This window comes from Impatiens glandulifera, chromosome 3, assembly GCF_907164915.1.
Source record: "Impatiens glandulifera chromosome 3, dImpGla2.1, whole genome shotgun sequence".
NCBI lineage: Eukaryota > Viridiplantae > Streptophyta > Magnoliopsida > Ericales > Balsaminaceae > Impatiens > Impatiens glandulifera.
In genome coordinates, this window is record NC_061864.1 from 16723422 (window position 1) to 16859789 (window position 136368).

At 32.5% G+C, this 136368-nt stretch overlaps 16 protein-coding genes and 2 non-coding genes across 21 annotated transcripts in view; 5 read left to right on the forward strand and 13 right to left on the reverse strand.

Annotated features, from left to right (window-relative positions):
- Nucleotides 1–806, reverse strand: part of LOC124930728 — an 807-nt gene extending 1 nt beyond the window's left edge. Inside the window, exon 1 of the mRNA XM_047471074.1 lies at nt 1–806. This exon is cut by the window's left edge and continues 1 nt beyond it. Coding sequence (XP_047327030.1) covers nt 319–744 — 426 coding nt within the window. The 5' untranslated portion in view covers nt 745–806 and the 3' untranslated portion in view covers nt 1–318.
- Nucleotides 807–7342: 6536 nt separating this feature from the next.
- Nucleotides 7343–9759, forward strand: LOC124932183 (calmodulin-binding protein 60 F-like). Its single transcript, XM_047472798.1, has 6 exons — nt 7343–7776; nt 7849–7924; nt 8000–8561; nt 8638–8798; nt 8868–9071; nt 9171–9759. Exons 1-6 carry the CDS (start codon nt 7649–7651, stop codon nt 9648–9650), a joined length of 1611 nt encoding a protein of 536 aa, XP_047328754.1. The 5' UTR covers nt 7343–7648; the 3' UTR covers nt 9651–9759.
- LOC124932184 (alpha/beta hydrolase domain-containing protein 17B-like) lies at nt 9759–11182 on the reverse strand. Its single transcript, XM_047472799.1, has 5 exons — nt 10759–11182; nt 10638–10674; nt 10268–10510; nt 10139–10186; nt 9759–10071 (listed from the first exon to the last, which is right to left on the reverse strand). Exons 1-5 carry the CDS (start codon nt 11055–11057, stop codon nt 9802–9804), a joined length of 897 nt encoding a protein of 298 aa, XP_047328755.1. The 5' UTR covers nt 11058–11182; the 3' UTR covers nt 9759–9801.
- A 513-nt stretch (nt 11183–11695) lies between these two features.
- LOC124930978 (dicer-like protein 4) lies at nt 11696–21000 on the reverse strand. 2 transcript variants are annotated; one of them, XM_047471352.1, is made up of 25 exons: nt 20734–21000; nt 20277–20454; nt 20068–20178; nt 19768–19908; nt 19616–19688; nt 19386–19426; nt 19088–19231; nt 18882–19010; nt 18508–18646; nt 18170–18266; nt 17779–17971; nt 17498–17658; nt 17197–17403; nt 16851–17110; nt 16351–16625; nt 15838–16268; nt 15618–15712; nt 14464–14669; nt 14129–14338; nt 13361–13819; nt 13015–13284; nt 12593–12910; nt 12316–12514; nt 12121–12235; nt 11696–12024 (listed from the first exon to the last, which is right to left on the reverse strand). In XM_047471352.1, the coding sequence occupies exons 1-25, from the start codon at nt 20886–20888 to the stop codon at nt 11883–11885; spliced, it is 4749 nt and encodes a 1582-aa protein (XP_047327308.1). In that variant the 5' UTR covers nt 20889–21000; the 3' UTR covers nt 11696–11882. The 2 variants fall into 2 exon arrangements, with proteins under 2 accessions (XP_047327308.1, XP_047327310.1); XM_047471354.1 differs by lacking the exons at nt 19386–19426; nt 19768–19908; nt 20068–20178; nt 20277–20454; nt 20734–21000 and having other exon boundaries at nt 19616–19670.
- Nucleotides 21001–31443: 10443 nt separating this feature from the next.
- On the reverse strand, nt 31444–34035 carry LOC124931762 (lysosomal Pro-X carboxypeptidase). 2 transcript variants are annotated; one of them, XM_047472314.1, is made up of 10 exons: nt 33606–34035; nt 33293–33473; nt 33015–33148; nt 32825–32937; nt 32611–32734; nt 32389–32544; nt 32168–32320; nt 31982–32061; nt 31832–31881; nt 31444–31748 (listed from the first exon to the last, which is right to left on the reverse strand). In XM_047472314.1, the coding sequence occupies exons 1-10, from the start codon at nt 33993–33995 to the stop codon at nt 31624–31626; spliced, it is 1506 nt and encodes a 501-aa protein (XP_047328270.1). In that variant the 5' UTR covers nt 33996–34035; the 3' UTR covers nt 31444–31623. The 2 variants fall into 2 exon arrangements, 1 of the variants encoding a protein (XP_047328270.1); XR_007098711.1 differs by lacking the exon at nt 31444–31748 and having other exon boundaries at nt 31826–31881; nt 32158–32320.
- A 22026-nt stretch (nt 34036–56061) lies between these two features.
- LOC124929859 (glycerophosphodiester phosphodiesterase GDPDL7-like) lies at nt 56062–57595 on the forward strand. Its single transcript, XM_047470245.1, has 4 exons — nt 56062–56152; nt 56231–56527; nt 56895–57016; nt 57089–57595. Exons 1-4 carry the CDS (start codon nt 56062–56064, stop codon nt 57593–57595), a joined length of 1017 nt encoding a protein of 338 aa, XP_047326201.1.
- A 90-nt stretch (nt 57596–57685) lies between these two features.
- LOC124929860 (glycerophosphodiester phosphodiesterase GDPDL7-like) lies at nt 57686–59116 on the forward strand. The gene is made up of 4 exons (XM_047470246.1): nt 57686–57983; nt 58068–58207; nt 58279–58753; nt 58839–59116. The coding sequence occupies exons 1-4, from the start codon at nt 57686–57688 to the stop codon at nt 59114–59116; spliced, it is 1191 nt and encodes a 396-aa protein (XP_047326202.1).
- A 3446-nt stretch (nt 59117–62562) lies between these two features.
- Nucleotides 62563–62636, reverse strand: TRNAK-UUU. Its single transcript has one exon. It is a non-coding gene; the product is annotated as a tRNA-Lys (tRNA).
- Nucleotides 62637–63491: 855 nt separating this feature from the next.
- LOC124931479 (ABC transporter I family member 1) lies at nt 63492–65088 on the reverse strand. Of its 2 annotated transcripts, XM_047471953.1 has the most exons (3): nt 64848–65088; nt 64620–64696; nt 63492–64389 (listed from the first exon to the last, which is right to left on the reverse strand). In XM_047471953.1, the coding sequence occupies exon 3, from the start codon at nt 64374–64376 to the stop codon at nt 63687–63689; it is 690 nt and encodes a 229-aa protein (XP_047327909.1). In that variant the 5' UTR covers nt 64377–64389; nt 64620–64696; nt 64848–65088; the 3' UTR covers nt 63492–63686. The 2 variants fall into 2 exon arrangements, with proteins under 2 accessions (XP_047327909.1, XP_047327908.1); XM_047471952.1 differs by lacking the exon at nt 64620–64696.
- Nucleotides 65089–65939: 851 nt separating this feature from the next.
- Nucleotides 65940–74376, reverse strand: LOC124928627 (FIP1[V]-like protein). The gene is made up of 9 exons (XM_047468862.1): nt 73349–74376; nt 73018–73265; nt 72044–72170; nt 71899–71967; nt 71460–71591; nt 71029–71130; nt 70386–70729; nt 68639–69983; nt 65940–66759 (listed from the first exon to the last, which is right to left on the reverse strand). Exons 1-9 carry the CDS (start codon nt 74285–74287, stop codon nt 66304–66306), a joined length of 3762 nt encoding a protein of 1253 aa, XP_047324818.1. The 5' UTR covers nt 74288–74376; the 3' UTR covers nt 65940–66303.
- A 3641-nt stretch (nt 74377–78017) lies between these two features.
- Nucleotides 78018–78824, reverse strand: LOC124929862 (probable CCR4-associated factor 1 homolog 2). Its single transcript, XM_047470247.1, has one exon. The coding sequence runs from the start codon at nt 78822–78824 to the stop codon at nt 78018–78020; it is 807 nt and encodes a 268-aa protein (XP_047326203.1).
- A 7125-nt stretch (nt 78825–85949) lies between these two features.
- Nucleotides 85950–88110, forward strand: LOC124931127 (NADP-dependent glyceraldehyde-3-phosphate dehydrogenase). Its single transcript, XM_047471521.1, has 6 exons — nt 85950–86163; nt 86255–86448; nt 86531–86659; nt 86731–87522; nt 87602–87718; nt 87804–88110. Exons 1-6 carry the CDS (start codon nt 86019–86021, stop codon nt 87915–87917), a joined length of 1491 nt encoding a protein of 496 aa, XP_047327477.1. The 5' UTR covers nt 85950–86018; the 3' UTR covers nt 87918–88110.
- Nucleotides 88111–93941: 5831 nt separating this feature from the next.
- Nucleotides 93942–96623, forward strand: LOC124931923 (bHLH transcription factor RHL1). The gene is made up of 8 exons (XM_047472506.1): nt 93942–94089; nt 94196–94730; nt 94806–94898; nt 94967–95128; nt 95206–95271; nt 95361–95426; nt 95503–95577; nt 96012–96623. The coding sequence occupies exons 2-8, from the start codon at nt 94200–94202 to the stop codon at nt 96342–96344; spliced, it is 1326 nt and encodes a 441-aa protein (XP_047328462.1). The 5' UTR covers nt 93942–94089; nt 94196–94199; the 3' UTR covers nt 96345–96623.
- A 2093-nt stretch (nt 96624–98716) lies between these two features.
- Nucleotides 98717–101326, reverse strand: LOC124931388 (reticulon-like protein B21). Its single transcript, XM_047471838.1, has 7 exons — nt 100138–101326; nt 99944–100046; nt 99599–99857; nt 99436–99505; nt 99284–99349; nt 99057–99179; nt 98717–98963 (listed from the first exon to the last, which is right to left on the reverse strand). Exons 1-7 carry the CDS (start codon nt 101144–101146, stop codon nt 98758–98760), a joined length of 1836 nt encoding a protein of 611 aa, XP_047327794.1. The 5' UTR covers nt 101147–101326; the 3' UTR covers nt 98717–98757.
- Nucleotides 101327–104260: 2934 nt separating this feature from the next.
- On the reverse strand, nt 104261–111493 carry LOC124930932 (formin-like protein 18). The gene is made up of 16 exons (XM_047471308.1): nt 110996–111493; nt 110188–110888; nt 108266–109899; nt 108044–108170; nt 107801–107872; nt 107305–107403; nt 106991–107032; nt 106794–106874; nt 106658–106708; nt 106486–106567; nt 105890–105984; nt 105419–105490; nt 105214–105330; nt 104804–104872; nt 104635–104701; nt 104261–104552 (listed from the first exon to the last, which is right to left on the reverse strand). The coding sequence occupies exons 1-16, from the start codon at nt 111066–111068 to the stop codon at nt 104338–104340; spliced, it is 3597 nt and encodes a 1198-aa protein (XP_047327264.1). The 5' UTR covers nt 111069–111493; the 3' UTR covers nt 104261–104337.
- Nucleotides 111494–112396: 903 nt separating this feature from the next.
- LOC124930934 (BTB/POZ domain-containing protein At2g24240) lies at nt 112397–114587 on the reverse strand. The gene is made up of 2 exons (XM_047471310.1): nt 113845–114587; nt 112397–113113 (listed from the first exon to the last, which is right to left on the reverse strand). Exons 1-2 carry the CDS (start codon nt 114475–114477, stop codon nt 112415–112417), a joined length of 1332 nt encoding a protein of 443 aa, XP_047327266.1. The 5' UTR covers nt 114478–114587; the 3' UTR covers nt 112397–112414.
- A 948-nt stretch (nt 114588–115535) lies between these two features.
- On the reverse strand, nt 115536–115609 carry TRNAT-AGU. Its single transcript has one exon. It is a non-coding gene; the product is annotated as a tRNA-Thr (tRNA).
- Nucleotides 115610–117856: 2247 nt separating this feature from the next.
- LOC124930933 (cytochrome P450 CYP72A219-like) lies at nt 117857–119797 on the reverse strand. The gene is made up of 5 exons (XM_047471309.1): nt 119511–119797; nt 119223–119443; nt 118906–119150; nt 118483–118840; nt 117857–118410 (listed from the first exon to the last, which is right to left on the reverse strand). Exons 1-5 carry the CDS (start codon nt 119788–119790, stop codon nt 117979–117981), a joined length of 1536 nt encoding a protein of 511 aa, XP_047327265.1. The 5' UTR covers nt 119791–119797; the 3' UTR covers nt 117857–117978.
- Nucleotides 119798–136368: the final 16571 nt, after the last annotated feature.

The window sequence follows — 136368 nt, forward strand, 5'->3', positions numbered from 1 at the left end:
AAAGAACATAATCATAATTTATTATATAAAGTTCAAAAAGTTATCAAAACATCACTATTAATATGCTCACATTCAAGCAAATTTCAAAAACTAGTACCTATCAATTCTATCATCTTTACTCAGATCACCATTAGCAAAATAACCCTGCAGTTCACCTTGCAATAGAGTAAAATGTCGATTAGTACTTCGTTTCCAAGGGTTCATGTGCTTCAACTCCGACTTCCACTTGAAGAGAAAAGCAAGGACGTCCTCCAACAAGGAACTCATCTCAATTCAATCCAAATAATCGATTTCCATGAACAACTGAGTGATCAAAAATCACAGAAGACCGAGGCGACTGGACTTCTTCGACAAGAACGTGGGTAATGGAAGAGAACTCGGCGGGGGAGAGGATAGAATCCCAATAGATCCTGCGTAAATCATATCCGATTCGAAGACCTTAATCTGATTCTGTGTTGTCTCTGTTTCAGGATCCAAACACGATACAAATTCTTCCTCCCCTGATTCCAATTTCTCCCCACGCTTCAGAATCTTCACCTGACCCATGACGAGATCTTTAGATGGGAGCTTGACGACCATCGTCCCACCATGGAGCCATGAACGATCGAGAGACTCGGCGGGGCTCCTCTTCTGATAGCGTGATTGATAGGAGTTAGGGTTAGGGTTCCGGCAGGGTCTTATGGGAGAAGATTGACGGAGTTCAGCGCGTAAGCGATTAGGGCGGAGAAACGCTGTCCTGGCCATAACGCGACGTGAAGAATGAGAGCTCAGGGGAGGGAGGGAGGGAGGAGGTTATTATTATAAAAGATGAGAAAACCGCCATAGAAGGAGATATTGCTACGAACAAACCGCCAAAGTAGGATAATTTATACTTTCTTTATTTGAAAATACTTATTCGAATTTGAATCCGAATATAACGGGAAATTTAATGAAATAACCCTCCTAAGAGGGTTATTACATATATAGCATGTCTTTACTAATTTTTTCATTTTTAATCTTTTACCAAGGTAAAATGTCATTTTTGTCCTTTATTTAAAAAAAATATATTAATTTCCTTTTTCTTTTCCCTTTCCTTCTCCTTTCCATTCCTTTCTCTTTTCAACTTCCCCTACCCCCGAAGACCGATGACGACGAAGCTGAAGGAACCAACGCCACCATCTTCTTCTTCTTCTTCTCCTCTCCCCCGACAACGAAGCCGAAAGAACCAACGAAGCAACTCAGAACGAAGTCACCATCATCATCTTCTTCTTCTTCTCCTCTCCCCCGACGACTATCCGGCCTCCGACGACGGAAAAAAGCAGAACGAACGAAGGTTGAGGTTGTAAGTGAGTTTTCTCCGAAACAACGAACGAACGAAGGTTGAAAATGCATATGTTGAAAGCTGTTGCAGGCTGTCGCAGACGAATGCGCATCTGTCGCAGACAAATGCGCATCTGTCGCAGATGAATGCGCATCTGTCGTCTGCGACAGATGCGAATTCGCCTTCGACAACCTGCAACAGCCTTCGACAGATGCATTTTAAACCCAAAACGATTCAGTCAACCAATAAACCTAAACATAAACCTAAACCCAAACACTAAACACTAAAACCCTAAACCATTCTTCCATTTCAACCTTCGTTGCCTCGGAGAAAACTCACCCTCAACCTCAATAATAACTTTAAACAAGATTATTGTGTTTTTACTGTTGCTTCGTTCGTTCGTTGCTTAGTTGGTTCCTTCGGCTTCGTCGGAGGAGGAGAGGAGAAGAAGAAGATGATGATGGTCGTTTGTTGCTTCCTGTTTCGAAAATATGAAAAGAGGAGAGGGGACTCTGGGAGAGAAAACGGAAGGGGAAGGAAAGAGGAAAGAGAAAAGAGAAAATGTTATTTTTTTAATTTAGGGGCAAAATGGTCTTTTCTCATTGACAAAAGGTTAAATTTAAAAAAATTATCTAGCCTATGCTAAATTTGGAAATAACCCTTTTATGAGGGTTATTTCGTCAAATTTCCCGAATATAACTCTTATGAATTTCTCAATCAATTTTAATATTTTTTAGGCAAACAATTAGGAAATTTATTTTCTTACAAAATAAAAGGGAATAATTTTTTCATGTTTATCTTAAACCAGGTTATCACCCAAAAGAATAATAATAATAATGTAAGAGCATCAGCAGCGCACAAGCCCTCTGCCCTCTGATTTTGTGAAATCAATATTCCACATCAGCAGAAAGCGGGCACACATTGTACTTGGCCAAAACACTTCAATGCTTCCGCCCGCCCTCTTATCTAAATAATAAATTTTATTTATACTATTTTAAATAAATAACTAATTTATAATATAGGAATATTATAACTAATATTCCTATATTATAGGAAAATTTGAGATCGTGTTAATATAATTAATAAAAAATATATTAATTTATTTAAAATATATATTTATTAATTAAATATATAAATAATATTCCTGTATTATATATATTATAAAATTCTCCCTTAAAACATATTAATATAATTAATAGAAAATATTTTATAACGGATATAATTTATAACGATATAAAACATGTTAATATAATTAATAGAAAAATATATTAATTTACAATTACAAGAATAAATTTGAGAATATATAACATATATTCCTATATTATAGGAAAATTTGAGAATATATAATTAATATTTCTATATTATAATAAAATATAAAATATTTTTATAATTTAAAATATATTATAATATTTTTATAATTAAATATATAATTAATATTATTATAATTTAATATATAATTAATATTCCTATTTTATAGTAAAACTTTAGAATATATATTTATTTAACGTTATTATAATAATGTTACTTAAAAATAAAAATAGTAGGAAAAAATATTATAATTAAATATATAACTAATATTCCTATATTATATAATATATTATATTATATAATTATGAAAAAGTCAGAAGAGGGCATGACCGGCATAGAGGGCACTGCCCTCTTTTTGCTTTTATCTCCAATGCAAAAAATGAAAAAACCAATGACCTGCCCTTTTCCACGCTGTCCGATGCGGGCACAGATCATGCGCTGGAGATGCTCTAAGATGTTAGCCATGAATCATCTAAAACTTAAGACTAGCTATCCTACTAAGTTTATTTTTTTCAAACTAATTTTAAAATAATTAATTAAATTAAATAAAGTTAAATAAGTATCAATGTAATAATAATTTCAAACAAAATTCTTATTAAACAAAATATTAAGAATTTGGTATATTTATAAAATTTGTTAGTTAATTTTTATTTTTATTTTTAAATGATACATTTAATAAAAATTCGTTTAAACACAACCATAAAAATATGAAAGTTATGAAACAATTTATTACATTATAATAATTAATTGACTCGAATATCTTCAAGAAAGGCAATAAGATCTCAACACGAATTCACAGATTTTACGGATTTAATCTCTGACATCGTCATGATAATAACATTGTGAATAATCTTAACGGCCTACTTTCGTTGTTACAAATTCTCCGATTTCTTTCCAACCAAATAATTCACCAGAAAGTTATAGAGATAGAGATAGAGACCCATCTTCTAAGTCTCGTATTTTTAGTCGCTCCAATTCATGTCTCTCAATAGCCACTAACAGTTTCCGGCATAACTCATTGTATTCCAGTCAAATTCCACAAAAGACTCTATATACTTACAACAACGTGACAATGTAAAAGTAGATGAGAAACTGTCTCAACTTTTTTTATAACACATACGACTCACAATAATCATGCATTTTTTCATACATCTATCGTCAGTAAGAATTCCGCCGTGAATAACACTCCAACCAAAAAAAGAAATATTAGTAGGAATCTTAGACTCCCATATATTTTCCCAACAAAGATCAATCGAGCTAACCTTATTGAACAAAGTGTAACAATGTCCCACATGAAAATTATTCAGATCACGTCACCGCATAGAATCTTAAGAAGACGGGTTTAACCCCTTATTTCTAACCATTAACAAAAGTTTATCAATGGACAATGTTTTCCTCACTAGACCGAATGTCAAACATATCTTTGACCGATGAATCTCTACAAATAGAGATAGAAGCAAATCCGAGGAAAACCTTCGTCAAACATATATCACCACACCAAAAGTCATACCAAAAACTAATCAAACTTCCATCACCCACAATAAAAATCGAATGTTCCTGATAAACCTTCCACATGGCATAAATACCACCAAAATGTTGCAACCCACGGGTTTATAAGAATTTTTGGTGAACCAACCAGACTTATCCTGACCATATTTACATTTAATCAGAGACGAATGCACCTTAGGGCTGAGGTGGCTTAAGCCAACCCAGCTCATCCTATTTTTATATATATATATATATATATATATATTTATTTATTACTTAAACAATTCATTACCTGATTTCCAGTATCTGGTTCTTCATTTTTTCTTGCTTTTTTTTGCTCTAAGGACCTTCATAACCCCTGTTATGATTGAAGAAATATTTGTAAGAAAAGGTGTAAGCTACAAATCTTGAACCATTTAGAGAGTAGTATTAGTATCTACCTTGAGAGGTGATTAGGCGATAGGCATGGCCAAGAATAAGGGTGTCACATGGTCGGAGAAGCTTGACTCTGGTGAACTTGACAATTGTGTTCTGTTCTTGATCTGTGTTTTGTTCATCTGAAAGTGGCAAAGGGATGATAAGAGAGACATGATGACCTGGGTTCATCTTCATGACCTCACTGGCTGTAATAGGCCAGTACATCCTCTCTATCTTCCCACTTGGAGCTCAGTAATGATCAATAAGTATGCATTAATCCATACAGTTAAAGATAGAAACTCACATCCTATAATTTATAAATTCTTTTTTACTTTTGTTATTTTTTATTCATTTTCTCTTTTCTTTAAATATATATATATCAATTTATTAAATTAAATATTTATATTTAAATTCTTAACTGAATTAAAGTTGAGATTTTGAAGGTTTATTGGAAGAAAATATATAAGTTATTATTTAAAATATTTTTTATTATATTAAGATGAAATTTAAACTAAATTGTATAAACAAATTATTTTTTTAAATAAATGATGTTTTAGGTGGTCATACAAATTTTTATTTTTATAAAATCTATGTATATTTGAGACAAATAAAATTACTCTTATCTTATAATTTCTATTGTTATTAGTTATAAATACATAACCTACTTATTTATAAATTTAAAAGTGTTACAAGTTTTTGTTTTTATTTTTATCTTTTATATTTTATTTTTATTTTAATACATGAGTGTCCTTTACAATTTTTCATGTAAGGTATATCTTTAAGTATGATAAGGGTGTAAGTTTTATTTTACAAAATTTTAAGGAAGATTATATTAGTAAATTACCTACTCGTATGTGACACTTTTAAATTTATAATTATCTTAAATTACATTTTTTTTCTTCCATTTTTTAAAGTTAATTTCAAAAATTTTCTTCATTTTATTTTTCAAGCCTACCCTAAATATAATTTCTAAACTCGTCCCTACATTTAATCAATTTAGCTCAAATACTATCTTGCTCAGTTGCAAATCTATTACACAATTTGGATAATAAAGTTTTATTAAATGAAACAAGATCGCGGATTCCCAACCCCCTGCTCTTTTATTAATTTAACTTTATCATAACTCACTAAATGAGAAAATGATGAATCAGACGAACCCCATAAGAATTTATACATAATTTTCTCCATCTTCACTACCACAGACTTAGGGATGACAAATAAAGACATTATATAAGTTGACATTGAAGAAAGAGCGTTCTTGATAAGAACTAATCGACCTCTCTTAGAAATCATCTTATTTTTCCATATGGAAAGCTTCCTCTCCATCTTACTTATTTGTTAGTTAATCCTAACATCAATTAATCTATTTTTGAATGCAATGAAATTAATTTAGTTATTTGAATAGAGTAATAGACCATATTTATATTTTTGTTTTAAAATGGTCCATTTATATTAAAAATTATAAAAATCGTTTAATCACACAACGAAAAAAGCATGACATTACAAAAATGTTACTCAATAGATTATCGAGCTCGTAAGTTCTCGAGAAAACGATTAACTCTCCGACCGACTCTACCAGAACGAATCTCAAAAAACGTCGTAATAATAACATTATAAATGATATGCATCAGACGACTACGATCATCGAATGTTTGATGATTTTTTTCCAACCAAATAATCCATCAAATAATAATTTGAATGATAATTTAAATATGTAGGACTGTTATATTAACCGTATCAATCCAAAATTTTCAGCAAATACTTAAAGGCTCAGATATCACTCAATGAATCATAGTAATTAGTAATACTTCACAAAGGACTACATATACTAGTCATCTTTCGATAATGTAAAAGTAAGTGAATTTTCGATTGAATATGCACATGACACATACGACAAAATAGTCAAAATAGTAAGCAAACACATTTTTTAAAAAAAGTCAAAATAAACATGTCGGCATCTCGACGCTTTATCACTTCTGCACCTCTTGATAACCACTTCAACCTCTTTCTTCGAAAAATGAGTCTCTAACATATCTTTTTGCGTTGTACTAATTGAATTAAAAATAATATCATTCAATTTAAGTTTGACCTTAAATGACTCCTCAAACAAACCCTTATAAAATTTGACAATACTCGCATAAATTTCTTGTTCACTATCATGAACTTTTCCTCGGTCGAGATCAAACTAATCACATTATTTCTTCTTTGCGTGTTAGAGATCTTATTGAAAAATTTGGTGTTTCTATCCTTAACTCTTAACCATGTAGTTTACTTCGCTAGTGTGCCATAATTTCTTCCTCCTTACGCATATCAAGCAACTTAATAACAATGTAAATTCGAGAATTAATCTATTCACGGAGAATTCACAAATCTCCTTAGTCTTTTTAATGACATTATTTTTTTAAATAAAACATTATTTTAGCACAAAATATATAAATTAACTATTGAGAAGCTAAATTTAATCTTTTATTAATATTATATTATAATATATTTTAACAAGTACAACTATCTTTCATACATTTGCCAATAAATTGTGATCTTCTCCAAATACATCATTTTCAGTTAATAAAGTATATATAGTAATATTGCATTAGAAATGAAAGGGGTAAGATTTGTATATAGGACTATATGAAATTATTTCTCAACTGTCTAGAGAGAGGAAAGGCCATAAATAAAAATTAAAAAAAAAGGGGAAAGATGGAGGCTTCCGCGAATCAAGATCTGATCAACAGAAAAAATTAGATTTGTTTGAATTAAAGTATATCGAATTGATGGGTATTCAGTGAATCAAAGCTGGCTGGATTCCATATTAACTAATTAATTAAAAGCAACAACAGACACCCATGTGATCTCATGAAATGCATAATCAGAGATGATGAAAAATGTTTACAGCTTAGAGATTCCCTTTCACCTGCACAAATATGGCAACAAACAAACAGCATCCTAACCGATCCATGCGGCTGTCGACTGCTTCTTTTAACCCATGATAACGAATTTGACTTTCTTTCATCCCTCCCTGTTCTAAAAACGCGGGTTTTAGCTCTGCTAACTGTTGTATATGACCAGCTTCCTTTCTTATAATTCTTGAGATCTGAGGAAGTGGGTTTTGTTTGTTTGTTTGTTTCAACCAAGGATATGGAAGAAGATGGTTCTAGTTGCAGGAAGAAGAGGAAGGACTATGAGGATGAAGAAGAAGAAGAGAATCAAAGTTATGGAATGTCTCAGATTTTGATGAAGAAACCCAAATTGCCTGGTTTAGCAAGGTTTCTTTCTTCTTCCACATCAAGAATTCACCTTTTTGATTCTTTATTGATAATAGTTTTTGGTGGTTGCAGTGTGATAATTGAAGCAATGAAGTTAGATAGTTTACAGAGACTTACATCATTATTGGAGCCTCTTCTTCGCAGAATCGTGAGTTTTCAATTATATATAACTTCATTCATTCATTTGTAAGTTTAAATGAATCATATAAACATTAAATCACAGGTAAGTGAAGAAGTAGATCGTGCTTTAACAAAGCAACTTGAACAACACAAACAACTAATCATCTCCAACAGCAACAACAACAAAAACAGATCAGGAGAAGAATCAAAAACTTTACAGCTTCAGTTTAAGACAAAGATGCCACCTCATCTATTCACAGGTGGTAAGGTGGAAGGAGAACAAGGATCATCCATCCATGTTATCCTCATAGATCCGTTAACAGGTAGTATTGTACGAACTGGGCCGGAATCATGTGCCAAACTTAGTATTGTTGTTCTTGGTGGGGATTTTAATGAAGAATCGGATGAGAGCTGGACTAAACAAGTGTTTGAGAGCTATGAGGTTAAAGAACGTGAAGGAAAAGGGCCACTTCTTAGTGGTGAATTGATGGTTAATTTGAAAGAGGGTATTGGAACTGTTGGAGATTTGAGTTTTACTGATAACTCAAGCTGGGTTAAGAGTAGAAAGTTTAGACTTGGTGTCAAAACATGTTATTTTGAAGAGGGTTTTCGGATTCTCGAAGGTAAAACCGACCCTTTTGCTGTCAAAGATCATCGAGGCGAACGTGAGTTTTCTTCGTGCCAAAAACAAACAAAAGATTCAATATATGTTTCTTTCTGATTTTCTCTTTTTTCTTGTAGTGTACAAGAAACACTATCCACCAGCTTTGAATGATGAAGTATGGAGACTTGATAGAATAGCAAAAGATGGAGCACTTCATAAGAAGTTAATCAAATCCCAAATCATAACAGTTGAAGATTTCCTTCGAGTGCTCGTTAGAGATGGGCAGAAACTGAGAACCGTGAGCAATTTCTTTTTGCTAATAACGATTTTCAATTCATTATCTTAATTTTTGTTTGGGATAAGACAGATTCTCGGTAGTGGGATGTCGAATAGAATGTGGGAGAACACGGTTGAACATGCGAAGACATGTGTACTAGGTAACAAACTCTATGTTTACTATGCGGATGGAGCACGAGGAATTGGTGTTGCTTTCAACGATGTTTATGAGCTTACAGGCCTTATTGCCGAAGAACAATTCTTCCAACTGGATTCACTTACATTTGATCAAAAGGTATGTTGTCTATCTGTGTTTGAATCTGAATCTAGATGATAAAACATCAGAATTTGTTCAAATCCAGTTTACAAATGATCTAATATTTCTTATTTACAGATTTTGGTAGATTCCCTGGTGAAAAAGGCTTATGAAAATTGGAATCGGGTGGTTGAATACGACAACAAAATATTGAATTCCTTGGCTATTGGCGGTAACTACCATCAAAAGTATCAGCAACAGAATGAATTATCAGATTCAGGATCTGCTTCGAATGTTGATTATGCATCAACGGGATTTGAAGATTTTGCATCAGAGGAGGAGATTCGGATCAGAAGTTTGGAGATGTTGGAGAGGGATGATATGCAGATAATGTTGAAGACACTTAACACAAACGTATATGATCAAACATTTTACTCTTACAGTAACAATGAGAAGGAAGAACTCAAAATCGATGGTTATGGTGATAAGGAGCGAGGTCATGGGGGTAAAAAGGCAGTTGTAAGTTGGGTGAAACTGAAAGCTGCTCTGAGATGGGGAATTTTCGTTCGAAAAAAGGCTGCCGAAAGGAGAGCTCAACTTGTTGAACTAGACTCGTAATTTCAAATAATTGCTAACCTAGTTGGATCAAATAGTTACACATGCTGCTGTTCCATTATAAGTTATTCTGGATTTTCATCATCAATCATAAATCAACACAACATACAATTTAACAACAACTACACACTAAACTGAGTTTAACACAATTAGACTATTCTTTGTATTTTTTACCAAATTTCAAGCATCTGTAGTGTTTGAATTCAGGCATGCTAGGAGCAGAGGTAAGCTTCGGTTTGCTTTCTTTAATAAACGAAAGTTTCTCCATTTCGTTTACAAATGTTCGAAGATGCTTAATAAATTCCGGGTAAGTTTCAAGATTGCAATGTCCTCCTCCCTTAACCCATAAAGGATCATACTTCTCCTTGGACAATTCCCATAGTCTTTTCCCATGCGACCAATCCACGATCTCATCGCTCGTTCCCTACATCAAGAAACACTTAGGATCCAATATATCCAAATGGGGTACAAGTACAACATATAATACTCACATGTATAACTAAGATTGGGCATCTGACATTTCTAATTTTGTCTATATTCTGCAAACAAACATAAGAATTCAGAATGATTTGGAAATAGGAAAGTAATCCTTTTCTGATCCAGCAATTGAAATGACTTACTTTGAAGATATCAAACCAGAGAGTGATTCTAACATTGGAAATAACTCGAATACCAGAAAGGATTGCGCTATGAAGAACAACTCCTCTTAAATTCTCCAAACCCATCCGAGATGCTAAGTGTAAAGTAGGACCACTCCCAACAGATTGTCCATACAAAATCACATCTTCATGCTTACTACCATATTCATTTCTCAAGCAATTATAAACAGCTTCAATGTCAAAATAAGTGTTGATCTCAGATGGCTTCATTCAAAAAAACATAAACAATAGAGATATCATCATCATCAATCATCAGTGAACAATCAGAGCATATATTGAAATCGATTGTTATGTGTTATGTTATGTAACATGTCTGTTTGTTTGTTTCTACCTTACCCGTGGAGGCTCCATAACCGGAATAATCATAACTGTATCAAAATTAAGGTAACAAAATTTAACCAGAAATATATATGATTGATTAATGTAATGAATAAAGGAGGGAGGAGAGATGCCTCATGATGTTGACACGAAGGTGAGCTCTGAGCTCGATGAAAAGCTCTTGCATTTGCCCTAAATCGGCAGCGTTTCCATGAGAGTACAAAATTGTAAATCTAGCAAAAGGGTGTTTCCAGAATGTGGCGGCAACTTTATTACCAACTTTAGTTTCGATCAAATGGACGACGGCGTTCTTGTCGGCGGATAGACCTGTGAAGATAAGTTTCCCGTCGTTGTCTGGGTAAATATCGTAAGTTGGTGGGTCTGGCGGGAAGAAGGCGAATTTCGCCGCTACGTTAGATGTCATATTTCCCATTTATTAATCGAACCCACCGGAGAAGAAATGAAACAGGCCGGCGAGATTTATTAAGATTTTTTTCAAAGAAATGTATGAATCTGATTTCTTCCTTTTGATGATGATTTGAGAATATGAGAAAGAGAAGAAATTTACAGAGATTTTGAAATGGGAAGGAAGAAGATCCGATCATATATATATATATAACTCTTTTTCTCTCTCTCTCTCTCCGGCTGGTCGTCGCCGGTGGACCGGTGGTCTACTGGTTGTACAACATTTTCAAAAAATACTATTTTATTCTTAACATGCATATTAACCGTCTTGTTCGGTTTTGATTATTTAAACAATTTATAAATGGGACAAGGCTTAATTATTATTTTATTTCTATAACGTAATATTTGGGTTAAGAAAAATGGAAACCGGTAAAACACCCAAAAACAATTTATGATGGACGGCTAGGATGTGGTCAAAGGTTGCAGCCAGGATCTTTCATTTTTCCTATGTTCAGTCAGTCAACAACTAAACAAATGTTTTGACCCATTATTATAAAGACGACAAAATATATATATATATATATATATATATATATATATATATATATGGAAACAAAAACAAATAATGGAAACAATATAATCAAAAAATTACTTTTTTTTTCCAGCCATTTTTATAGATTGGTTGCAGCGTTACAAGATGGAGATCACATCAAGAATACATGTTAAAGGATAAATTAATAAACATTAAAAGCTAAGAGACAATGAATTGTTCATATCTATATATTTGGGATCTTTCTTTCTTATAACTAAGTAAGAATTATCTCTATATTTAAAAATAAAATAAAAACTCGTGCTAGTATCCTAAGTTTCTCAAGCACCAAACCGCCCCTTCGGCCGCATGCTCTGCTGCATCTTTCTTTCTCGATCGAGGTTCTCCGAACGCTACAACTAGTTGTGACATTTCTTCAATATCAACAATCACCTTGAAAATAAATCTGCATGATTTTGCATGTGCATTATGAAAGAGACATTTTTTTTTATTCAGTTCAATTCAGATGAGATCACATTTCAACAAATAAGTACAAACTTACTCTTTCAAATGGCATGCTCCCGACTCACTAATGCATTCAAAATAAGGGGGTTTCCAACAGTTAGCTCCACACATAATGTACAAAACTGACTTTGATGATAGATCAACCGATAGACCTGGAAAATGTCAGTTATTAGATATAAGTAACCACGAATCCTGTCATAACTTGAACTTATGCAATTTTGAAATAACATACCTTTTGACTTGGTAGTTTCTTTCATGTCAAGATGACTAGGGGGAGGACTTTCCTCTATTTTCAAGTTATTTATTGGAATAGCACCTGAATCAGTGACATCTATAGCAGCTTCATCATACCCGATTAACTTCGCTTCCATTTTACTCGCAGAATTCAAGATTTCCTCCAATGATCTCGACTTGCATCTATAACCTTTAGCCTGCAAATGCAATAATCTTGATTATTCAAAATCCCATCATCTTTTACTAGAACTAAAAAGAAATGAGCAAGCTTCCACCTTAAGTTTGAGAAATAGCTGTTCAGAAACCGCTCTTTGGCCTGCTTTTTTGTTGAGATTGATAGAATAAGCAGTTTCCAAAACACCAGTTCCTTCGACTTTACCTTCAATTACAAATCTTCCGTCTTTTTCCACAGCAGGTAATTGCAGATCCCAGTGATAGAACTGACAAAGTTCTACAAGTTCTCTCAAAGGATTAATTTGCAGCTTTGTAAAGGGGTCCATAAAAGAGATAACTATATCCCACACGCGGTTCAAGTCAAAGCCAGTATCGAGAAGGATTGCACCTATGAAGGATTCCACTATGTCTCCTAAAATCTGAAAAATACAAATTAATAAGAAAAATATATTCATTTCTATACAGATATACTTCTAACCTCATGCAAAGCAATGGACTGAAGGGATATATATTAGTATATTACCTTTGGGCAATTTGGACCTTCTGTAAATTCCTCCATGGAAGATGTCCTAATAAAGTCGACATATTTGTCCATTGATGAAGAGAGATGCATACAGTCGTAGAGAACAAATTGTTGAAATGATTTATTTACAGCGACGCGAGCAAATGTGACATTGTTTACGTAGGAAGACCTCAGGTCTGTCAATTGACCAGGCTTCAGTTTTGGATATACTGAATATAAATAGGATGTGATTAAATAATCCAAAACAGCATCTCCAAGGAACTCCAATCTCTGTAAATATGAATGACAATTTAAAAAGAAAAAAATGGAAAAAAAAAGGTGGCTGTTGTAAGAAATAGACGCAGACCTGATAGCAGCCTCCCAATGGGTTGTTATACGAAGGATGAATGAAAGCTTGTACAAGGAGACCTTGATAAAGAAAGTGATAACCAATGGAACTCTCTAGAGATGCAATATTTTTTAGAGCAGAAAGGGGAGTAAATACTTTGCTTGCTCTGCAGATTTTACTAACTTGAGAGTGATCGAAATCAAGTTGAATGCCAAGCCATTTAAGAAATGCAGTTGCTGCCTTGAAGCCACTGTCAACTATAAATGCTCCTATAAGTGCCTCAACAACATCGGCAATTGTTTTCTTATACAACCAATGGTGACCTTTACTGCATCTGATTTCAGCATTTACATCGTGTTCCATACCGGGTTTAGGAGAATGTATTGTATGTTCTTTATCTTTGTCACATTTAACTGAGCAAGGACGGCCTAGGGCGAAAAATTGGCAGGGCTCAAATGGCTGGTCACGTATGTAGACCTAATAAATAAATGGACATAAATTAGTGTGATCTAATAAATACTAGGCATTTGCAGATAGGACTATTTCGTGTTCATAAATCTTTTTAATATTCTGTAAATGATTTTTAAGGGATAATTATTAAATGTAACTTCATAAACAAACAGTATTGATTGTGCAATAGATAAATCCTGCTTTCATTTATTTAAACATTAAAGGAAACCCCAGTAGCCTATGGGCTGCTAGGGTGTGGAATGATAACTTTTGTTGCCCAAATTCAAACTGGAAAGTCAAAAGCACGAGGACAAGAACCAGATTTGCATCAGTTACCTGTAATTTCTTCATTGTGGCTAGCTTGAGTAGATTTGAATTTTTGACAATGTTTGAACGTTTTTTTGTTAACTTTCCTTCGTCCAGGGAATCATGACAAAGAAAAAGGTACCTCCCAACTGCAAATTTGAGGAAAGCATCACCAAGAACTTCAAGCCTCTCAAGGGAGAAGTGCTCACAACATTTCTCAGTCGTAAGAGCTTCAAGAACCTGTGTTGATATAACAGTGAACTCAGATAAGACTCATTTATGTAGAGTGAATGATGCAGATTTTTTAGCATTGAAAAAAATAACCATTCTAATAAATAGTACTACAAGCATCAGAGGTACCATACACGGGCAGCAGTGACCTCAGCACCCTCAGAGAATGAAGAAGTTAATCTCTGCTTCAACTCGATTGCCACAAGAAAGTTCTCAAGGCGATGCATAATTGATGGTAACAAATACATGGAGCTTCCAATATCTTTAGAGAGACCAATGATCTTCAATTGACAAATCTCAGGAGGTAATTCAATAAAGTGTTCTTCTTTTTTGCGTGATACTGCGAGGATAATTCAAAAGAACTTAGATAGGACAACCATGAGCCATAAGTATGTGAATTTCCCTTTTCAAAAATGGAAAATGATAGTGCAAATTCAAAATATAGTTCTATAAATGTCAGAACTATTAAAATTTATTAGTTCTTATAATTATTTTTTATTGACTTACAAATAATCTATTGTAATCTTATGGTTAAGTTTTATTGTATTGAAGTTTCTAATCATGTCATTTAACATAAACAATTTATACAGGATAAAGGAAAACTAAGTTTTTATCAGAAACGCCCTGCTTCTATCTGACTTTTTTCAAAATTGATTCTGCTTATATCTCTGACTTAAGTCTTAACTACTGGATGTTTGATTCACCAAAACTTCAGTTTAGTGAATGAGGGAGACTGATAAAGAGCGTTTTTATGGACAACCTCTTTTATATATTGAAAAATAAATAACTAATAAATGATCATCCTAGCAGCCAACAATCTAACTTCTATTACAAATAAAATTAAAAAAGAATGTATTTGGTCTTGAATAAAAATATTATGATATCTCTATCATCTAATATTTTGAGCCAAAGGAAAGGAAATGTCTCAACTCCCAAAGAAACATGTGCTTATCCCTTTCCATCAAACTATATGCTTATCTGAAAGAAACAACATTTATAGAAGAGATGAGCTAGTCAGCTAAACAACCCTTATATATCCTTCTAAATAGCTCGATCAAGTAAGCATATAAAGTATTGAAGAAATAACAGTTAACTGAATATTAACTGGCACTTCTTAAAATAACAGCTTATATTTTTTTAATACAATGTTGAGACTTTTTTTGGAAAAAATATAGTTAGATCCAAAGTAATAAAATCAATATAATAAGCATTCCTTCTAGTTGTTCAATGTAATAAATCAAAATGTCTCATACTCTATTAATAACATAGAAAAAAAGGCCTCAAGTACCTGAGTAACCCCCTTTCCGCAGTAAATTGTCCACGGCAAAGACCCTTTTTGCTTTCAAAAGAGGTTGATCGGGATAGAAAAATTCAATTTTAAACCTGATTAATGCAATTTGGACTTTGAGGTTAATATAGCATCAAGTCAGCAGCTTAACAAACAAACATTAATACATCTAAGCAAAAGATTACAAGTCATGTGTGAAAACATTATTAAGGTTACTTACTTTTTCATATAATGTTGGATATGAGTTGATGTTTCTTTGTACAAGCTATAAGCATTCTTGTCCGTGACAACATCAGCAATGAAGAAAAATGCTTTCTTGCACGGAACATATATCAAACTATTTACAACATCATCTGTACTATGGGAACCATTGGCAAGTTGTAGGTGATTGTTGTTCAAAGAAATCACTTTATTTCTAGATTCAACCAGTGTCCTGAACATTGGTGAGGACAATGATCGTCTCATAAGACACCAGTCAACAGTCATGGTGTTCTCGTACTCGGTTATAATTACTGGTAGTAGCAGATAGAAAGTTGACGTCTCTGGATTACTAAGTTCATCTTTGTCCAAGGTAAAAAAATCAGCAATCAACTCAGATCGGTCATGGATGGCCTTCAATAGTATTTTCTGGAACCATTGTGCCTGTAACATCTGCAGGAATATTTAGTATTATATAGGAAGAAATTATAAACACATAGATCTGCATTAACATATTTCTCAAAAGAGGTTTTACCTCGTCCTGGTCAAATTTTGTAAGTCCGAAAGGGAGAAGTTCCGAAGTAACAGTTCTGCCATGAGACAAACAGAGATCTAACTTCATTTTCTCAGCCTCTTCTGGGAGGGGAGCTTTCAGGAAGAGACCAAAGTTTCTGTACACCCTATCAGGTGGAGTTGGAGATAACTTCATATAATAAGAATTCAGAGAGATCGAGTTCTCAGAGAAATCCCATGGTTCCTTCAATATAGCAGGAACAAGCATCTCATGTAGCTCTCGTCGAGAAATTGGATCTGCAACAAGGAAAAGCTATACACTCCAGTGACTGTTGTTTTTAGAGAAAACCCCTTTAGAGCAATTTTATTAACGAAGGATAAATTTTTTATCCAAACATATATAAAAAAAAAAACTCGCAAGAACAGAAAAAAAGGACAGTGAAATGATTTAAACTAAGTATTTGTGATTGGAATAACAAATAAAGCAGACGAGATTAAATCATCTTATCGGTTCTGTCTCACCGTTGGAGTCTTCTGAATTGCAAAGGTCAAAACATTCATCATTTTCATCTTCCTGCTCTGGTAAGAGGTAGTCTGTCAAAGCTCCTAATTCATGCAATTCTTTACATGCTTTCAAGCAGGCATCTTTCTTAGCTTCTTCTCTATTAATTTGTGGTGACCCAATAATCTTGTGAATTGGTGCATTGGAAGGGAGAATTATAGTACATACAATCATCTTAGTTTCATTGAAGTAGAGCAGCTCCGGTTTGGGGGTGAAATATCTGAGGAATGACATCAACCACCTCAATGACTTTCGGAACCAAGCCAAAAAATGGTTGTCAAATGAAGAAATAGAATAAGAACATACTCATCTCGAGGAAGCTTAGCGCAGTAGTGATAAAGTAATGAGACGCTTAATGCACGGCTCACAGTGGCACCACTGGAAGCAACTGTGTATGATTTTTCATCAAAATCAACAAAAGTTGAACTTGATGTTCTGCGGGCAATCTCTTTGTTCATTTCATCTTCTTCTTTCATGAAATTCTCTAATAAATTCATCTCATTCATACTAGTTCTGAATTATATGTCAAAAAGAAAATTAATTTGGTCCAAGAGCAGAAACATAAGAAACATATCTAACAGGGTAAAATTATGGAAGTTTTCCGAACCTGTCCACCAGCAATGCATATTCCGATTGTGGCATTCGTGCACGACCTCTAGACTGTATAAAACTAGACACAGTTTCTGGAAGATCAAACCGCACAACAAGGCAGCATGTTTGGATGTCAAGACCCTCCTCACCCACTTTCGTTGCAACTAATAAATTTAGCTGTGTTTTATAAAAGAAATATAAAATCATACAAAAAAAGCAGAAAAAAAGATGGCAAACCTATTGAGGAGTTAAAAGATTAGGCGCTCAAAATAATTAGTGCTGTAATCCAAAATATACCTTGCCTGAACGGAACTTTTCAAGAATGGAGTATATGTTTTTTCGGGACTTATTCCCCTTTCCAGAATGGGCTCCTATAAGGAAGTCACACCTCCAAAATGATAGAATTGAAAGGCTCCTTAAGATGCATGTCAAAGATTTTGCAATCACGATTCTTTTTACAAATATAATACAGTTCATATTTTGTTGCACCCTGCAAAAAAAAGAAAGTATTTGATATGTCCAATGATGGTCTACATCATTATCTTAGCGACTCAAAAAATAAAAGGAACCATTCTCATGATGAATAAAAATCCAAGCACTTTCACAAAACTCAACTACACAAATTATGGATAATGACACCGAATTATAAGCATTTGGGTTAGAAATATCCTAACAGTCAATCACCAACCTAAACTCAGAAAGAATTTCCACAAGTCTTAAAAGCTTCCTCGAGAAAAATGGTTCCTCTAAAACATCCACAATGGATGAAGTAACTGCATTTGGACCTGCAAGAATGAAGAAACAAACTATGAACCATCACACAACTTCTAGGAAAATTTATATTCTTACTTCATATTACCCATGTTTTTCAACTATTAAGTGAACCTAGAAAGAAGAATGTGGCCCTACTCACTACAAAACACATAAGTCCATCTAAGATCTACTTGCAATAAGCAATCACTAACCATTTTGGAAAATGATTAGGATTGATAGGCATCAACATGTATACTTATTTTATACATTTACCTTCCGCATTATCCATCCCAAGCATATCTGCAGACTGATTAAGATACTTGTTGCATACAGAGTAGTTGCTATCATTTTCTTTTGCCTCTATCCATTTACTTCTCACTGAGTGGTCACCTTCCATAAGCATGCTACAAGCCTTCAAGAGTAAAAGAAAAAATTGTTTATGAAAAAGGATTTTTATTAGGATTATTTGGGTAAAATGACCAAAATATCATTAGTATTAATATTTTAAAATGTTATAATGAATATAGTAAGGGTAATTTTGTATTTAAGTTGATGATTTGAAGTGATGGTTGATGGAATGGTGGTTTATTTGGAAATAATTCAAAATAATCCACATCAAACAAGCTCTTATTCATGTGATGGCTTACTTGATATGCTCCACGAACGCCAAGAGTTTCTAGACAAAATAAAAGATTGTTCTGCAGCCTTAGGAGCATCTTCTTCGTGTTCTTCACAGTAATATTGTCAGCCTTCTCATTCAAGCAGCTTGACACACACTGTCCAAAGTAACAAATGTAAGTCCATCTCAATTGGCAAAGATAAGAATTAGTATATAACATGTCAACATCATCACCTCGCATTTGATTTCACCAAGTTTTCGGCGGTAGAACATGTAAGGAGAAGATAAGTGGTTTGCAGAACCATCATAATAGTATATATTCAGTTTAGGTGTAACCACAAACTCATTCAGCTCTTCTCTGTTATCGACTGAGATCACCTACGATGAGTGACAAAACCATAAGTCTAGATCAAGAATCAGAGCAAGGAGGCCAATATTTACAACATCCAACTTTACTCAATTATCTTAATATATGTTTTCTCAGAAATAGATTCCAGGGACTGGAATTCCTCAAGGGAGCTCCAAAAACTACCTTAGAGTGAAGCAAAGTCTCAAGGGTATTGATGGAAGTGCCTGAAAGGGCAATACCATCATTAATATATTAAAGCAATGTATTAACTACAATAGCATCACCCACAGCCTCAAAATGGTCTTTCAGAATAACAAGCTTGTATACCTTATAGAGTTAATTTATTGATCCATTTGAAATTTGCAGAAGCTCATTGTAAAACGAAATAATTGAAGGGGAAAACAATAAGTTACCTTTCCCTAGTTTCGGAGATGCAGTCATGCCAAAAACACGAGGCAGCTTTACAGCATCACTTCTATAGAATACCTATATCACATCCCAATAATATGCATATGTCATATACATCTAATGAACCAAAATACATATAATAAGGCAAGTTTTTTACTTTCATGATTTCTGCATAGGGATGATTACTCTCAAGTTGTGCGTAATGACATTCGTCAAAAATGAGAAGAGCAATGAGTTCAATCTTAATGAAGCGGTGGGATAAGTTATGCAGCAATATTTGAGGGGTCATAACAAGAACCTGTAAATAAATGTAAGAGAAAGCATAAGTAACCTCAGTGTTATTGTGGACCAGCTGAAAAAAAAGTGCCCATGTTTTTCATCCTTAATTCACATCAAACCGGAAACAAACTTCATCCTATGTAATGTGAAATTTGATTGAGTAGAATTAATGACTAACCTCGTACTTTTCCATCTCTTTCTCCCAAACTTGATGCTTTTTAAAATGCTTGTTTTTTCCGCAGTGCAACCCAACTTTAAAATCCGTAGATTCTTGTATGACTTTGGATTGCTGCAAAATTGACAAGAAGAGTTCATCAGTATTTTGTTAATAACAGAAATTTAGATCCAATCATAGCTAATTCCCCCCAAAGAAAAACCAGGACTTACCTGCTCGACAAGAGCCACAGTAGGCGCAAGGAAGACACAAATGTCCTTTTTAGGTTTTCTTATCAAAGAACCCATCTCATGCATAAGCAACACTGCAATGTGAGTCTTTCCACAGCCAGTTTCTAAATACACGATTATGTTTTCCTTCACAGCTTTGTCACAAATATCCAACTGATACCTGCATTTGATATAAACCTAGTTACAGCTAGCTAGCTAGACGAATTAGATAATCATTAACACCTTAGAGAATTCAATGAGAAAATATTGAATTCTTGATGATTTCTTCACAAACTAAACGGAGGATAGTTCAGGGGGGAAACAATACAATAGAGCAAAAGGAACTGCGTCATTCTCAATTCTTGTGTATATCAAAACATATATATAACATAAAGAAATCACAACTCAAAATAAACACGATATGAAGACTAAAGAAGAAATGCAAGAATGTAACCCTCACTTTCTCGCGATTTTCCTCGGGTCCACCTTCTTCCGATCTCCTTCTTCCAGTTTCCCGCCGCCGCCGTCGTCCAGCGAGAGCGATGAAAAGTGCTCTAGAACCAGCCCAGTCTCAGTTATAGACTGGTAGGTCGTGTCAGCGTATTCTTCGTCCATATCGGAAATCAGAGATTCAAAGCGGACAGACGATGACGATGAAGATGATCGAAGATTAAGTAGAGCTTGACTTCATATGACTATAAGTAAAGAGAAATGGTGAAGTAAAGAACAAGGAAGGAATGCCGTATCTGATTCGTTGGATTTAAAAGCAAAATAAAAGCACTGTCCGAATATTATGTGCATACTTGGCATGCGTCCCTTTTCCACGTAAATGGTGGTTTTCTTTTGTTGACCAAATAAATAACCTAGGGAGAATATCATATTTAATACTCAATCTAATTTAATTGGGAAATTTGATAAGATGACGCTACTAATAGCCTTAATTTCAAAAAAGGTCTTGTAAAATGGGTTTTTTTGCCCTGCGAAAAGTCTATAATACCCCTCGAGCGCCTAGTTTATCGTTCAATTACGAGAAATGTTATTCACGCATTTTCATCTAAAATGCGTTAATACGCATTTTAGATGAAAATGCGTGAATGACATTTCTCGTAATTAGTCTATTTCTCACATTTGGTCTATTTATCGCATTTGGTCTATTTATCGCATTTTGTTTATTTCTCGCATTTGGTCTATTTCTCGCATATTATCTATTTTTCGCATATTGTCTATCTATCGCATATAGTCTAATTCAATAATTTCTTTATAGGATGGGCTAGTGAAGGATAAGAAGGTGCAGAAAAACTCAAAAACAAGACTCAAAGCAAGACCTACTATACTTTTTTTTTTTTTGAGAACGCTGGGTTCCGCTACTCCTATGGAGTGCGACTATTCCCCGCGAGTTAAGTACATAGCCCGCAAACATACTTAACCAATTAACCAGGCGCAGAACAACTTGCCGCCTGACGGGCTCGAACCCAGGACCTTATGGAGGCCTGGGGGATATCCACCTCTTGTTGCCACTAGGCTAGAAGAAGGGATGACCTACTATACTTAAAGAACTCATCAATTAATTATTATAAACAACAACGATATTTTTTGGTGGTTCAAAAATTTTGTCAAACACCTGGTGTGTAAGAGGACATACCCATATAAAAACACCACTAGCCCATATAAAAACAAAGATACAGTCCCTGCTCACTTTTTACTGAAATTCACGTTCGTAATCCTTAAAATGATGATTCATCATTACCTTATGCCTCACATGTCTCTCTCTATTTTACTTTTATTTAATGGTACTTTGTTATTTCAAATATTACTGAAACATGGTGATTACTTCAAATAAAATTGAACTACTGTAATTATGATTTAATAAAAATGTTCACACTTTCAATTTGGAATATCCAACTTCTAGTTGTTACCCACAATAAACAAAGAGTTTCAATTCAACCAATTCATCTAATTAAATTTTGTTAATAAGTCTTTAACAATATCTATCCAACAGATAACAGAAAGAAGAAAGAACACTAAACAAATATCAAACTATACAAAAGTATTACTTAGGATGAATGAAATAAAAAAAGAAACATATTGTGTTTTATCTAGTTACTAATTGTCAAATTGTCCATCCGAGTTGAATTGCCCTAACTTTCCACATTTTGGTAATCTTAAGTTCTTTCACGAGCTCTGCTTGTGCTGTCTCTCACCCCCCCTTCACAAGTCTCCATTCCCAAGCTAAACAGTAGACAAAAATGAGCAAAATAACACCGAAGTCAAAACCCTTCTTTCTCGAAGATGGTCTGTTTTGGCTTTGTGGTTTTAGTTGTCAACCACCTCAATTAGGGTAGTTTCATAGTCACTAGGTGCCTCAAATCCATGGAGATTGATCACTGTGGCAGCCACATTTGCAAGTCCTCCAGTTGGAACGTCTTTCCTGTACCTCACACCAGCCGCCAAACCTGGCCCTCCAATTGCAATAGGCACCTGTACAAATGCAACCAAACCTACAAATTATTTCTCGGTTTTTCACCTCGATATAGTAATAATAATAATGCATATTTGTTCTTACGAGTTTAAGAGTGTGAGAGGTCAAAATTTGAACATTTCCATTTTTATCAAGATCTGGCTCTCCCTTCTTGTTCCTCTTCACCATGTCTTTTGCGTTTCCATGATCAGCAGTAATCACATATATTCCTCCCACTTGCTCAATTGCATCAAGTATAATCTGTCAACATCCAAATACACAAAAACTGAATTCAATCAACAACAACAGCTGAATTCAAAAGTATCTGAATCTATATATCCCAGAAATGATTGGTGGATTCCTAAGCATTGCTTGATCTGGTTTATTTAAGAATAATTTCAAACAACTCATTACTAATCTTGTCGTTTAAATCATCATTAGCCAAAATACTCTCTAAAGGAAATTTAGTAATAGAATCCAGATACAAAATTATTTGTCAATAAAGCATATATGATCAAAATTCAAGAATAGAAGTTAGACCTTGACAACTTCATCAGCAGCTTTGCAAGCAACAACGGTGGCATCAATATCACCAGTGTGTCCCACCATGTCACCATTAGGAAGGTTGATACGAACCTAGAATAAAAAAGAAGGCCAGATATTAAACCACATTTGTCAAAAACAAAAGTTTAACTTCTGCTTCCATAGATCAATGAAGTACAAACCCATGTGTTGTTGATTGTCATCATCTTTACATAGATAAACTGGTAAGATTTCCTTAAAACTCTAGATCCTGTATCCAACATAATATCACTTGGATAATATTCAAAACCCTAGAATACATAAGAATGCATTGAGACGAGAATGTCTTACATTAGCGATCGGAGGGATAGGAGATAGGGTTTGAGAGAGAGTCGGAACCCTAAAAATTGGAGATTTAAAATGAGGGTCAAGATTAGGCGCTTTATATAGTATGAAAGACGCATATTACATAATGTGCGTATATGTAATATGCGTATTTCAATGTACGCATATTACATATTACGCATAAGTGTAATTCGAGTAAGTGCAGTCACAGGGACAAGACAGACATTTCGCAGGACGAAAATGCCCATTTTGCAAACATTATCAGGCTCGGGCCTTTTTTGGAATTAAGGCTATTAGTAGGGTCATTTCTCATTTAATGAAGGGTTAGAAAAAAATGTAACAAAAGAAGGTCACAAATTCGACGAGGTCTGTCACGTGTTTAGAAAAAGAAAAAGAAAATGTATAAATTCAATTCCCACTCATTGTCGCAAATCTTTTCACTCAACTCTCTTCGACAAAAATCGTCTTCAAACTCAAAACTCTAAACTTATTCATTCCGTGAACTCAAAAAATACAAAAAAAAAAAAAATCATCAAAATTGTAGATTTTTCCACTTTAGTTACACAAAATATTTATTTTTATTTTGTATAGATAACAAACTTCTTCGAGTTTAATTGTACCGTTTTTATTACCTATGTAGTTTAGTTGATTGATTCAATTGCTATCAACCAAACTACTGAAGTAATAAAAACGGTACATTTTTTGTTCAACGGACGATTTGTTCATACTTCATCTTCTGAGACGTTGTCTTTCTTATATTTCTGAACATTAAACCTAAAAAAGTTTGTAATCTATACAAAATAAAAATAAATATTTTGTGTAACTAAAGCTGCAAAACCTACCATTTCGACGAAAAAAATTAATGTTTTTGAGTTCACGCAATGAATAAATTTAGAGTTTTGGGTTTTGAGACGATTTTTTCTGAAGGGAGTTAAAAATATATATGATTTGTGACAATGAGCGGAAATTGAATTTAGACATTTTTTTTCTCTCATGCACATGACAGACCACGTTAAATTCGTGACATTTCTTTCGTTTTGTTGTCTTGTCAGAACTCTTATTGAAAATATTTTTGTTAATGCTTATAAATAATAATAAAATATAGATTTAATGTTAACTCAAATATCAAATATATAATGTTTCATTCTTACTTAAAAAATACTTTAATTTAAAATATTGTGCTTCAAAATTAATCCAGATTAATCCAATACACATAACAATTATTATCTGTGTTTTTTTATCATTTAATTTAATATTAAAAAACTAAAATATCTAATTTTAAAAGAAAAAAATAAGTTAAATACATTACTCTACACAAATTACTAAATATCAAATTATCATTCTAAATTTAATAAATTACTTTTATATATAAAGTATTATTAAGTTTTCTATTTTTTTTTCATTTACAAATACAATAAATCTCAAGTTTTCTCTTTGATAGTAATTAATGAGATTTTCAATATTACTAGACTAATTAGGAAGATCCCGTGCGATAAAATATATTATTACAACGTCCGGCGTTCATAAAATTTGGTATTGAATTTAAAATATAAAATGTTATTAGCTTAATTGATTAAAGAGTTATACTTGTTTTTGTTAGGTTGCGAGTTCGAAACATATCTATCCCGGCAATCCGGAGTTCCGAACACTTTCAAAATTAAGCATCAAATTTGGTGTTGAATTTAAAGTATGATTTGTTACTAGCATAGTTGGTTTAAGAGTAGTATTTGTTTTGTTAGGTTGCGAGTTCGAAACATACCTATATCTCGTTTTAAGTTTATGGGCGGGTCAATCCAGAATCCGACCCAAATATTAATTTACTCTCACATATATATCCAAATTAACCACAACCAAATTAACCACAACTTTCGACCCGACAATCCGGACACTTTCAAAATTAAGCATCATTATATATATAAATAGTTAGTTAAAAATGTCTCGCGTTCATCAAATTTGGTGTTAAACTTAAAATATAAAGTGTTATTAGCCTAGTTGGTTAAAGAGTTATACTTATTTTGTTAGGTTGCGAGTTTGAAACATATCTATAGCATTTTTAATTTTATTTTTAACCGTTTTAAGTTTATGGACGGGTCAACCCAGAATCCGACTCAAATATCAATTTACTCTCACATATATATCCAAATTAATCACAGCTTTCGACCCGACAATCCGAACATTTTCAAAATTAAGCATCATTATATATATATATATATATATATAGTCTTTCTTATATTATATTACTAGTTAATAAATTATAAATTAATAATTTCATATTGAAATTAAAAAAGTATAGTATTTATTTTTAATATTTAATATATTAAGTTGATATTTTTTCATATATTATATATTAGTTTTAGATATTATCAAATTAATTTAAATATTGAGTATTTAAAGTTTAGATTTTATTTTTTTTGAAAAACGGTTAGAACCATTTCATTAAAATCTCAAAAATGGGAGGGTCAAAAATCAAAACTAGACAAACTCTAACTATATGAATAAAAATGACAATCAAAAGACCCTAAAAAAAATTGATTAGTAACATTCACACATTCTAAAAAACAGATATTACCAACAGAAAAAATACGTTCAAATTTAACCATCTTAGTCTGGCATTTTCGCATGCCATCTGTTTTCATTGAGAGATCTTCTTCCCCTTCCTCTTCCTCTCCCACTTCCTTTTACGATGAAAGGAAATTGTATTGAAAATGATGATGAGTATTGTTGTTTCTCATTTTGAATTCTCTCTTTGTACGAGCTCGTTCTAATTTGATAGAAATAATTATTTCTGAGAATTTCAGGGCTTTTACCGTTGTTATCTTCAACTTGAATTTATGTGTTATTGTCTTTCTTATCTTCGGCTTCAGCTTCAAACTCTACATTGGTTTTGGAATCTTCTTTATCGACTTTAGAATTCTCTGTTTCAGTTTTGAAATTCTGGGTATCTTCCTCTTGAGTTTCCTCAACAACTTGAGGTTCATCTTCCATTTCTATCATGATCCTTCGCATTATAAAAAATTTTATTTTCCTCTTCACGTAATTCCCTTTATTTTCTTTCTTACACTACTTTATTTTTTCTCATAATCCTTCATACTTTTTTTTACAACTGTTTGATCTTTGAGTTTAGCATCCTCTATTTTCTTATTTTTCTTTTCTATTTCTTGGCTTTTTTGGTTTTATGTATTTCTTCTTTAGCTTTATCACATTTATTGTGCAGGAAAGTGTTACAAAAAGCACACCTCTTTGGTTTCCATTCATAAGAGATCTTCATAACATTGTGTTTTCATTTCCTATCAACAACTGTTATTTTTATTGACAGAACACTCATAAGATGCACTTCAATGTTAACTAGCAAAGGATAAGTGCTCTCATCCTTTAGTTATTTGGTCCATATATAATAGTTTCCAAATTGTACCTGCAAAATGACTAATTGATTCATCATTGTACATGTGGGCAGGAATATTCCAGAGCTTGAAACAAATCTAGGTTGTTTCCTTTGGTTTACTTTGTAGATTCATCTCTTCTGACCACTTTTCTAGCTTAATGCAATTTGATCTTATGTAAGTATGTTCTTTCTCTAGAATTTCTTTCAGATTTGGGCCCTTTTTGAGCTGCAGGAAGTAGATGTCATTTATGTTTGTAGAAACTTTTTCAAGCTCTTTTTTTCCCCACTATTTAATTAAAGCCTCTTTGGTAGTTGAGAATGATACTCTATTTTTCCTAATGAAGTTTTCAACTACCATAAACTATCACAATACATTTTTCATCTACTTTAGAAGGCATATTGAATTCAAAATGAGAGTTGAGTATCTCTACCTTTGTTTGGATATCCCCCAAGTAGACTTTTCCTTTGTAGGCATGGTCTTCAAATTTCTTTTATGTTTTATTCTTCCATACCTCGTTGACTTTTCATGTTGAATTACTCCTGATAGTGTAGGTCTTGGATTTGGGAGCCTTCATCAACTCATTTATTGCATCAATTGACCATTTAACTATCTCCTCATATTCTGCTTTCTTTAGTAAATTTTAGTTCTAGAGATAATGAATATTGAGTTGGACTATTATTTGTTGAGTTTTATCTTTATTGATTTTGATTCTCCATTCTTAGCATGCATAAGGAGTTTGGTAATTTGGTTTTTAAGACTAAACATGTTGGCTCTTTTTCTATAACTAACCTTCCAAATTCCTTCTTTCTTCTCCTGTTTTTCTGCTGCATTTTCTTCAAAAATTTTATCAATAATTGGTTCATTACTTTTGTTGCATTCATGTTTTTCCTGAATAATTTCTTTAGGAATCCTATCAATTTTCTTTTCAATTGTCTTCATTAAACTTTGCATCACAAATTCTTTGACTTCCTTATACTTATTGCTTTTCTTTCCTCCCATTTTAATGAAAAACAGAACATAGCAAAAAAAAAAAAGTAATTACAGAATAGGATACACCAAAAACCCTAGTTATTACAGAACAGGGTAAAACATAAACCCTAACATTCAACCAAGCTTTGTAGATGAATAATTGACCTAGCTAATTAGAGTTGATATCGTGCTGATTGTGTCGATCGTGCGCACGTTTGACAAGCGACATTGAGCGACTAATAACAGTGACCACAATAAACGAACTGCGACCTTGATACCATGCAAATCGTAACAATCATTCCGTTTGTGTCAATCGTATCGTTCGTGTCGATCGTATTTTCGTAATGAGATAATTTGCTATCGAAAAATAATATATAAGGATATTTAGTTATAATTGTGAAATTTATATGTATAAATTAGTGACTTAGTTTAAATTATTTTGACCGTCATCTTTATATATTATCTAATATTTAAACAATATTCTTATTGTCAAATTGTGTAATTTAATTTTAAGAATAAATTATTGTTTGTAAAGTGCTGCAAAATTTATGAACTGATTTAAAAAAAACAAATAAAAGTACATGTTTAATATTGCTGACTTGAGAATTTTGATATAGTTGTTAATAAAATTTCGTTTGATAAAAAAAATTTTGAAATTTACTGAGTTAGTTATTATAATATTTTTTAACCCAAGATAATTCAAGTTATTAGAATAGTTCGAATAATTGATGTAAAACTATTTGATTGAGTTCTTGAGAGAATAATTGAAATATTATTATTGATAAATGAGTAATATTTATAATAGCTTATCTATTTATAATAGAAATACTATTATTGATAAATGAGTAATATTTATAATAGCTTATTTATTTATAATAATAATAATAAAAAATAATTAATATGAAAAAACTTAAGAATTAGTTAATCTATAGCTTAATTAAATAATTAATAGGAGATAAATCAATAATTTTTTTATTTTTTAATATTTTATTAGAAGCCTTAAGTTAAGTTAAAAGAGAGGTGATTAGAGTAATGTTAAATTCTAATATTAAAAAAATATAATATATTATATATTATAATTTAATTTATAAAATTAAGTTAATAATATTTTGATAAATAAATTAAGTGATTTAATAATTCTAAATATATATTAAATAATGACTAGAGGGCATTGAGAACATATGCAGCACATGACATGTATCCGTATCGGACAGCGTATAAAAAGGTCGGTTATTACTTTTGTTAATTATCTATGTTGTGTGTAAAAGCAAAAGGAGGACAACGTTCTCTATGCCGGAGATACCAACTCTGACTTTATAATTATTATATAATATAATATACAGGTCCTCTATTTTTTCCTATTTTTAATTATTATATAATATAATAACATTTTAATTATTTAGATAAAAGAGCGAAAACAGTTGTTTGTCCAAATATAACATATGCCTGCAGCTAAAGTGGAAGAATGATTTGATAAAATAAATAGACTATATGTGTCTTGACATGCTCTAATCCACCTGACAAAAATAAGTGAGGTGGAAAAAATTAAAACTTAATGGAAAAAATGAGAGAGATAAAAGGTGTAAATGTAAGAAGATAGAATGAGAAAGTTATAAAAAAAAAAAAAAAACATGATTAATATTTTTTTTACCTTATTTATTGTTAAACTTCTTAAACTACCTGGTTTGTTAATTATTTAGTTAGTTTATTATTTAAATTCATTTTTTTAAAATTAATTTATTTATTTACATTTAAATTTATTATTATATATATTTAAATTATTATATTTATAAATGTGATATATTTAAATTATTATTTTTATAAATTAAATTATTTATATTTTGATATATATTTTAAATTATTATTTTTATAAATTAAATTATTTATATTTTAATATATATATATCAATTAATAATTTATATAACTTTTTAATAAGAAAATCAATAAATTCACCGAGCACTTTCATCAATTTTTCAAAAAATATATTTTTTATTGTCATAATTATCTCGTTTGGGGCGGTTTTTCTTCGAAACCGAACGGAAATGGGACGGAATGATATTTTTGTCCCTCGCCCCGCCCCGATCTCACATCGATTCTACCCCGAACACTCTAAACACAATTAAATATAAAATCACTATTATATTTATTTATTCATTATATTTTATAAGAGTGGTAAATTTATTTCTTTATAATATTATAAAATTTTAATATATTATAATATATATTATATTTAAAAAATCCGTTTTATATAATTTTATTGTATATTTTTTTTAAATATTTTTTAAACAGTTCTCCGCGGAGATTTCCAGAAACCAAACGGGTGGGGATGGTATTAAAAAAATTCTCAAAATAAAAACGGGGGGTTAGGATGGTAAATGCATTCCCCGCTCTGAACCGCCTCATTGTCATTCATATCCATAACAATCTATTTAAATTATTATTTTTCATAAATATTTACTGAATACATTTTTTTATTATGAACAATTTAATTTAACTTTTTCATTTTGTTATTTATTTACAACAAATTTAGTACGAGTATTCTAGTTAATTTTTTATTGTATTGTTTCTTCCCAACAAATTTTTATTAGTATTTAGTCTAACTTTTTTATAAAATAATAATTTAAAATATATATCTAAATATAAATAATTAAATTTATAAAATAATAAATTAAAATATATATCAAAATATAAATAATTTAATTTATATAAATAATAATTTAAATATATCAAATTTATAAAAATAATAATTTAAATATATATATTCAATAATGAGTTTAAATATAAATTAATTAATTAAAAAAAAACTGGGTTTAAATAATAAATTATGTTAGTTTGAAAATGAATAACAAAATAAGTTAGTTTGGAGAGTTGAACGAGAAACAATGTCATATTGGGAATTTCCTCCATGTTTGAAGAGCATTTTGTCCATGTTCCGAGAGTATTCCGTCCCGAATATGATTTTTTCTCTCTAACTTTTTACGAGATTTTTTTCACCGTAGCTTAATTTATTCGTGTGACTGTACGCTGGAAGTTCGCCGTGGAGTATACAGCCCTGCTTTCTCAGGCTCATATCTGTTGTTGAATATTTGGTGCTCCACCCTACACCACCTTCACAAAAAATGGTTATTTTATAAAATAAGTCAAAATTAATGAAGAGAGAATAAAAAGTCAACATATATTATGAAGGTGGTGTAGGATGGAGTACCAAATCTGCAACAAGATATTTGGAGTGCTGCTTTCTCTATCATTACTCATTGAATTTTGATTGAACAAACACATCAAACAAGCCCCAATATAAATAAATTGGTTTTATAATGGATCATTGATTATAATGATTGAAATAAGATATGATTTTATTGGTCTGTCTTGACTGTCTTGACTGTCTTGACTACGTACAAGTAATAACTTATACACTTTCATTATAAAGTATTGCTTCTATAGTAAACAGTCTTTTTTATTATTATTATTATATATCAAATTTTTTCATTGGGAATCTTACAAACATCATTAATTATGATTATTATATATCAAAGTTTGATCATTTAACTTAACAGAATCAACAATGTCCATAACAGATACAAATGCATGCTAGCATGTTGATTTATCTCAATTCTTATCTTATAATTTTTATTTAACCAGATTCTCAGGCCAACTTTCCGATAACTTCCACTATTTACGCATAATCTCGATAATATTCGTCCAACCATTTCTGAATGATGTCTACTTCTTGCCTCCTCTGATCAATGAGCCACTTCGGATCATCTTTATCCGCACCACGAAAATCAGCATGGTGTGCCCCTGTCACGAATCATGATTGAGGAAATTTCTCGGGCAACATGAAACATGGAAGCTTTCAAAAGGCGTCAATAAAATAAACTCACCTTTCTTAGTCACAAGCGCTATGATTGTATCCGATATGTTTTTAAGAACACTAATAAGAAGAAGAAGAAGAAGAAGAAGAAAAGAAAAATCAAGACCGCTTAAGTTAAATATGACAATATTGTTAGTTAATAATCCATGCATATACTAACCTGCCTCGACTCCAAGGGTCTTGCAGACCATTAGAGAATATGATGTTACTTCCATATCTCTTCAGAACTTGTTCAATATTCTATACAATAAACATTTTAATACTTGAAATTAAGTTACAAATGATGAATACTTCAATTATTTCAAATAAACACTTAAAAGACTATTTTACTCTTACAGTGACTCACATTGCCACCAAACTCGGTTGTTATCCAGTGGGGACGAGGCCTAACACCGTAAAAGCTCTTGCAATGATCTGAAAACTCGTCGTAACTGAAAGAATATTGAGGAAACATGCTCTGGCTAGAACTCGTCATAGGCATGACCATTTCTGAACAAGCCTGAAACAAAAGAAAAAATTGAAGGCATTTTGAAAATGCTGTGAAATGTCTTTATTTAGAACTTATACCTGCCATTCCCAACCATTGAGGCCATGTTCATCGCTGCCGTGTTCTAGGTCAAAACATTTATGCGTGTTTGAATAATTGTAATACAAACTTGCAGCAGCGAAAGCCCGGTTAAGTTTGCTAGTTCCTGGTGGGAATGTATCTATTATCTTGCACATCTGCAATATACACATACAAGGTATTAATATTATGTTTTTTTTCAAAAAAATATTGCGAGATTTTACCTCTTCTACAGGGTAGGCTGGTAATGGCTTCATGAAATTGGCCTTGGTTGGATAATTTACCATGGCTGTGTATATAAAAGCTTCAGACAACCAATTTGCAGCTGAATCTATGTATTGAAGTTTCCTGAAAAAATTGAAACAAATATTTTCAAATAATCCTACATCAAACAAACATTGGGTTGGAGTTATAATGATCACAAATGGAATTACTCACTCGCAGGTTCTGAAAATTCTGCTGACTTCAGCTAACCCTTCTTTTTTAGAAGATAGGATATCAAGCTCTTGCCAAGTGCCCTTAATCACTTCATAACAATTCAAACTTGCATCCTTTTCATTATAATTTGATAGTTAAAACTAAAATAGCAAAAAGAAAAGAGTCTTTTAATTAACTATTTTTATTAAACCTTGAAATCATCTGTAATAGCATCATTGAAGCTAGTCCATGGAGTTATATTATCAAATTGCAAGATTGGAGCTGAAGATGCTAATGCACCAATTGCTACATGTGGGTATTTTAACCTAAACCAGTAAGCCAACACTGAAAGAAAAAGACAGAAGTTACAGTTCATTAATGGCTGCTGTTACTCCACAAATGTGAAAGATTCCCGTAATAAATGTAAATTCAACTTTCCAAAAGTGACATTGCCAGAGATAATTAGATAGATAGATCTTTAAAACTTACTTCCTCCATATGAGCCACCAAAAACGACAACAGGGGACGAATCAGAAGAGAGATTCTTCTTCAAACTTCTAATCAAAACTGCATAATCAGCCAATGCTTGCTGAGAATTTAAATATCCCAAAGTATTCGCAGATTTGTATGAATCCTTCCCAAATGGCAATGAATCCCCATAAAACCTATGCTGCAATAATCCCAACAACCCATTTCCAGAAACTTATCAAGAACACAAAACAAGTTAACCCTAATCACACTTAAGCAACAACAACAACAAAAGAAACAGTTTTTGAAGGTGGGTTTGAACTTTGAAACATACTTCGATGAAGACTAAGAGAGCTTTGAATTTTGGAGCAATGTCAAGCAAGAAGCCAGTGTTTTCAGCAAACCATTCGATGTTTCCTTCGTTTCCAGTATAGACAAAGATTGGAGCTCCTCTGTGCCAATGGGTATCGTTAATGAGATACTTTTGATAGAAAATCTTGTAGCTTTGTGGTTGAAAAGTGAAATGGTCTAGCTCTTGAGGAAAATATCTGGTTTTGTAGGGTAGTATTGGTTTTGGCTTTGAAGGGCTTCTGCTGGATTCTTTCTTCAATGAAGAATGGTAAATTGCACTTGGAAAGAATGGTTGTTTCGATTGCACAACTGCTGCGGTCAAAAGGGAAAAGAGAAAGAAGATGAATGGAATGAAAGGAGATGATGGTATCATCGTTTCTCTTTCGCTCAAGAATTATGAAGAAGAAGAAAGATACTCAGTTTCATATCTATACTGGTTTTTGTAGAGCAAAATTTTAGCCATTTGGGATTACGACAGGAATTAAGGAATCTGAAATATGTAATTATTTACACAAATATATACTTTTTAATTTTATAATAATGAACCAATTACAAACATGCAAATGTATGTTGCCTTTGGTTTTCTAAATAAGTGGATTATTTAAAAACTAAATAAGGGGATTATTTAAAAAATAAGGATAATTTTGAGTAGGTAAAAATATTTTTGATAAAAAAAAAATAGGATTTTAGAATGTATAATGAATTTAATAAATTATTTAATTAGTCACTAATCATGATTAGACAACTAACCATTGTGGGTTAGACTAAATATAATTTGGATATAATTTGTGTGTCCAAATTTATAAAAGGATAAATATTGTTGAGTCCAACTGTCATGACAATAATAATATCTCAATAATGTGTGTTCTTTTGTTTCTATATGATTTTGTAGATGGTGATTGATTAGTTGACTGAGTTGACTCCATCTTTTATTTTTTAAACTTTTCTTTATCTCACCCACCACTAAGTTTTGTTTGTTTATTTTGGGTTGTTAATGAATATTTTAGAAAAAATTATGTTTCGATAAAAAAAAAATTATAGTATTTTTGTTTTTTTATAAATTTAATTATTATAATATTTTTTATATTTAAAATAAATATTTTGGTTAATAAATTGAATGATTAAATAATTGAAAATTAATGTTAGGTAATTATATATATATATATAATAACAAAAATCAATATAAATTAACTTTAGAAGTTCATATGACATTATTTTATTATTTTTTAATTATTAATAAAAAAATTATTTACCATGACATTATCATTTTAATCATAAAATCATTCCTTCAACAAAGTTCCTCATATATATATATATATATATATATATATATATATATATATATATATATATATATATATATATATATATATATATATATAATGATGCTTAATTTTTAAAATGTTCGAATCCCGAGTCGAGATCTATAATTAATTTGAATATATATATGTGAGAGTAAATGAATATTTGAGTCGGATTATGGGTTAACCCGCTCATAAACTTAAAATGGTTAAAAATAAAATTAAAAATGATATAAGTATGGTTCGAACTTACAACCTAACAAAATAAATACAACATTTTAACTAACTAGGCTAATAACGTTTTACATTTTAAATTCAACACCAAATTTGATGAACACGGTGGTTCATCAATAGTTTTTAATCAATCATAATTCTTTTTTTACTTTGCGCTATAGATTTCACTATTATTAGTGAGCAATAATAGAATTCCTTCATATTTATAGAGATAGGAGACATAATTCATATGGATATAGTAAGTCTCGCCTGAGCTACTTTAATGGTAGTCTTTACATTTTCCCTTTCACTCGTAGTATGAGGAAAAAATGGACTCTAGAGGTCAAACTAATTGAGTTGAGGAATCAAACTGTATCAATTGTTTTAGAGATCGTTCTGCAATGTGAGAGTAAATGGATACTTGAGTCGGATTGTGGGTTGACCCGTCCATAAACTTAAAACGGTTAAAAATAAAATTAAAAATGCTATTACATTTTTACCGTAATATTTTTTTCACGATTTTTTATATTATTACTCGTGCAAATGCACATAATACATGCTAGTTATAATAAATAATTGAATTGCTTAATTTATTAATACTAAAATAAACAATTTATTTTTATTAAATTCAAATTTAAAATATAAATATATACTTATAATTAATCCCACAAAAGTCCAAAACAATGTACTTATTTATCTAATAAGATTTTTTTTAATCCTAAAAAATTCAATATTAAATGAACAAACTTTTAGCTGGTTTGATATAGGATTTTGATATATATATATATATATATATATATATATATATATATATATATATATATATATATATATATATATATATATATATATTTATTTTATCCATTCTTTTTATAAATTATCTCACTATTACATATTATTATCATTTTAATCGATCAAATAAATTATTTCATCAACTAAAATATTTTTATTTTATTTTTATAAAAATTAATTTTAAATATTAATATTATAGTAATTTAATAAATTAAAAATCCAAATAACTACTTTAAATTTATTTTTATTTTTTACAAAACTTCAAATAGCCAATAGAGAACAAGTCTTAAGAGCTTCTTTGATGTGAATTTTGTTTGTTTTTTAGATTTTTACCAAATATTTTTTTATAAATTCTTTTTTTATCATATCACTATCCTTCTTAGACAGACCAATTATAGGGTCGCTTCAAAAATTTTTTAGAAAATATAATATAATTCTAATAATCAAATTGTTTGTTTCATCATCTAAAATACCCATAGTTTTATTTTTATTAAATTTAAATATAAATAAAAAAGATATTTTAGTAAATAAAGTTACATCAATTTTTGAATAACCTACTTTTTATTATTATTATTAAACAAAGTGTTTTGAAAGATTCCAAAAATAAAGATCAGACAAGCTCTTAACTAATCTTAGAATTCCTCCCTCAATTATTTTATGGCTGTCAGCAGTTCAGATCTTCTGCTACCGATTGCCGTGTTCCCCTGTGGCGGACCAATCAGATTGCAGCATTATTATTTTAATAATAAATCAATCTTGGCAGGAGACGGAGGGAGGGAGAATCCGGAATCCGGGTTTAGGCCCGGGTTCACACCAGACGCTGTTAACGGAAGCGCCTGTTATTAACCAGGAAATAATATAATATTCAGATGATAAACAGATAAGATATCTTCGCTCAGGGCACCGTGTCAGAGGGGAGGGTGAGATGCGATGGGAGCGAAGATCTACACGCCCGTTGCCATGACCCTCATGTAAACCCCCCATACCCACCCATGAGAAGACCGTCTGTCGTTCATGAAAATACACTTACACATCCATGTAAAGACCGAATTGACAGGGATTTTATATTTACGTTTATTAAATATTATTTTAATTTATTAAAAAACACATGCAGCGATATAATATTCGCTTCAAGTAATTCAATCTTTTATTTTCTAGGAATTTATATTTAATTTTTTTATTTAATTTTTTTTGCCTCGAGACTCTCTGTAGCGAAGATACATTTGCTTCAATTAATTTTAATTAAAACCTCATGTAAAACCCCCATACCCACCCATGAGAAGACCGCTTGCCTACCATGTAAAGACACTTACCCGTCTATGTGAAGACCCAAATGACATGGATTTTATATTTCCGTTTATTAAATATTAATTCAATTAATTGAAGATGATATGACATGCAGCAACCGAACAATTCTTCGCCTCAATTACTTTGCTATTTTTAATTTTTTTTTTTATTTAATTTTTTTTGCCTCGAGACTCTCTGGAGCGAAGATATATTTGCTTCAATTAATTTGAATAAAAACCTCATGTAAAACCCCCCTACCCACCCATGTAAAGACCGCTTGCCTACCATGTAAAGACACTCACCCGTTTATGTAAAGACCAAAATGACATGGATTTTATATTTTCGTTTATTAAATATTAATTCAATTAATTGAAGATGACATGACATGCAGCAACCGAACAAATCTTCGCCTCAATTCCCGGCTAGATTTTTTTTCCTATTTTTATTTTTTTTCCGTTTATTAATAAATGTTAATTTGATTAATTTAAAATGACAATCAGTAAACGACCAAATATTCGCTTTAATTTTGTTTTTCGAGTAGACGATTGAAAGCGAAGATTTCTTCTTTTCAAATATTTTTAGCCTGACGTTCATGTAAAACCACCACACCTCCCATGAGAAGCCCACTGTCCTGTCATGTAAATTCACTTACCCGTGCATTTACATTCATCGAATAAATCTTCGCTTCTATGAATAGTTTTTATTCTCCATTTATTTTTATTTTTTTTTTAAATTTACCATATCGAACGAATATTTATTCGCTTCCTTGACTAGTTGATATAATTTCAATTTCCCGCTACAAGCCGACTCTCCCTCAATCTCATTTTCATAAGCAACTGTTCATATTCTTCTCTCTCTATCTCCCGGCGATAATCCAAAGACTGAACGTCGAAACCCTAGATATTTCGTTTATACTACAAGGATTTCGTCTGAACATGTCGGGTAACCAAGGCAACAACATGGAAGTGGATCATCCCATCGACTCCCGAGAGGTCGTCTTGCAAGTTTGTAGGAGCATAAACGAAAACGAAACTGCACCCACTCCGGCATCCAACGTCAATCCCAGCAATAAACCAGAGAGGTATGTTAATCTTATTGTGTTTATACTAATTTTACACATGTTTATTCAATTTATTTCGTATAATACTGATTTATGCTATCCCACCAAAATTAATGACTTCGAGGACATATGAAAGGAAGAGGAAGAGAAATCCGAAGACGAATACTAAGTCGTCATCGACTGCTGAATCAGTTTCCACAGTTGCTGTCGAAGCTACTGATGTTGCTGCAGGTACTGATGAGATTTTACCACCACCTTTTCCCCGTAAAAAAAAACCAAATGTTATTCCTACCTCCACTCCAACAGTCGATGAAGAGTTACCAGAACCACCCCCAGAAACCACTAATATTTCTCCGTCTACTACCCCATTCGATGAAGAGTTTCCCCCATCTCCCCAAAAAACCAAAACCATCAAGAAACGTAAACTTACATTTCTAACCAGATCATCACCTCATGGCCTCGCTCAACTCATTCCTAAATTGAGCGTAGAACAGAGGGAAGCCGTGAAGGAAATCGGGTTTGGTTCTCTTCTTACAATGGGCGTCTCCAAGTGCCTGGCTCATTTTTCCAGACACGTAGTCCAATGTTTTGACCCGGATAAGAGTTCTCTGGTATTGTCCAACGGTGATGAGATCCGTGTCGATGAAGATCTCGTACAGCTCGTGATGAACCTCCCTAGAGGGGCAATGAACGTAGTCGAGTCCGTTGGGTTGGACAAGACTAAGGACCCTGATTATTTTAATTTCTTGAGGGATTGGAAGACCAGATGGACCGGGGATGACTCAAAACCTCCCGAAACACTTTCTATGATCCCCAAGATGTTAAGTAACACAAGTGCAGACAACGATTTCAAAATCGACTTTGTTGTCTTTGTTGTCTCAAGTTTTTTATGTCCAGTTCAAAATTCACGAGCAAGGTAAACATGTATTCAAACCTATTATATATGTAATTGTATTTGTGAATACTAACACATGTATTTTTTTCATTTCAGGTTCAAAATTCTCAAATCCTTAATGAATGTTGATAACATAAAGGAACTGAACTGGTGCCACTTCACACTACAACGATTGCTTGACAGTGTAAGAAGTTGGAAAGAAAAAGCAAGTAAAGATAAAAATCCATATTTCGATGGACCTATAACCCTTTTATCGGTAAGTATTGTTGCCTCTCTTATATATGATTTTTAGATATGTAATATTTTCTAACATGTTTCCCACTCCTTTACTCCAGATTTGCTACCTAGATGGTGTTTTTGTGGAAAGTGAACGTATCCCCTACGAAAGAAAATTTCCAATTATCTCCTGTTGGGATGACGTAACCGTTTTAGAGTTCACCAACTTAGAAGTTCGTGCCGGTGGTTTTGGGCTGGGCAGGGCAAGGGCGCGCCTAGAAGTTAAACAACCCGAGAATCCAGTTGACTCGGTTGAAGTAAAAGAAGACGATGATGAGGTATGTGGAAACAATAAATTGACTCCCATTGTTCTTTATTATCCTGTTTTCAAGATTAATGAACTCTGTTTTTCATACTGTACAGATGTTGACATCCCAAATCCTGCAAACTTTTAAAGATACAGCCCAACAGCTGAATTACCTATCAGGGGAGTTGGAGAAACGCAACATCGATCCGAAGCCCTTTTTTGAGGCCGGTTTCCTGAACCTCAGAGAGTCTGAAGGGTTCATGAAACACTTGAAGGTGGTGATCGATGGTCCGGTGCATGTAGGTGTGGAAGATCCTACAAGGGATGCACTTGGGGACACTTTACAGTGTGCGGGCTTGAAAGTCAATAGTCCCCGGGTTGATTACAAATGTCAGACTGCAGTGGAGGACCATGCAGAGAATCCACCAGCAGGGGCTGAACTGAATGATTTTGAGGATGCAGTGATGTCAAATCAAGAAAATCCATCAGATCACGTTGAACAAAATGATCTCGATGTTGCCGTTCTGCCCAATGAAGCTCTGTCACCCCCTGTTCAACCGAAATCTGTTGAGGATGTAGGTGAGGACATTGAAGATGAATCACTCCCTGTTGAACAGGAAGATGTAGAGGCTGTATTTCAGCACAGTCAAGCCCAGTCACCCCCTCCTCAGCAGGACGAACATGAGGATTCATTTCTGCCCAACAAAGATGACTCACCCAGTGTTGAACCAACTGATCATGAGGGTGAATGGAAGGAACCGGATGGGGCACACAAAGTGCAGACAACCACTGTTGAAGACGATGATCTGGTTGTAGTGGAGGAACAGGTTGATGAACCAAAATCTCCGCATGAAAATCCAAATGATCAGGGGGCAGGGAAGGAAAATGTTGAGGAACCCCAAGCTCAGTCTGTTGCACCAAGTGATCAGGGTGAAGGCAAGCAACAGGTTGAGGAACCCAAATCTCAGCATTTTGAACCAAATGATCATGGTGCAGGGAAGGAAAATGTTGAGGAACCCCAAGCTCAGTCTGTTGCACCAACTGATCAGGGTGAAGGCAAGCAACAGGGTGAGGCTTCTAAGGCCGTTGAATCTTCTGAAGATGAAGATGAAGGTGATGGGGGGGACGCATCAACATTAAAGAATATCCTAAGAGGAAGATCTCAAAAATTCCTGTGCACCTTCGATCCCCTTACATGCAACAGGTTGCGGATATGTTGGACCACAAAATAACCAACAAGGAACAGAGATTAGCCGATTTTGTGTTTGATGAAGACCTGCCTCCATTGTAAGTTAGTTCGCATTGTTTTAGAAATTTGAAAAATGAAATTAGTTAGTTATGGTCTTCTAAATGAATGTATTTTGCAGTGACGTTCTGTACGAAGGTGCACCTGGTAATATGACCCGTGAATTACTTCGTTCAATGAAAATGGGTCGCGAAATTTCTAGCGAAGTGATTGACGCTTGGTCCATAATTGTGCACTCCAAATGCCGTAGGTTGCCAAGGCATGAACCAAGAATAATTTGTTTCTCATCATGTTCACATGTAAGTGCATCTCTTTTTTTTTGCTATGTATCCTTCAATGTTCATCACTTTGATGCTCTGCCCTTATTTTGCAGGTTAATATGCAGCATGATGCCACCTTATTTTCCCAATCCATTGAAGAAGACATGAGAAACTACCAAGTCACAAAAGAAGACCTCATCTTCGCTGACGTGGTCTGTACATATCCCTCAATTCCAAGTAAAGAATATGCAATAAAGTAATAAATGTTTGTGTTCTTTTTGCAGATATTCCTACCTGTTGTCTATTCCCGACATTTCTTCCTTGTTTGTGTGAATATTAAGGACTCCAAAATCGTTGTACTAGACAACTCCGGCCGTCCTCATGGAATGAAAATTATGGACAAGTATGTCACTTTGAGTAAACAACTCGATTGTTTTGTGAAATTCTTGATAAGTCAAGGCATGGAAAGAATGACTGCCAAGGTTAAAAAATACCGGATAACGGCCCCGAAGCTGGACTGGCAAGACAAAACAAACAAGACAGACTGTGGTGTATACTTAATGAGACATATGGAAACATATAGAGGAACGGCGAAGAATTGGTCTATTGACATCAACGAAAATAATGTAAGTGTTATACCATATTTTAGTAGATGACATTGAACCATTTTAGATGTTCTTATACTTTCTCTTGTTCTTTTGAAGGCCGCAGAAACTTTGAGTACGTTGAGGATAAAATATTTATACAGAATTCTTATGTCTGAGCACAATGTGAATAGGTTCAAGTTAAAGACTGCAATTAGATTAAGATATTAGGTATTCGTATGTCTTATACGGAATTATACTTGTACAGTAATTCTAATGTTTACACAGGTCAATTCACATTTTTTTAATGTATGGATGTTTGATAGTGAATTATAAATTATAATGCAATTCAGATTTTAATGTATGGACTGCAATTCAGATGTTAATGTATGGAGTTATAATGTATTGATGTTTGATGTGTCTTCTTGTACCGATTTTTTTAAAATCATAAACGAGGATATTTTCTTAACTGTGTGTTTTAATATTCTTAAACGAAGATATATTGTCAACATCATGAAACTGAAAAACTTGCAACCGTAATATCTTCTTAACTGAAAATTTTGAAATTCACAAACGAAGATATCTTCTTATGTTCATTTTTGGTGAAATCCATATTTTGGAAATCCGAGACGAAGATATCTTCTTCACTATATGTTTTTAAATTCATAAACGAAGATATCCTCGCAACTATACATTTTCAAAATCCCAAACGAAGATATCTTATTATGTTATTTTTTGGTGCAATCCATATTTTTAATATCAGAGACGAAGATATCTTCTTCACTATATGTTTGCCAATTCATAAACGAAGATATCCTCGCAACTATACATTTTCAAAATCCTAAACGAAGATATCTTCTTATGTTAATTTTTGGTGCAATCCATATTTTTAATATCCGAGACGAAGATATCTTCTTCACTATATGTTTGCCAATTCATAAACGAAGATATCCTCGCAACATGTAATGCCCCTACCTGTGGTATGTATTGATGTCAATTCAAGAATGAAAACTCATTTATTACTTCAACTACTGCTGTATCAAGATCATCACTCTCATACCCTCACTCTCACTCTCACTCTCACATTACACTCTCACTCCTTCCCGAATCTCTATCTCCCGTTGTCTTTCCTTCAGTCATTTAGCGTAGAACTCATAAGATGGATGTAGAGATGGACCCAGACATGCTGGTTTTATCGCAGCAACAATTGGAGCGATACTTAAGTCTGATCAACGATGACCCTGTCCCTTTTAGTGTCTATCATGTAGATGAGATTCTTCCTCTATTACGAATAAACGTTAACGACGGACTGATGGCCCACATGCAAAGCCGATGGAATACGGACTCTCGTTCTTTTGTTATTGGGGAAATGCACATATGCCCGACGCTAGAGGACTTTGCTTCAATCCTTAGGTGTGGTACAAATGCACTCATGATCTTGCCTGTCCATCAAGATCCTCATATGGCCGTCCACATTTGCGACAGCTTCTATGGATGTACAATGTTTGATGCTCTCTTGTTTACCCTCCAACATGGATTTCTGAATATGACAAACATAGACGAGTACATTTGGCGTGTCCAGGGAGCTGAGAGGACCATCAACCACACACAAAGCAAACTGATCATGCTTGTGATTCTGGCTCATTTTTTTTTATGTCCGGCTGCAGGACGCCGGCCTTCGGAAAGGATCCTGCGGGTAGTTCCTGCACTGATGGGAAACGCCCCAAACCTGGCTAGCCTGGTACTTGCTGAGACATTACTTGGTCTTAACGAATTTATTCCCGAGGAAAACAACTATTCTCGCCGTGGATCACCTTTGGTTCTATACCTCTGGTTGTTAGACAAGTTGCATTGGTTGCCCCGTCCTTCAATTCCCTACACTTCCTTTGCCAATCTACAAGTGCAAATGGTCAATGGACTCGTGCCTCCGAATTTTATTTCGGATATTCACCCAATTAGGTTCATTGTTCCGTGGTATCTGTTTACTGAAATGATGTACGAGATGAGGGGTTCTCCATTCATCATTTTGTTGGGCCTTCAGGGAACTACCTCCTACTGCACAAGTGTCATATACAGACAATTTGGCCTACGGAATCCCCTACCTTCAAATGGACACAATCCTCCGGAGGACTTCATGTTTACTCCTCAACATCTTTACTTAGAGTACGCATCAATAATTGAAAATTCTTTGACGGTTTTCATCCCCAACCGATGGATCAATGCTGTGAACGAAGCCATTCAGCTATACATTCCACCCGTCATCGAACATGAGGTCGTGTCGCTGACAGGACCGATAGACGAGTCATCCTCTCATGAATCAGACTAGAGCTTCATTTGTGTTGTTGAACAGCTATATTTTTGGTTAATCTGTGCAGTACTTATGTAAACGGATTATGGAATGGTTTTGTGTATTCAACAATATTATGAAGTTATGTTTGATTATAGTCTGAAGTTATATTTTGCATTATGTAGTTAGTTTATTCTGGAGTGATATAAATCGACTCATTGTCGTTATGTTTGATTCTTTGATTGCAATTTGGATGTCATGATCAATTCAAAGTATAATGTAAAACAACTGATCTGTTCATGTAAACCCCTTAGATTGATCCATCGATTGGTTGTTCGCTTCCTTACACAATATCTAATCAGTAAATCGAACGTGCATTTCTTCGCCTATAAAACCCTTGAAAACGAAGATGATGTCGCATCCAATCTTTGAAGTTACATATTATTATTGACACTTTCATGTCATACTCTAATGAATTTGAAAACGAAGAATTATTCGCCTGTAAGTTTCTATATTAAACACAACATTGTTACGAAACGAAATACTATTCGCTTGATCTTCATATTTGAGGTCGACCACATTGAACGGAAATGTATTGAAAATATATTTCATCATTTAAAAAAGAAGTGTGTTTTCGTATGAAACCCTATAAAGAAATCATTTCATATCTATGGATTACTGTATGTAGCCTGTAATGACATATCAAATCGGAACAGTGTGCAGTATTGTTGTCACATCACAAAAATTAATAAATATTATATTTTAATAAAGTTGCAAATTATGTTTTTTTTTTCAATTTTTAAACACACGAATTCATCTAATTATATATGAAAAGAAGCGAAAATATATTCGTGTTTATTGAAAATTGCAAATTATGAGGAACTCATTTGAAGCGAATAAATCTTCGCTTGAATGAATTCTAAGTTGACGTACATGTGAAACACACAACCCTTACATGAGAAGACCCTTTACACCTGATGTAAGTACACCAACGCTTGTATGTGAAGACCAAAATGATGAATGAATGTGGGAGGAAAATACACGCCGCGAATAAATCTTCGCTACAAACCATTTTTCAATTTCTATCCGTTAATCACATTTCATTTTTATTTATTATCATTACACATCGAATCGGACCAAAACTTACATTTCAAATCATGGCAATGATATGACTTATGGGCAACGTATACTTAGCCAGAAGAGTAGATATGATAATACTTTATTATTTCTAACAAATTCGTTATTTTATTAATGTTTAATGACATGTGCATGAAAATATAAATAACAAATAATTATTATAATTCGACGTACAAATTTTCATTACAAGTTTCATAAACATTTCCCCGTTTCATAAACATTTGTACATTTTAGCAATATTCATCTTCATCTCCAGCTTCAAGGCATCTCCATTGAAGCAACCACAGCGGATCTCTCACGCATAACTGGGGTCATACACCTGTTGAGTTATCTCTTGAGATGTTTTCCATCCCAGGGAATCTCCCAAAACTGGCTCTTCCCACCAGCAGTGTACACGAATGATCTTCATTTGATCGGTAGTTTCTACTTGAGTTACCAAGTATTCGTGTACACTGAAGATGTTTTCCACCAGTTGATCTTCATTGTACAAGTTTTCCATCACAGAGAATCTCCCAAATGATACATCCCAACAAACTATATGAAAAAAACACACACTCTCAACAACAACGCTCAATAGATATTTCATGCTGCCGACGAAGATTGTTCATGTAATCCCTACATTTATAGCAAACAGAAAATCTGTTTTCTTCATAAATTATTGAGATCTATTGATTCAGAAAAAGTAAATTTCCCGTGATAAAATATCAAATCGGAACAGTGTGTAGTCACTTTGTCACATCATTAAAAAGTAATTTCATTCACGAAAAAGTAATAACACTTAATAATATTAAATAAAAGAAATAATTCAATTTTGTCATTCACATTATATTAGATAATAAATTATTTCAACATTAATAAAAATATTTTCATGAATAATTATAAAATTATCTTCGATATAATACTATAATAGTATTGCTATATGAACAGGGAAGAGATCTGAGCTAAACTAACTCCATAAACGAAGAAATCTTCGCCACAATTGTTTTCGACCTGTCCCCCGTGTACCCCCCCATACACAACAATGAGAAGCCCGCTTGTCTGTCATGGAAAGACACTATAACGTGTATGTGTAGACCAAAATTAAATGTATTTAAAATTTCCCTTTATTTCATATTATATGAAATTATTATAGATGACTTGGCGGATCAGTAGGCAGTCCTTTGTTTTGTCACATCATGCAGAAATTATATGTCATCATTGAAAAAGAATTGTGTTTTTGTATAAAACCCTATAAAGAAATCATTTCATATCTATGGATTCAGTAAAAGTATTAAGCCTGTCATGACATGTCAAATCGGAACAGTGTGGATTATTTTTGTCACATCACAAAAAGTAAAAAATAGTATATTTTAATAAAGTTGCAAATTATTATTTTTTCAATTTTTACACACATGAATTCATCTAATTATAGATGAAAAGAAGCGAACATATATCCGTGTTCAGTGAAAATTGCAAATTACGAGGAACACATTCAAGCGAATAAATCTTCGTTTGAATGAATTATAATTTGACGTACATGTGAAACACACAACCCTTACATGAGAAGACCCTGTACCCCTGATGTAAGTACACCAACGCTTGTATGTGAAGACCAAAATTATCAATGAATGTGGGTGGAAAATACACGCCGCGAATAAATCTTCGCTACAAACCATTTTTCAATTTCTATCCGTTAATCACATTTCATTTTTATTTATAATTCATTACCGACATATTTTTGTACGGTACATCATATCTTAAAGTAATCATTACACATCGGAAGGGACCAGTCTTCATTATTTTAGATAGGAAACATCATTCATAATTTATATATTGTTAATTAAAAAGTTTAGGTGATGTTTGATCTTATCTTGTTCCACTATCGAAACCAAATATTTATATTATTAAATGCTGAATACTACGGTCATAAATTAAAAAATTTCATTTACTATAATTAACCTTATATGAAATATTAAATTATTCATACATAACAAACATTATATTTATTACATCAGTGTCAAAGTAAAATTTATATATTGTCATTTATATTTGCAAACAAAATTAAGTAAATTTAATTCACAGCTCAATTAAAAATGAAATTAATACAATGAAGCGCCAAAAAATTGATAAACCTGTCAAGTCAACTGTCACAAAGTCTCAAGCTTCATGATGACGGCCAGTCAATCGCTACCAGCGAATCAAATGTCATTCGTTTAGATTGGATACGATCTGTGAGATTGACAGAGCGAAGATTTGTTCGCTTATTCAGCATTGAGAAGCAAATAGTTGTTCATTTTGTGTGAATTTGTTTTCAAATAATGTGAAACAAGAAAGACATGTAGGAGCAGTACCTTTTCAACATACTGTTCATACTCTCACTTCTCTGTGTTGTCGTCATATCAGCACAAAACATTTGTCGTCCATAGACTAATGCCCACTTTCGCCTGATGCTAAACATGCGTTTCAACCAATCGTTGTTTTCAAGCCCGTAGTTTGTCAACATTTGATTCCAAGCTTCAACAAACTCTATCTCTTCTTCAAAATCATATATACACGAAGAAAAATCCTTAGAAAAATCTCTGAAATTATGGAACACCGAGCTAAGATGTATGGCTGCATTTTGAAATATGTGCCAAATACAGAGACGATGATTTGTTTCGGGCCATGTAGACGCCAAGGCCTTAGCCATGGCCGCGTCTTGATCTGTAAGAATGGTTTTTGGTTTTTTCCCATGCATAGCTTTGGTGAAAGTCTCAAACAACCAATCAAAAGTCATCGCAGTTTCATCGTATAATAGAGCTGCTCCAAAAATAATTGATTGTTTGTGATGATTGACACCTACAAAAAGCGCAACTGGACGACCTTCGTTATTCTTCTTGTATGTGGTGTCAAAACTGACCACGTCTCCGAAGTATGAATAATCCGACCGCATGTTGGAATCACACCAAAAAATATTCGTTATCAAATCGTCCGCATCAAGTTGAAAAGCATTATAAAAACCAGGATCATTGGATTGTTTTTTCTGCAAATACTCTAATACACCCCCTGTTTCCCCAAAATTACACTCTCTGGTTCTTTTCGTGCGCAGGTAATTTTTGTAATCCTCAGGAAGAAAACCTAGATTCTCCCTTCCACCGATTTGTTTAGACATTAGAGCATGTGATGACTTAGGAGGAATTCCCACGTTAGTGGCCATCTCGATATGTAAGCCTGCAACTGCAGAAATATTCCTATGGCATCTATACAGGTGAGTTTTCTTTGGACTTGCAAGAGGATGACTATGATCACTAATAAAATTTACCACTTGGAACTTTCCATTGTCTGCCCTCTTTATCCTCAATTTCGCTTCACAACAGAACCGAGTCACAGAACGTCTACGTTTCACATAGACATCACGTTTGTCCTTTCCCCGTTCACCCTGTGCACTACAACAAAAAACTCTATCCAGTATTTTACCCTCCTTGTCTACATGTTTTGAACTGCGCCTTATACCAAATCCTATTAGTTTAGCGTATGCTAAGTAGAATACGTAGCCTTGTTCTTCACTCTCAAATTCTCTACCTAAAAGTGGAATTAAGTTGGCTTCGATATCCTCCAAAGGTTGGCCGTTTCCATCGAAATTCAACTGACGACGACAAGTAGCAGATTCGCTGTTCAGTTTGAACACGTGGAAAATAAAGGTTCAACTAACCAGAACTTGTAGATTATTGGAAAATGAAAACAATATAAGCGAAGAAAGCTTCACTTCAAGATTATGAAGATTGTAATATTAGGCGAATATAGTTTCGCTTTATAAGATATTATCTAGGAATATATTAGTGAAGAGATCTTCGCTTACATGTGCACTAAAAATATTGGAGAAGTTAAACAATGTTACCTTAAATCATTAATATCATTCTCGTCCATATTATTCTCGTCCATATCATTCTCGCTGATATGTGTTCCTTCCTGATAATCAAACAGAACAGAACATTTAATGTCGAGTATTCAAAAAACATAGAAAAGGTTGGGACGAAAAGTAAAGAAGGTATAGATGACATTCAAAAACATACCATTTTAGAATTTAGGAAGATGGATTGATATTATAATGAAGTCTCCGGCGAAGGAGAGGTCGATGGTAGACAATGTAGTATAACTCCGGCGAAGAAATGGTCGTACAGGTGAGAGAGAGAATAGTACAAACTTTGTCTAGCAGCATGGCTTGCTGCATGCAGCATTTAATGAAAAGGTGGCAGGTGTTAGGTGGCGGTGAGGTGACTTATTAAAAAAATTATTTCATTTTAATAATTAAATGACAAAAATTATTATGAAATAAAATTAATAAATCAATCAATCAATCAGTAAGCGAAGATTTCTTCACATTATTATTTTGACAATTGTTTTAGAAATTTTATGTTGACAGTAGTTTTAAAAAATATTAATTATTTATCAAATTTATACTTCAAGTTATACATTATTTCTTAATGTTTCAAGATTTAGTTAAATATAAGGCAGATGTTTTAAAAAAAACAATTCGAAGAACAAAAAACATAAATCTGAAATCAAATATGACATTGAATTTTCAAGAATGCAAAATATTCAAATATTAAGTAACAAATTAAACCAACACATGTCTATTACAAAAACAAAGGCTGCAAATCACAAGCAGCAATGGATTCTAGCAAGCTTGTGTGAGGAACACCAAACACATCCAAATATGTCTTCAGAGGATTCTCTGCCTCAAATACCCAAACAAGTTCATTAACATCGTGCCGAGACTTGTCGTATACAACTATAGTTTTGTCGTCCTCGGGCTCGACAAATGGATTCTCCATTTCTTTAGTTGTACCTCCTCCAGCAATTACAAACCCCATAAGATCCAGTTTGTAAGCCGGGATGAATTCCCCTGCAAATATGAAGGTGTAACTGTCGAAGAGTTTCGGCAGCTGAAAGAAAATACAATACATTATTAGTAATGATGGACAATTGAGTATCATATGGACGAGTAGGAATAAGACAAAACTTACATTGTTCAAATACCGCATTCTGCCAGCTCTTGGACCGCCCACAGTCCCATGATTATCTCGCTGCACCTCGTATGGTTCCTCGTCCACGTAACAGTTAAATCTGATTAATGATTTTATCCCTGTATAAAAGCAATAGGTGTTTTTAGTTTCATATATGTGAAAATGAATATTGAGTTAACAATAAAGGGTTAAGAATAACAGAGTCTCACAATCCATGGTAAGGACCCAACTCCCGTTCAATATGCCCTTCAATACTTTGATAGTGCGACCGCATCCACCATTAGAATCGGTGGATGCTATGACGTGGGTGACATCGTCTCGCCACCTCATTGTCACCGTGGCACCACATGTGTTAGCATATTGTTGCATCAAGTGCTGTTTAAGAACAATCATACATATTTCAGTTAAACAGGATGAAAACTTAAATAATATGGAACAAAAAGGGATAAATGTCACGAAGAGTACTATCTCTTCACTTGTTAATTGATTTGGGCATAAAATCCAGTCTTTGCCAAAGTTTTGGACGGATGCTGAGGCGGTTGCCTGCACGTGCATGAAAAAAAAAACGGTCTTTGTTAGTATGTACTAGGGTTTCAGGGAAATAATATCCCAAAACCCAACACTAGGTAAGTTTTCCTAAATAACATTGATTTACAGTCAAGGTGACATTTTGAGAGTAGGGTTTCCTAAAGATTAAAGAGACAACAACATCACATAACAGAATCTAGTGTAGTACTTCCATAATCCTAAATATTAAAAGTTACTATTCAGGAATACGTACCATTGTGGAGTCGTGAAGATGTGGAATCAGGTTCGGTCGACGGGGAGCCGGTTACGAATCGCCGTGAAAAGGAGGCAGGAAGAGAGGGAGATGAATCGGGCGGAAATGATTATAAAATAATCATATTAGGGGGTATATATATTCATGTAAACGGGGCGAACATGTCTTCTTTCGAAAAGCGACTATTCATTCCATGTAACATGACATAGGGACCAGGGGCGAATAAGTGTTCTCTCGAGAAGCGACTATTCAATCCATTTTACATGGAACATGGTCTAGGCGAACAAATATTCTCTTCCAGCAAAAAAATTTAAATAAAAAAAAATATTAATGAATTAATTGAAGCGAATATTATATCGCTGCATGTCATTTTAAATTAATTGAATTAACATTTATTAATAAACGGAAATAACAAAAACAAGAAAAAAACTTGCTGCGTTTCATTGAGGCGAAGATTTGTTCGGTTGCTGCGTGTCATCTTCAATTAATTGAATTAATATTTAATAAACGGAAATATAAAATCCATGTCAGTTTGGTCTTTACATAGGCGGGTCTCTGTCTTTACATGGTAGGCAAGCGGTCTTCTCATGGGAGGGTATGGGGGTTTTACATGAGGTATTTATTAGAATTATTTCAAGCAAATATATCTTCGCTCATGAGGGTCTCAAGCCAAAAAAAATGAAAAAAAAAAAAAAAAAAAAAATTGGACAAGGAATTGAGGCGAAGATTTGTTCGGTTGCTGCATGTCATGTCATCTTCAATTAATTGAATTAATATTTAATAAACGAAAATATAAAATCCATGTCATTTTGGTCTTTACATAAACGGGTGAGTGTCTTTACATGGTACGCAAGCGGTCTTTACATGGGTGGGTAGGGGGGTTTTACATGAGGTTTTTATTCAAATTAATTGAAGCAAATATATCTTCGCTCCAGAGAGTCTCGAGGCAAAAAAAATTAAATAAAAAAAAAAATTAAAAATAGCAAAGTAATTGAGGCGAAGAATTGTTCGGTTGCTGCATGTCATGTCATCTTCAATTAATTGAATTAATATTTAATAAACGGAAATATAAAATCCATGTCATTTGGGTCTTCACATAGACGGGTAAGTGTCTTTACATGGTAGGCAAGCGGTCTTCTCATGGGTGGGTATGGGGGTTTTACATGAGGTTTTAATTAAAATTAATTGAAGCAAATGTATCTTCGCTACAGAGAGTCTCGAGGCAAAAAAAATTAAATAAAAAAATTAAATATAAATTCCTAGAAAATAAAAGATTGAATTACTTGAAGCGAATATTATATCGCTGCATGTGTTTTTTAATAAATTAAAATAATATTTAATAAACGTAAATATAAAATCCCTGTCAATTCGGTCTTTACATGGATGTGTAAGTGTATTTTCATGAACGGCAGACGGTCTTCTAATGGGTGGGTATGGGGGGTTTACATGAGGGTCATGGCAACGGCCGTGTAGATCTTCGCTCCCATCGCATCTCACCATCCCCTCTGACACGGTGCCCTGAGCGAAGATATCTTATATGTTTATCATCTGAATATTATATTATTTCCTGGTTAATAACAGGCGCTTCCGTTAACGGCGTCTGGTGTGAACCCGGGCCTAAACCCGGATTCCGGATTCTCCCTCCCTCCGTCTCCTGCCAAGATTGATTTATTATTAAAATAATAATGCTGCAATCTGATTGGTCCGCCACAGGGGAACACGACAATCGGTAGCAGAAGATCTGAACTGGGCTGTCAGTGGGGGAGTTTATTTATTTTCATTTATTTTATTTTTTAGCCCTCCTTTAATTTCAATGTGATTCTTCATATTTCCTTCAATGAAGATATTTATCTCGAGTAAGAACTTGTCTCTTCAAATTTTTTTTAAATGATTCATTAAAATTAAATAAAAGTTGTTTAGTTGTCCAAAAAAAGAAAAAATAAATAGATATTTGTAAAAAATAAATAAAAATTTAATTTAAAATTAAAAATATATATTAATATTTTAATATAAAAAAAATGATTTTTGCTGCAAGATTTTCCCTTAAGTTTTACTATGTCATTATTTTATTCAGTAAACATTATTTATTTATTTTGTAAAAATGTTTTTTAATATAAATTATACACTAATATATTTTTATTTAAATAACTCAATTCTCAATAATCATTAAATAAGGTTAATATAATCAAATAAGTCAAGATTGAATAGAACCTTGGTTCGGTCTCATTTGGTTTTATTTTCTAGGGTTTGATTTGATGGCTTACTCTTCTTTCCTTATATTTATGGCTAAAAATACCATTATTTTATTTTTTATTACCAAATTATTCAGAATTTAAAATTTGTAAATGTTATACAAAGTAAATGACACTAGTTTTTTTTTATATATATATTTTAATCAATGATTTTAATTATTTGATAAAAAAAAATATGAAAACGACAATGATTTATTTGAAAAAATCCAAATAAACTACATGAAGCAACCTAGGTTGATTTTTTTTTTTTTGTCTCTTAGTTTGTTTCACCAACGTTGTGTCTGGTCACTTTTTTTTCCAGGTATTTTGAGAAATTGAACCTTGTTTCAGATAAAATATCCGTCAGATTTTAAATTAATTATTTCTCTAAAAAAAATGGTTAGTATTTTTGTCGTTAAATAACAAAAAAAAAAAACATGTTACAAATAAATCAATAAAATGTATGAAGAACAAAATCAACGAATAAGAAGTTGATCCGAGACATGTGTCAGCCTTTAAAACAGTTTCATCGTCTCCTATTATGTTGGAGTTTGTCGTAAAATGATTGTCTCCCATGGTACAACGAATTTATTAATGATTTATCAGTGTAATCACTACGCAACGAACATGATAAAGTACTTGAATCGATCATCGGGTTTCAACAGAAATATTCGAGACAACAACTTAAAAAACATTCACTTGAGTGAAAAACTCGAATAACACTAAAAAAAATACTTCTCGAATTCTAAAATATTTCAGTAGGAGGGGATATATATAGTTAGAAATTAAACTATCACAATAAATTTAATCTTATCTATTAACATTTGATCTTTATATATTAACACAAGAAATTTAAATTTAAATTTGATATGAATTTATATTTATTTGGATTCAATTCTATTTAATTTAAAATTTCATCAAAAATAAATTTAAAAAATAACATGGTTTTTGAAATTTTGTGGAAAAAATGTAATATTTTAATTTATCATATAAATTATACTTTAATTTTATCTTTCGAATAAAGAAAAATATTTATTACGGAGAGTTCAATTCTAATACAATATTTCGTTACAAGTTAAGGGATGTTATCGTACACTTTTTAATAAGAGGACATATTTGAATATCTCACGCAACTTATGAGGCATATTTTGCATTCATCACTATTTAAACCAATTGAAATTGTCTCTAAATATTAAAACAAACGGCTAAAATAGTATAACCGTCGTTAGATTCTTAAACTAGTTGACAAACCGTCGTTATATAACTTTAGCGGCGCTTATCGTAGTTAAATATACGCCGGTAGTAATATAATTTGCCGAAGCGACGGCATATTTTTGGCGGCGTTTGTATACGACGATACTTAAATGTATTTGTTTGTGCCGACATAGCCGCATAAGTGCATTTTGTTGAGTAATATCTCCTGAGGTACATGGGGCGTTGTTTTGAGATTGCATCTTTTAGGTCCTCATTTGGGCCGAATAACGGTACGAACACTAAGGCAAATTACACAGACCTGATTCGATGGCAAGACAGGGCATATCGAAGGAATTGCTTATAAGACTGATCCCATCAACGAGGAGGCCGTTTAAACTCAATCAACATGTCCTCATTGGCCATCCCACCAGCAAGTCCATTTTTTTTTCTCATAAGTAAAAGTTGTGAAATTTATCAACCTCACAATACTCCAAGGTTTAAAAGCTATTTGTATCTAAAAGTTTGCTTATACTTGGTTTAATAGCAGTTGATTTCATATTGATAGGTTAGTTCTAACTTGTTGCTATATAAATCATATTAGATTGTAGTCATTTCAGCTAATTCAATAATTAATACTTTTATAGTTCCAAAAACTCTTACAATTCCCATAGATGTATAGATATTGAGCAGGGAAAATAATATGGACAGATGAGATGCACGAGAAGCTTGCTCAGAAGGATTTGGAAGAATGCTCAGAAGGATTTGGAAGAAGGTTACGATGTAAGCAAACTTCAGAAGACGCCTCACACAAATCCAACGCCTGATGGAGAAGAGACGCCAAAGGACACCAAAGAAGAGATATTCGTCTCCAATTTCAAGGAAATAAAGAGAGATAGGGAGAGAACCACCTTCATGCTGAACAGATTGACGTTGGCCATGCGGCGTCCGTTTGGCGACGTTGTAGCGGCGAATACTACAAAACCCCCTTGAGGCTCGGTCTTTGGAACCCAAATTGGCTTACATCAATGGTCTAAAGAAGACACAAAAATGAAGTGGGTGGAGAATAGGGTCATGCTATTTCCTACCTATAAAAAAACAATAAAACAAAACAAATTAGTGTTAGATTGTGTGCTTAAGTACTTTCTCTAAGAATTAGTGTTAAGTATTGTCCCTATTTTATAATTATCTTTTGTGGGTTTTAATAAATGGTGATTTGAAATGATTTTGAGACCAAAATATTCTAAAAATATATATTGGCAAGTATAGACCATCTATTAATGTGAGAAAATTGTTGTTAAGAAATGCTAAAGAACCGCTTGCCCTTTGTTTCTCTCCCATCATCTCCACATCATTTTTTCCCAAACCTTCTCCACCTTCATTCCATGAATGAACTAGTTAATTTCTCTCTCTCTTTTCCTCTCCTTCTTGCCACATTCCAATCGAATTTCCACTCCTTTTGTCATTCTTTTCCCTTGGGAAAACTTGACCAAAGGAGTGTTCTTTTTTTATTATCTCTTCTCATTTTCAACAACAACAAAAGGTAGCTTACCTTTGCAATTTTGGTTTCATCGAAGAATGCTTGATTTTGATTCTGTCTGTCTGTCTGAAACAGGGGTAGAACTGGAAGAAAATGATGAGACGTCGACATCTCTTCTCCTTATGCATGATATTATCATTCATTCGTTCTACTCTGGCACAAGCACAACCTCATCATCCTCTAGCTGCCCCAGCAAAGAAATGGCGAACTCTAACTGGTATTAGACAAGACAAAGACAAAGACAAAAACAAGAACAAATACAATTAATTCTTACTAATCTCGTTATTCTATGCAGGCGGGCAGCCGAGCATTATAGCCAGAGGAGGGTATTCTGGGCTTTTCCCAGACTCAAGTAGCAGTGCATTTCAATTTGCTACAAGCACAAGCCTACCCAGTGTGATTCTACTATGTGATCTCCAGTTTACAAAAGATGCACAAGGCATTTGCCTTTCAAGCTTGCAACTTGACAATGCAACCACTATTCAAGACGCCTACCCAAATTCTAGAAAGACCTATAATGTCAATGGACAACAAACCACTGGATGGTTTGCATTGGACTTCACATTTGATCAGCTTTACAAGGATGCTCCATGTATGTATAATGAACAACCTATGCCAACTGACTAAGTTGACTCAATGCCAAGAATCTGGCATTGACCTGTTCTTTTGAATTCAAGATTTCAATTTGATTCCTATATTCTAGATATGCCCAGTATTTTGAATGAAATGATTACATAGTTTCTATTTGTAAATAAAAAAGAAACTGGGAAAACAAATAGCGAGAATCTATGAATCAAATTTAAATCTGGAATTCAAAAGATCAGGTCAATGCCGGAGTCTCAGCATTATGTTATTCATGAGTCAACTCAGTCAGTTGGCGAGTTTTTCTTTTAACAGAATTGAATCATAACTATCATCTTTTGCTCTAACCAACAACAGTTAATGTTCTTTTATCACAGTGACACAGAATATTTTCTCTAGACCAAATGCTTTTGATGCAATGGAGCCAATCACAGCCTTAGAAGATGTGGCAAGCGATGTGGCAAGCGCTAAGAATCCTCGAATCTGGCTCAATGTTCAGGTATGCAAGAAAGAAATTCTAAAGTGAAACTCAATTACGCAAGTTCTTAAAAATGATGTTTTAATTTTGCAGTTCCACTCATTCTACGTTCAACAAAGAATCAATCCACTGATGTACCTGGACAAGGTGTTGAGAATTTTGCCAATAAACTTCATTTCATCTCCTGAAATCGGTTTCCTGAGAGCAGTTAAACCAAAAGTAATGATTGGGAAGACAAAGCTCATATTTAGATTCGAGAGCAAAGATTCTCTTGAACCTACGACGAAACAGACGTACGGGTCGCTTGTAAACAAACTATTGACCGTAAAGGGATTTGCATCGGGTATTCTGGTCCCAAAGGATTATATATGGCCAGTTGGAAATGACATGTACCTGCAGCCTGCAACCACACTTGTAGCTGATGCACATAAGCTAGGCCTAGAAATATATGCTTATAATTTTGCAAATGATTATCCCACAAGCTACAATTACAGCTTTGATCCAACGAATGAATACTTGCAATTCATCGATAACAATCAATTTTGTATTGACGGAATGTTCACAGATTTCCCTTCCACTGCATCCGAAGCCATTGGTTAGAATTTTCTTCTTGTCATTATGAAAACTTTCAAAATAAAATAAAATTTGAAGACCTTTCTTCTTCTCGCAGCATGCTTGGCTGGGAACAAGATGACACCTAGAGTTCCAGGGCCTTTGATCATATCCCACAATGGAGCCAGTGGTGTATATGCTCCTTGCACAGATCTTGCTTATCAACAAGCCATAACCGATGGGGCCGACATCATAGATTGCTCTGTCCAACTGTCGAAAGATGGAGTGGCATTCTGCTTGGATTCGGCTGATCTCACTGGACAAACGACAGCCCTAGCTACTTTTATGCAACGCTCAACTACGATTCCTGAAATCCAGAAGGCAAATGGAATCTTCACGTTCGATCTCACATGGAGCGAGATTCAAACACTAAAACGTAATATAAAAACAACGAAATGAATATAGATCATATCAGATTGTTGTAGCTCCTGATGAAAGTCTATTTTGAATTCTATTTCAGCTCAATTAACAAGTCCTTACGCAGAAAGTCAATTGTCAAGGAACCCTGCAGAGAAGAACAAGGGAAGCTTCATGACATTATCTGCATTCTTAGACATTGCTAAAACGAAGGCAGTTAAAGGAGTTTTGATCAAAATACTAGTAAGTCAATATATAAACCCTAATTTTCATATTCAGTAACAAACAACTAAAAACTCTTCTTCTGAAAACAGAATGCTGCTTTTCTAGTTTCAAAAAGGACTCTCAGCATAACAGATGCAGTCAGTGCCGCCTTGAACAATGTTACTTTCGACAAACAAAGAGTTTTGATCCAATCCGACGACAGTCAAGTTCTAGCGAAATATAAGAGTAATACCAATTACGAGAAGGTATTGTTAATAATGGACATGATTAGCTCTGCACCGAAAGCAACAGTGGATGAGATTAAGAAATACGCAAACGCAGTCACCGTCTACAGAACATCGATTGTGAAGATGACGGATTCCTTCGCTGCTTCTATCACCAGCGTGGTGGATGATTTGCACGCTGCAAACATCACCGTGTACGCGTGTTTGTTCAAGAATGAATACGTAGCGATTGCTTTCGATTACTTCTCTGATCCAATGGTGGAGCTCGCCACTTACATTGTAGGCGTAGGCGTTGACGGAATCTTCACTGATTTTCCTGCAACTGCGAACGCATTCCTCAGTAAGTAGTGAATCGAATCGAATGAAGTTACGAATCAATCAAATAAGGTAATTATAACGAAAACTTATATCTATCTACATTGCAGGAAGTCCATGCGCTAATCCAGATAATGAACCGTATTCTATATTACCTGCACAACCTGGTTCGCTTCTTCAATTGACACAGCCAGGGATACTGCCGCCTTCTGAAGCTCCGGCTCCGCCTCTCACGGTGGCTGATATTGTCGATCCGCCACTAGCCGCTCTGCCAGCAACTGGTGCTGGTTCTGGATCACATTCATCAAGTGGTCATAGAAAATTGATTTCTTCATTGTTATCAATAGCTGCATTTATTTGCCTATTCTCACTCAGAGTTCTTGAGTAGTAGGTTCAGTAGTTCTATTTTTTTTATGAACCCAAAATGTTAGTTTTAGGTCGGTTATAGAGTAACGGTTTTTATAAGGATAAGTTAGTCGGTTAAATAGAATCGGGTTTTTGTTATTAGATAGTTTTTATTTTATCTGAAATTGATAAAACTGTAAAATGTATTTTTTTTTATTTAGAAATTTATATATTTTGAAAGTAACTGTCTTTTAATAGAACCTTGTCAATTAAATTTTCTTTTTCTTTGTTGTGGACAAAACACAAACCGTTTGAATTTAATTTTTATTTTTCTTGTTACCCACTTTAACATTATATTTGATGTTTAAAAAATGGAAGAAAATATTGAATGATATTTTGTAATCTTCACGAATCACAACACAAAATTTTCACTTTATAGAAAATTCAGTTTTATAATTTTATAAAAAAAAAAAAATCAGCTCTCATACACAAATAAATACATTTTGTAATAATCTTTAGACATAATAATAATAGAGCAATAAGAAAATTTTTTTTTAAAAATTCACCTTTTCTGAATCAAACATTATTCTACTCTCTCTTTATTTATCAATTCAGTCCATTCATTAATTATTAAAATATTATTTATTTAAAATTATAATTTTTTATTTATATGTATCTTATCAGATATCTTCATATATTAAAAAAATAGTTAAAATTAAATTAAAATAAAGAAGGTTCATATTAAAAAAAATAGTTAAAATTAAATTAAAATAAAGAAGGCTAATTGGGACCATGAAATAACCTATCGGCCTAAAAATAAAATATTCATCTATATTTTTTTAAATTATAAACCATTTTAAAATATTAAATAATAAAAAAAATATATATTTTTTACAAAATTACGAACAAAACAATCTTACACCAACATTTCTTTTATAAAAGAATAAAAAAATCATGAATTTTAGTATGATTAATTTTGCTCTCTAAATTATATAAGAAAAAAGTAATTAATTAGAATCGAAATTTGTAAGTTGCTTAACCAAAGGAAACCCTAAACCATAGATATTGGGGAAGAAGACATTCTTAACAATGAAAGGAACTTCCTCACAGGAAGGCCTTCTCTATCGCAGAGACTTAATAGTCTATCTATGTTTTGTATTGAAAACGACAATGACAGCAAGAAATAGTGAAAAAAGAAAATGAGGCTCAGATCTGTTTTGGGTCAATCAGTCAGACAGCAGAGAAAGTGTTTCTACCATGGCTGCAAGATCGGTAGAAGATAGATACCAACATCCGAGTTGCCTCGCCAAGGATCAGATCACAAACTCAGTGTCAACTGACTGGAACACTCAAGAGAGAGAGAGAGAGAGAGAATCGTCATTGCCTCTTCTTTAACACGTTACCAACTAAAGGCCTTGTTTGATATTTAGGGTCATTTCATCAAATAATCGGTTACTTCATACAAAGCAACTAGTATAAGAAGAGGAAGAAGAAGAAGAAGAATCAGTAGCGAAGCAGATTCTGCAACTGCAAATAATAAAAAGAAAGGAAAAGAAAGAAAGAAAGAGATATAACAGATCGGTATTGGAATCGGAATCCCAAAACCTACCTGCTCTCGTACACACACGCACACAAACAGTAAGGATTGTTTATTTTCAAGAGAAATCATAGGCAGCAATGGAAGATCCATTCATCCAAAGACCACGATCTGATTTCTGATTTCAGATCTGAAGGGAGGAGGAGGAGGAGGGGGGCAACAAACCCTTACAAATTCCCAAACCCTCTCCACAGCCTCATTCAATATTTCTCTCTCTTGAGATTCCAATGAATTTCTAACTCCCTTCTTTCTCTTTATATAATCATTTTTATTTACTATTTTGCCCCTTCCTTGCATTTTTATTTACTATTTGAGTTTTAATATGATCAATTAAATTTAAATTTTATAAAAATAAAATTATTTAAATAAATCAACATGTTAATTAAAAACAAACAAACATACATCTATAGTTCTGGGGAATTTGACGAAATGACCTTAAAGACTGAGTTATTTGACCTGGTGGTAATTTGATAATTTAATTGCACTCGTGGTTCTATATTTTTTTTTATACGATTTTGCCATTGTCGCGAAACGCTAAGTGACTTAGCGTTTCGCGAAGTGAATTAGGGTTAGTATAAATACTCAAATATTTTCATTTTCTTAGTTTTCTTTCTCTCTCTTCTCCCGTTCTCTCCTTCACGGCGGCCAGCGGCGGCGACGGACGGCGGCGGTTATCTATACAGATCTATACAGATTTACAAGATCTTCTAACATAATCCATTTATGTTTTTATCTATACAGATTTACAAGATTTATAACCCTAAATCTATTTTGCATGCAGGTTTCCGATTCTAGGGTTTAGGGTATGCAAATCTCCGATTCTAAGGATTTGAAGGTCGTCGAGGTAGATGTTCATTTCAGATCTGATAAACAGTTATGTTCATGTTTACATTTTCTTCATTTCAAAACCTGTTCATATTTCGTTCATATTTGGTTCATATTTGGTTCATAGTTGTTCATATTTGTGGGTTCATATTTGTTATTTGGTTCATATTTGACCATTTCGTTAAGTGTGGTTCATTAATGGGTTTTGCATATAATCTTGGATCATATGAGTTCCGTTTCAGGGAAGATTCGCTAAGGACTTACCGTTTCGCTAAGTGCTTAGCGTTTCGCTAAGTAAGTGCTTAGCGTTTCGCTAAGTGCTTAGCGTTTCGCTAAGTGCTAAGCACTTAGCGAAACGGATCTTGTCTGTCGTCATCACCGGTGAGACTGAGCTCAGGATTCCTAAAGGCTCCAGTTAGAGCCATGAATCCCAGTTAGAGCCATGAATTCTTTGATGGTTGCAAAAGCCTTAGGTGGAAAGCTTACATGGTATGTATCATGTATGTATGTATGTATGTAATGTAAGAAAATAAGAGTATAATTGAAATTTGTTTGTTTGATTGATTGTAGTTTCGAGAGGGATTGGCTACGGAAAGATCTGAACGTGATTGGGTTTGGGTTGATCGGATGGTTAGCACCTTCCAGTATTCCGGCGATCAACGGACTTTTTCCAGCATTGGGACTGAGCAATTAAAATATATTTCTGTTTCTTTCTAATATTAATATTAAGATTACTTCAGTAAATAAATAAATTAATTCTAATTAAGAAAATAATAATATGTAAAAAGTGAACTACTTTCTTTGGTATCTGTTAATGAATGTTTAAGCTGCTTTTGGTATTTGTTAATGAATGTTTAAGCTGATTTTGTTTCATTTCTTTCTATACCATTTCATTTATGCATCAAACTAAAACATAACCATTTCTCTACAAATGAACATTTGATTTATGCAAAAGTAAAAAAAACAAACAAACATTTTCTATACCATTTCATTTATGCATCAAATTAAAACATAACCATAACAAACATTTTCTATACCATTTCATTTATGTATCAAATTAAAAATAATCATTTCTGTGGGAATTGAACCCACAACCACATGGTTAAAAGCCACGCACTCTACCAGCTGAGCTAAGACAACTCATGTTAAAATATTTAGCGAAACGATAAGTCTTTAGCGAAACGGGAAGTCCTTAGCGAAACGGGAAGTAAACCCTAAACAACAGTGATTCGAATATGCATAAACCAAACATCAATAAACTTGAAATATCATAAGATAAACGTACCAAGTGGAACAATGCTCGTGCTCGTCGTGAAACTCATTGTCGTTTCGCCGCCGTCGCCGCCGATCGCCGCCGCCCAGTTTAGAGAGAAGGAGGAGAAGAACGGGAAGAGAGAGAAGGAGAAGAAAAGAAATGAAAAAAAATGAGGGAAGTTATATTAAATAGTAAGGGTAATTTGGACATTTTCACTTCGCGAAACGCTATGTGACTTAGCGTTTCGCGACAAGGGCAAAATCGTCCAAAAAAAATAAAATCACCACGAGCGCAATTAAATTATCAAATTACCACCAGGTCAAATAACCCAGTCTTTAAGGTCATTTCGTCAAATTTCCCATAGTTCTAGACTAGTTAACTCAATGTGTTGTGTTATGATATTGTTTATTTTTAAAGAGAAAAGAATATAAATATATTAACTAAATAATTCAATTATATTTACAATAATATATATTTTTAATTTTTTCATGTAGTTGTATTTTCTTTTAAATATAAGATTAATCATTTTAAAAATTAAATTAAATTAATAACTATCTATTTTATTTAAATTATATTTTTAATATATAAAGAAAAAATAGCTATTTCTTGATCAAATAAAGAGAATTATTTAGAAAAATAAATAAAATATTCTTAATATTCAATAGTTTGAAAAATTAAATAAATATATTCCGTATTCAAACATCTTTTATCTGAATCCGAATTTATATGAGAAATCCAAAATAAAGTTGTGATTTTGAATGTCATATATCAAGAATGAGAGATGTCTAACATAAACAAATGTTTCAAATGGGCAATGAGCCATAAAACAATATAACCTTTTATTACAAAACCCTAATACTTTCAATTTCACTTGATGAAACTAGGATTCATCTGATCTGTTTGTATCCTAAACAATTCTTAAACAAAACAAACAAATCAAAACTCACCAGCCCGATCGAGCATATCGATCATGGTCATCCGTCTAGGAAACCTCGCAGGCAAATTCAAGATCACAGCATCTTCCATTTGAATAGGAAGATGCGTCGCAACAATTACAATTCCTCCCTTCTTCCTATGCTCACTTATAATACATTCCAGCAATCTCACCCCTTCAACATCCAAAGCAACAGAAGGCTCATCCAACAACCAAATTGGTCGATCCATTGCCACCAGCCTAGCAAGCTGAACCCTCTTCTTCTGACCAGCAGACAACATTCTTGCTTTATCATTCACAAGTCTGCCAAGTCCCATAAACTCCAAAGCAGGCAAAGCCCTGCCTTGCTTACCCTCGAGAACTTCAAACCATTGAATGTTGTCAAGTAATGTAAACCTGTCTTTTAATGCGTGTTTTAGCGAAACCCAATTCAGTTGAAGCTTGTACTGATGAAAGACACCTGATTTAGTTATGTCGTGACCATTCCAAAGGACTACACCTGCGGATGGTCTGTTGAAACCAGCCAGCATTCGTAGGAATGTACTTTTGCCAGAGCCATTTGTACCTGATAGGACGAGTGCACTACCGTCGTGAAGGGAAACATTCACGTTTCTTAGGATCTGTTGGGCATTTCTCATGCAAGAGACGTTGCTAAGAACTAAGCGAGGGACAGGTGCCCTTCTTAAGGACATTGTTTATATATATCTGTCATGAAAGTTGATAAAAGATGATCACTACAGAGCAAATTTAAAATGAAAACAACCGCAAAGAAGATCAAGACAAATTCGTAAGAGCTGAGATCATGTTGATCCTAGCCCTCTGAATGATGAAATCATGGGCAGATATATAAAGTAAGCAATCACAATAATCATGAATGATGATTGAAGATGCAAGAGAATTGAAGTATTGTATTGCTGAAAATATAGTGTAAAAACCTATCTGTTCTCTCTTATGATGAATCAATTCAATCTTATTCTTCCTCTATTTCTTTCATATCTTCTCCAATAATCCCCTGTTGTTCATAAGATTTTCTACAGGTTGAGCGTTCGAATAAGAGCTATTTTCGATTCAGTACCGAAAGAATCGAATAGTATCATCAATCTATCCATGTCTAGTTATTCAAATGCAGAAAGAAAAAGAAGAAAAAAAAAGGTTGAACGTACTCTGTTTGTTGCGGAAGATGATTGACCGGAGCCAAATCAAGTCCAATTACAACGGGGATCTAGGTTGGACTTGTCCGATTCATACGAATCTATCGTCGTTGCTTAAACGCTACTGCGACCTAGCTTTCCTCCTTCACGAGATCGAGCTTCGTCTATCTATCGAGATTCATATAGATAGATCAGAAAACGGCCGGCGTTGAGAAATTGACGGCTTGAATGTAATTCATTTTGTACCATCTCTACTTCAGAATAGGGTTTTTGCTTAGTTTTCTTTTCTTAATTAATTTACTAAAATTCTAAAATCGCAATAACTCTTTCTTTCTTTTTCTTTTTTTTTTTCATTAAAATCATATTCTACAATTTTAGAGAAATTTGATAAGAAAACCCTAAAAATGGGTTAAATGCGCTAGTAACCACACATAAATTAAATTCGTTAGTGACCACTTAATAATTTTTGACAAAAATATCTCCTTACACGAAGGGGAATCGTCACACGAAGGAAAATTGTGAAAAGTTCAAAATGATTTTGCCCTTCGCGTGACGATCCTGCCTTTCGCGTGAGACAGGATATTTTCGTCAAAAAAAAATTCAAGTGATAATCAGCGCAATTTAGTTTATGCCCAGGTCACAGCACATTTAAGGCGATTTTTAGGGTCATTTCGTCAAATTTCCCCAATTTTAAACTAGTATATTTTTCGAAAAATAATAAATTTAAAATAAAAATACAATAAAATTGATAGACCGTACACAAAATTATATCGTTAGAATTTTTTTTTAAAATAAACACAAAAATTCTCTATTTAAACAATAGTTTAGTCACTCAAACTAACTTCGAACAATTAAAATACATAAATCTTAAAAACAATACTCAATTTTAAAAAGATACATTATTTTAAAAATAATATGTATATTATTTTATTTACAAACGTATAAAAAAAACACGAGAATAATAGGTTAGAATAAGAACATTACATTGTCTCAATTAACCATTGGGCCATTATAGATTATTTAGAATCATAAATCAACCAAATAAATTACATTAGGGTTAGTATAATTGAAGAGCATGGAGAATTTGTTAAAGAAATAATCTTCTATTACATTAGATTAAACTTTGAGTATTTCATCATATCATACAACAAATGGGGAAAGGGAGAGGATTCATACAAATAAAAAGCTTAACTGTCAATACAAATTATTTAATAATACAGGCAAGTGGTATAGTAAGAACAGAGAATCAAGTGTAAATGTCTGTCTGTCTGGCTGTCTTCTTCTTCATCTTCTGGTTCTGTCTTCTTCTAATGAATGTAAGTGTCCCCTCTTTCTTAAAACCACAATCAGTATACATACTCATATGAATCATCAATCAATGTTCTTCAAAAAACCCAAAATTCAGAAAGAAAAAAAAAACATTCTGTGTTACAGTCTCAAGTGGGATAACTTCATTATGATTAGTAGTTTATTTACCAGTCCAACTTCTCTTCCTAGTTGGTCGCTCCGGTTTCACCTCCAATTCTGTTTTACTAATAATATTATCGCCACCTCCGGTTGAATTCAACGGTTCAGATTCAATCTTCTTAACCACAGCAATCACATCCTTCTCACTCGGCATTGGAAGCTTAAACCGTTCGCTCCTTTTCTTCAACTTTGCCACTGTGTCCAAATGTTTGTCATCTAAAGGCGGCTTTGTTTCAGAGTTCTTGCCATCCATTTCTCCATGAAGGGTAGATTCCTCTTTTATTCCTCCGTCTGTTTTATACTTATCGCTTGTCCAACGTTCCATTTTCGACCTCCCTCTCCTTGAATCTCGCTGCTGATGCTCGTCTCCTGAAGATACCTCTTCTTTCTGTTTTCTTGGTGACTGATGCTGAAGAAGATGATGACGACTTCCATTTCTTCCACCTTCGCTTGAAACCTGAGCAAACGCAAAGACAAAAAAGACCATAAAAAGCTAAATTCTTTGAAGAAGTTTCCATCCGTAGCCATAGTAATCGATCTGTCACTTCTGCAGAACGATTTCGATCGCTCAGTTTTACAACTAACCTCTGCACCAAACAAACAGTAGCCAAATTCAAGCATCTGTAATAAGAATATCTTTACCAGTCTGTCTGGTTCCCATTTCTACATAAAGTTACTAAATTGAAGAAGGGACTTGGCTTCAGAAAAATATTAAATTTGCTCAATAAGTTGAAGAAAATAAACTAAAAGTAGTGAATAGCCAAGAACATCATAGAGGAAACAAGAGTTCCATTTTTAATCTTTCAAGAAGGCGAAATTGGTTATATTTGAAGCTTAATAGGTAAATGAAGCAAAATCAATTACTACTACTTCCCTTGGAAACATAGTGATTTCCTGCGAATTTATTATAATAACAGTAACCTAGATTTCAAGTGCGAAAATTCATTGTTATAACATAAATTGAACAATAGAATGAGAACGAATACAAGATAATAGTTCTTAGTAAGCTAACAGCATTCAAAATTAATGGAACCCTGATAGGGAGAATACAATGGTAACTAATTCATTTCTTAACCTCAACATAACAACGACTAATCTATTTATACTATTATTATTTGTAACCATTATTTCAACCCCAAGGCATTAGCCCTAACTCTTTCTCCCTAGTAACACATGATAACCAGCAGAATAAGGCGATTTTTTAATTCTGTCATGGTACAATAATCATGCATAACTACCATCTAAAAAGGAAAAGCATCCACTATGTTAATACAAGTTCCATTATTGAACCAAACTGCAGCAAATCTTGTATATTCACTAAGCATGCATAAACATATCAAGAATCAATTAAGAACAAGTACCACATACTTGAAAGAATGAATATTACAGCATAGTGAAAATTAAGGCCTTATTTGATGCGTGTTATTTGAGAGTAAATTCAAATAACTCAATATTTATCAACAATCTACTCATGAATCACATCATTCAAATGTTCAACCTGAATACACTTAAACAAATATTTAGTCATTATATATTTATACTCTTAATGTCTTTTTACCCAAATAACTTGATTTTCAATAACCTGCGTTAAACAGGGCTATTTGAAAATAACCACTTGGTTATTCAAATAACCCTTGATCAAACAAGGCCTAATTTCAGAACGTATTAAATCGTTCAATAGAGGAAAATTGGTACACAAATCTACAAATAATATAGATTGTGGATTTCAATTGAATAACGATTTTTTCAGCAATTATGATCTATATCAAAAACTAGAAAGCATGATCAATAATGTGAAGTACAACATTTGATTTCCTTTACCAACTAAAGCCTATTTTGGAAAGCTAATGAGAAGAGAATGTCTTTCTATGTAATGTAGATTGTGGACTTCGATTGAATAACAATTTCTTCAGACTTTATGATCAATATATCAAAAACTAGAAAAGCATGATCAATATTGTGAAGTACAACATTTTATTTCCTTTACCAACTAAAGCTAATGAACATCGGTTAATGTCCATATCAGAAATAGAGAGTTAAATAGTTGAAACACATGTGAGATGAGAAATTTAGAATCATGAACTGCAATCTGGTATAAAAGAAATTTTAAGACCAAAAAAGGTAATGCAATAATACACAATGGAATTATCTCTTAAAAGATTTATATTCAGTAGGAACCATTATACTGCATGGTTTACATTAGGTAGTGCTCAACAAGCCAACTAAAAAAAGGCTTGTTGTGGCAAAAATGGCCATCAATTTATTGAAGCAAGTTTTTATAATCAATAGCTTCTTCCTCATAGTGGCATGCTACTCTATCAAGGGTTTGAACGTACCAGCTCATTCTTAATGATACTCTGTTCTTGGCTTGTAATGGAAGAGTGCAAGGTCCTCTGATCGCCACTTTTATATTCTCTCCTCTTCTTTGTTGGCGGTTCTTTAAGTTTCTTATCGTTAGTATCGTTGCGAGTATTTGCAGATTCCTGTCTTGATCTTCTATCGTCATTCATAAGTTGGTTTACACGTGGATATAAAACATCTTCATGTCCTCTATTATGTAGGGAAGGACCCAAATCATCCATATGGTCCCTTCTCTTGAATCCATATGATGCTTTGTCCTCTCCTATTCGACTACTCCTCAATCCTCGTCCATCCTCATTTATTTGTTTGATCTTGTGCCACTCTTCTCGTTCTTTTTGCTTCTCAACTCTCTCTCTCGAGATCCAGATTTCTTCTTTGTTTCTCATATCTCCCCTATCTCGTTTTCTATGCAGGATTTCTTCTTTCTCAACGTCTTTTCTTAGATGCTCTTCTTTTCTTCTTTTTCCTCGGAGTTCATCCATAGTCTCGTATCGTCCTTTTTGTCGAGATGCCACTTCTCTCTCACGATGAATTCTTGAAGTACCATTTTCTAGCTGCTTTCTTGACTGTAGATATTCGTCTTTTTCCAATCTCTCATTATCTCTCCCTCGTTTCCTTGTTTCCTCAGCTCTAGCCCTTACATGCAAATCTTCAACCCTATGTTTCCAAGTTCCATCTGAACTCTCCTTGTCTTTTCGCCTAACCAAACTGCTCTCAGCCTTCAAATTTGAGCGATGAGCGTATTCGAGTTCCCAATCTCTACGAGAATGTGTGCCTTCTTCCACATTGATCTTCTTTCCTATTTCACGTCCTTTTCTTCTTGCAATTTGCTCTTCTTCATTAGTGGGCCTCTTCATATCTCGAGCTCGTACCAAATTTCGACGTTGGACAACTTCCTCATCCATACCATCATTCAACTTCTGAACATCGCGACTACTACCCGATCTCGCCTTGCTGTTTTCGCTACTTCGTGCAGCCTTTAAATCCTCGAGATCGTCAGCTTCTTGTAATGGAGATTGTTGGATATGAGAACTTACTTTTTGCCTCTTCAGAGATTGATAATTTTTTTCATCTATAGGGATGATATTAGCAGAAGCAGTTGTTTTCAAGGCCGATGTTTCTTTACTGTTCCTTCTAAGGCCACTACGAGCTCCCACCAGCTCATCATGTCCTACAGAGAGTTGCTCGCCACTCGCGAAACTAGCAGGTGATGACAACTGAGGGCTATGTTTTACATCAATGTTTTCAGTTGATTCTTCTTTCTTACTATCACTAGGGATCACACTTGGAGATCTTTCATCTGCTCTTTCTTTTGCGCGTCTACATTTAAAATAAATAAATAAATAAATGAGATGTTCGCATTCTTTGTTTGCTTCAGATGACAAAATGTTAAGTAAGAGACCCTAAAATAAACATGACCCTTGTTTGATGTAGGGTTATTAGGAACAAAACTTGTTTGATGTAAAAAGTGGGTTATTTGGATAAAATGACCAAAGTGTATAAAAAGAGTAAAGGAATGATGATGGAATAAAGAGTTATTTGGATTAACCTTTCATCAAACAAGGCCTGAAAGAATATTGAAGTTGTAAAACAGTTATTTTTCTTAAATAACCTAACGAAAATTCTAAAAGGAAATCAAAATAAGAATCCATTAAATATAGTGCATGGAATCACGTCATCATCCATCGTTTACAATAATAAAAGCTAGCAAAAAGATTATACCCGTCTTCAAGAAGATTGTCAGTATCTTCATCAGAATAAGGAGATCTACTGCCTTTGGGTTGGGGAGAATAATGAAGAGGTTCTTCAGGGTGGAAAGTTCTCTTTACTTTACCAAGAAGATTGGGTGCAGAATTTGTTGATGACCCACTTCGATCATCCGGAACAGAGTTAGAACAAGATCCACTTCTTGCCGTTAACTCCCTCTTCTTTGCATCTTCTTCTACGATATCTCGTTCAGATTCATGGCTTCCACTCAGATCCTCTCTTAAATTATCATTTTCTGGCAATTCTGCAGCATCGTTTGCGGGTAATGGATCGTTATTTGCAAAATCCTGCAAGACAATCTGACCCCAAAACAAAATAATAAGCTGCTAATATATGATCCAAATGTAAATATAGGGGAAAATAAAATTATAGCCTATGGATTTCCTTTTTTAAGACTCTTCTTTTTATTTTACTTGAAATTCAGAAATCCTTCTACAATCTTCCCTGAAAGCTAAAAAATGTATGAATCAACCTGTCTGGAATCTTTACATAAATTTAAAATTATTTATAAGAGCGTACAATTATAGATTATGTACAATATTATACATTAAGAGGATAACATTGAACCAACAATGATTAGACCAGAAGTAAAATGCACCTCAATAACTGCATCAGAATCACGAAATCGTGTTGCTCGAGTATCAATAGAAGGGAGACGCTCTCCGTTACCTGTTTCCACCTGTATAGGTCTTCCCATTGGCTGACATGACATGGATTAAACGATTAGCTCGGGCAAGTTAAAAAACTACAAACCCACCACTAATTTTATTCTTGAATAGTCACTAAAGCTAGGGTTTTTTTAGACCAGGTATTTTTTCCTGGGAGGAGGGGATAGCACACCATCCTACCGCAACAACCTCCCACTTCAATCGCTTTCAGTGGGAATCGGACCTTGAGACCTGAGCCTCTTAATTCAAAGACTTTTACCACTTTAGCTAGTAGGGTAGGTCGCTAAAGGTAAGTTTAAGATAAAAGAAAACAAACTGTTACAATTATGTGTAATGCAACAAAATCTTGATTACTACATACTAATGGTGGTCGCACACGAACAGAACCATTGACAAGGCCACCATCTACCTTCCCTACATTTGCAGGTTCAGAGGACGCAAGATGCATACCAGCTGCTGCAGCCAATTCTGGTGGAAGATCAGGATCATACACCTGAAAATGAAATCAAAATAAATAAATTTCTACTTAGCTTCACACAAACTCAGACCAAGAAATCTCATTACGAAGTATGGAAAGAAATCTACTCAAATGTGTTGATTCAGAGTAGAATGTGGAAACAGAGTCTAAACAATCTCACATGGAAGTTGTGCAGAGAATGGGGTTTTGATCCCAAGCAGATGTTATCTACGACCCATGTTTATTAGCATTATTAATACAAGGTTTTTTGAAATTCTATAAATTATTTTCATTATTAATAGAAGGTCTTTTTCCTTTTCGCGAAAAAAAAAATTCTCATTACATTTTCTGCTCTTCCACTTTCATGTACACTGATTTTGCTCTGCATGGTTGCCTCCATGCGATGATGTTCCTGCAAACCAGAAAACGAGAACTCATGAAGTTCCACCAATGTTTGTAAGAAAACATAAAAACGATCCGAGTATTACCAGCTGTTTGCAATAGCTTTTCCAGCTTTCCTCATTCAAACCAAAGTTAAAATAATCTGAAATATCAATTCCAGGTTGTTTCCAAGGTTTTTCCTCAAAACTATCGATATCAACATCAAAGATAGGCCTGAAAATAACAAAGCAAAATATCAAATCACTTTCAGTTGTGACTAGCCAAAAAGATGAATAATTGTCATATATAAAGTTTCGAAAAAGTGTATCATTTCCAATAATAGTGAGCCTAATGTCCAAAGGGATGATTGACAGGGGTTTTGATTGGTTGTGGCAATCATTGTATGGATCTTAGGTTTAAATCTTGTGGGATATGGCGAAGATGTGCTTATATGGAAGGACATCAATCCTTCTTCGTTTTTTTTGTTGTTGGTCTTTTTACTATGAGTCGCAATTTTGCAATGCGTACATTTAATTTCAATCATTTTCAAATAAAAATATATATGTTTCACAAGGTTCAGCAAAGAACTATCGTGCAAGAGTAAGCAAACACAATATCATTCCAAATCCAGAAACACTATTATGAAACGTGACATTTGGAAACACTTTATGGATCTAAATACTGAAATTTGCCAATAAATTCAGACTCACATTACTTTGTTTTCAAACATGATCTCATCACGATCCACATCCATTATAAGATAGCTGACATGTTTCCGTAGAAATTTATTGACGGTTTCTTATTAAGATCACGATTCAGATCCATATCAAAAAAGAGTCTCCAAATGGATCCTAAATATAACATAGCAAAAATAATAATGGAACAGAACCACCTTGACTCAAGCTCTATGTTCAGCTATGGTATATATAAGAACATTATGATAGGATTTTTCACAGATGAACTCCTAGACAATAGGACTAGATCAAACTGATAACGGCTCGAAACAGGTAGTGTAACTTGAAATGCAGATATCTGAAAGAGAAATGAGAGGCAAAATGTAAGTGTAAATTTGAAGGTTTACTTATGCGATGGAAGTGTAAATTCAAGTCCACCACCAAGTCCACCACCACGACCAGCTGATGAATAAAGAGGTGTCCCAAAACCAGCACTAAAACCTTTCTGCACAAAAGGAACATTATTCTTCATTCCAGTTGGCATTCCAGACGGCATTCCAGATGGCCGCCAATCACTACTACCTCTACCAGCTGGAGGACGAACTTGACCTGGAACTCCAACAGAAGCCACTACAGCCGCACCAGGTCTAACATACTTTTGAAGTTTGAAACAAAACAAGAAAAATGATGTTCAGTTTACACTTTGAAGTGTCTTTAAAAGGAAAAATTGTGACTGACCTTAAACTGGGAATGAAATGGATGATATCCATGGCTGCTATATCCAATTTTTGGTGCGGACGCAATTCCATCTGCTTTATCAGCATCCCCAAGTTCCTTCTTATCACCATCAGCTATCTGAACTCCATCTTCACCCCACTCCACTTCTTCCATGGGAAGATGGCCTTGATCAGTATCACCAAGTATAACTAAAGGCTCACCATCTTCATCCTCATCGTCACTTCCCATAACACCAGATTTGTCCATCAAAACATTGCCATGATTGTTATCATTCAACACGATTTGTAAATCATCATCACTATCACTCTCCCAGTCATCACCTTCTCCACCAGGTCCATGAATGTTTTCTATATGGAGTCCTGGTATTACAGGCTCAGCATCTTCTATATCAAATTTTTCATAGGTTTCTCTACTATCGATTAAATTCTCTTGATTTCCTGTCAAGATGATATTTTTATCGTCTCTTCCATCAAGGGTAATGTTCAATATAGATTCATCAATGAGATTCAGATCCTTAATGGGGCTTCTCTCCAATTTCATTTCCCCATCACCATCCAAAACCCTAGTAATAGCTGGCCCGTTAATATCAAACTCCAGATGATTATCAACATCGTTTTCCCTCACTTTCTGATCCACCGTTTTACCACATAAATTAAAGTTCAGATTAGAAAGCAATCCCCCGGTAAGAGGAAGCTTGGTGGTGGAGTTCACCAAGCTAGAGACCTGGTCATGTTCATGTTGAGAATCCTCCAATTTGATCGTATGATTTGAGTTGGGAACTCCGAACAAGATCTCTTCGTCGTCGCTATCGAGATTGGTATCGATCGGTTGCTTTGGAGAGGGTTCATCAACCTGCTCCTGTTGGTGAGGAATAGGAGGAGGCTGGAGAGGAAGAAGGACATCAGAGTAGAGATCTCCGAACTCGTCATCTTCTTCCATGGGTGAATCAAGGGAGTGTAAATGAAGAAATGGGCTCGTTAGAGAGAAGGAGGGGCGCTCAAATAGAAAGGGTTTTGATGTTTTTGTCTAGTTATTATTGAAACCGATAAAGAACCAAACTTGTATACTTGACTTGACCCTTATAAATTTTCTTTCTTCGTCATCAACCCTAATGTAAAATGTTTTATTTGAAAACTTAAACACCAAATATCACAGGTCGATTTTCATTGAAAAATCGTAAATGGGTTAAACTAGTTTTCTATATTTAAAACAATTTTGAATGATATTTAAATAAAACAAATATTTTAATAAGTTTATAAAAAAATGTTCAAACTTAGATCCAAATTTGAATATAGGTGTTTTCAAATAAAACTAATTCATGCAATTTTCTTGTAAAAATCTCAAATCAATTCATTGTTTACTAGTTTATGTGAGTAATTGTAATACTAAACTTGATTAATTTTAATCAAATACATTTCTACCCTATTTAATCTAAATTTGAAATCCATACAAACAATTTTAGAATCCCTTCCATTCTCAGTTTTATATCATAATATGTTATCACATTATAAAATAAATTGAATTACCTCGTATTTGAATTGATTATGCAATTTTTTAATGCACTGAAATAATATTCTTAAATTAGTCTATTATTAAATTACTTCAAATTTTCAAGTAGTTAGACAAAGATTGATGTTTTACTATAAAATCAAGTAAAGTCATTTTTTGGAATTGTTAGAGTAAAAAATGAGAATATTTTGTTTTTTTTTATATGAAAGATGAGATTGAATTTGATTAAAAAAAATAGAAAAAATAAAAAAAAAAATATATTTTTAAGAGAAATAATAATAAATAAAAATAATATAATAAAAAAATTCACAGGAATAATTTCTTTAATGTATTAAAAATCTATTATTTAATGAGGGGAATTGAAATTGGAATTGAAACTAGAATTCTAATTCCAATTTCATGAAAATTGGCATTAAATTACAATTTAATTCCTATGTTTGGAAACATTATAGAATTGTAATTCAATTTCAATTCCTATGTTTGGGAAAATGATAGAATTGTAATTCAATTCTAATTTATATATTTGTAAAATAAAATATCGGTTCAAAATGTTAACTTCTTAAATATGTTTTCACGTTTTTGGCACGTTTAATACGTTTTTGACATGTTTAACACATTTAACACGTTTTTGACATGTTTAACACGTTTAACACGTTTTTGACACATTTAAACACGTTTTTGACATATTTAACACGTTTCACACTTAAAACACATTTTCACATGTTTAACATGTTTTTCATGTTTTTAGTATGTTTAACACATTTTTGACATTTTTAATACGTCTAACATGTTTTTCACACGTTTTGACAAGTTTAACACGTTTTGGCACGTTTTTGACATGTTTAACACGTTTTTCACACGTTTTTGGCATGTTTAACACGTTTTACTCATTTTTGACACGTTTAACACATTTTTCACGTTTTGGCACGTTTAACACATTTTTACATTTTTTGCACATTCAAGACATTTTTGATATTTTTAATACGTTTAACATGTTTTCATATGTTTTGATAAGATTAACACGTTTTTGGCACGTTTAACATATTTTTCACACGTTTAACACGTTTTGGGCACGTTTTACACATTTTTGGCACGTTATACACATTTTTGGCATGTTTAATACTTTTTAACATGTTTAACACGTTTTTTGTACATTCCACACATTTTTGGCACGTTTAACACATTTTTCACGTTTTTGGCATGTTTAACACATTTTAAACATGGCACAAGTGTGTTAAACGAGCCAAAATGTATTAAACATGTCAAAATGTGGTAAATGTGCCAAAATTTATCAAACATGTTAAACGTACCAAAAATGTGTTAAACATACCAAAACGGGTTAAACGTGCCAAAAATGTGAAAACGTGTCAAAAACGTAAAAATGTGTTAAACGTATCAAAAATGTGTTAAACATGTCAAATAAGTGAAAAACTTGTTAAACATGCCAAAACGTGAAAAACGTGTTAAACATGTCAAAAACGTGTTAAATGTGTTAAAAATGTGTCAAACGTGTCAAAAACGTAAAAAAATATGTGAAACGTGTCAACAACGTATTAAACGTGTTTAATGTGTTAATAACGTTTTAAATGTGTTAAAAACATGAAAATGTGTCAAAAACGTGTTAAACGAGCCAAATATGTAAAAAAACTTGTTAAACGTGTTAAAAATGTGGTAAACGTGTCAAAACATGATAAACGTGTTTAATATGTTAAAAATGTATTAAATGTGTAAAAAACGTGTCAAAAACGTGTTAAACGTGCTAAATATATGAAAAACGTGTTAAACGTGTCAAAACGTGCAAAATGTGTCAAAATGTGAAAAGCGTGTTAAATGTGTCAAAAATGTGTTAAACGTGTTAAAATGTGAAAATCGTGTTAAACGTGTCAAAAATGTGTTAAACGTGTCAAGGACGTGAAAAACGTGTTAAATGTGTCAAAACGTGTTAAACGTGCCAAAAACGCGTTAAACGTGCCAAAAACGTGTTAAACGTACCGAAAACATGAAAACGTGTGAAAAACGTATTAAACGTGTTAAAAATGTGTTAAACGTGTTTAATATATGAAAAATGTGTTAAACATGTGAAAAACGTGAAAAATGTGTTAATTTGGAATTACAATTTTGACGTAAAAAGATTAGAATTGAGAACTCTTAAATTACACTATATTAAATTTCATTAGAATTCTAATTTCAATTCCAATTCCTAATATTAAATATAATAATTGGAATGAACTCTCCAATTTCAATTTCAATTTCAATTTCAATTTCAATTTCAATTTCAATTTCAATTTCAATTTCAATTTCAATTTCAATTTCAATTTCAATTTCAATTTCAATTTCAATTTCAATTTCAATTTCAATTTCAATTTCAATTTCAATGTGAATTCTAAGATTGTGAAAATCACACCATAATATTAAATTTTTAATCCATTAAAAACCATAACATATCATTTTTCTTTTATCACATCTCTTTATTTTTAATAACTTTTTAGTTCAAAATGCTAAATAAAATTTTATTTCACTTTATATAATAATATTTTTTAAACCTTAATTTCTTACAATTAGTGGAAGACACCATTTTTTATCATCATAAGTTTGTTTTCCTACCCATGAAGAAGGCGTGATAAACTTGGTATATAATACACCAATACTTTTGTATTGCTAATATTTTTATTTATTTTTTATTATATTATATTTTATTTTTTAAATTAATACAACACTAAAATATAACCCAACTTTTTGTATTGCTCATAATATATAGTTGCTTCAAATATTCCACTTTTATTTTTATTTTGATAAAAGTTGAACTAATATATAAATGCTAAAAAAATATTAATTTTCTTATAACAATCTAATTATTACTATAATCTCTTTTTTCTTGTTACTTGAAATGTATAGTATAAACCCTAAAATGATAAAACTCCAACAATTATCTCTCTATTTTATAAAGTCTTAGCATTCATTTTTATCATACACCATTACACATCAATTAAACTATTCATAGTTTTCATAGCTTATTGTATTTTGTTAACCTTATATATTCCACTAAACTAATAACCAATTATTTCAGAATTATGAATTTGAAACTTGTATCATCATCTATCCAATCAAAAAAGGAACAAAAATATGTACAAAATCAATCTATACCAACTTCAACTAGCCACTAATTATCTAAAGATTCTAAACCATATATGACATTTAAAGAACTTAGAAAAACATCATTTGAGCAATAGGATTCCTTTAATCTCATGCAAACTCGATAAGTAAGTAAACTATCCGATCCAGCCTGATGAGCAGGTCCGACTCTCTTCAACCCAATAAGACTCGCCAAAGTTTCCAATCCACCATAAACAGGGCACTTTGTCGCCAAATGACTGACATCAATAAAATCAGGGAAAAACACCTTAACAAGTTCCATAAAAACATCATATTTTTCGGGAAGATCTTCCCACCTTAAACATTTAATCAAATACCCAAAATCACTAGACCCATGAAAGTTTATCAATCGGACAAACACATTCGAGAACACGCCCGACATCATTATCGTTTCTGCAAACACCTTCAATGGAACCCCTTCTTTTCTAAACCTTTCGAAATCTATGCCACTATTGCGAAGAAGCTCGATGGAGGCGGGCACGAATCTGTCGGTGTTGATGTCGAAATCTTGGAAATTGAATTGCCAAATGCAGCTTTTCTTGCTTCCTTCGACTTTTGGGAGGTTTCCTTTATCATCTCCGATTGTGATTCCTAGTTGAATTAACTTGGTTAAGTTGATATTGGTCATTAAAGAAGAATATGTGGTGCTGTGATATCGTCGGGGCACCGGTCCTGGTTCGACGGTGCCGGGAAATTCGGTGTCTATTGCTATGTATGGATAATTCTTTAGACCTTGAGAGATTAAATCGACTTCGGATTCAAGATTGTGTGCCCAGACGTCGCGAATTTCAATTTCGTCTGAACAATTCGCCATTTGGGTTTCAAGATTTCGATTTTCTCAAATCAAGATTCCGATTCCGATCAGTAACAATAAATTAATTGAAATTTTAAGCGAGAGAGATAGAAAAATAAGTAGAAAAAATCAAGTCTTTGAGAAAGAATAAGAATACATGCATATATAGAGATTGAAACTGGCGGGAAAGAAAATGCACGATTTTAACGTCTATGGCTCATTAAATTTAAGGGTCTGTTTGGATTGGTTTTATTTTTTCTAACTTTAATATCAGCTAAAATAAAAATAAGTTATTAAAAGAATTTGTTAGACACTAGCTTGTTTGATTTGGAGATTTTAATTTTGTTATTTTTAATATTACTGTTTATTAAAAAAAAAATTATTTGAATTTTAGTTGATTGAATAACTATAGAGTATAGACTCGTCACAGAAAAAAAATTAAAATTTATTTAATATTAATTTAAATGAATTAATATTATGAAATATATTTTAATTATGTATATATATATATTAACAAATTAATAATATTTGTCTATTGAAACTTAGTTACACTCTAATTCTAATGTTTTTACAACATGCTAATATTTTTTTATTTAAAATTAAAATATATATATATATATATATATATTTTGATAGTTTAATTAATGAATTTAATAATTAAATTGATGAAAAAATTAAGACATGATTGAAAGTTTTTTTTATCAAAATTCAAAAAAATCCTATCACATAATTAAATATGTTTAATTACCATCACAATTAGTTTTATAAAAACTGAAAATAAAACATTTAACGTGATTTTATTTATATTTGATATGAAAATATGATTAAATTAGACAAATAAAATTAAATAAAGAAATTTATGAAAATTACTTTTTTGATAAATTTTTAGATCAAATTATATATATATATATATATATATATATATATATATATATATATATATATATATATATATATATATATATATATATATATATATATATATAATAACCTTTTTTCCCAAACATGTTTATATTTTTATTTTGATAAATTAAAAATAAAAAAGTTTCAAATAACCTCCCATTAAATGAAAAATTAGGTAAAGAAATTGCCAAAATGTTTGTCACTTGTTTTTCCTTGTTTTCAAAATGTGTTTAAGTTCATTTTCTTTTTTACATTTCCCCACCCAACCCAAACCTTTAATAACTCCTCCATATATAATAATTTTGTGAACTTTTGAATTTTTGTTAAAATATTTTCATATTGACATCTTCACTCTTTTTAGTCCTTTTAGTCACAGCTAGGTCTGTCATAAACAACAACATTTAATCACGTGTGCCGAAACCAAAAGCCTACATAGATAACTAAGTTCGAACTAAATTTGTAGGTTGGATTTGGATGGAGTCGTTAATACGTACGTTTAAGATTCAATTTTGAGATATTGATAAAATAACTTTTCTAGTTCATTATTACCGCGTGTGCATGAAAATGCATATGGGTAGGATAAAAGATTTTAAAGGTGGTCACTTTAATAATGTGAAAAAGAATGAAAATACACAAAGCATAGGAAAAGTTGGGGCTCTTTAATCCATGTTTGAATGGGTTGTAGGTAGACTGGTAGAGAATGAATGGTCATGAGTAATTAGTTGGCAGTGAAATGAGACCACAAATTGAAAAAGGTGTAATGGGTAGAAGGAAACTGAAGGTGGGTTAGTTGGGTACATATGATGAGCCAGTCTAGCTATTGGTCAATTGGATGTGGTCCATGCATACATTTATAAGTGGACTGGATTTTACCATTAAAAATCAAAGTTTTGGCTACACTTTCTTGCAATTAGAACTACAAAATGATAAGAAAACTAAGAAAAAAAAAAAGTGTGAACACACACCCTTAACCAGGACAGAATTTGCCGCATGACGGACTCGAAATCAGGATCTCTCAAGAAAGCTGAAGATATTCGGTTTTGTTGTCGTTAGACTAAAAAATGGGATAATAAACAATCTTAAACACTCATACTATTTGATTTTTGTGTGGATGGTGCATATTTTTGTTCGCGATTGTTGATTGATTATATATTGTGTTTAAGATTGATTGAATCTATTTGCAATGTTGTATTCGTATGACTTTATAATAATGTTTGATTTTATTTTTTTTTAAGACTTTATAAGTGAAAATTGAACTCGAGACTATTAGTAGTTAATAATTAATATAAGTGTTTTTTTTTTTTGGAAAAACAGCTTAGTGCCATTTCATTAAAAAACTCAAAAGAGTGAAAAAAAATACAAAAGTTTAAGATCAGATCTAGATAATTTCTAGATTTGACAATGAAACGATAATTGAATTACAGACAATAATCAATTAGCGCCTACAACGTTTTTACTTTTATTCTACTTGTGACTTGCTCAAACGAAATATCCCATATTTGGCAGAGCTTTCTATTCTCTTCATTCCTTTCGATTCCTCTTCAGGATTGAATGAGTGCATTTCCATCTGAAGTTATATCTCTCCAAATATCTTCAGCGGTTCTACTTAGGGATGGCAATGGGTACCCGTATACCCGATACCCGTGGGTACCCGATGATCGGGTTCGGGTATTTTAAATCGGGGTCGGGGTCGGGGTCGGGGATGGGGAGTAAAAAATGGTACCCGATCGGGTTCGGGGTCGGGGATGGGGAGTGTTAGAAACCCAAACCCGATACCCGATACCCGAATATATTAATATTAATATATATATATTAATAAAATTTAAGTGACTTATCAAATTCCATGTCATAACTTGTAACTACTAACCATCATTAAATAAATATATTATCATTACTAACATCACGCTTAACATCATTTCCTAGATCCACGTTTAACAAGTTAACATCATTTCATTCATTTGTAAATTGTAATAAGTGTTTCTCTCTCATAGTATGTTCGTTGTTCATTCTTGATTTAACCTTTCTTCAAGTCTTCAACTTCTATCTTCTTCCATCTTCTTCTAGTTTTTGTTCAGAATCTTCAATAACTATGCAAGTAAGTAATATTTTTATTTAATAAAGTTATGTTTGTTCTTTAACTTTTACAATCTTATATTTATTTATTTATTAACTTAATCTTCAATCTTTATTTTGTAGCTTCTTCTTCCGTTTTAACAGCAACAAAGTTGATTTTTTCTATAAGTTCTACACGACTACAACACATAGTAGGTAAGTAATACTTCTATTATTTATAGATTTTTTTGTTTAATATGTGGATTTATAGATTTTTTTTGTTTAATATGTAAAATCTCTTGATTAATAGATATTTTCAGATTATATATATATATATATATATATATATATATATATATATATATATATATATATATATATATATATATATATATATATATGTTTAATACGTGGAATAACTGATATATATGCGAGAATAGATTTAGACATACTTTCATTGTTTCATTATATATGTAATATGCCTATAAGTTATTTGACTCAGATTAAATAAACCACATCAAACATTATAAAAATTTATCCAAATCATGTAATGTAGATGGATTTTCACAACTCACAAACTAGGGTTTCACAAACTAGGGTGGTAAATTATAATAGAATATTAATATTATTAAATATTTTTTATGAAATAATATATAGTTTAAAATTATTTTTTATAAAGGCAAAAATAAAGGGTCAAAGAGTTTTTTTTAAGGAATATTAAAAGTTCCTTATATTTAGTTCAATATATTAGTTAAAAAATAAAAGAGTTTTTTAAATATTATGTTTAACTATATTTAGGAAATAATAGTTCAATATATTAATATTTATTATTTGTATAAATATTTTTGGAAAAAATATTAATATATAAGACCAAGTTTAAGAATCATATTAATCCTTTTTTTTATTTGATTTTTTTTTAGCTTTTACAAAAAAAATGAGTTTAACTGCACCAAACATGGAAACTACTCAAATTTCAACTAAAATTTCAACTGATAGTATTACTGTTCAAGTATCTCCAGCCAATGAAAATGTTCCATCAAATTCAATTCCTACAAGTGTAATTACAACAAATGTTAATGATACCATGGGAAGAAAAGAAAGTTATTTTCAAATGTTTGGAATGATTTTCAAAAAGAAAATATAAATGGAAAAGTTAAAGCAATATGCAACCATTGTAAGAAGCAACTAGGAGGTGATTCAAAAAATGGCACAAAACATTTGTGGGCTCATCTTCGGACTTGTCCAAAATTGAAGATGAAAGATATCAATCAGATCCACTCTTGTTACTAATGTATGTATTTTTTTATATTTAATTCTTAGCTACATCTTCATTTGATGATTGCACATCTACTATATGTGATCCTGACGAAGAATTTACTTTCTAAGTAATTAATTGTTTGTCAAAGATTAGAGGTATGTTATTAGTTAAATACTTTAATCTTAATTCTATTTTTTGTATATGTTAATGTTGATTGTTTTTTCTTTTGATTTTGTAGGTTGTAATTTACATGTGTTGAAGAAATGTATTCAAGAAGGATGTTTTTTGTGAGAATTTTAATTTGATGATTTTTGAAGTTTTTGTGTTTAATTAAGAATTATGTTCTATCACTTTTAAGTTTTTTTTCTGTATTTTTGTAGTATGGATGAATTTATATTATGTGTGGATGATTTTCTTGTCTATTGTTTAAGGATATAATATTTATTAATAGTTTTAGGTTAATTATGTTTTGTAGTAACATATTATATTTAATTTATATAATTTTAGTTAATTAAATATAATTTTTTAATATTTCATATCGGGTAATGGGGTACCCGTCGGGGATCGGGTACCCGATGAATCGGGGATGGGGATATAAATAGAGATACCCGTCGGGTTCGGGGTCGGGGTCGGGTAGTAATTTGAAATTCGGGTTCGGGGATGGGTACTTCATTACCCGGCGGGTAGGGTACCCGTTGCCATCCCTAGTTCTACTTCTTCCACTATGAGTTCTTGAATTTCTTTTTTCCAGATATTGTAAATTACTGCTCCAAAGTAGCATTTCAACATACTTATATAGAAAGATCTTCCTTTTGCTTTATTCTTCATCCACTCTTGGATTTCTTCCCATATTCTTGGAAAGTTGATGATGTTCATGTTTGCAGCATACATCCTCCAGATTTGTATTACAAAAGAGCATTCCCCAAATAAATGGTTTATGTTTTCCTCAACTCCCGAACATAGGACACAGTTGATATCAGAAATGTTTATATATTTTTGAATTATGTCTTTTGTTGTCAACCTCTCCTTGTATACCAGCTAGAAAATAAATTGGTGACGATGAATAATCTTTGGAGATCATATCACATTATATCAATCTACCTCTTGTCCTCTTGTTCTAACAATTTCCCATGTCTTTCCTGTAATAAACTTCTCATTGCTTTCTGTTTTCCAGCTTATTTCATCATTATTTTCATTGAGTTGCTTCTGTCTCATTAGGTTTAGGATTCTATCACTTTCTGAAATACGCCTAAAAAATGAATCACATCTACTTTCATAAACGTCTCTAAATGAGTACTTGATGTATTCTCTTCTAACTCTGTTTCCTTACATTTCTTTTTTAAATATAATGAGAATATAATCCAGCCAAGGATCATGCCAGAATAGTACCCCTCTTCCATTTCCAATTGTGGTTTTCACCATTTAAAAAGCATCTTTTCTTGTTTTTAGGTTTTTCTTCAATGACCCTGTCATTCTTTCGTTGATGCTTAGTGTCCAGATAATCTAAGTGGTTATTGAATTAGGAGAGACCATAAGATAAGGAAGTCTTCTTCCTAACAATATGGAAAAGTTGTTATTAGTTGGCTGCAATGATGATTCAATTTCAATCATGGCCCATCCTTCTTTCCTAGAAAAATGAGAAACTATTTGGATGAGGTTTAGGATAAGCCTTGGTTGGGTCTTGGTTGTTTCCAATTCTCCTTTCATAGAAACTTATTTCACTCAATTTTGATATTTACTGAAAATAAAACCAGACATAATTTCAATATTCAATAAGGATTCTTATGATGTCTTTGTATTCCCTTTTCTTTTCTTTTTTGGTCAAATACTTTGCCTTTGAAATGTATTTTGGAGATTTAAGTCCTCTAATACAATCTAGATTGACGAAATGTATGCGCATTATTCAATAGAAATTCTTAAACGAAAAATATTATTAAAAAATAATATATATTTTGGAATATTATCTCATTTATATTAATATTCAAATGAGATAAGTAATATTTTAAAATTTTTTATAAAATAAACAAATTCAAAGATACACAATACTTTTGCATTTGATGTAATTTGGAAAATGAAGTCCTCTAGAAATGGAATTTGGATGAAAAGATTGACCAAACTAATGAATAGTGAACAATTATGGGATTTTTAATGGTTTTAATAAAAAAAAGAAAATTATTTAAATTTTTAATTGATTAATTATAATTTTGTATTTAAATAAATTTATAAAAATAAAGTAAATGTACTTGCCATTTTGAAGGATGAAGTGATCATACAAATTAAAAAAATATATATATATGATACATTATTTTTTTATTAAAAAAATGAGAGCTCAGCTCATTTAATAAATTTTTGTTTTTTTAATTATGAGTGTTCTCTTTGGGTTTTTTAAAAAACCCACACCAAATCAATTTTCTAATCAATCACTTCTCAACAATCACATCACTCATTTCATTAACCAAAATACTAAAATACCCTCTATTTTAAATTATTATTTTTTATTTTATTCATATATATTAATACCCTTTAAGTCTTTTTTATCAAAAATAATCATCACCTCCTCAAAATCATCATTAATCATTACCTTTTTCCCTCTCTAAGTTTTTTCAAAAAACTCAATCCGAACAAGGCCATGATATGCCTTGTTAATAACGATATTTAATTTTTGTGTTTTTATTTTTTTTAAAAGGAGAAAAATTAACGGTAAATAAAGAGTGTAGTAGGCATCTGTAAATAAAAGACGAAAGGAAGAAGATGAGTTGGCAAGCTCTGAGCCATACCAGGCAATGGAGCTTCCGATCATGGTTGTGGCTCACCTTCATCCGTCATCATCAATCATCATCTCTCTCTCACACAGTCACACACACACACACAACTTCATAACACGCTATATCTATCCTTCTTCTTCTTCTTCATCTACTTCCTACCAAATCCCCTCCTTCTTCTTAATTACCCATACACACAACACTCTCTCTACACTAGACAAAACAGGGGATCGAGACGCCATGGCCGGCACCGGAGTTTTTACAGACATCATCGACGGAGATATCTACAAGTACTATGCTGATGGAGAATGGAAGAAATCATCCTCTGGAAAATCCGTCTCCATTGTCAATCCAACCACAAGAAAAACCCACTACAGAGTTCAAGGTCTCATCTTCATTTTCATTCATCATTTTTCTCCACTGCATGTCCTCCCCCCAAACCATTCATTCATTTAATCACATCTTCTTCTTATTAGCTTGTACTCAAGAAGAAGTGAACAAGGTTATGGAATCAGCAAAAATTGCTCAAAAATCATGGGCCAAGACTCCACTATGGAAAAGAGCAGAGCTTCTTCACAAAGCAGCTGCTATTCTCAAGGAACACAAAACTCCCATTGCTGAATGCTTGGTCAAGGAGATCGCCAAACCTGCAAAAGATGCAGTAACTGAGGTACTATACAATACATGCATAACATTATCTTTGTACTGATTTTGTGAAAATCTTGTAAATAACGTCAGTCTGGTTGGTTTAGGTTGTGAGATCTGGAGATCTTATTTCTTACACTGCTGAAGAAGGTGTTCGTATTTTAGGAGAAGGGAAGTTCTTAGTTTCTGATAGTTTTCCTGGAAATGAAAGAACCAAGTATTGTCTTACTTCTAAGGTACCTTCAATCTTAATTTCTATGGCCAAAACCATGATTCTGTTTGATTGTGTTTATGGGTTTTCCCACAGATTCCTCTTGGTGTGATCTTAGCCATTCCTCCATTCAACTACCCAGTCAATCTAGCAGTTTCCAAAATCGGGCCAGCCTTAATCGCAGGAAATTCTCTGGTTCTAAAACCTCCAACCCAAGGTGCAGTAGCAGCTCTCCATATGGTCCATTGCTTTCACTTAGCAGGATTTCCAAAAGGTCTAATCAGTTGCATAACCGGAAGAGGTTCAGAAATCGGGGATTTCCTAACAATGCATCCCTTAGTTAACTGCATAAGCTTCACAGGAGGCGATACAGGTGTAGCAATATCAAAGAAAGCCGGTATGATTCCATTGCAAATGGAACTTGGTGGAAAAGATGCATGTATCATACTTGAAGATGCTGATATTGATTTGGCTGCTTCAAACATAGTGAAAGGTGGGTTTTCTTACAGCGGTCAAAGATGTACTGCTGTTAAAGTTGTTCTTGTTATGGAATCAGTGGCTGATGAACTTGTTGAGAAGGTAAAGAGTAAGGTTGGAAAGTTAACAGTTGGGTCGCCGGAGGAAGACTGTGATATAACTCCGGTTGTGACTGAATCCTCGGCTAATTACATTGAAGGATTGGTTTTAGATGCCAAGGAAAAAGGAGCAACATTCTGTCATGAGTATAAAAGAGATGGGAATTTAATATGGCCATTGCTTTTGGATAATGTTAAACCTGATATGAGAATTGCTTGGGAAGAACCGTTTGGTCCTGTTGTTCCTGTTATCAGAATCAAATCTGTTGAAGAAGGTATCCACCATTGTAATGCCAGCAATTTTGGGCTGCAGGTAATTCAATTCAACTCAATTCAATCAATATGATCAAAACCCTTGAAGAGAAACTGATAAATTTGAAATTTTGTTGCAGGGTTGTGTATTTACCAAGGATATAAACAAGGCGATTCTGATCAGTGATGCTATGGAGACTGGAACTGTTCAGATCAATTCGGCTCCTGCTCGTGGGCCTGATCATTTCCCATTCCAGGTTGATTGATTGATGATGATGAACATTGATGAATTTCAGATAGATTTTTGAGACTGAATTATTGTATGTATGTGGTTTGAAACAGGGTTTGAAGGATAGTGGGATTGGATCGCAGGGAATCACAAACAGTATTAATATGATGATCAAGGTGAAGAGCATCGTCATCAACTTGCCGTCTCCTTCATATACCATGGGTTAGTTAAGTTAATTATGAACATGTCCGCCATTAATAAAAGCTTTAGTTCATGATTTTAACTATTTTATCTTGGATGTTTGATCATGACTAAGAGAATTAATAATTTACTTATTTATGCAAGAACATTTTATTGGCCATGTAATCCTTTATTCGAGATTTCTCATTTAGAGTTGTTTGATCTATGTTTTTTTTTCATATGATTTTTATTTATTTATTTATTAAAAAAAACATGTTTTAAAAAAAAATATTTGAGATTTTTGTAGTATTATTATTTTTTTTAAATTTTAAGAAATTAACTAGACTCTCCCTATAGTCACAGCCAATGTTTAGAAGATTACCGAAGCCAAATTTTTTATTTTACTAATTATATCTTATTATTAATAAATATAAAAGTTTAACACATTAAACTAGTTCAAGTGTAAGAGTTAATAGATCAAATATAACGGGACATAGATCCGCCATGGGTGCTCATGGGTGCTTTGGTGGGAAACTAACCCAACACTTTACGGGTAATACTTTCAGATGAAATCGAACTCAAACTCAGGACTTTTTGATTTATTAAATCTAGTTTAGTTGGTTAATGACTTTCAGTCTTACTTGAAGAGTGGTCCCTAAACTTAATCTTATTATAATAAAAAAGTAAATTCTTAATTAAAATATTTGGTTAATTGAGATCTCATTGCAATTGAGATAATAGGCTAGTTTCTTCAAAAATAAGAACATCAAAGTCTTAAAAAAAATGAACATTCTTGGTTGAAAACAATGTGCAAGATCAAAAGGGTCTTATTATGTGTAACAGGGGATTGCAAATCAAAACTCTGAATAACCTATTGGTGAAAGTGACATAAGGTGCAATGGAGTTCTTGAAGCTAAAGTTTGGAGAATATGATAGGAATGAGTTTGGGGGTTATTTTAAGAATATTCGATATAATCTTTTGAGTATCTTATTCTTTAAGTTATATAATATTGTTACTCTTTTATTTATTGTTGAATTGAAGGGGAATAATTAGTTTTTTTTTTAGTATAATAATATTAATCCAACAAACACGGATGCACTTAGTCACGTTATGATTGGATAATCATCATCTAGCTAGTTAATGATATAACCCTAAATAGTAAAAAAATCAATATTACTATTAGAGCTACTTTCATATAATTGAGTTATTTATAAAAAAAGTATAAAACTCTTTTTATCTTATCATTAATATACTAAAATATATTTATTAAATTTTAAACATAAAAGAACATTTTAATAATTCAACTAAAAATATCCCAAATAATTTACTAATTTTTTTTTATCAAACAAGATATTTTCAAAAATATCATAAAAAAAAAAACAACATCAAACAATTTATAATTATTCTCACTTTCCCTAAAGTTCATAAGAATGTCCAAGTTTAGTTTTAAAATATATTAATTATGCTGAAAATTATTATCTCATTAAGTTTAGTATTATCTGAATAAAATGCTAAAAAAAATTTGTTTACAGGTGTTATATAGATTAAACTTAGACTATGAGCTAAATGCAGATTAATAAAGTGTTTTTAAATAGTCTTATATATTTAAATTTTAAAATAATCTTGTATTTAAATGGTATGCAATTTTATTTTATGTAACGTGTTTAGTTATATGTTTAAATAAGTTAATATTGACTAGTAGAACATATGAACCTATTTTGAATTCATTAGTTAGTTTAAATGATAATAATATACAGGGTCAAATGTTATATGTTATTATTCAATTTTCACCTAAAATGTTTTAAATATGAAGTAGTTGAAGTCATAATCGCGGAGAAATTAGATAACTTTCTACCTTTCTAAAAATAAATAATCCCATATTTTTGTAAAATTTAAAATATTATTATTTTAAATAATTATTTAATGATTAAAATAATTAAAGTGTGAAGAATTTTGTATAATTAATTTAAAATTTTTCATATTTAATTTGTATTTTTATTCTAGTTTTTATTGTAGAGAAATAATTTGGGTAGGAAATTTGGGAGAAAGAATTACGTAGCGTGGCGCAATCTAATTTATTGAAAAATTAACAAATTTTCTCTCTATTCAATTATTCCTTTTTCGGTTAGATAGATGCTACCAGTACAAGTAGTGCATTTATCCATTAAGAAAACGCTACATTTATAAAGAGAATAAAATTAATAAATAAAGGCGGTGATATTTCACTTTTGTGTATAAGTGTCACTTCATGAGTGAGATACAAGTAGTACTAGTAGTGGTAACATCGAATTATCCTATTTTTTTTATGATATGATGACATGTCATTAACTCTCACAAATTCTCTCCTCTTATTACTCCTCTTTAGTCTAATATCATTAGAAAAAAAAACTCATTATTTTTTTTTTTTTTTTTGTCTTATGCACTCAATTTTTGTAACTTGAATTAATAGTGTTATTTATATTCATTTTTTATTAAATGAAAATAAGTGACAGGGTGGTTTTAACTTAAAAATAAAAAATAATATTATTATTAGATATGTTTTAACATTTCATTGTATAATCTACTGACTACAAAATGTCTAAATTAATTTTGCACATCTTTTCCCCATTTTATTATTATTTAAAAAAGAGGAGTGATAGAGTAAGGGAATTTAGTGAGGGAATTTGGTGAGGGAATGACGTGGCATCACCTTCATTGGTTGGAAAATGTAAAAGTGGGAGAAAAGAGAGAAAAGAGAGAAATTATTTAATTTTTTCAGCGAATAAGATTATGCCATGTCATTCCCTCACCTAATCATTTCTCTTTAAAAAATTGCAAGAGATAAGCGATTCATCTTACCATTATGCAGACTCTCGTCAGTCAGGACCCACCCATCTCTTCTTCCCGGGAAAGCCATGTCTTTCCGGAGCTGGAGCAATTGCGAAAGCGGATGAATTAAGATCCGCGGAAAACAATAGGACCCGAGCCTCTAGTCACGAGTCTCGAGGGGACCACAAAACAAATGATTGGACAGGCGCGTCCTATGCAATATGGCATACTGCCAGACAATCCGAAAGGCAACAGAAAATAAGTCTATGGCAATTAGCTGTTTATTTACTGTTGATATGTACTTAAGGAATATCCTATTTTAAGTATTAGCATTTCGGATTAATTTAGTTATGGGTTGACAAATTATATAAAATAATTTAGCATAATTAATTAGTTTTAAAATTAGAATATGCCCTTTCTTTTTTAAAATATATGCCTTTTCTTTATTGTCTTTACTTATTATATATATTCATTTTTTAAGAATCAATAAGGGGATAAATATGAAGAAAAAATCCAACTATTTTTTTTTATTAAGAATGAAACTATATAAATAATTTTTACATTTCAACTATCCTAATTAATTATATTATATTATATATTATATATATATATATATATTCAATTTTAATGTGTTATGTTGGTCAGATTCAAATTTTTAGTTAGATAACCCTAACAACTTAATTTAAAGTCAAAACTAGACAAACATTAAAAATAAAATTGATGTGTTTATATTAACTTGGGGATGTGATATCAACCACACAATTAATTATATTTTTATACCAAATAAAATTGACTATCTTTTTTGAAGATATAAAACACACGGTTACAAATTAATTTAATATAAGTTTTGTTTTCAAATTAGTTCGATTATGATAGTGCAATGGATTTGACCATACTATGAGATTAATAATGAAATAAATGTCTAGGATGAATTCATATGCATGGTATGCTAGGATTGATTAATATTGTTATTATTATCTTTATGGATCAAAATCGAAATGAGTAATTAATGTTGATGTTATTATTATTAAATTTGTACTTGTGTGGTATGGTTTTTGACAAGTAGAGACAGAGAAAGAGAAAATTATGCTAGTACAATTTATAACAATTAATAATTGGACATATTAATATATAGAATGTGTGTGTCACTAGACATTTATATTCTTGAAATCATTTCATTGTCTGATGATACATGCATTGAGACATGGGATTGATTTATTTTAATTAGTTATTCTAGAAAATCCTTAAAATATCTTTCATTTTCTTCATTTTGGAACTTTATTTTATTTTGAGTTGTCTTATAAAACTTATAAATATCTTTGATTTTCTCTCTTAGTCTATTTTTTTAAGTTTTTCTTCTAGTTTATGCTTTTATTAGATTTTTTTTATTTAATAAACCATAATATATTCTCTAAAGAAAAGTTAATAATATTCTCGTAGCCATGACCCGTCACTTTAAATTAGAGTGCTTTTAATCGAAATTCGAAGGTTACTATATATATAATTATTGTCTATTCATTAGATTATTGATCTAATTTATCTCAATTTTTCTCTTATATATAATTTACACTTTTGGAGGGTTAGTTACTTCTTATTTGCAAGTCAATAATTTAACGAGGTAAAACTACTTAAAGATACTCAAATCAAATAGTTATGCTTAGAAATTAAAAATTACTAATTCAATTCTCAATAAAAAAAAATGTTTTAATTTAGAGGGAAAAGTGAAATGTAGTGATGCTTTCTTTTTTAAAAGTTAAAAATAATTGAATAAGGTGAGATTGAAATTTTTTTAAAATCGAAGTTCAAAGTTGACGTTCTTTTTCAACAATAGCGTGATCTATTTTCTTTCATTATCCCATACTTTACTAACTATGAGAATGACATTTTCTTATATTCTATTATGCAATTCAATAAATTAACTTATCGACATCTAACATCTAATACATTATTATCAACTTAAAATGATTAAAACATATAGATAATGATTTTTTTTCCTTATGATTGAACATAAATTCATTAGAGTCTTAATATAAATCAATAATCACTTAATCCACTCTCATTCAAAATGCTTTATATGAGAATTAACTCATTAATATTTTAATTTAAATCGATTTTTTCCACTCCGCCACTGTAATGGGATATTATTGTCTCTAAGTCCTACCAAACTCATGGAAATTATTCAATGGAAACCAATTTTTATTTAATGTTTTCTTACAATTTTAGGAGATGCATGTATATCATATAATAAAAAATACACAAAAGTTAGTTCAATGTGTTTGAAAAAATGATGGAACTTGCTCATATCAAGGAGAATGTCAAAATTGTGAAATGATTCATATGAAGTGTCATTCTTCCATAATTATTTATATTCACATCTCAATTCCCAACTTCATGGCCACGATCTTTTGTTTTTCTTTATTAAATTTAGCCTCATTGCTCCTATTTAACAAAAGAAACAAATTTTAAACAGTATGGTGACAAAATTATTAAATTAATTAAATATATACATAGTTGTCACATCACACGTGCCACTCTCAATTCTTTTTAAAACTAACTCAATTTATTGTATTTTTTATAATATAAATAACTATATTAATAATTTATTTTTTTTGTTCTAATTTTTTTTAAACTCCAACAGAATACATACAACTAATTTCGAGTTAAGCAAATAGCCCATAAATAAATTTAACTAATTAATCAAACGAGCAGAACTTTACGCTTGACTAACTCGAAACCATGACATGTGATATGCCCCTCATTAAATAACTAAATTCATAATTTGTTTTCTGTTTGTAATAATTTTTTTAGAACAATGAGCTCCAATCCTCTAATTGAATGCGATTAATCCCGCAGGTTAATTAAATAGCACACAAACAACTTTAACCAATTAAACAGGCGGTAAAACACCGGAGATCGATGTACAAAAAAGGTCACGACTGAAGTAGCTTTATAGTTCATTGAGCTAGAAAAGTGAAAACTCTCACGACAGAAGTAGCTTTATAGTTAATTGAGATAGAAAAGTGAAAACTCTCCGACATTTTACTGAGTGTTCCTTATTTTTTTACGAGTTCAAATTCAGGACCTCAAGTAAGTTCTCCGTGTATGTAATTATTATTTTTGATTTCTCCTATCTAAACCCTAAAAAATATTAAGGTGATTAATTAATATTAGATAGAATATTAATTGATTTAATAAAAGAGAAATAGATTTAACTTATCTGAGGAGAGAGAATAACGTGGTTGGCGAGATAGAATCATTGGGTTTTGTGAGAGTATTAATGGAGTTGATGAGCTCTCTTCCAAAAGGAGAACTCTCTCTTTCTATCTCCTTAACTACAGAAGAGAGAGAGAGAGAGAAAGCATAATCAAACGGACGACGGAAGGAAAGAAACAGAGCAAGCCGAAATCCAGGTATTCGCCATTTCCTTTTCATCTTTCTAAAACTTCATGATGATAAATGGAGTGAATCAAGTAGGTAATGACGTGATTTGTATCTGAAACTGAAATTATGAAACAGTGAAATGCAGCCTCGAAGCAGAGAGATGCAGGCGATGAGTTCGTTCTTAAATCAACAATCGCAGCAGATGTCTATGCAAGACCAGCAAAATACTGGAAACAGTCTAATGAACTCTCAGTTCGATCCTTCTTCGTCTAACGACGATTTCCTAGAGCAAATGTTTTCTTCAATTGGCTCTTCTTCCTGTTCGTGGCCAGATGTTATGGGAACTGCAAACCCTAAGTTACCGCCGTGGGACTTGTCGTCTCCTTCAATCGACTCTCAGAAATCACGAGACCTAGCGGTTGACGAGTTGAATCAGGAGAATGTTCAGCAGTTGCAATTCGATGATCAGTCGGTTATGCTCTCATCGAAATTCCGCCAGCATCAAATCAGCGGCGGTTCTGCCAAGGCATTGCTTCTTAGGCAGCAGTTATCATCGATGCAATCGAGATGTGTTGGCGGAAATGGTTCAATAGCTGATGAAACTGGACTGATTCACTTGCCTCTTAGTTTGGGAGGCGGAAACGACGTCCTCTCTGCTCATAATAATCCTGTAAGCTTAATTAATTTAGGTATGATAATCGGAGATAGATTGTTTGATTTTGATTAAGCATAACAAATATTGCAGAGTGGAAATGTTTCAGTTCAAAATCTGTATAATGGATACGCCGGATCTCTTCTCGGTTCAGGTCAAACATCAAATCAGTTTCATCAACCTCAGGTTAGTTGTTCATCTCAACAGAGAAATTACTAGTCATTCCGTTTGTTCTCATCGATCGGTTGGTGCAGGATTTTGGAGCAGCCGCGGCGGCTGCTGCTGCTGTGATGAACTCGTCAGCAGCAGCTCCTTCAATTAGCTCTGCCGGAGGAGGAGGAAACCCTGGACAACCTAGACAGAGAGTTAGGGCTAGAAGAGGCCAAGCAACAGATCCTCACAGCATAGCTGAAAGAGTATATCTCTATAACCTACCTTTCTTGAGCTTCCATTCCATTCCATTGTCTTCTCATTTAGTCTTTATTTGTGTCAGTTACGTAGAGAAAGGATTGCAGAGAGGATGAAGGCCTTGCAAGAACTTGTTCCAAATGGCAATAAGGTAATCTTCTCCTCCTCAATTCCATCAATCCATTAACAAACTCTGAAGGAGATTGATTCTTAATATGAAATTCTTTGGATTCATGACAGTCTGATAAGGCATCAATGCTAGATGAGATCATCGATTATGTGAAATTCCTCCAGCTCCAAGTCAAAGTATACTCCTTTCTCTTTCTTTTTCTCAATGAGATTATTTATTATTATTCTGATCGGAATCTGAACTTCCGGCCAGGTCCTTAGCATGAGCCGACTTGGTGGTGCTACGGGGGCGGTGGTTGCGCCCATTGTCGCCGATAACTCATCAGAGGTTAGTATACTCAGATTATTCATTTTGAATTTCATTGAAATCATCATGTTAGATTAGGATTAGTAAGAAGTTGGATCATAAAAAAATGGAATCCTCCATAAACTCTGTCTGCCCTTCAAGCCTGCAAACTTGACAGAGCAATATGCATACAGTGAGAGTACACATAAAAGTTATCAAAATACTCTAAACCTGGTTTTATCCCAATAACCAAATATCAAACAAACCCTAAATTGAAGAAGAAGCACTAAACGATAAAAACTGAAAAAGCCAGCAGCAGCAGAAGAAGCAGAGCAGGCGTGCTCTTTCTTTTCCAGATTCCTTTCCCTTTCACTTCTTTCTTCTTCTGATGATCTTCTTTCTCTTTCCCGTCAGTTAGTCAGTCAGTTAGTTTTAGGGTTAGCTTTAATATATAATTTATTATTAATATTGTGTAGGCAGCAGCAAGGGGTGGTGGTACTAGTAGTATTAATGGTGGGCCGTCGTCGTCAACTAACGACAGTGTGACGGTAACGGAGAATAGGGTGGCGAAGCTAATGGAAGAAGACATGGGGTCGGCCATGCAATACCTACAAGGGAAGGGACTCTGTCTCATGCCCATATCTCTAGCCACCGCCATCTCCACCGCCACGTGTCACTCTAGGAATCCCCTTCCGCCACCGCCCACCACCAACGCCGCCGCCGGAGCTGCTGCTGCTGCTGCTGCTGCTGCTGCCGGCCCCTCATCCCCCAACACTCCTTCAACAATGAATAACCTTCTTCATCGCTAATAATTAATTATTATTAATTCCTACTCCAAACTGAACCCCCGGTAATATTATTATAATAGATTAGATGACCTTCCTAACCCGACCCGACCCGTTTGTGTCTGGTGGTAAAAGGGTAAAGAAAAAATGAAAAATGACAAATAAGGTTCCATTTTCAACTGTTTTGATACGACACCACCTTATGTACGTAGAATTTGGCTTCACCTAGATTATTATTATTATTATTATTCTCTTTTTGGCTGCTTAATATATTTTACCTATCTACCCTGTTTCTTTCTTTTTTTTAACTGGTTAATTGTTGGGATTACCTAATCTTAGTGAGCTGTCATGATTAGCATTAACTTAATTATCAATAATTCATATATCCTCACTGTTCAATTGAAAAGGCATTCATAATTAAATTGGTTAATCTTTAATTGGTAGGATGATGAATAAATTAATTAATTAGCAATGTTATTATTAATAAAAGTTGATCTGTTTAATTACTTTATATTATAAATGATTGAAGGGTGTTAATTAGTTAGTTAGAGTCAACCGTGTGGGTGTGGGGTGCGTGCTAGCTAGCTAGCTAGCTGGTTTTATTTTTAGTCTACAAGTAATTGTTTAAGATGCCAAAAGTAAAAGAAAGCAAACAAGCAAGCAAGAAGAATTTAAATAATTGAACAAAAAAGTGTAAGTGATTTTGTTTGCCAACTATATATATATATATATTATTGTATTAGAAGATGAAGTGTTATAATATTCACAAATAAATGCTAAGTTTATAGCAAAGTACAACCATAAAGAAACAATTTTTTATCATTGATCCTTTTTTAAATGATCCACACAAAGTTGAGAATTGAGATAGTCTTTTTTTATTTTAAGTGTCTGATTGTAAAGTGAATACCAAAGTTGTTATCTATAGGCCCATAGAGAGAGGACTTGGGGAAAGGCTTGAGTAGTTGAATCTCAACATGAAATGGGTTGATCGGTTCAATTTAATTAACCATTAAAACAATAAAAGAGAGCCTAAATTTGTTATTATTTATTTTCTTGTCCCATTAAGCCTACCATTGTCTGCTTTAATTATTGTCCTTATACCACTAGAACTGGAGACTTTAATTTAGAATTATGTTTTAACTTAGAAAATTGACAGTCTATACGATGACATGATGTATATATATGATATAATAACAATCTGAACTTTTTATCCACTAAAAGTTCAAAGTGGTTGCCATCAAAGAATCGAATTGGACGGAGGAAGATTTATTATGTTTACCTTATATTAGAGTTTATTTTGAAAAATTGAGAGTTATTTAAAGTCGTTGATAAATTATAAACGCGTAAAATCGAGAACTGACTTGAAATAGTAAAATTTTAGTTTAAAAAAAACATTAGTTATATTATATTATTATTTATATATTTATTTAAATATATAATTAATTAAAAAATAATAATAAGTATATGATACAATAAAAAAGTTAAATTTTCAAAATTAAGTATATTAATTTGAATAAACCTTATATATTTTTAATTTATAAATATAATTTTTTTTTCAGTGGAATATAATATTTTTAATATAAAATTAAAATTATTTATAAACTCGTAAAATTTTATTATCATAAATTTAAAACGAAAATAGTTTAATTATTTTAAAATTTACTTAAAATTAAAATCGTTAATTTTTTTTAAAATTTTAAAAAGTAATGATGACACATATTAATGCATAACTTATATTTTCTTACCATAAGATATTTTAAACCAAAATCAAATATCAAAATTTTATTCTCTTAGCTAATTAGGTAAGAACTTACATACTTTATCCGCATCTCTATTAATTCAATCTTGAATATTCATGATATCTTTATTATTCCTTGCATGAATTGCGGATATGTCTATTGAATATGGATTTTAATCATTGTACATATAGAAACATATCACATTCAATTATATAATTGGATTTGAGAAAAGTGAAAAAGAATGATAGTGGGCCCTAACATAAGAACCCATTTCATAATATGGGTTGGCAATTGTCATTATTGATAAATATAAAAATTATACAATTTTCTTCTTATAACATAACACACTTTTTTTTTCTGAACTATTCTTTAAAAAAACTAATAGTATTTACCTTATATAATTATTACACCTTTAATACTGTGTGTTTTAAATAAAAGAATTTAAATTTGAGACATCTTTAGACAAAAAAAAAAAAACACTCTACATATGTAGGTTTTGAATACTTCTTATTCTTGCGGTTGCAACTTAATTCATTTGAATAAAAACCTTTTGGATTATCATATTTAAAATGAAACACAATTCTTTGTAAAAATTGAAAGAAGATACATTTCATACTTATATTTACATAATAAAAAACCAGAAAAATGGAAAATAAATGAATAATTGAACCAATTTATTTATCCTCCACCACCATGAATTAATATCTCTTCTTTTCTTTCATAGAAACAGTAGAAGTAGTAGTAGTATGCAATAAGGTCGATCTCACTCTCCTCCCACTGGATTTCCCAATGGGAGTCTGGCACGTGTCCTCTCTTCTCTGGACATCATCTTCTTCTCCAACATCTCTGTTCATCATCAAACTGGACTCCTTATAGTATCTAAATGCCACAAATAGCATAAACACTGCATCGATCCAAACCCAACAATGGATAGATTTCAATATTATAATATTTAAATTATTAGAAATGATTCATTCATTCATATACACATACTTACATGCCCAACATCTAGCAACGACGGATGATAGATTCCAGATAAGAGTGAAGATCCCGACAGCAACAGCTTTCTTATGAGAACATGAAACCCAAGCGTCCAGAAATCTTCTAAACCAGAAATTTCCTTAAAATAGAAAAAATAAAAGATCCGTTACCAGCTGTCCCCCCTTTGTTTTTTTGTTGGGTCCCAAATCTTTAATCTTTTTGCATGTGAGTTTAAAACTTTACCATAGGCAGTGAACTGCGTGGAATAAGAAGAGCAAATTTTGGGTACTGTGAAGATTCCGATAAAGCCTGCCAAAATAATAACCAGAAGAGTTAGTCTTTTCTATGTCAGATAATTTAATGCCCATCATTCTTTTATTTTTGAGAAAACAGACCGAATTTGATCATCTTCCAGATGGTAATGGAGCTTCCACATCTAGCTAAAATATACAGCATCACTGCTAACTGATAATACAATACAGAAACAAGAAACAGCTTTTCAATTTTCAAGAAATAGAGAGAGAGAGAAGAGAAGAGAGAGAAATTGAGCTTACTTACTTTCATGGTGGTAGAGGGATCCCCAGAAAATAGGGCTCTGAGTTTAAGAAGGAATTCATTTAAATAAGGAAGGATTTTCCTCATTAACCACATTGCTTCTTCTTCTCCAATTACATAATACTTTTCATTCAATTCATCAACATCATCATTATCAATGTTACCATTGTCTGCAACTTCATTTCCCCTGCGAATAATGGATCTGGACAGGAAGATCACAGCAAGATAGACTAGACCCAGGTAGGAAACAACCGATATCAAACTGAAACAAAAACATGATTGAGATTAATTTCAGCCATGTTTCTCAAGATCTACTACAGTGATTGATTGAATGATGATCTATCTAACCTGATATTTACATCATTTGTGTAAGAAGATGAAATTATTATGAATGTTCCAAATCCAAACACAAATGCTGACTTTGATACATCTATCCACATTACCAAATCAACTGTAACACAAATCAGAGACAACAAAGAGAATTGTTATATATCAAACCCATGTAAATATAATAATATTTGATTGATTGATTGATTACTCACCTAAACTCTGCAATCTGCTGTGTCTCTGAGAAACTCTGTTAAATTTAGGCTTTGATGATGATGGGATTTGTTTCTTGACGATGGGTACTGTTCTTTCTTGGATCTGCTTCGTCATCATCATCTTCTTCTTCTTCACTTCATTCACTACTTGTTTGGATTTCTCTTCAACCCCAACCCCGATGATTATTTCCTTTTCTTCAATGATCTCGTCTTTTTTTTCATCCAACATCAGTTTGATCGGAGCAGATTCAATCTCTATTATGTCAGATTGGTCCACAGTTCCATCAATAGTAATAATCTTCTCAGGCTTTGGTTTCTTCTGTTCAATATCTAATGAGCTTCTACTACTATTGGATGGGTTTTTCTCGTTGTTTTCGTCAATAGATCCAGATGGCATTGGATTCTTCTCAATTCTCTCCTCCTCCCCTGATCCACCGATTTCCTTTCTAATCTGAATCGGGATCTTGTTGACCGGAGAATTCACCTCCTTAGTAGATTCTTCAAATCTCGACTTGATTCTTCGAATCGGGGTTTTCTCATTTCCAATATCATCATCTACTACTAAAGATAGGATCATTTCCTTACCCAATTCAGATCTCGTCTTCCTCAGCTGTGGCGTCTGAATTAGAGAGAATTTATGAATCCCGCCGTCGTCGTCGTCGGTGGTTTCCTTCAATTGTTGGAGGGAATCCTCCAGCAGCTTATTCCTTGCGATCTGAATTGGGTTTGGGCTGGAGTTCTCGGATTTCCATGTCTTCCTCTTGCCAATGGGGGTAGTAGCAAGAGTGAGTTTTGGTTTCAACTTCTTCTTCTTGTTAATGTTAATGTTGTTGTTGATGTCAGAGATTTGATCATCATCATTATCATCATCATCGCCATTGAAGACTTTAATACCTCCCTTGACTTGATCAATCTTCATTCTACTCTCCCAAATCGATCCTGAAACCACACCGTTTCTTGCGGCGGCGGCGGCGGTGGTGGTGGTTCCCCTCCGTTTCCCCACTTCCATTAAACAGTATTATTAAAGTCTTTCTTGAGAAGTTCTTCAATGGAGAGATTTGGCGAGTGTTAGTTAGCAGTAGGTTAACAATGGCTGCTTGGAAGTGAAGAAATGACGGAGGAGGTAGGCGAGAACTGTGACGTGTGTGTATACCGTTGAGAGAGAGAGAGATTTGGGAATATTAAAGAAGAAGAAGAAGGTACGTGACAAATAAGATTGTAAATAGTCAGCAACTGTAATTCGTACATATATATTTTAGGAAGATCTTAGTAAAACATATAAAATAAAAAATTATATAAATCTTGTAATTTATTAATTACAAGATTTGACAAATAAGATAGATCTGTGGATTATTGGAAATAAATAAGATTTATAAACTGTATCATATATATATATATATATATATATATATATTTAAGAGAAGAAAATGTGAGTAAAGAAGGGGATGGGATGGATTAGACTTTTTAGAAAATAATTGATTAACGCAATCCAATGTGTTTAAAGCCAGCCAATTAACTTAATTATATTATTACTTTACTGTTCTAAGAAGAATTAAAGAAAGGTGAAAGCGACAGAAGAAAATAAAATTAAAAAAAAGGGGACGAGACATGTGAGCTGACATGAGGTTGAGGGCCAAAATATTGTAAAGTTATTTTCAATATATTTTCTATTCAAAATATGTCATTACAACTTTTTTTTTACTTGGTCTAATTTAGGGCTTGGCTAGTAGAGTTAGTTTGATGCAAGTATTTTAGTATTTTTTTTTTATTATTATATGTAATTATTTTACATATTATCTCTATCACATTACTATTAAATCACTCATTTCAAACTTAAATACTAAAACACTCTCACTTTATCTTTAAAAAAAAAAAAAAATTTAAATATAAAAAAATATTATAGTAATTTAACAAATAAAAAAATTCAAATAACTTATTTTTGTATTAAACAATATATATATTTTTTAACAAAATCCCAAAAAATTCAAATAACCAAAATGTTATAATTCCCGATATTTGATAGATATGAATAAATTTTATATTTTATTTAGTACATAAGAGCTCGTTTAATGAAAGAATTTTGGGGATAAAACCCAGTTTTTATTCCAAAACTCAAACATCTTATTAACCATCAAATCAAATAATTTTATCATTTAAATACTAAAATTACCTCAAATTTTATTCTCTCTAAACTATCATTCTCTCACATACACTATATCCTTTAAAATTAAAAGGTAAATTAGTTTTCAAATTTTAAAAACAAATTTTTTTCTAATTTTTATCAAATAATGGTTTTTAGGATAAAACTCAAAAAACACTCTCGTCAAACAAGTCCTAAGTTTATATGGGTTTTTTTTTGTTGAATTATTTAATTAACTTAATCTAAAATAATATCAAATCTTAATTCATTAACTAAAATATTATTTATTTTTTTATTAACATTAATATTTTTTAAATATTTTTATCAAATTTTTTTACTCAAAATCATCCCGAAACAAGAATCCGAACCATCCATGTTATTCGAGTTGAGAATGAAATTGTGTTTACTTACCTTACCTAGTGGATAGTGCAGTGTAATTTTGTATGTGCAAACAAAAAAAGGGGTTTGAAATGTTAGCCATTCATTTAACGTAACGTTTGGGAATCAAAGTGGGCCTATAATAATTTTACTGATTACTTGCATCTCGAGGAAGAGAACAAAGGACAAGAAAGGATGCTTCCGTCCCCCACTTTTACCGCTGCTGGTCAATGCCAGAAGGTGGGTTAAAAAAAGAGAAAGTTAGTTTTGGCTAACTTTTATTTTATTTAAGGTCTAATTAGATTTATTCTTATAATCTTAAATAATCTTACGGTAGATTTACTAAATCAAATTATAAAACACAACAAGGAGAGTATATGGAACACCTTCTAAAAGTCAGGCCAAAGATTAACAAAATTGCATCATCGAAATCCAACTTCGAAAGACTCGAGTGAGTGGCGCCATCTTTGAGGATGAAACCCGCGCCATTACTTTTGCGCTATATACATTATCTCTATCAGGGACGAATTTATTATCGGGCTGAGGTGGGCTTAAGTCCACCCCTGAAAAAAAAAATTTCTTTATTTTATAATTTCATTTTTAATATTGAAAAAAATCTATAATATATTATATATAATTAATTTAAATTAAAAATATATAACTTTTCCAAGTATATTATGTATATATACTTTAATTCCTTCCTAATTTTTAATTAATTTTTTTTATAAGTTGTTTAAAAAAACTCAAACCTTCCTTATAATTTATTCCTCTGATTTTATGTATGTTTAATAAAGTAGAATTTTTTATTTTTTCATTATTTTAATATAAGTTTTCAATTCAATGTTTACTTGATTTTTTTTTTTCATTTTAAATTAAATTATTCGATAAAATACTTAATTTTAAAAATTTGGTATATATATATAATTAGAACATCAATCTGTTGCAAATAAAAGAAAAACGTTGATATCTTTACATTTTTAAAAAGAGATCGTCAAATTAATAAAAATTCTCCACCTACACACTCTGTCTCTGACAATCAAAAATCTATCTCTTAATACATCTTTAGACAAAAAAAAAAAAAAGTATTAGACTCATTTAATAGTGATAATATTTACAGTGAAACATTATTGCATTGAAATATGAATGGGTACATTATAATCTTGATGTGATTTAGAATTTGAAGATTTCTACACTTGTTGAGTTGTGTTAACAATTAACCGAGATTAGAGATCAAAATATTATGATATGTTAACTAAATTGATTTATTTTATTTTAACATTACATGTTTTTACCGCTATTATTGAGCGAATATTTTTTCAACAATGAAAGGAGGTGAAAACAAAACTTCGTAATAAAATGAAGGATTGATTTTTTATCGACAATTTGAGTTTGACAATATATATTGAACTAGATTTAACTAAAGATGTAGATATAGATGATAAGTTTTATGTTATAAGATCTGGTAGAGCTCATATTATTTAAATATTATTTATATATATATAATTTATTACATTAAATTTTAGCACACCCAATTTTAAATCTAGAGTCCGTCCCCAATCTCTACAAAACTATATACTTGCAACCGTATAAACATTTTTTTATGTAAAAAGAATTATCATAATAATCTATATTCATACGTAAAAAAATATCACAAGAAAATAAAAAAATAAAAATAAAAAACCCTATTTGATCGTTTTAACAGGAGACTGTAACAAGTTTTCAGAGACCTTCTCCTTCTTTGTAACATTATTATTATTATTATTATTATTAGTATTATTATTAAGCTTCTCATTTTCTAATGCTTTTTCTGCCTTCTTTTTCTCTGCTTCAACTTGCTTCAAGTTTTCTTCATGTGAATTGTTAAACATCCTCACAAATGTCAGTAATGTAGCCACAACTGCCAACCCAAAATACAAAAAAAAAAGAAAATTCCGATTAGGGGCATCCAAAGAAAAAGAAAAACTAAGAGGGTTAGTTACCTTGCTCAAATGTGCAGCGAGCGGGGTCTTCGCCAAAGTAAAGAATTAACGAATCCACATTTCTCCCCTATACATACATATATAGTAAAAATGCGGTAACAACTCAGATTTAATATGAGTAAAGACCAACATTATTGAAATGCATATTTTTCTAATAAGAATATCATACCACAGATGAATACAGAGAAGCTAGAGACCTCACTTCAGCTTCAGCAAAAGAAAGGAACTCCTTTAAAACCTGGAAGATTCATTATATAATATATGCAGTGCACAATTCAAGAACAACTCAATTGAAAAATACCATACCACAGTCTACACATTAAAAAATAAACAAATTTAAGGAAAGAATCTCAACCATGATAACGATATAATTAATTATTTTACTTATTTCTCATCGTTTTCCAACATCTTGTTAGCTTTCTCAACAGAATAAACTATGGTTTAATAAAAAAAAATAGTTTTTATTGTAGGTGTCAGCCTATTTATTATTGCTCTCTTTTATTGTTTAAATTTTTTTTTTGATAAAATGAATGTTAATGATCTCTATGTAGGTTTTTGTAATTTGCATAATTCATATACCTTGCGAAATTGTTCAGACACGGGTCCATCACTTTCAGACATAGATAATTCGTTAATGACCTTCTCCAGACCTTTGCTGATTGCTTGCATTTCTTCCGCCAAAAATTTCAGTTGTATCTAATGGATTAAAATAGAAGAAGTCATTTGTTTCTACAATATGATTGAACTTGAGATCACAATTTATCATAATGAAGAAAAACACTACCTTTGAAGCAGATTCCAGGCTGTCGAGGTCTTTCGAAAAATCTAGTAGTTCTGGTAATTTATCAATCAACACCTGTAGTTGTTGTTGACAGGAAGAACTAAATAAAACATTCATTTTCAACAAAGTAAAAGTGATTTTGTTTTAGTGTAAAATGAGTGAAAAGTTATAGTTTTTTTTTGTTTGAATTTAGGAAGCTAGTACAACATCAGTTATGGGTCATGGTCCTAATTTCAATTTAAAGTGTTTTCAGTGAAATCAAACCTGAGAATTTTGTTCTCTTTGGAAAGACTATTCCACTTGAACTACCCTAATGGGTTTAAAAGTTATAGATTGTGCTAGATGAATTATTTCTTTGAATTTTTTTGTCAGTGGGACAAAATCTACGTACCGAAAAGGCTCACTAACTAGCTTTCAGATCTATATTTGAATAATAGTTAAAATTAAGGCAATTTAGTATCTATCGGTACTTACTTTACACAGATAATGCATGAGTGTCATCTTATTGTTCCTTGCACGTGTATCAGTAAGTTTAGGAAGACTATCCAACTTAAATCCAATAGCAGATCCTGAAAGAGGTTTTGCAAAATACATGAATAAATGCAGTTATTTATAATTTGGCACATGGAAGGAGAGAAACCATTATTCATTGTAGAATAGATTTTTGCAACAAAAGAGAAAAGAATAAAATCCAAAATAAGAAACAAAGACACGTGGAAGGTTAATCAATTAAGGAATACAGTTTTCAGATAAATCTCTACTAACATAATAAGAAACCTCAGATTGAATATTTCATTAACTATAAAGTATAAATTTACCAAATGTATCCAACATTTTCTTTTATAAATTTTGGTGGAATACAAGAACATGAACTAATTGTTATATTCTGTCAAAATAGGGCTAAACATTGAAAAACCAAAATCAAATCTTACTTGTAAAATATGCTTAGTTTCTTACCTTCAATAATAGTAAGTTCATTACCATCTCTTTTCTCTAAACTACCCACAGACAGACATGAAAGTCTCATAATTTCATATGGAATAAGACAATAATATGGCTTTTGGACTCACCCCTAGCAGTTCCTTGGTTCAAAGCATTTCCAAGTGATAGAATAGTCTGCATAACTCTTTTGAATTTGACAGAACTTCGAGCCTGATCAAAATATGAACAATAGTGAGATGTTGAATCTTAAGTCATATCATCTCTAGGCAAAGAGGCGTCTCAAGAAGAATAACTAGTCACCTGCTCCGAGACAGAATTTACTATATTCAGGTTCTTTCGTAGGTCTGTAACCTGAAAAACGGGTAAGTATATGAATAACTTGAGCAAATGAAATCATCTTCTTTTTAGGAAAAAGATTTAATGCCAGCACCCGGACCTGGGATTGGAACTGCATCTTAAACGAGAAAATCCTCAGCTTGGATTCGATTCGTGGAACTTGCATCAACTCCAAGAAGAACTATTCCAATAAATGAGATAAAATAAAATCTTGTCAAGCAAATATCATGGCTGATGAATTCTAAGTCAACAAAAGCAACGGAATACTGCGACAACCAAAATGAGAGCAAAAGAGACCTGTTCACATTTTCCAAGATTTTCCTTGTCTCCAGTGTATCCCTGGAATGATGAAAATAGAGGTCAGATGACTAAGAGGCTACTTGATGTAGTTTTTTTTTTATTATTATTTTTTGGAAAGGAAAAAGCATTCTGTGATGAAAAATGGATTATTTGGGTTCAATGACTAAAATATACTCAGTACTTAATATTTAAAATGTTATAAAAATAAAGGGCAATTTGATATTTTGGTTGATGCTTTGATACTTAAAATGTTATAATAAAAAAAATTGTTTGGAACACATGAAACTGTGATAAACAAAGACACCCCTTACCTTAAGCAATTCCATTTCCTCTTTTGTTGGGCAAAACTTTATAAGGTTATCCACTTGATCAACATCCAAAGCCGAATCCACCAGGGAAAGAACTGAACTCTGCCACGATTCCACAAGGAGTCATTCTTCCTTTCCAAACTATATGATGCTAAAATGATATGAAACCTTCATTCTTTATATAAATTTATAAAGACTCACTTCTAGCATTTAATTTGGCAAGTATTATGTACTTTTGTGTAAATCCAACTTTGTATATAAAAAATTATTATTTTGAAGTAACCACGGCTCGCATTTCAGCTGACACGACATGAAAGTGGTGCAATGTCTAGAGCAATGCATGTGATGTAATAGTTTTTGCTACTCAACAAAGAGAGCAAAATTGCTAACAAGGCTAATTAGAAAATCAAAAGAGGACTTGAAACCGATTGCTATATTTCACTTTAGCAATAAGAAAGTACACCTCAATAGCTTGAGAGGACAGACAATGTTAACTTACCATCAATTCCTGCAATGGAACTTTGACCTTTGAAAGCATAATTTCACAATTGTATGCCCGGCGATGGTCAACCTACAGCAAACATAACTTCATTTAAGTTTTAAGATCCATCTGGCTCTACCACCATAAAGAAAGAAGTTGAACTATAACTAGATCAGAGAACATATTGAAATATCCAAATGAACAGAAAGATAAACTCATGTAATCATGATGGAACACTAATAATCAGAATATGTTGGTTACCAATTGCACTTTCTCTGGCTTGTTTCCAAGGTTAGCACGAGAGCTTCCACCTACTCCGCTCTTATCAGAAGGTGGAACTGCTGCTGAAAAAAGAGTCTCGAGTTCTGTAATGTCAATCTCCGGTGCCCTATGACCAAAGAATATATATGGTCAACGAATAGGAAGATACAGAAACACAAGAAGTGGAAGAAATTGTCTTTTCTCAAATGACAATACACTCACTTGGAAAATTCACCAGACTTCTGTGTCTCAGCCCATAGACTTCCTTGCACAGCTCTGGTTAACTTTAGCCAGTGCAGTGGCTTCAATTTCTTAGTTGGGTTATTTTTTGAACTTGTTGATCGTGAAAAGCTCTTTAATTTTGCTCCACCTGGAGTTGGTGGTGCAGGACAAGGAACTTTAGGCACACCTACACCTCCCAAGCTAGGAGGAGCCGGAGGAGGGGGTGCTGATGGTGCACCAGTAGTATGTTGTGATGCAGTGACCTTAGATGAATTTAAAGGTTGAGGTGGAGGTGGCGGCGGAGGGCCTGGAATCATTGAAGAAGGTTCTTGTTTCATATCTGATTGGTCCTTCATAGGGGGAGGAGGAGGAGGAGGTGGTGCAGGAGGCAAAGGAGATTTAACTTCTTGATTTTCTTTCAAAGACGAGGCTGTATGAGGTGGTGGAAGAGGTGTACTAGTCTTCACTTGATTTTCTTTCAAAGACGAGGCTGCCTGAGGTGGGGTAGTCTTCACTTCTTGATTTTCTTTCAAAGACGAGGCTGCCTGAGGTGGGGTAGTCTTCAGTTCTTGATTTTCTTTTGAAGATGAAACAATAGTAGGTGGGGGTGGGGGTGGGGGTGGTGGTGGTGGTGGACTATGCAGAACTGGAGGTGGAGGAGAAGGAGGAGGACTTGGTGGTGATAGAATGACCGGTTTGCTTGGAGGTGGGGGTGGGGGTGGAGATGGAACAGCTGAACAGGTTAATTTAGGCGAAGGTCCAATTGAAGAAGGCTCTAGTGATTTCGCATTCACTGGCTGACTTGAATCAGTAGCCGGCAAATTCAGAGCATGAGAATGTGGAAGTGTAGGAGTTGGTGTTCTAGCATCGGTAGCTGGTTTAGGAGGTGGTGCAGTCATTGGTAGATTGACGTCCATAGATGAGCTAGGGAGAGTAGAAGAAGGTATTCTTTCAGGTGGATGTGAAGCTAGTGGCACTCGAGTGCCAACAACTGAATCAGAAGATGGCATCATGGGAGAAGTTAGATTTGGACAAGAACCCTCGGTTAGTGTTTCAGCATGCTTGTCAAGTGAATGACTGACAGCAGGCGGTGGTGGTGGTGGCGGGGGTGTTTTCGGTGAAAGTGATGCTGAAGCAAGTTTGAGCCAAGTTTTACTATCATGTGACAAAGGGCTAGTAGTTTCATTGGAATGATGAGAGTAAGTGTTCAACTTCTCTTGTACAAGATTTGATAATGCTAGAGTATCCAAATCAGTTTGTGCAACATCTGTATTATGAACTATCCAGTCAACACTATTAAACATCTCTTGAACTTTAGCAAAAGCTTCAATAGGAAGTCCATCTTTCTCCTCAAAACAAGATAACTCAGAAAGAACTACAGATGCTGCGGCATCCATGTCTGAGAAAAGCACCTCAGATCTGAATTCTCTAGGAAAACGTTCCTTGGCATCCCATAAAATGTCGATTTCATCTCTGTTAAGGATTAAAATATTTGACCTGATGAAAGCTGTGTTGAACATCACTCGGAAAATCATCTCTTCTCTTTCCATGTCTTCATGCAAACTGATACACTCTAGAACAACATCCCCTTGAACATGACAATTGATGTCAATTTTAACTAGCTCACATTCATCCTGCAACAACAAGGCAAAATTTATTGTTTTTTAATGATAAAATATTTTATTAAACCGCATTTTGAGAAGATTACAGAGAAACATCCAACAAAAGACCAGTAAAACCCCAAGTTATGACATCATAAGTCACTCAAAACAACCTAGAATAAACCAGTACAACATCAGAAAAACTTCAAAAAACAAGAATAAAGAGAAGAGTTCTCAAATATGTCCAAAAGTGAAATTACTCCTCATGATAGGAGGAACTGGTTTTATGAAATATCCAAATATAAAAACTAAATTGGTTACCTGCTTGTAGTGCCGAACAACTTTGCTCCGTTTAGGAGTAGAAAATAAGAGTTTGGGTGTGCGATCACCCGAGAGGAAAGGATTTTGGCCATATATGCGAAATATTGGGCGAAAACCTCCTTGACCATCAAAATTAGGTATCAATCTCAATATAACGCAGTCTAGTGCAAGGGCCCTATCCAAAGGAGGCCATGCTGAAGCTACATTCCTCCTTGATATGTACTGCAAATACCTTAATTGAGAAGGAATTGGATTTAACGGCGATAACAGGTTCAAAAGTTCACGAGGGGCCTGCCTATATATCATATCCAAAGTCCTCTGTTCTCCTGTATATTGTTTCATGTAAATCAAGTGTGCAGCTAACATGAATGTCAAAACTGGCCATCCACCACGTTCACAGTGCATTAACAGCACGTTTTGCTGTCCAAGAGAAAGCCAACTTTCACTTGATCTAAGAAAATGGTGAATCACTTCCATGGATAGTAATGGACATCCTTCATAATGTCGAGGATAATCCATTATAGTCATGTCATACTCTGATAAAGCATTACCAATCTCGCTTTCTGTCTTCCCCTCACGAAAATTGAAAGCTAATATTGAAGCATCAGGATAGTAATCACGAAGCTGACCAACAACAGTTGCTACATATGATTTTACATCTCTTTCTTCCCAAGCGTCAGTTGTAAAACAGGCATCGAAAACTGTAATGAATTTATGGTTTTTTTTTTATTGATAATCCAATCAATGTTATACCTAATCAATAGAATTATATATAATGAACAGTTAATTAAATTCACAATTCACATACCGTAGACTCTCTCGGAGATCTCGAGCAGACCATCAGGTGGCTTGCGGTAAAACAACTTGCGAAATAATGCCATAGTCTATATCAACGTCAAATTCACCAAACCCTAGAACAAAAACAACGTAGAAGAAGAAGAACAAGAAGGCGTCTCCAATTGACTAAAAGTTATTACGAATTGTCACGAAGTAAGACATGTGCCAGATGGGGATTGGTTTGGAGCTGACGATTTACAGTTTGGAGTAGAGAATAGAAATGAAGATATACAGTCTCTAGCTCTGCAATCAATCTATGATATTGATAATGATATCTGTAAATCGGGATGCGATGAATCTCTGTTTTGTGTATAATCTGTGGTCGTTTGTGTGTTCTTGTTAAGCGATCAAGATGAAAACGAAACTTACGAATGAAGGAAAGAGATAGAGAGAAACTGTCGTGGTCGTCTTCTTCCTTGAGCTGAAAATTGCAGATCGCCTGCCGACTTCCGTTGCCACGCACAGGGGAAACGTGTGAATCACTAATAGGACATGCAGCAAAAAAAGAATAATAAAAAGATTTTTTTTATTTATTTATTTTCTATGAGCAAATAATATTGACTTTTTTATCATCTAATAAATTAAATTATGTTTTTAAAGTTAAAAATAAAACATATATTTTTTTGCATTATGTAAATAGTTTTCTGTGCTATGAAGAATTATAAGAATTAATTTGTTATTTATATATATATATACTATTTTATTTGTAATTTTTATGATTTATTTGTTTTATTTAATATAAATGTTATTATTTGAAAAATATTTTAGAAGAAGTCTAGTATAAAATTTGATCCATCTTCTTTTTTTTTACTATTTTATTTTGGGTATATCATGAAGAAAAAATGTGTTATATTTACCTTCGTAATGGTTTCTCGAACAAAAATCAATAAGCAATGAAACTGTTAAAAAAAGAAAAAATATAAAAGCTTGTAATGTTCAAAAAATCAATAAGCAATGAAACTGTGCGATTATGACATCTTCGCAATGAATATTGTGAAGATAAAAAAAGTTTTATTTGAGAAAAATAATAAATAGTTATTTAACAAAAAAAAAAAAAAAAAAAAAAAATCTTTTTTCTTGGGATCCTTATTCTTCCTGTGGATTGCGGATCCGATAAAGTCAGCGAGGATGCCGACAAATCTGGTTAATTATTATTATAGTCATAACCCTGAAACTATTTTGATGTGATTAAATGTATGATCCCTAATTCTTATTTTTGACACATTTATATTTATAAGTTAAATAGGTTAATAAAACAATTGTACATATATTCATTCTTTTACTAGTTCTCACTTAAACCCCATCAAATCTATCTACTTCAAAACCAATGAAAATAATATATTTTTGTTTATGTGAGTTTTATATATAAGTATAACAAATAATTTAGTATTTAAAGAATAGGAAGTTGTGGAGTTTCCCATATATCAAACACATTTTCTTCGCTATGAAGAGCGAAAAGTCGATCACCACCTATCGAGAAATCACATATAGAACCTCCATATCCGCGTTGTAGCCTCGAAGTCAACACCCAATCGGGACCTGAAAACACCGAAATAGTATCATTCATAGATGAAAACAATTGCCCTTCATGCAAAGCCAATTTCGGTACACACGGCTCGTCATGCATCTTTCCTTTTGTTAACCTACTTCTCGAGCACCATCTCACACTCCCAGACCCTCCTCGTAAGTCCATAAACCCTAACTCCTCGTACTCGTTTACAACACATATAGAATTCGCCTCGTCCATTGCTATCGCATCCCAAACCCTCCTCTCGTCGGTAGCCGGAGCTCCCATGTCCGACCAAGACCATACCATCGTATTCTTGTCCCGGAAATCAAGTAGACTTATGTAACAATTGTCTTTTCTCGGGTATAATGTTGCGACTAACAAACAATTTGTTCCGTTTAACCATTGTAATCTGTCTGCTTCACCGAGCGACCAACCAATTGGTTCGTAATAAAAATCGATTTGTTTTCCGATAGTTTGATCGAAAACTCCAATTCCGTATTCATTTGATCGCCCTTTACAACTAGAGAATATCTTTTGATCCGGGCTGAAACTTAACGCACCAGCCGTGTAACTCTTCACCTTTAAAGAATTCAATATAGAGTTAATGAAATAATGTATTCATAGTTTCTTACTATTAAATAAACAAAATTAGCCAAAAATAAACAACTATAATCTTATTTTAACATTAATAAAGTAAAAAGGATTAGTGAAAATGTGTCATTTTCTAAAAACCCAAAATAAAATTTTAGTTTAAAGTGTTTTAAGTTAGAACTAGACTTTTCATCTATTAAATAATTTTTTCTTATCAAATTATTCGAATCTCAAAAGATAGATTTATATAGGATAATAATAATAAGAGTATATCGATAAATTCAACGAAAAATTCAACGAAAAATTCAACGAAAGTAAGTCCACGAATCCGACGTGGCCTGTCAGGTGTCCCCACGTCCCAAAAGCGCTCCGAAACCACTCATTTTGAGTATCGAAACAGTCATTTCGGGAAGAATTTTTTTTGGGTTCCCAAAATGATCGTTTCAGGACCTGAAATTACCGTTTCAGGACATTTGAAAATTTTCTCTCTCCTACCCACGTATGCCACGTTTATTTGTGGACTTATTTTCATTGAATATTTCGTTGAGTTTATCATCAATAATAATAATCTTATCACAAAAATCTTAATAAATATAATATGTTTTTGTACTAATTAAAAAAAACTAAAAATTTTGAACTACATAAAGAAATGATTTTTTATTTTTCACAATAAGAATAAATAATAACTTATTAGTAAATATAGAAAATAATTAACCTACCTGATGATGATGTGCCACGTGGAATTTATGTCTAAGCGATCCCGAAGACGCGTTAAACATCCCCATACCGCCGGCGTTAGGCGATCCGAGGCGTTCGCAGGCGGCCACGACGATCGTATCACAATCAATCCATCCGACGTCGTTTACCCTCTGACAATCGAGATTGATCGGAGGATGTTCTTCAATCATCCAATCATAGACGTGAACCATACTTCCGTGAGCAACGCAGCAGCCGCCGTCAGGTCCGGCTCGGATTGCGATTCCGTCTCCAGGAGCGCGACCGGTGACGGATTTTGACAGACGTAGACGATTGCCGTCGAACCGGCCCCATTTGGCGAACCGGACGTGGTCTAATAAACCGTAAAAGAGGGCTTCTCTGTAGAGGAGTTTTTCTGGAATATTTGATGGGATGAAGAGTTCGCCTGTTCGTAGAAGGTCGAGGAGGATGGCGAAACAGTTAGGGTTACGATCGATGAAGTGTTCGTCGCCGGAGATTTGAGATTGGAGATTCCAATCGTCGTCGAATAGTGCGCCGAAATATGAATTGCGGCCGGCTATTGCTAGGGTTGTTGCAGTGGTTTCGAAGATCTTTCCTCCTACGTTGAATTTAATTCGGTCCGTTTGTACTCCCATGGCGGAATTGATCAAATTCAGATCCGATAATTGAAATTGATCATGAGATCTAAAAGATTAAAGATCCATTCACCACTGCTTTCACTGATTTCTCTTTCTCTCTCTCTCTCTACTGATCTTCAAATTGTTCGAAGAAGAAGAAGATAGTGGGTGCTGGGATTCAATTTCAGCCGTTGATGATAGAGATGATCCAACGATAGTTATAATTAGCTTCTTTTTTTATAGGGTCCTACTTAATCTAAAGAGTGTGAAATGGTTTGTTTGAAACATAGTATAAAATTGAATTGATGTCAATTTTGTCAAATGAATTATTTATATATGAAGAAAACAGTATGATTCTAGTAATAATGTTTTTCCTTTTAATTTAAAGACATTTTTATTTTTCAATGTAATTGTATGATATGTAATGTAAGTGGTTGGCACATATGTTCATGCAGGCCCCAACCTAAGATTGGGTTAGTGGACTAAACAAAATGGTGTCCCTTTCAAACATAATTAAAGCATCATTTGATCTCATCTTGCATTAAAATAAAACTAGACAATAAAAAAAAGAAAAAATAATTAATTGCTCTTATTTAAAGTTGAAGTCATTGTTTTTTCTTTCATTTGATCTTATTTTGCATTCAAATAAAATTGGCCCAATTACTATGAGACTCGAACTTAAGGCGGAGACTCAAACTCTGAGTTAAATTATATGGGGCTCGAATTATAAATTATCAAACATTTATTATTTGAGGTTTTTCATTCAACATCAAATGGACATTTATTCTGTCAATTACTTTATTTATTTCCAACTTAATTCTAAAATCAAACACATCATATTCCTCCCTTCTCCTCTTCCATTGAGTCTCTCTTATTTTTCAAACATCATAGAAACCAACCAATATAATATGAGAATGAAGCAAACACATAATCTTGTTTCATTAAAAACAAAAATAACTTCCCAAACACCATAAATTAAAGTAACCTACCTCATTTGGTCAAATTCTTATTTCATTAAAAACAAAGATAACTTCTCAAACACCATAAATTAAAGTAACGATGAAAAAACATTTATTTGCTCTTATTGAGAGTTGAACTCAAGACCTCCCGCTTACTAAACGGGTGCTCTAACCAACTGAGCTATAAGAGCAATTATTAACAAATTTATAATATAACAATAAATTGTGATAACATGAGTTTTATTTTTATTTTTTATTGTGATAGTCTTTTGACTAAGTGATTAAGTTAAGTAAAATTAACGTGAATTTAAAGTTTATAACGATGAGGATAATTGAAATGGACATTAATTTTTTATTCAATTTCATTGTTAAATACCATTCAATTTTTATGTTTAAAAAATAATTTGAATATATATTATTTATATTATTAAGATATTAGTTTCATATAACTTAAATATCAAAAAAAATATGTTAATTTACTATATTAACAAAATATCGATTTGACATGTTAACTTTCTAAATAACAACACAAAATATTAGTTCGAAATGTTAACTTACTTAATTTAAAATATTTTAACTTTCTCAATTAAAAACAAAATTATCACTTAAAATATTTTAATATTGTTGTAAGTGATAAAATAATAATATATTTTATTTAGAACATATAAAAATAAATATTTAGAATTACAATTTCGCGCTAAATAAGTAAAATTGAGAATTATAAAATTTTAATTAAAATTCTTAATCTTAGAATAATTTACCAAATTTAAGAATTAAAATTTTAACTAATTTTGTGGTTAAAAACATAGAAACCTAGCATAGGTAAATAAATATGATTGTTACCTTTGATTTAGGATAGAGAAATATATAGTAATATCACTGTCAGAGAGTCAAAATCCTTATAACAGTATATTTTTGGATAATTTAGAAGGAATTTTTCGATAAGTTGTTCTCGTTATCCCTCCTTGACTATGAATTTATTTTTGTTGAAGGAATATGATGGGAAAAATGAACATTGATTAGAAGAGAAAGTATTTGAGGAAATTAGGATTCATGGTATAGAAGAATTTAATGAAGTAGACATTTGTGTGGAAAGCCTAGTCTGTATTGATGTTTAAGTAACTCATATATTAGTAATTTTGAAAAATCTTTTAGTAAATTGGAGAAATTGAATATGTGAGAGTAGATTATAAGATAGTTTTGTTATGAAGTTAATGTGATGCATTATTTAGAATTTCTCTAGATTCAGATGAAATCATAAAAACTTATTCAAAGTTTCTTTCCAGATTTATCATTAAGTATATTTGCTTTTGAAAGATTTATATACAATAGTCTTGATGACAATATCTATGTAACTTTTTATTGGTTATGTAATATACTGTTTGATTTAATCTCTGTATGTGTTATGTTTTTATTATTATTATATTTAGTGTAAAATCTTAAATTACAAAAAAAATTATTATAAATTATTATTATTATATATATATATATGCGTACATTGTAAGATTAAAATACTAATAACAATAATATGGTTATAAAAATGAATGACACAAAAATTATAGCTATCTAATATAAAATTATTTTGAAAATCTATTTACCGCTTTTTAAAATATATGCTTTTTAAAATATATGATAAAAATTTGGATAAACTCATATGTAATTGTAATTAGTGTTATAATTTATGTATATCAATCTCAAATTTTCAAAATATATAAATTATTACTTTTTAAACATAACATGAATAGTTTTAATATCCATTTATATATATAATTAAAAATATCGATATACTTCACAAGTTTTTGGAACTTAGATTTGTTTGAATTGAAGTTTTCTTTTGTAATCTAGAGAAAAAGAAGAAAATAATGATAGTGGAGATTTTTTTAAAGAAATAATGATTATATTTAAAAAATAAATAAAAAATATTAATATGTATAAATAATAATAATTTAAAAGAAAGAATATTTTAGTATTTTAATTAATAAATTAAATAATATAAAGAGATTGAAATGATATTTAATTTTATACATTACCTTAAAATTATAAAAAAATAAATTATATTGATCTAAATTTAAAATAAAATAAATAAAGTTGAACAACTAGTGTTATATAAATAAATATATAAAAAATATATAACATAATGACTTTTTAAAAAAGATAACATGTGCTTATATATAATTTAACTATACATTTATAATTGAGATTGATAAGAAAACTTGGAAATTTGCAAATCAAGAGCATAACAAGAATGAGATATCCTTTTTATTTTTGAAGCATGTAACAATTTTTTTTTAAAATAAGTATAATATTATTTTATTTTAAATTTTACAACACACAAATATTATATTAGTTTAATATAATAGAGGTTTAACACACAATTTACCTTGGATTAGACATTTTTCTTATTATATTCTTAAGAAATTATTATTTTTTTTATTACATATTACACATCAATTCAAAAAAGACAAATACATTTATTTGTAACACATAATTATTATGGATAACTCAACCTTGTGAATACCTTATAGTATATTAATAAGAAAATACAGACCAAATCAACTGATCAAGAGATTATCTGGTGCAGGATAAGAGTGGCTCCATGTTGAGGTTGCAGATTGGTAGTGGTGTTTGGTGCATGAGTGTAAGAAGGCGAGAGCTCAAACGAAAACCGTTGTAAAAGCATTGCGATCGCCAATTTGGCTTCCAACATCGCAAAGCTTTTCCCCAAACAAATCTTGGCCCCCCACCCAAATGGAAAGTAAGCTCGTTGAGCTTTCGATGCATTCGATACTCCTTCAGCAAATCTCTCTGGATTGAATTCTTCAGCATCTTCACCCCAATGCTCTTTATCATAGTGCATCAACAAGACTGGCAAATACACTTCTACTCCAGCAGGAACCAACAGGTTCCCTAGTTCGGTCATATGTGTTGTGTGTCGCGCAAAGAACACAACCGGTGGGTATAGTCTTAAGACTTCGTGAAGAATCATTGTCACCTGCATACAAACAAAAATACCAAACTTAGCTAAGTTTTTTCAAGAATTTGAACATATGGAACAAGAACTTACAATCTTTAGGCGATTTAGATCAGGAAGCTCAGGTATCCTAGTCCCACAAACATGTAAAACTTCATCTCTAGCCTTTTCTTGCCAATCGGGATGCATGGAAAGGACTATTGATGTCCAAGTTAACAAATTTGAAGTAGACTCTTGAGCCCCAAAGTAGAACAATTTGCATTCTTCGATGATATCTTCGATGGTCATCTCACTATTACCATCCGCTTTACATTGCAATAACAAACCAAGCAAGTCTAAATCTTTGTTACTAGTATCATTTTCTTCTCTCTTTTGGATCATATCTCTTAGAATTGCTTTGATTTGATTGTCTAATTCATACCTCCGCCTATTCTTCTTAGTGGGTATAAATCTGTTATTACAAAATTTCAAAAGTTAGGTATCTTAGTTGATGAAAAGATCCAAGTATGTGGGTACCTCAATCCGGGGAAGTATATATCATGATATGCTTCCATGGCTAGAACAATTTGCTCCTTTTGAAGAGCAAATATCTTCTCTCCTTCCTTATAGTTGCTTCCAAAGGCTGTTCGAGCAATTACATCCAATGAAAAAGCTCGAAACTCGCAAGCCATGTCAATCTCACAGGATCCCGAGGGACTCACAAGTTTCACCAATCTATCAAGTAGGTCACAACAACAAGCAGAGAATGCTGGCAACATTCCCTGTTAATAAAACCAAATTTAGAACTTTTTTTTTAGTTTGAATTTGATGTAAAATATGTATAGAATGGATACCTGTATCTTCTGATGATGGAAAGCAGGAGAAATTAATCTTCTCCTCTTGGCCCATTTCTGACCTTCAAGAGAAAACACACCTTTACTCAAGAGTTCCATAAGTGGGTTCATTGGAGGCTTCCTGAAATGGTTATTTTTGTCTGCCAATACTAACTTGAGCAACTCAGAATCTGCTATTATAAGCCTAGGAATTGTTCCAAACCAGCTCAGAGATTGTTTTCCTATTTTGGAAGAAGAGAAACATTTCATCGAACAGTTAATAGGCAAGAATAAGATATTCATTCATACCATAGGTTTGCACCATGTGATGAATGAAAGGGGTGACACGTGGCGCAATTCGATGGGTGAGAGGAATAGGACGGGAACATGCTTCGATCATCATCCTCTTGAATTCGCCATTGTCGCCTTGAAGAAGCTTGTAAGGGTTTCCTCTGATTCCTTGGTTCCTTAGTTTGTTTTCTAGGATCTTTGGTCTCCACCAAATCGTATATAACACTCGAAATAGGATCAATAGAACCACAAAGACACTCAGAATTACCAGAAACTGTGAATTCATGTTCAGTTCCATCTTCTTCTTTTTCTTTTCGAATAATCATTTGGGGGAAGAGATGGTATTATTTATATTCATTTTGAACATGAAAATAATTGATAGTAGCCGAGATTTTCAAATTTTATAGTCAATTCTTTTGAAAAAACACAAGCTGGTAATGATTTTTTTTACTTTATTTATTTCTTTTATTTTTGTCGGTGATTAAATAAAATGGAGAAAAGAAACTAATAAGGAAGTTAAAAAAAACTAGTTTGATAGTGTTAGAGTAGAGTTAAAACTTTTAAATATTGACTTAGAGATCATTTGGTTTGATGAGAGGGTTTTTAGGATAAAATTTAGTTTTTATCTCAAAATTTAAACATATTATCAACTATCAAATCAAATAATTTTATTATTTATTTAAATACCCTATAATTTTATCATCTCTTTAAACCATCATTCTCTCACCTATACCATATACTCTAAAGTCAAAAGGTAAATTAATTTTTAAATTTTAAAAAACAAATTTTTCTTAGTTTTACCAAACAAGAGTTTTATGATATAACTCAAGTAAAACAAAAAAAAAAACTATTTCTTCAAATAAACCCTTATTAGTTCGAGAACATGTTTATTAGAAAATCCTTAATGGTCACTTAGAATAAGTAAAAGAAAATGTTTTCTTAACAAGCTTAAAAAACTAAAAAATTTAAATGAGTCAAACTTTTAAATATTCAGCTCGCAAACATGTTTTTTTAAAATAAAAAATAAATGCTTTTGTTAAAAATGTTCGTTTAAAATAAATGCTCTTGTTAAGAGTTAAACTCAAGACCGTTTAAAACGGGTGCTCTAACCAACTTAAAAAATAATTATTCTAAATAAAAAAAATAGTAGCTGAGATTTTCAAATTTTATGGTCAATTCTTTTGAAAAAACACAAGCTGGTAATGGTTTTTTTACTTTATTTATTTGTTTTATTTTTGTCGGTGATTAAATAAAATGGAGAAAAGAGACTAACAAGTAAGTTAAAAAAAACTAGTTTGATAGTGTTATTGAGTCGAATTAAAACTTTTAAATATTGATTTGTTAGTTTGAGAACATGTTTGATTAAAAACTCATTAATGATCATTTAGAATAAGTAAAAAAAAATGTTTTCTTAACAAGTTTACAAAACTAAAAAATTTAAATGAGTCAAGTTGAAACTAAAAAATATGATAATACATTACTTAATTTGTAAAATGTTTCTAACAATAAATAAAATTAAAAAAAAAGCTATCTACGGAAAAGGAGTATGCTTATTTTAAATTGATCCAAATTGGAATTATTAATTTAAAGTTAATTGTAATCCATTCGATGTCACAATCTAAGAAATAATAAACAAAATCTACACAATTTCTCCTCTTATTTATTTATTTCCTCTAAGCAGGCATAACAGCAAAACTCATAAAACTCAGTCACTCACCCCCTAAATGTTATAACAATGTTTGAAAGAAATTATATAATGCCATTAATGTGCAATGATCAATTTGGTATGTTTTTCATAATCTAAGAATTTATATGCACATTTATCAAAGTTGTGAAGAGTGCTTTTGGATTTTATTTATTTATTTATTTTTTCATTTAAAGGAATTTTTAAATGACATCTAAACTTAGCATTCACTCATAAATATTAGGGACATCAGCGATTTTGGTAATTTTTTGAAAAATTCATTCCAACGGTCAGTTAGTGTCAGTCTTTTTAAATCTTCGTAACTAAAATGTTGGTTCGATTTGATGAGTTATAAAATCGGTTAGGTTAGTTTATCAGTTTAATCGTTAAAAAAATAACAAATATATATAATATAATAGAGGAGAAAATGAAAAATAATAAATATATATAATATAATAAACTAAAAGAATTAAAAACTAATTGAGAAATTTTTATGAATAAAATTTTAACAAATTAATATTAAAATAATTATTTAACTTAAAAAAATATATATTAAAATATTAATTAAATAAAAAATGAGTTTAAAAAATAAAAAAACATAAAAAAAAATATACAAAAATATATGTATGCAAAGATTTCAACCTTTAACTAAAATAAATAACACCTTTATCTTTTACCATTACGCTAGAAAGATATATATTTACAAAATATCAAAAAAATAATAACAAGTCATTTATTCTGTTGAAATTTTTAACATTAAAACCGCTAATTGAACCGGCCATGATCGGTATAAAAAATTATAAATCGATCAAAATTTGGTTTGGTCTATTTATAATTATTTCGATCGAGTTTATTGACGTTACGATTCAATTTTTTCGATTTTGATTGCACCCAAAATAAATAGGAATAATTTTTAAATAATTTATCATTGCATATATCATACTAAACTACTTTTTATTTTTTTATTAATTTATTTATTATGTATTAATATATTTGAAATATTTTCATTAAATAACTTAATTTTTAATTTCTCAAAGCATATAAAAGTTATTTAAATAATCTCATCAACTAAGCCTTATAAAATCTAATTAATTTATTTTGCTTGGTTTGCTTTTGGAGGAAATTCTCTGTTCCCAAATTAATTAGGTTACCCTGTTCTTTCTCATAGTGAAGAGAAAAAACAGTAGTTTAAAAAAAATGTATTTACGTTTTTGCCCCCCATCTCTATGAGAGAGAGAATAGGGGAGGTCGAAAATAGATAACACTGAATGCTTTTTTTATATTATAAATTAATTTATTTATATTTTTTTAATTATTTAATCACTCAATTTATTAATTTAATTTATTTTAAATTTAATTGTGTAATTTTTTATTTATTTGAAACTTAAGTTAATTGAATTAAAAATAAAATAAAAGTAGTTTTGATGAGAAATAGTTTTAACTAAAAAAACCAAACTACCTTGACAGAAACAATTGGCCACTGCAAACAGCGTTCAGCACTAGACCACAGATTTTTTTTATAAAATTAATATTATTTAAAACTTAATCTTTCAATAACAATTCAATTATTTAATATAATTTATTATCTTTAAATAATTAGGTGATTTATAAAATAAATAAGTTAAAATAAAATTAAATAATCTATAAACTAAATAAATAAGTTAAAATAATCTAACTTCTTACATAGTCGTGATATATTAAATATATAAATTTATTTTACTAGTTTAGCTCTCTTAATCGAATCACAGTCTAAAAAAAGACTTTAATATTTCCCAGTTGTGAAAACAAAATATGGGAAGTTCGTAGTTATCTCTTTGTAATATAAATAAATAATAATCACAATATATTTATTATAAGCGAGACTGATTAACACTTCAACCAAATAAACATCAAAGATCAATTAAAAAAAACGTTAAAACAAATTATTTCTACATATAACTAATATTTGTAAAATAATTATTATTTAAAATAATATTTTTTAAACTAACATTATATCATTATAGTAATATTAAGAATAGAAAATATATAAGAAAACTAGATTTTAGTTATTTATTAAAATAATGTAAAAAGTTTAAGATAATATATATTTATAATAAACTTCAAAATAATATATATTTATTAAAAGTTTAACTCAACATATTAAAATATTTATTTTATAAATTAAATAGATGAACTAATTATTTAAAAATAATTATATTATATGGTTAGATTGTTATTAAAAATTTAGTCAAAATTAATTTTCAATAAATAAATTTTAATAAATTTGTTAACATATATATAACAAAAAAATTATTCACCTAAATTAATATTTCAATCCGATGTTAAAAAATAATTTTTAAGTAAATTAAAAAAAATGATAATTTGGTTTTGAGATATGATAAACCCAACGAAGGGTTAGCGAAAGCAAGACCACGAATCCTACGTGGCCTTGCCAGCTAGGAGAGAGAAAAAGAAAAAAAAATAAAAATTCTACATTTCTGCATATCCTCTTTCACCCAATAGGGTTTCATATTTCTGCATTTCTTTCTTTCTCTGAAACGCATCATTTATTTCTCTTCTCCGGCTGCATTTATTTCTCTTCTCCGGCTGCATTTATTTCTTTCTACGGCAGCATTTACTTCTCCATGGTATCCTTTTTAAGGATCTTTATTTTTTTTGAATAGATCTAGGGTTTAGATTTTATAGATCTAGGGTTTAGATTTTACAGATCTAGGGTTTACATTTTACATAAGTATTTATGGATTTAAACTGTTTGAATTTTCAGGAAACCGAAGCACCGAACTTGAACAACCCAGTAGATGAAGAACTTAACCTGAACAGATCCACCCCTGTTGAACCCGAAAGGTACCCTGAACAGATCTAGTGGTTTCGGGACAAGAAAGGGTCATTCCTTGTCCCGAAATGGTTGGTTTCGGGACAAGAAAGGGTCCTTCCTTGTCCCGAAATGGTTGGTTTCGGGACAAGAAAGGGTCCTTCCTTGTCTCGAAATAGTTGGTTTCGGGACAAGAAAGGTGGTTTCGGGTCCCGAAATGGTTGGTTTCGGGACAAGAAAGGGTCCTTCCTTGTCCCGAAATGGTTGGTTTCGGGACAAGAAAGGCGGTTTCGGGTCCCGAAATGGGTTGTTTCGGGACCCGAAAAGGGTGGTTTCGGGACCCGAAATGGGTGGTTTCGGGACCCGAAATGGGTGGTTTCGGGACCAGAAATGGTATTTCGGGACCCGAAAGTGTGGTTTCGGGTCCCGAAATGAGTGGTTTATGGACTTTTTTCTTACGGTTTCACTTAATTTTTGCAGTCACATTCCTAGTGTTGGAATGACATTTTCCTCCGAAGAACAACTTCTTGAATTCTACACATCATATGCCCACTTAACGGGATTCGGCATTACCAAATTAGGGAGCAAAAATGTAGGTGGTAAGAGGAAATACTTCAGCGTTGGTTGTGCCAAGAGTTTTCTGAAAGAATCCAAGTCAAAAAACAAGTTTCATCAGCCTAGACCAATAACGAAGACAGATTGTAAAGCAAAGATTAATGTTGTTGTTCGAAATGAAGGGGAATATGTGATAACAAGTATTTCTCTTGAGCACAACCATTCTTTAAGCCCTAAGAGAATACGTCATGTTAGATCCTACAAAGTAATTGACGGAAATGTAAAGAGAAGATTGAATACAAACGATGAAGCTGGAATAACTGTGGCCAAAACATTTCAATCACTTGTAGTTGAAGCTGGAGGGTATGAAAACATGTCTTTCGATGAGAGGACATGTAGAAATTACGTTACAGAAGTACGACGGTTGAGGTTAGGGATTGGGGATGCTGAAGCACTCACTAATTATTTCTTAAGAATGCAAACCAGGAACTCAAACTTCTTCTACCTTATTGATTTGGACGAGGAATCCCGAATTAAAAACGTGTTTTGGGCAGATGGTAGGTGCAGGGCTGCCTTTGAAGATTTTCATGATGTTATCTCTTTCGATACAACATATTTGACAAATCGCTATGACATGCCTTTCGCTCCGTTTGTTGGTGTTAATCATCATGGTCAATCCATTTTGCTTGGATGTGGGTTATTGTCAAGTGAAGATTCAAATTCTTTCACATGGTTGTTTAGAACTTGGTTGGAATGTATGCATGATAGACCTCCCAATGCCATAATCACAGACCAATGTCGATCCATGGCGATTGCAATTGAGAAGGTATTTCCTAAAACGCATCATCGATTTTGTTTGTGGCATATAATGAAGAAACTTCCTATAAAACTTGGAAGCCATACTGAATACCATCTAATAAAGAAGAGGCTGAAAAACATTGTATACAATTCCATAAATATTCAACAATGCGAAGAGGATTGGAATAGACTAATTGAAGATTATCAGTTGGAAGATAATGTTTGGTTGAAATCTTTGTATTTGGAAAGATCTAAATGGATACCTGTTTATGTCAAAGGACAATTTTGGGCCGGGATGTCAACATCTCAACGGAGTGAAAGTATGAACGCCTTCTTTGATGACTACGTGCAGTCCAAAACATCCCTCAAACAATTTGTCGAGCAATATGATAGGGCTCTGTTGAGAAATATCGAGAGAGAAAAGAAATTGGATTTCCAATCGTTTAATTCTTTGATACCAACTGTTAGTGGATTTGCCTTCGAAAGACAATACCAAAACTTATACACTCCAGATATATTTAGATTGGTTCAAGTAGAAGTTAGAGGTTTGATGTTGTGCGACATCTCAGCCATTGAAGAGGAAAGTTCAGTTTCTATATTTAGAGTTGAGGAAATCATGTTGGGGGTTAATGGAGAACATCTAAGAGATGTTTCTTACAAAGTACATTACACCGAAAAGGATTGCAATGTGAAATGTGAATGTCGATTGTTTGAGTTCAGAGGTATTTTGTGTAGACATATCATGGCTGTGTTGAAAAAAATGAGGGTGAATGAGGTACCAATGTATTATATAATGGACCGGTGGCGTAAAGATATTAAGCGTGGGTATCAAAATATCACCAACATTTATGATTCAGATATGTCTGTGGAAGAAAAAAAACGTCACAATAGTCTAACTCGATTGATGCAAGAGGTTCAACAAGTTGGAGTAAAATCTGAAGTAACTTGCTCTTTTTGGATGAACGGAATAAAAGGCTTGATGGAACAGTTTATGTCACTTAATCATGGAAGCACTGAAGCATCTAAAGACCAAAGCACAGAAGCATTTGAGGACTAGCAACGGCAGTAGTGGCTTTCGTTTTTCCTTTATCCACACCGAAGATAAGGGAACTCTGTCCATTTGATCTGAGTCCTGATCTTCTTCCAGATTACTCTCTGATGGATTTATTCCAGGTGAAGTGCGGTCAATATCAGGTTTTTTCCTTGGTCTTGAGGTTTAGTGAACTCTTTTTTCAAAAGCACGAAAAGCTGCGTAAGCGGAAACAAGAGAAGCAGAGGAGAGGTAGGGAGAGAGGTGATCAAGCGCTCTTTTGACTATGATTGGGCTCTGCAGTGGTAGAACCTCGTGAACCAGGCGTACTACTTGACTTGGATTCTATTACTCAAATGAAAGTATCTCCATTTCAATCTCCCGCTACATCCATTTTGATACACTCTCCTAAGAAAGTTAGAAGTCGAGGACGACCACCAACAAAGAGGAAACAATCTTTAATTGAAAAAATCCCCAAGACTTCGAGATCAAAAAAGAAGGGAAATACGGCCACAACATCTACAGTTTTGGATTCAACACAACAACAACAATGGAATGATCCACTTTCAACTCAATTATCCTTCACATCACTTTTGTCCTCTCAAGTATATGTCGAAGATCATGCGTGTGGTGATAACATTCAACGAAGATAGTACTTATTTTGATCATGTTATAACTTTGAATATTGTTACATTTTTATCATTCTTGTCCTTTCATTTTTAACGAAGATAGTCTAACCAAGTTAAAGCAAGTTAAAAACCAAGAGAAAACAAGTTAAAAATCTAAATGTCGGGTCCCGAAACACCTTATTTCGGGTCCCGAAACACCTTATTTCGAGTCCCGAAACCACCTTTCGGGTCCCGAAACCACATATTTCGGGTCCCGAAACACCTTATTTCGGGTCCCGAAACACCTTATTTCGGGTCCCGAAACCACATATTTCGGGTCCCGAAACCACATATTTCGGGTCCCGAAACCAGATTTCGGGTCCCGAAACACCTTATATCGGGTCCCGAAACAACATTTCGGGTCCCGAAACACCTTATTTCGGACCCCGAAACAACATTTCGGGTCCCTAAACAACCTTTCGGGTCCCGAAACACCTTATTTCAGGTCCCGAAACACCTTATTTCGGGCCCCGAAACAACCTTTCGTGTTCCGAAACACCTTATTTCGGGCCCCAAAACAACCTTTCGGGTCCCGAAACCACCTATTTTATACTTGGTTTTTAACTTGTTTTAACTTAGTTTATACTTGGTTTTTAACTTAGTTTATACTTGGTTTTTAACTTGTTTTAACTTAGTTTATACTTGGTTTTTAACTTAGTTTATACTTGGTTTTTAACTTAGTTTATACATGATTATAATTGAAGACAAAAAATGTACTAAATTAATTAAGAGTTGCTCTTTTCATACAACTTATATGATTCAGGACATTCTACTTTTAAAATGTCTATAAACTTCTGTAAGATGTTCTTGATATTTTTATTTAAGTTTGAACGGATGATCATTGCAGTGTATTTGACTCGCAATGCTTCAAGCATTCCCCTTGCCTGTAGGAAATTATAATTCAGCGGTTATTAAAGATTTGTAAAACAAATAAAATTTGAAAATATGTAACTTACATTTTCTATCGTTATACCACAATTCCAATTTTTGTCATCGCCCGTGTACCAATGAATATGTCTCATACAGTATATTCCGCAATCCGTTTTATTTGAACTGTCTTGCCAAGGTAATTTCAAAACATTGAACGGGAATTGGGCAATTTTATTCGCGATCCCTTGGTCGATAGTTTGGAAGTAGTCCACAACGTTCTGTACCTGTTTTACCAAAGAAGTTAATAAACACTTTCAAAGAAGTCAATACGTTATGTGTAAAAAAGACTTCAACATTACCAGTTGCCGAGTTGTGACATATTTATCATCCCATTCAATATCTGGGTCCAGTGGGAGGTTGTCGATGACTTCAATTGCTTGGTTTCGCATATTGATGACAACCACATAATAGTGATTTTCATATAAAATTGGGAAAAATATCTGCAAGAATATCACCAAGATTCAGATGACACATATAATCAAAAATCAGATAATATAAAAAAAGACTTACCAGCTTAGCAATTTTCATGTGTTCGGGAGTTAATTCGAAAATTCTCATTTCTTCAATCAATCTTTCAATGAAAAGGTCTTTCGTTCTCCAAAAGTCCTGCAAATGAAATCAACATCACAATAAGAGATAATTGGTTTAAACAACAATGAAAGATATAGAGACTTACAGAAACGACTGTCGAAAAAACTATTTTCGAGTCGGAAGTTGATTTGCAGTGAAGAGTGACCATGTTTGCCCACGCATCAATTATCCCACTTTCAACATGGCATTCATTTTTCATTGATTGAAATTGCTCTATGTTGATATTGGTAAGCTCGGATACATAGAATACTTCCTTGCTGAAACCAGATAAAGAAGAAAACAAGTTAAAAATCAAACTTTCGGGTCCTGAAACCACCCTTTTCGGGTCCCGAAACACCTTATTTCAGGTCCCGAAACCACCCTTTTCGGGTCCCGAAACACCTAATTTCGGGTCCCGAAACCACCCTTTTCGGGTCCTGAAACCACCCTTTTCGGGTCCCGAAACCACCCATTTCGGGTCCCGAAACCAGATTTCGGGTCCCGAAACAACCCTCTTCGGGTCCCGAAACCAGATTTCGGGTCCCGAAACAACCCTTTTCGGGTCCCGAAACCAGATTTCGGGTTCCGAAACCACCTATTTCGGGTCCCGAAACCACACTTTCGGGACCATTAATTCAGCCAAACAAACATGATTTAACAAACTATGAAATCTTGATTTACCTCGCATTCGAATCAACTGCATAAATGAATCCCACAACGACTTCATCTCGGTATTCTATATTGACAAAATGATAGAACTCTATATTTCTTTGCTTGTTCTTCTTCATATATTGAGATTGAAGGCGTGTTGGAAGTTCCATATGTATGGGATATTTCTTCTGTTTTTTGAAAGCAACCAATTCTTTTCCCGCGACATCATGAGTTTGAGGGGCAGGCTCGATGATCTTCGTCGGCTTGTTCTGCGTTATGTATGGAGATTTAAGGCGTGCTGGAATTTTCATATGTCGCACTGGATTTCTCCTTCTTTTTCTTGGAGATCCATCTTTTTCAGGTACTTCATCTTCATCTTCCTCTTCGAGAACACCCTTTTGACCCACCTCAGTGTGAGCCACCTCAGTTTGAGCCCCCTCACTGTGAGCACGCTTAGTGTGAGCCCCCTCAGTGTGAGCGTCCTGATCGTTTACCCCATCATCCTCAGTGGATGTTCGATCTTTGAAGTATCTGTGCATGGCATCCCTAAAAGGTTTATTACTGTCCATTGCTCTATAAATTACGTGGATGGCGTTGTCATACATTGGCGTTGCATCCCAGCCTGAAGTTAAAGATTCCAGTCTTCTCGTGGCTTTTTCAATAAACAACGTACATTTAGTAATCCACGCCAAATTCTCTGTAAAACTCAGTTTATCAACGTCCGGACCTGCCGTGTTAATATGTGTTATATTCATAGGTGGTAGGCCTTCATTCATAGGTGTTGATGTCGTTGGTTCTGACCTCCTCATTGGTGGCCTCTTCCGAGGTGGTGACCTATTCCTAGGTTCTGCTGCTGCTGCTGCCGCCGCCGCCTTTGGGGTCTCAGACACCCCCTCATTCATATCCTCCACATCATTATCCCCCACATCATTATCCTCCTCATCATCGTTCTCCCCCCACATCCCCGGTAGTGGAATTCGTCCCACAACGCTTCCGCGTCCGAATCTTCCATTTTCCAACTCCGTATCCAGTCTAAACTTCAACGTCGTGTCATTCCAACATGACAGTATTGGAAATCGACGGTCATTAACTCCTCCCAGTTGTGGGTTGCTCACCCTATACACGTAGCACAGCTGAAAACAAACATATGTTAATTAAAACCAATTATTTTTGCAAACAGAGAAATTAATTAACGGATAACTTACAATAAGGAACGTCTGTGGTCCTTGGAAATGTCGTTTTTCATTCTGTTTCACTTTTGCGCATGATTGAACTAATCCTTCAAGTACAAATTTGCACCAATTGAACTTCTTGATATTATAAACATCTGAAATAGATTTCAGAATTCTATACCTGCAAGGGGAAAAAACATATTTGAGGATTAATTAACATGTCATATAAGTTGTCATGCAAATGAAATAACAGAAATGAGATATACCTTGATAGTTGACCTAGGTGATCACACCAGAGAAAGCAGCTGACAACAAATAATACGAAGTCTATCTTAAAATTGTTGTCAGCAACTTTGTTCTCAATCATTTTCGTCGGCATAGCAGTCACTAAAGGAGCGCCATTAATAGGGTTACCCTATCGAGTCCTAAATGCCTTCAGCTTGTCATCAGTCTCGTTATTCTGATATTTTACAATGTCCAACTCCCCTCTGGGGAGACCCAATACCATTTCAACATCTTCTTTTTCGATTTTCACTTCCTCGCCATTCTCTAGAGTGAAAGAACATTTATCACAGTCAAACTGCCTGACTAGATAACGAGATATCTCCCCGGGGCATTTTGAAAGTGATAATGAAAGTAGATGGCCAAAGCCTATTGACTTCACAGCCTCCTTTTGATCATTAGACAGTAGTTGCAGAAGATTGAAAAGGCCAAAAGAAGATGTCCTAGTTAAAAAAAGGTTGTGTGGGGCTGCTTTGGGAGCTGCTGCTCTGGGGGATTTCGGAACTAATTTGGGAGCTTTTGGGGATTTCTGAACTACTTTGGGAGATGCTGCTTCTTGGGCATTCCTTTTACGTTTATTTGCCCTACACAAACAAAAGATAAACATTTAAAAAACATGAAACAGATAATCAGATAAAGATAAACATTTAAAATCAAATATTTACTCATTTCGAGTCCCGAAACCACCCATTTCGGGTCCCAAAACCACCCTTTTCGGGTCCCGAAACCACCCATTTCGGGTCCCGAAACCACACTTTCGGGACCCATAACAGCCAAACATTACAAAATCCGATTTATGGGTCCCGAAACCACCCATTTCGGGTCCCGAAACCACACTTTCGGGACCCATAACAGCCAAACATTACAAAATCCGATTTATGGGTCCCGAAACCACCCATTTCGGGTCCCGAAACCACACTTTCGGGACCCATAACAGCCAAACATTACAAAATCCGATTTATGGGTCACGAAACCACCCATTTCGGGTCCCGAAACCACCCTTTTCGGGTCCCGAAACAACACTTTCGGGACTCATAACAGCCAAACATATCAAAATTCAATTTTGGGGTCCCGAAACCACCCATTTCGGGTCCCGAAACCACACTTTCGGGTCCCGAAACCACACTTTCGGGACCGTTCATCCAAAAAACTTATCAAAATCAAATTTCTGGACTATATAATCATACTTTCGGGTCCCCGAAACAACACTTTCGGGACCCATAACAGCCAAACATATCAAAAATCACATAAATCATCACATAGAAGCAAATAAACACAAAATAATCAACCATTTCTATCGTTAAAATCATTAGAATCAGCAGAATCATAAAAATCCATAACCCTAACCCTAACCCTAACCGCAAAAACCTAAACGGTCTTCAAATCATTAAAATGTTTTAGGATTCTAAAGGAGATGTTATTTACCTTGTCCTTGGAGATTTTGGAGTCTTGCATGGAGATGTACCTGGACCACCAGCCTGAAAAAGAGAAAAGATATTCACGAATGCAGCCTGAAAAAGAGAAAAGAACGGAAATACCCGAAGGAGAAGACCTACCATTTTCGATCGAAAGAAAGAAGATGAATAAAGTTGAAGAAGTCAGGGATGCCGCCGCCGGAGAGAAAAATCGCCAGAGAAGAGCGAAATCGCCGGAAGTGGTAAATGAAAAGAAGAAAGAGAGAAGAAAGAAGAAGAGGGAAACTGAAACGTTTTTAATTTTTTTCTTTTTTTTTTCTTTTTTTTTCTCTCTCCTAGCTGGCAAGGCCACGTAGATTCGTGGTCTTGCTTTCGCTACTCATTCGTTGAAAATATCATTTCCCTTTGGTTTTAAAGGGCAATATTTTTTTAAAAATATTTCTGGCCTACATGCACGTATTTAACCAGGGACCCAAGCAAGTTTAAGCCAGCTCCTTGAAAAACAAATTAATTAAAAAAATCAAAATCAAAATATATATTATATAATATATATATATATATATATAATAAAAATAAATATCCTTTCCAAGTATATATATATTTTAATTCTTTTATATACCTTCATTCTTTTTTCAATTTACTTCACAAATCATTTGCAACAAACATATATTTTATATTTTAATCTACTAATTCTAATTTAAAGAGTAAAATTCTTTTTTCTTTTATTTTTCTTCTTCTAATTTTAATGTTCTTAATTAATATAATGATTATGTATATAATATTTATAATTAATTTTATTTAATGTAGAATTTTGTGAATTTATCACGTTAGTATTATTATTATTATTTTTTTTTCATCATTGTATTCAAACTGATTGATTAAATATATTACTTGATTTTTTTAATATTGAATCTGGAAGATGTGTATAGGTATATAAAAGAATGCAACATATAAATTTGCTGCAAAGAAAAGAAATACATTGATATCTTCATTTTTTTAATTCATCTACCGTTTCTACATTTCAAAATCAATATAGTGAAAGTCTTCAAATTTTTTCTCTTAACAACGAACATTATTTATTTTTTATTTGTATTGAACGATATCCGAAAAAACAAAAACACATATGTCAATATGATGTTAATGTAGAGTTGAGATAGGTAGAACTAAACTTATTTAAATATTATAATATTTTTATATTTATATAACGAGAAATGATAAAACTCAACGAATTATCAGCTAAAACAAGGTCACGAATCCTACGTGGCCTGCGTAGGAGAGATAAATAAATTCGGTATAAATCCTAAATAAAACCCAAAATGCTTCATTTATTTCCCTCTCTAAAACTTCTCCGTCGAAAATTTTCTCCCAACTAAATCCTAGCGCATGATATCGTTTTTACATATCTAGTTATTTAACAATATTATTCAATTTATTTTTGTATGATAACGAACTGTTTTATCTTTCAGAAAATCAGCACTTAAGCATCGATCTGAACAATGCACTAGATGAAGCACTAAATCTAAAAAAATTCCCCTGTTGAACCTGAAAGGTACCCAATTGTTGGTGCAAATGTTTAGAGTATAGAAAATGTATATTTCGACGTCTAAAAAATAGAATTTTGGGGAAATGTTCTTAAAATGTCCTGAAACCACCATTTGGGGACTAAAAGCCACAATTTCAGATCTCGAAACCACTATTTTAGGACCCAGAAGGCCAGAAACCACCATTTCGAGTTCTGAAACCACAATTTCGAGACTAAAAATCTCAATTTTAGGTCCCGAAACCAACATTTCGGGAATATAAACCACCATTTCAAGATTAGAAACCACCATTTCGGGTCCCAAAATCAACATTATACTAACTATGAAGATATCAACATGATTAATTACCTAATATTCTCATCATCCTCATTTTGCAAAAATGAACCCATAATGATTTCATCTCGATTATCTACTTTGGCATAGTCAAAGTAAGATTGATTTTAGCTTTTCTTAATCATATACGGAGATTGAAGGCGTGCCATAATTTTTGTAGTCTGCTAGGGATTTTTTTTGACTACCCGATTGTCTGTTTCTCTAGCCACCAATTCTGGTCTTTTTATTACACTAACCACCATTTGTAAACAATTTTCCTCTTCGCGTACCACCACTTTGAGTATTTTTTCATTTTCTTCATTTTTGTAGTGGGTGTTCGTTCTTTGAAGTATTGGTGCATGGCATCCTTAAGACATTTATCATTGTTCATGACATTGTATAAGATGTGGATCGAGTTTTCATACAATGGCGATGTGTCCCGGTCGACACTTAATTCTGCCAACACTTCTATGACTTTGGCAATGCGGTGTTTAGATGTAGTAATATGAATCAATTCTTTGTTAAAAATTTGCATCTTTGTTTTTTTTTCTGAGACACTACCTTTTAAGGGGCCTTCTGAGGCGCTACCTTTTGAGACGCCCCCTATCTGCCACTACTGCCTCATGTTAAGGCACCCCACATATGCCTCCTCGTTCTCCTCGTTCTAAGAAGTGGAAGTGGAATGCGTCCAACATCGCTTCCATGTCCGAATCCTCCATCTGTTAACTCTATTTCCAACATAACCTTCAACTTCATGTCATTCCAACATGACACTATAGGAAATCAGCGCTCATCAATTTGGAGTTCAGGATTATTGACCCTATATAAGTAGCACAGCTGAAAACATACATATATTGATTGAATAAATATGTTAAAAACATTTACATTTGCAACCACCAAAATCAAGTAGTGATGACAAAAATAACTTACTATAAGGAACGTCTATGTTCCTTGGAAATGTCGTTTTTCGTGCTCCTTCCATTTTTCGCATGATTGAACTAATCCTTGAAGTACGAATTTACACAAACTAAACTTTGGGATATTATGAACATCTGAAATAGATTTCAAAATTCAAAACTTATAAGTACAAAAAATATATTTGAGGATTATTAAAAATGCATATACCATACATATATGTAAGTTTTGAGATATACCTAGATAGTTGACCCAGGTGATCACAATAATACGAAGTCTATCTTGAAATTTTTGTTAGCTACTTTGTTCTCCATGATTTTCTTTGTTATATCGGTCACTATAGGACCTCCATTTATTGGGTTACCCCATCGAGTCTTAAAGTCCTTCAACTTCTTATTACAAACTAAACTTTGGGATATTATGAACATCTGAAATAGATTTCAAAATTCAAAACTTATAAGTACAAAAAATATATTTGAGGATTATTAAAAATGCATATACCATACATATATGTAAGTTTTGAGATATACCTAGATAGTTGACCCAGGTGATCACAATAATACGAAGTCTATCTTGAAATTTTTGTTAGCTACTTTGTTCTCCATGATTTTCTTTGTTATATCGGTCACTATAGGACCTCCATTTATTGGGTTACCCCATCGAGTCTTAAAGTCCTTCAACTTCTTATTGTTCTCGTTATCATCATATTCTACAATGTCCAGCTCCCCTATGGGGATACCCAATACGATTTGAATATCCTTTCTTCGATTTTTACTTCCTCGCCACTCTCTAGGATGAATGCACATTTAGTACAGTCAAAATTTCTGACGAGATAACGAGAGATCTCGCTGGGGCATTTTGAAAACGATAGTGATAGAAGAGAGTCAAAGTCTATGACCTTCACAGTCTTTTTTTGATGATTAGAAAATAATTGAAGAAGATTGAAAAGGCCAAAAAACGAGGTTCTTGTTAAAAATATGTTGTGGACTACTTTGATTTCTTGGGCCGCATTCCTTTTACGTTTATTTGCTCTAAAAAACAAAAGAAGTAAATGAACAAAAAAAATGAACCATGAAGCAGATAAACATTTAGATAAGTTCCGAAATTACCACTTCAAGTCCCGAAACCACCATTTCAGGGGGAGAACGAGGAGGCACATAGGAGAAGAACGAGGATGCAGATGGTGCCTCAATATGAGGCAATAGTGGTAGATAGGGGGCGCCTTATAAGGCAGCACCTCAGAAAAAATAAAGATGCAAATTTTTAGCGAAGCATTGATTCATATTGCTACATCTACACACCGCATTGCCAAAACACAAAAGTGTTGACAGAATTAAGTGTCGGATGGGACACATCGCCATTGTATGACAATTCGATCCACATCTTAAATAAATACATGAACAATGATAAACGTCTTAGGGATGCCATGCACAAATACTTCAAAGATCGAACACCCACTGCAAAAAATGAAAATGTAAATGAAAAAACACCTGAAGTGGTGGTACACGAAAAGGAAAATCGTTTACAAATGGTGATTAGTG

What these genes read in the sequence shown, in the direction of transcription:
- LOC124930978 (XM_047471352.1), bottom strand. Translation starts at nt 20,888, where the DNA reads ATGGACGAAGAATACGCTGACACGACCTACCAGTCTATAACTGAGACT. An exon ending in CATTGGGAGGCTGCTATCAG is followed by an intron (nt 13,285 to 13,360) that starts GTCTGCGTCTAT and finishes TCATATTTACAG; the next exon opens with AGATTGGAGTTCCTTGGAGA. An exon ending in GGAGCATGCCATTTGAAAGA is followed by an intron (nt 12,025 to 12,120) that starts GTAAGTTTGTAC and finishes AAAATCATGCAG; the next exon opens with ATTTATTTTCAAGGTGATTG.
- LOC124931762 (XM_047472314.1), bottom strand. Translation starts at nt 33,995, where the DNA reads ATGATACCATCATCTCCTTTCATTCCATTCATCTTCTTTCTCTTTTCC. An exon ending in TGGTGGCTCATATGGAGGAA is followed by an intron (nt 33,149 to 33,292) that starts GTAAGTTTTAAA and finishes TTTTTCTTTCAG; the next exon opens with TGTTGGCTTACTGGTTTAGG. An exon ending in CAGCCTACCCTGTAGAAGAG is followed by an intron (nt 32,545 to 32,610) that starts GTAAAATCTCGC and finishes TGTATATTGCAG; the next exon opens with ATGTGCAAGATAATAGATAC.
- LOC124931479 (XM_047471952.1), bottom strand. Translation starts at nt 64,376, where the DNA reads ATGTCCTTAAGAAGGGCACCTGTCCCTCGCTTAGTTCTTAGCAACGTC.
- LOC124931923 (XM_047472506.1), top strand. Translation starts at nt 94,200, where the DNA reads ATGCAGCCTCGAAGCAGAGAGATGCAGGCGATGAGTTCGTTCTTAAAT. An exon ending in ATCAGTTTCATCAACCTCAG is followed by an intron (nt 94,899 to 94,966) that starts GTTAGTTGTTCA and finishes CGGTTGGTGCAG; the next exon opens with GATTTTGGAGCAGCCGCGGC. An exon ending in TCCTCCAGCTCCAAGTCAAA is followed by an intron (nt 95,427 to 95,502) that starts GTATACTCCTTT and finishes ACTTCCGGCCAG; the next exon opens with GTCCTTAGCATGAGCCGACT.
- LOC124929859 (XM_047470245.1), top strand. Translation starts at nt 56,062, where the DNA reads ATGATATTATCATTCATTCGTTCTACTCTGGCACAAGCACAACCTCAT. An exon ending in GCTTTACAAGGATGCTCCAT is followed by an intron (nt 56,528 to 56,894) that starts GTATGTATAATG and finishes CTTTTATCACAG; the next exon opens with TGACACAGAATATTTTCTCT. An exon ending in GAATCTGGCTCAATGTTCAG is followed by an intron (nt 57,017 to 57,088) that starts GTATGCAAGAAA and finishes TTAATTTTGCAG; the next exon opens with TTCCACTCATTCTACGTTCA.
- LOC124929862 (XM_047470247.1), bottom strand. Translation starts at nt 78,824, where the DNA reads ATGGCGAATTGTTCAGACGAAATTGAAATTCGCGACGTCTGGGCACAC.
- LOC124932183 (XM_047472798.1), top strand. Translation starts at nt 7,649, where the DNA reads ATGGAAGAAGATGGTTCTAGTTGCAGGAAGAAGAGGAAGGACTATGAG. An exon ending in CAAAGATCATCGAGGCGAAC is followed by an intron (nt 8,562 to 8,637) that starts GTGAGTTTTCTT and finishes TTTTTCTTGTAG; the next exon opens with TGTACAAGAAACACTATCCA. An exon ending in ATGGGCAGAAACTGAGAACC is followed by an intron (nt 8,799 to 8,867) that starts GTGAGCAATTTC and finishes GGGATAAGACAG; the next exon opens with ATTCTCGGTAGTGGGATGTC.
- LOC124930934 (XM_047471310.1), bottom strand. Translation starts at nt 114,477, where the DNA reads ATGGGAGTACAAACGGACCGAATTAAATTCAACGTAGGAGGAAAGATC. An exon ending in ACGTGGCACATCATCATCAG is followed by an intron (nt 113,114 to 113,844) that starts GTAGGTTAATTA and finishes AATTCTTTAAAG; the next exon opens with GTGAAGAGTTACACGGCTGG.
- LOC124931127 (XM_047471521.1), top strand. Translation starts at nt 86,019, where the DNA reads ATGGCCGGCACCGGAGTTTTTACAGACATCATCGACGGAGATATCTAC. An exon ending in AACCCACTACAGAGTTCAAG is followed by an intron (nt 86,164 to 86,254) that starts GTCTCATCTTCA and finishes TCTTCTTATTAG; the next exon opens with CTTGTACTCAAGAAGAAGTG. An exon ending in AGTATTGTCTTACTTCTAAG is followed by an intron (nt 86,660 to 86,730) that starts GTACCTTCAATC and finishes GTTTTCCCACAG; the next exon opens with ATTCCTCTTGGTGTGATCTT.
- LOC124930932 (XM_047471308.1), bottom strand. Translation starts at nt 111,068, where the DNA reads ATGGCATTATTTCGCAAGTTGTTTTACCGCAAGCCACCTGATGGTCTG. An exon ending in GATCTCCGAGAGAGTCTACG is followed by an intron (nt 110,889 to 110,995) that starts GTATGTGAATTG and finishes AATTCATTACAG; the next exon opens with TTTTCGATGCCTGTTTTACA. An exon ending in TTCCATTGCAGGAATTGATG is followed by an intron (nt 107,404 to 107,800) that starts GTAAGTTAACAT and finishes GAATCGTGGCAG; the next exon opens with AGTTCAGTTCTTTCCCTGGT.
- LOC124929860 (XM_047470246.1), top strand. Translation starts at nt 57,686, where the DNA reads ATGACACCTAGAGTTCCAGGGCCTTTGATCATATCCCACAATGGAGCC. An exon ending in CGAGATTCAAACACTAAAAC is followed by an intron (nt 57,984 to 58,067) that starts GTAATATAAAAA and finishes ATTCTATTTCAG; the next exon opens with CTCAATTAACAAGTCCTTAC. An exon ending in GAGTTTTGATCAAAATACTA is followed by an intron (nt 58,208 to 58,278) that starts GTAAGTCAATAT and finishes TTCTGAAAACAG; the next exon opens with AATGCTGCTTTTCTAGTTTC.
- LOC124931388 (XM_047471838.1), bottom strand. Translation starts at nt 101,146, where the DNA reads ATGGAAGTGGGGAAACGGAGGGGAACCACCACCACCGCCGCCGCCGCC. An exon ending in CAGCAGATTGCAGAGTTTAG is followed by an intron (nt 100,047 to 100,137) that starts GTGAGTAATCAA and finishes TTTGTGTTACAG; the next exon opens with TTGATTTGGTAATGTGGATA. An exon ending in ATCCCTCTACCACCATGAAA is followed by an intron (nt 99,506 to 99,598) that starts GTAAGTAAGCTC and finishes TTGTATTATCAG; the next exon opens with TTAGCAGTGATGCTGTATAT.
- LOC124932184 (XM_047472799.1), bottom strand. Translation starts at nt 11,057, where the DNA reads ATGGGAAATATGACATCTAACGTAGCGGCGAAATTCGCCTTCTTCCCG. An exon ending in CTTCGTGTCAACATCATGAG is followed by an intron (nt 10,675 to 10,758) that starts GCATCTCTCCTC and finishes ATTTTGATACAG; the next exon opens with TTATGATTATTCCGGTTATG. An exon ending in ATGGAGCCTCCACGGGTAAG is followed by an intron (nt 10,511 to 10,637) that starts GTAGAAACAAAC and finishes TTTTGAATGAAG; the next exon opens with CCATCTGAGATCAACACTTA.
- LOC124930933 (XM_047471309.1), bottom strand. Translation starts at nt 119,790, where the DNA reads ATGGAACTGAACATGAATTCACAGTTTCTGGTAATTCTGAGTGTCTTT. An exon ending in TCACATGGTGCAAACCTATG is followed by an intron (nt 119,444 to 119,510) that starts GTATGAATGAAT and finishes CTTCCAAAATAG; the next exon opens with GAAAACAATCTCTGAGCTGG. An exon ending in ATATACTTCCCCGGATTGAG is followed by an intron (nt 118,841 to 118,905) that starts GTACCCACATAC and finishes TTGTAATAACAG; the next exon opens with ATTTATACCCACTAAGAAGA.
- LOC124928627 (XM_047468862.1), bottom strand. Translation starts at nt 74,287, where the DNA reads ATGGAAGAAGATGACGAGTTCGGAGATCTCTACTCTGATGTCCTTCTT. An exon ending in TTCGTGTGCGACCACCATTA is followed by an intron (nt 71,131 to 71,459) that starts GTATGTAGTAAT and finishes ATGTCATGTCAG; the next exon opens with CCAATGGGAAGACCTATACA. An exon ending in ATTCTGATGCAGTTATTGAG is followed by an intron (nt 70,730 to 71,028) that starts GTGCATTTTACT and finishes TTTTGGGGTCAG; the next exon opens with ATTGTCTTGCAGGATTTTGC.